The 130,942-nt window shown below is 34.0% G+C and overlaps 2 protein-coding genes across 3 annotated transcripts; both read left to right on the forward strand.

Moving 5' to 3' along the window:
- The first annotated feature begins 14,427 nt into the window (after positions 1-14,427).
- LOC143231387 (uncharacterized) lies at positions 14,428-98,361 on the forward strand. The gene is made up of 17 exons (XM_076465933.1): positions 14,428-14,762; positions 36,725-36,850; positions 55,297-55,398; positions 57,892-57,996; positions 58,986-59,066; positions 59,699-70,133; positions 70,166-80,562; positions 81,073-83,292; positions 84,711-84,899; positions 85,342-90,354; positions 90,531-90,658; positions 91,166-91,433; positions 92,327-92,464; positions 92,863-92,938; positions 93,279-93,325; positions 95,758-96,014; positions 97,682-98,361. The coding sequence occupies exons 1-17, from the start codon at positions 14,663-14,665 to the stop codon at positions 97,859-97,861; spliced, it is 29,862 nt and encodes a 9,953-aa protein (XP_076322048.1). The 5' UTR covers positions 14,428-14,662; the 3' UTR covers positions 97,862-98,361.
- Positions 98,362-115,577: 17,216 nt separating this feature from the next.
- Positions 115,578-121,414, forward strand: LOC143232676 (TRPM8 channel-associated factor homolog). 2 transcript variants are annotated; one of them, XM_076468396.1, is made up of 2 exons: positions 115,578-115,703; positions 118,165-121,414. In XM_076468396.1, exon 2 carries the CDS (start codon positions 118,173-118,175, stop codon positions 120,357-120,359), a length of 2,187 nt encoding a protein of 728 aa, XP_076324511.1. In that variant the 5' UTR covers positions 115,578-115,703; positions 118,165-118,172; the 3' UTR covers positions 120,360-121,414. The 2 variants fall into 2 exon arrangements, with proteins under 2 accessions (XP_076324511.1, XP_076324512.1); XM_076468397.1 differs by lacking the exon at positions 115,578-115,703 and adding an exon at positions 117,120-117,362.
- Positions 121,415-130,942: the final 9,528 nt, after the last annotated feature.

Here is a 130,942-nt window from a genome sequence, read left to right on the forward strand (position 1 = left end):
ATTCTTAGCTCACGCGTTAATGCATAAAACGTAAATCAAACTAACACTTAACTGTTCCTGAACTACGATTAACTACAAAATTTAAACCACACATTCTCTCTTAAAATACTTTTCATTAATTATGTGTGCTTTAATATGTGAACCACACCGCCCCCCGTTAGTACAGCGGTATGTCTACGGATTTACAATGCTAAAATCAGGGGTTCGATTCCTCTCGGAGAGGCTGAGTAGATAGTCCGATGTGGCTTTGCTATAAGAAAACCTAAACACACCCTAAATCATACTATATGTCTGAAACAGTCACTGACGTTTAACAACTGATATCTGAGCCATAACACTTGTCTCAAGCAGTTACTAACGTTATAATAACTAGCATCTGAACCATACTGTATGTCTGAAACAGTCACTGACGTTTAACAACTAATACCTGGACCATACTACATGTCTGAAACAGTTACTGTTTCCAAAATGTGTAAATCTCGAGATTTATTACTACTGTAATAAAAATACAGTGTTAACAAGTTTTATTTAAGATACTTGTTCATGACCATAAAATAACAGGTGGTCTGAAAAACTGTAAAACAGTAATTCGCAAGAAGCTTTTTACTTGCTTACTATAAACTAGAGAAAACAAATTCCCTGCAAGGAATTGAAGACCTACTTTATTCGATGTTATTTCATTTTTCTTAGGTGTACACACTTGGCCTATAATGCTCTGTGCTTTTCCTATCTATGAAGAAAAACATGTTATTGCAAATAAATTATTACACTACTTCCATAATTATACTTGTACGTCTTTTCAGGTCCCAGACTGTCACGCCTTAGACCATTAAGGCTTGAAACGAAACTGGATCATTGATTTTTTCTGCTTGGAATAAGTATATTGAAATTATTGTGAAACAGCTGTAATGTCTGATGACTTTTAAATGACACTACATCATCTGAGTCTAAAAATATTGGCACAGTGCAAATATCTATGTGAATAAAAATAATTGTAGTCTATTAAAATATTAAATCAAACGATACACATTATTCTAGTCTTCTTCTCTAGTTATATAAGCTGCTCCAAATGATACAAAGCAGATACGATTATTAGACAACTACGTTAATTATAAATAAAACTTTCAAGAACTAGACATTACCATACTTTACAAAGTTTACAACAGGATGGTCGGACAACACTTATTCCGGAAATTAGGTGAAATGTTTATTCTTTGATCACACAAGTTGTCATACAGGTCCCATGGGTAGAGGCTAAGCCTACACCTTTCTCTTATATCCAAATTCATTACACATTTTGGTCTTGTTTCTTTTTCTTCTTCGATTTTACTTCCCGAGAAGCACTTAACATCTTACCTGATCATACCAAGCACATTAATGGTTCACTACAAAATACCCACAGAATAATTTACCGTTTGTTTATAATGAAATAGCAACGAATGATAATTAAAATGGATATTATGATACCTAAACATGAACACTGTGACACTTAAACATAAGCCTACCTTTTTTTTAACTTAACTCGTTTTACTATACTTTCATGCGGTATGAAAAGAAAAGGCATATGGTTCTCAAGTGCAGTGAAAAGTTCCTACGGTTGTGGATGGTAATAAAAACCTAATAAACAAAAGAAAATCCAAAAATCAAAATAAATCTGAAACATCTGGATGTTGTTTTGAATTAAGCACAAAGCTACACAATGGGCTATCTGCGCTCTGCCCACCACGGGTATCGAAACTCAGTTTTTAGCGTTGGAAGACCGCAGACATACCGCAAAGCCACTGGGGGTCGCCCCGTTGGAATAGCTCCAAGTCTACGGATTTATAACGCTAAAATCAGGGGTTCGATTCCCGTGATGGGCAGAGCACAGATAGCCCATTGTGTAGCTTTGTGTTTAATTCAAAACAACATCCAGATGTTTCAGATTTATTTTGATTTTTGGATTTTCTTTTGTTTGTTAGGTTTTTATTATGTTTATTATTATTATTGGGTTTTGATTATGTTTAGTGTGCGAAAAAGACCTGTATATATATATACTCGTATTCATATAAGTGCATATGAATGAAGTATTTTACTTCCTCAGAAAGATATTCGAATTAACAGGTTTTTCAAGTTGATAAAGTATTCCAGAGCTTAAGCCTATATCTCTTTACATTATTATCTGCATTGCTGTGGCTAACGTTAGGGTTAAAAAGCTCTGACAAAACCGAATCGTTACTACGATGCTAAACCTTTCAGTTTCGCTAGATGACAGTTTGTTGTAGACTCTTAATCACTATCGCATGTTTTTGACATGACGGAACACCGAAACTATTCCATACTTTTTATAGATGAGTCTGTTTTGACAACTAAACATGAAGTTTAAGAAACCTAACACCTTATTTTGATACACTTCTAATTTAGTTTCGTGATTAGTTTGTGACAGAGATACTAAAAAACAACAACTCGTATTCAAATGTATTGACATAAATATATTGATATAACACAAACTAGTACGTGTTTAGCCTCTAAATAATACACGACCAGATAAGTTAGAAGTATAATGACGTATCTTGTAGGGTTAACAGACCTGAACCCAAGAAAACACGAGTAATGGTTACAACTAATTAACTGTATATCAGTTAAGTGCCTGTTTTTACAGAATTTCTTTCTAACTGAAATCTTATTTTAGTCTGGGAAAATCTAACAGAACTACCAGGTTAGCAGGTACTAGAATCACTAGACATATTTACTTAGTTTTGATCTTGGTGTTGTTTTATTTGTCTATTGTTGTTTTCTGGGCGGGGACCAAGTATTCTATGTATATAAAGAAACTGCGCTAACATCGAGCTACAGCGAGTCTCAACACCCACTGAAGTATATTACAGTGGACCAGTTTGTGAATTTATCTCCTCTTGCAGGGAGTTAAAGTCGATCAGGTTGTAAATTTTACTTCCTGCAAGACTTTAACTTCGATTAATACGTAACTTCTGTTGCGATCATATAATCTGATAGAACATTAAGATATCAACAGAAGTTACGTATTAATCAAAGTTAAAGTCTAACGGAAAAGCATATTGAAAAATACACCGTTTTTATAAACATACTTTTGAAAATTTTCTTAATCTACTTAAAACCTGGATGACATAGTACAGGAAATATCTCGTCCGTCAAATAAGTAGACTTGTGTCGTAGTTGTTTCAGTTTGTCTACTCAAACTTACTACTTCACTAGGCAAATTACTGGGGAAAAAACTAAATCTTTATTTTTTGGTTCTTGTAAGCTTCTTTAAGACGAACGATCAATACCTGCAGTTGAAAGGTTTTAGTATTTTCCAGATTCAGAAGACATAAAAAATGGGCTGATTTTTCAGGTACACGTGAGACTTTGATGTTAAATCATCTTACAAATTAGTATCATCACTGCGATAACTAAGACATACCACAGATTTGACACGAGTTTAGGTATTACTGGAAAATTAGATTTAGGTACTAACCAGGAAATAAGTAAGTAAAGGTAACTAAATGTAAAACAACGAAAGTAACTGATCCATACCAATTTCTTTCAAAACATTCTTAATGTTTTTAATTCATTATTCTAAAAGGTCTGTTAAAATTAAAGATAGCGTGTGGATCTTGGGTTCACAGTTGTTAATAAGAAACTCTACTTTTTTATTAACCCTTAAACATGAGTAGGAAGAAATAAAGGTCGTATATAACTCGATATATCTTAAATGTTTATCAACCCTGACTGTTTGTCTGTTCTACTATAAATTAGTTCTCTCTATACTTTAACTGTGATTGACTAAGCAGCTATAATTTAGTGTTCACTGTATTTTATCTGCTCTCCTGTTTTGTTATACACCCTATACGCTTTGTGTCTCATCTCTGTTTTTATATTCGTTATATAATAGAATTTTATTTATTTTGGTTGTTATTCAAATTCGTTTAAACTGGTGTTTTGTGTTTCATAGCTGTTCTCCAACCTTCACGCTAACTTACCATCCTGTGTGTTTCTTAGTTTTTTCGAGCTCTTTTGATAATCCAGTGTTATTTATCTTGAAACAATACAGTTTTCTTTGACTACCAATTCTAACTTTTAACGTGAATTTGGATCTTGTTCTATTAGCTATCATGTTTTATTTACATCATTTACACTAAATAAAATCATGCAAATTTCACTTGACTATCAGCTCTTTGACAGAAATGTCAAAATACACACTGAGTGAAAATCCAGTCTCCATCATTAAGAGGTATTTCTTTATAAATATCACTAGCACCAGCAAGAGTGCTCACGCCATGTTTTGCATTTAGTTTGTTGACCTCACGGGGATGACGGGACGGCATGTGTGTATTTTATTCACAGGCAGTAGCAATGTGTAATTGAAATGGCTACCACACTCGTAAAAATAAAAAAAAGAAAAGGATAAATTAGGAATTTTAGAATCCCTGTTGACATAGCCAAGAACATTTAAATATTTAATATCTGTCAGAGGACCGGAAGTTGAAAACCTTTCGTTACAGACAGATAAGCAAACATAAGCTACTTGGGTTTCTTCTTATCCCGGTAAAGTTATTTGTAAAAATTGACAAGAACATTCAATCTGATGAAGACTTAAATGTTAATTGTGAATAGATAACTAACATCATATCAGTCTTATCAAAACTATAAGAGTTTGTCATCTTTATCTTTCATTCTTCACGGTCCTTGTTGCTTAAAGTGCTGGGTCATGCCACTTTTCGTAACCTACATAATAACACTAAGAACAGGTATTTCAGGAGACTGCACAGTTTAAAAGGTCGTTTACTTACTTGTTTTGACTATGTTTAGTGTGCGAAAAAGACCTGTGTATATATATATACATACATACATATGAAACATGTCTAGTACTATAAACTATATCAATTGCATGATAAAATCAGCAACGATGAAGATTTGTATATCAGCCAAAACTGAGATGTCTTGTGTGTATTTCTATTCTAAGTTTGTTACCCGTTATATATTAACCAGATAAACTTGTTAAAACTACTTACATGTTTATTATAGTTATGCTGTGCCTTTGTGTGGTATATAGGGCCGGAGCGTTGGAACTCCAGTTTTAAGTAGCACAAGTGGATAAAAATGGTGACCCATTCCACCTTGGACAGGATGTCTGCTGGAACAAGTGGAATAAAGTGTCGTTCCCAAAGACACTAACTACAGTATGAAACGGGCTAGCTTAGGACTCGCATCTACCCGACTATGAGTCAAAAGCTTGACGCCATTGAGCAATAATGTTCCTTATATAAAATAAAGTAAACGATAGGCAGAAATTACTATTATACTGTGTATGGAAAATAAAATAAATCAAATTTGAAAATTTAAAAGTTATCAGTTTAATAATAAATTTAAGTTATTAAATAAAAATTTATTAGTAATTGCAAAAGTTCCGTGGCACGCCTGAGACTCTTCGGCGGCGTAATTGTGTGCAGCGGCATATCGTTTGGGAAACAGTGATTAATAGTGCTAGTTTTTCTTATCTTTTTATTTTCAGGCTGCTTCTGACCGTTGGGATATTTTAAATTAGGGTGATTCATCACTGATTCTCGGGCTGATTTATTGGTGACACCAATCTCTTCTCCAGGTAGTCCTTCCCTAATATAGTAATGAAAGACTAAAAAGAAGGCAGTAACTCAACACTATCCATCGCCAAATCTTGGGTTATACTTTTTCCAACGAATGATGGGGTTGACAGTCATATTATTATAGTGCTTCTATTGCTAAAAAACAAACACGTTCCGCGACTGGAATTCGAACTCGCAACTCGCAGATTACGAACCGAGCGCCCTAAACACTAGGCCAAGGCAAATGTTTGTTACTTACTAATAATTATCTAAAGAGTAGCGGTTACGTGTCTAACAAGGGCAGAAGATAAAGGTGACTCTTAACAACAAATTATTTTCTACTATGATGTTGTTTTCAAAAAGATCTACAGTATTAAGAAGGGTCAACGTAATTGAAATACTTAATGGTGTAGCGGTTTAAAAGCCTTTACTTCAATATTCGAATGCTGACATCGGACTGAAATTTGATAAAAAGTACAAAACCTGGACAGTTGATGATTAGAAAAAGGTGTTATGGACAGATGAGTCCAAATTTGCAATATGTGGTTCAAAGGGTAGGTTATACGTTCAGCGGAAGAAAGATAAAAGATACTTACCTGAATGCATAGACCTACCATGAAGCATAAGTGAGATATTCTGTTGAGTTGGGGTGTTTTGTTTTGCTGAGACAAGAGGAAATATTTGCATACTAGATGGAATAATGGACCTACGCAAGTATCATCAGATACTGATCCAATATGGTATACTACCAAGAATGTAATGACCTCAAACACTCATTCAACCTACGCAAAATTACTTAGCTAAAAAAGAAGCTGCTGGAGTCATTCGAATGATGCAATGGCTCCCACAGAGCACCGATCTCACCCCAGTTGAGCAGATCTGGGATTTGATATATCAAAAGTTTGACAAATCAAAAGGTACTTCCAAAGAAACTTTATGGAAATGTATTAGAGATATTTGGAGTAAAATACCGAAGGACACGTCAATTAAATATGTTGGTTAATATTTTATGGCGCAAAGCAACTGGTAAAAAAAATAAAAGTAAAGTAAAATTATTAAAATTCGTAAAAAGGAATCATGTTAATACAAAATAAAGTCCAATTTTTGATTTAAAAAAATAAATAGTGTTAAAAAAGCCAATGGCCCTTAAAAAACTAAAAACATCTGTAAGGTGGACACTGCCACCATCGCCAATGATACTGCCCAGCGTCAGGGGTAAACCTGTGGACAAAACATGTCTGATTAAATATGTTGCAAAAATGTCCTAAAGACTGTTTACTTTTATTAAAACAAAAGAGGGCACACAAATTATTAACTGTTTGCTAAAGTCAAGTCAAGTGCTTCCACTGGGTTTCTGTTGTACTAAATATGAAGATTAATAAAATATTGATGTTTTACTTGTGATTTACCTTCAATTGCTCTTTGAAAATAGCCTGAAATGTATTTTTGGACTCCTTCTAATGTACTTATGTACAGTACTGTACTTACCAAACATAATACTGTTAATTAGCTCGAAACATTCTTTTTTCTATATTTTTGTTTCTGTGGTAATAATTCAGACACAATGATTTAAGTACGAACAATATGTTCTGTATCTGCAGTTCAGTTACAAAAATTATTAGAATTAGAACAATTATTTTATGATTACACAACATGCTTTAACTTAGTTATTCCATAAAAAAAATCGATTTCATTTTATTTCGACTAAATGTTATTTCAATTTCTAACTTAACATGAAACTGTTATTAAATATTGTGGGTTTCAGATACTGTTAGTTGGTAAATACTTGGTTAAAAGAGATACTCGTTCAGATATGTGTAAGAAAACCTTAAGATAATCCTTTACTTCTTTTTGGTTAGTTATATCATTTTAGGTAATAATTAATTGGGTGAGTGTGGTGAGAAAATTTCTTCAGAACTTTTCTGATTGGTAGTATTACTTTGATTATATCCAGGGTCAGTTATTTGGGTCACATTGTTTTAGTTTAGTGTTTCTCTTGACTGTTACTAAGATTTTGTGTCATATGACACTTGATACAAATCTTTTCTCTCATATAAAGTGATACGTGTGAGAATCAGCTAACTGTTCAAATCTTTATGGAAAGCGTTATAAAACAATATAGGAATATCACATATCAAGAAAAGCATCGTGAAAGACTATTACCTTCTGGTATTTTAATGGCTTAAAGTTTATATTACATTTAAAATCCACAGCAACACACATTAACAATAACGCAAATAAAATAAACATGTTTGATAGTTATTGTTTGTTTTTGCATACTTCTCATAAAACATAACATCTTTAACCTAACAACATGTATCGCTATATGTATTATGTAGAACTGAATTATCATTTAGTTCTATCAACTGGCTTATTTCACTTCTCTTTCTTGGTATCATATATTAAGATTTCAGTAATACTCTATAAACTTTTAAATAGAAGAAATAGATGGTCAATATGACCTGTTTTTGACCAATGTAAAATCCTAATACCAAACACTTGCATAAAATAAATAGGTTTGGTTATTTTAGAGCGTGTGTGTTTGTTTGTTTGTTTGTTTTTTGAATTTCGCGCAAAGCTACTCAAGAGCTATCTGCGCTAGCCTTTCCTACTTTAGCAGTGTAAGAGTAGTCATCACCACCTACCGCCAACTGTTGGGCTACTCTTTTACCAACGAATAGTGGGATTGACCTCACATTATAACGCCCCTACGGCTGAAAGGACTAGCATGTTTGGTGCGACGGGGATTCGAACTCGTGACCGACCCTCAGATTACGAGTCGAACGCCTTAACCCACCTGGCCATGCCGGGCGTGTGTGTGTGTTTTCTTATACCAAAGCCACACTGGGCTGTCTGCTTTGTCCACCGCGGGTAATCGGACCCGGAATTTAGCGTTGTAAGTCTATAGATTTATCGCAGTCCCAAAGTTGACAAAGTTTATTTTACGATTTGTAAAACAAATACATTTACTTGGTGATGCCTTACTTTAAGAAATTCATCTTATGGCTCAGCTTATAGCCAAAATTAGTTATTTCAAAATTTGAATTATATTTACAGTAAGTTTTATAGCCCTTTAGTCACACATACTAATAATAGATAACACGTTGTAAGTTATACAATAGGTAGAAAAATAACCCTTTTAATTTCACGTGTAGTAATTACAGAAATGACACCATGCAATACTTAGCTTTTGAGTGTTTCTGTAATTGGAGAGTTTTTATACATCGCAGGCAGAACCCGTGAAATAACCCTACGAATCGTGGTAGAGTACAATCATAAAACTATTTTATCGGACAGAGAAAAATCAATCAATATTCTTTCAAAGTACACATGTTCTGTAACATATCTGTAATAGGTAATATAAATCTGTAAGTGTGTATTCAGGCACACTGGTACTCAACAGATAACCAATAGCATGATCCACGATAATATCCAGGTTTATTTTCAACAAATAACCAAAATTATTACCCACGATGATACTCAGGCCCACTTCTAAACAAAAAAAATTTGGTGTTGTGGAAAACAACAAATTTTCCAGATTCTTTCAAATTCGGTTTCGGCTTGAAATTCGCCTCACGTTCCACTAGGTGTGCTTACAACGATTTTCAGATGTTATAGTTGGATTTTATAGATATACAAAAATAGATCTATCTCTTTTAGCTTTTTTATTTTATTAGAAAAAAACAAAACACTAGTAACATTTATTTATCTACCAGTTTTGTCGGTATTTCAGAATCTCTTGTCATTTTGACTGACTACTTGAATGAGGATATTGGATTTTCTATATGAAGACAATAAAGCGAAACGTGAAACCTACAGTAACTTGTCGAAAATATAAAATAGGACGCAAACCCAAATCGTACATCACAATGAAATAAGTCTATATAATAATACACTGTCAAAATTCAAGTGTAAAATAAATATTGGTGTCTATCAACCTTACTTATGTTTCATTGTATCTTGACTGTATTTATATTGTAATTTGGTTTATAATTTCAATCCTTATTACAGGAAAGATGTGTGATTGTTATTGCTAGTCTCGATATTATGAAGTCGTAGAATTACCTCATTGGGTAAGATGGTCAGGATGCCTGCACCAATATCATAAGCACCATCCAAGATGAGATTTGTTTTTTAACTTAAGCTAAGTTCAGAGATAATGCTATATGATAATATATATTGATAATTGCTATATAATCTAAATGTATAGGACTTTATTAAGTCAAATATACTATTAAATCACATGATTTATTCACTTCTTTCTTGTTCATTCCGTTCCCACAGTTTATCTTATCTGATTATATTTTACAGCTAAGTGAAAACAAAACGAGCCCTAAATATTTACGTTTTACATAAATGAATATCAGTATAACTTATCCAACGCATCTTTGGATCTCATATCACTTAGTCTTGTGATTTCCAACTTGGGGCCCGGCATGGCCAGGCGTGTTAAGGCGCGCGACTCATACTCTGAGGGTCGTGGGTTCGCATCCTCGTCGCGCCAAACATGCTCGCCCTTTGAGCCGTGAGGGCGTTATAATGTGACGGTCAATCCCATTATTCGTTGGTAAAAGAGTAGCCCAAGAGTTGGCAGTGGGTGGTAATGACTAGCTGCCTTCCCTCTAGTCTTACACTGCTAAATTAGGGACGGCTAACACAGATAGTCCTCTAGTAGCTTTGTGCGAAATTAAAACAAACAAACAAACATTTCCAACTTGTTTAAACAAGTTACATAATGAAATCTATATGATTAGTCAGTTTGAGTGAATGCAAAGAAAACCTATTTTAGAACTAAATTAATATATAGGAAATGTTTTTCTAATGTAATGTTACAAAATAAAAACATATGAAGTACACAATTAAGATAATATACGTTTCATGCATGACTGACAATAGTTATGACTCGGTAGTGTATGTTGAGCCAGTGTTTCTTGTGAGTTAAAAACATGTGCTCTGAAATGGTAGTGAATATCTAAGCAATGTTCATGTTTCACTATGCTAATGATATGAAAACGATTCATATTTTTATGTTTAATAGTTTGATGTTATTTATTTCAGAGCTTGCTACCAATGTCCAATTGTGTAGTTTATATGAAACACTTTTCTAAACATTTTAAATTTAATAAGCACGAAAACAAGAAACTATCTATTGAGGATAATAGTCAAGGTGAAAACAGATTTAATAAAAATGATATTGTTGATGAGAATGATGCTTTTACAGTATTTGTTCTGACAATGGACATACTTCTTATGATGGAGATGCACTGAATATTAATTAATAGATCCAAAGATAATGATAACTTCATTGAAGATAAGGGCTCTAAGTGTAAAGGTTTAAAACCAAAGTAATTACTTAACATACATATAGTGGTATATGAGGGTTCATAGCTTGACATATTTCTTCGTTGAGAAGGTTGAAATTCTATCATCAACTTAAACATCATCCAATTCTTTAATGTATCATAACAATTAAATGAAGATTAATATAATGAATTGCAATACATATAAATCGCTGTGGAAGAAGTCAAGATTTATTTAATTGATGTATTGATCGAAATCGAATAAATGGAAAAATAAACTACGTTAATTTTATGTGGGCTTTTATGTATTTCGTGAAGATAAAAGCCTGACAAACATTAAGCCTAAATTCATTGGAGCGAGATGAAATAAACCTCCTAAAACTTTCCAGTGTATCGTTAAATTGTTTTTTCCTTTGATGTTTGATGATCTGTGTTTACCCAACGTACCTCTGCTTTTCAGTTGTCGTTAAACAAGCACGAGCAGGATAACTACACCAATGATCGATGCTATAAATTAAAATCGTCCGGCAATCATGGAGCTGTCCATCGGAATTTCTCCAAAAATACCAATAAGCCCACTAATTTCATCAAGATAGTTACAACCTCTAAATATAGAGTCATCATTTACGTAATGTGTGTTACTATCACATATTTCGCTTCAGTGCCGAACGTCCCTATCGTCGTTCTACCAAGCTCTGGACATCTAACTCTCCACACAATCACATAGTAGACAATCAACTGACGACTTCCCACAGCCAACCACTGACCTCCCGCTCAACCAACAAACAGCCAGGAAAATCACTCAGACTGATCCACACAACAAGATATCTCAGAGCACTCAAACTACACTTCTGGATATCATTATGGGTGACGCCTCTACCTATATTGAACATCTCAGTACCTGCCCCTTAATATCACAAGCGACCCAAACCAGCACTTATCGGTGGAGAAAGGCCACCCAGATGACAGATCATCGGGATGCCGTATCTCCACCACCCACTATTCCGTGGAATCTAGCAGCGGAATCACCACCATCTACTACCTCGTTCTGGAGTTACTTTTTACAGCATTCATCATCAACATGCCCGCTGCCTCGTTATTTGCCGATCGAATGCCCAAGTTGTGACACGGAAAATATCTGACGGTTCAAGCCTGTGATATTTTCTAAGTACACTTAGATCTGAAGTTGAGCCACCTCAGTTTGCCAGGCCTTCCTTCTTCTTCGTACTAACTTTGGGTAGACAGAGATAATCAAATATCAAAGTAGAAAACAAATTAAAGATATATTGGCGCCGATGAAGACAGCTAGTGAAAGTGGATTTTCTCGTGATTTTCCCGTTTCCCCCACTTCAATAATTTGGCATCGGATTTATAGATCCTCCCTGCCCTGATGGACCCTAAGACCAGTATTGACCGTCGAATTTGTGCTCGATACTCACACTCATGATTGGTGCCTGTCATCAGCTCTCTTTTGCTTAAATTGCTTGCGTTTTTTTGTTTGTGTTTTCGGGTTGCATAATCAAAATACCATTTCAGGAGTGGGAGGAAAAAAAAGCAATTTTCTGAACACCCCCGGTTATCTATGTTTCCAAGCAATGGAGACAGAGAGATTTAAACCAAAATACCTGTCAGTCTTTTGTTTGTTTTTTTTGTTTCATGGAGCTCTATTCTCTGACTCTTTGTGTATTCAAAGCAAATTAGCTGGGTGGGCTCTCTCAACAAATAAACTGGTTAAATCATGTTCAAGATGTCTGAAAACTTATTCAAGATAACCGTGTCTGTAAGGGGCCATCATCTGGAAATGAGCTGAAACTGACATCATGGCTGTTCCACCTCAGCGGATATGATGTCATTAAAGATGATGTCATCAATTGGAAGACAAAAAACAAAAACAACATGGTATAATATAACACGACCTTTTGAGCTAAGGACATATCAAGAACAAAGGTCAGAAGTCAAATGAACTTACTTTGTCCAATAAAACTATAACAATTTTATGACATTTTGCAGTCATTTACCTGTATAAGTAATATGCCAAAATGAATCGGACAAGTTGATTTTCTTACGTATGATATATTGTAAAAACACTTCTAATAGTTATCCTTTCAGTCTTTGACCTATTTCGGTTTCCCCTCTCAATCAAAATAAATATTCGCTGAGTCATCATAGGAATTTTATTCCCGGTTGGGGAAATTTTCGAAACAGTCTCACCCAGTGCAACTAGATAGACACTGTCAAAGAAAAACCCAACCTTTTCTCTTTCTGATAAAATCTAGTGTCTTAATTGGTTCGGTTTCAATTTCGCGCAAAGTTAAACGAGAGCTATCTGCGCTAGCCGTAACTAATTTGGCAGTGAAAGACTAGAGGGAAAACAAGTAGTCATCACCTCTCACCGCCAACACTTGGGCTACTCTTTTACGAACAGTGGAATTGAACGTCACATTACAACGACCACACGGCTGAAAGGGTTAGTATGTTTGGCTGGATGGGGATTCGAGTTTGCAATCCTCAGATTACGATCCAAACAACCTGACCACCTGGCCATTACAAGTCCTAGTGTTATAATAAAAATAATAACCCTCCATGAAGCACTCAAACTTTCATTATCATGTTGATTTTTATGATTGATCTATGTATTGTTAAAAAAAGGTCTAGTTTACAAATAATGTTACGCAGATTCTAACAATATACTGTTACACATACTGGTAGACCTAATTATAATGCCAGTTCTAGATAAAAAGTTTTTTAGGTTAAATACAACCTATGTATTACTGAAATTTACTAAAGACATAAGAGTTTATTTCAGTCGTTTTTTTCTTTGTGTGTGTGTATTGAAACTACAGCCCATGTTTTATTACTTGCTAGTGTATAAAGAGTAATGGGTAAAGGAACCACCGAGGTTATTTACGTGAGCAGTCACGTAACTTTCTTTAAATTTAATCATTATGAAAATGAACATGGCAACACTATATATATTAAAATAATTCCAGTTTTGATAGCAGCTGGAAATCTGAATAGTATATTTTTAATAAAAAAATATTTATGTTACTTTCTATATTGAGATCAAATGTAAAATGAAATAATTTTGAATATTGTTCAATGAAAAGCCTCCAAAAGTCTAGAACTGGAAAAGTTCTGTACGCGACTCTTTTTTATTTTAAGTAATTGCTAGATCTTTGCTAGAAATATGACTTATAACGACACGGCATTACGAAAGGTGGAGTGAACAAATCGAATCCATGAATCCATGAACAGTGTAAAACGCTTAAGTGAAACATGGCTAATCATTATTTCTTCTGACATGATCATTCATAGCTGTTAATGTATATTATCTTGATTTGTGCTACATTATGTTACGTTGCATGATATCCCTGTATTTCGTCCTTAAGACACTTGAATAAGATAGTGTAGTGCCACACCAATTTCCTCTTCAACCTCGGCTTTCACCTATTTTAGAATCACGTGATTTTGTCGTCACTTACCTGATCTGTTTGAAAAATTATGTCAGAGGCTCGTACTTGATATACGGACCATTCACAAGATAAGCGAGTGGGCTGAAGTTTCAAACTAACAGGTAGACGGAAACAAGTTTTAACCCAAGTCCTAGTTGACGCTAAAGGCTAGAGAAACGTGCAGAGGTACTTTGCAGTGAGGAAAATCACCATCTCAGTTTTGCTTCATAGCATTTAGCGTATTTATTATGGATGAATGTGCCAGAAGAATGTAAAGTGTTAATGTTGTATATTATGTTCACGAGATAGTAGTCTTCACAACAACAGGATGATGAGAGACAAACGAACCCGCATCAGAAAAATGATGCAAGTCATCCAGTGGCTATTTGGCGCTAGTCTTCTTCTGGAATTAACATCTTCACCCTTAGGTAGGAAATAATTATTTCTTATTTTGTTGAACAACTGTGCCTGGCTTTTATTGTATTCACATCCATCAGTGTAGTATGTACATTTTACATTTGTTGTCCGTATTTTCAAGAAGTGAAAGGTTATACGTCGTTTGTTTAATGTTAAACACAAAGCTACACAATGGGCTATTCTAGCGTTGTAAATCGGCAGTCATACCGTTGTGTCACTGGAGAGAGGTGCTAGGTGAAAGAACTGTTTCAAGGAAATGTAAATGAGCTGGTTTTTGAATAGAATAGAATATAGGTAAAGCGACACTAAAGGAATGTTAGCTTATAATTAGCTTGTACCAGGGATGTTTTATTCAAAAACAAGTTTCTCAACATAAAAATTACTGGTAAAAACTATAATTTTTGAATAATATATTTTTAAAGTATTTTAAAGTGTAGTTTTTTTTCAAAAGTCAAGTTAATGAAATATATCTGAATACTTTTCAGTTTATTTTAATAATATAAGGCACTATATGTTTAATTTTCACACACTTCATATTTCTTACTTCATCAAGCGAGCTGAACATTTTCAAATTTGCTTGTAAACTACATCCTAGTGTGTTTTTTGGATTAAAAAAATTCCGCACAAACATATCAGTGCTTCGCAGTGAAACCCAACCCGTTCATAATACAGGTTATAACTAAGTATGTAGTGTAGAAAGAATGATGGAAGTCAAGAAGTACGAGCGAATAGTTCCACCTAAGCTCCACAGAAATAGACATACAGAATGGACTTAGGTGGGTGTCTTAATTTCGGTCACTTCTGTTTACAAGAAGTGTTTTACCACTGGTTGATCGAGCATTCAAAGCAACTAACACAGGCTCTGAGCCTGGAAACCTGTTCTCATTTAGGTCAGTGTGGGCCTGTTATACTGACGCCTGGTCAATAATAATGTTATTATAATTTTTTCAATAGGGTGCTATTTTATCTGTTTGTCTGCATCCATAATTTCTTTATCTTCAGTAATGACTTTCTAGGATTGTGAGATTTGATCAGAGAATAATGAACTTTTTGATGATGTATTGAAATATAAGAAATAAAGACATACGTTTTTAAACTAAAAAATGTGTGATATTAAATAATGAAGTATATTTGTAGTTAGTATTATTTCAGTTATATACTTTCGTCTTGAAAATGGTCATGATAATTTCCAAACGCTACATACACTGCACAACAATTTTTTTTGAAATGTTTTCCTTCCTGAAAAGTTTTTGCTGATTGTGACAGGTACCTGGTTGGTATGCACAAATATAGTTTTGATTTTGCTTCATCACGTAGAAACTCTGAGAAATAGACAGTTAACTGTTTACCGACAATAACGTATTTAATTGCGTTTGTGTTTCTAATACGCTATTAAGTTCAACATAATCAAAAGTGTTTTGCTCCTGATTTTCGTTTGTATTCAATGTCCGGTGCATCACGTTGCAGTGTACAACAGTAATCAACAAGCATAGACAGATTCCAGTTGCCCTGATATCGTTTTTCCATTGTAGAAATGTCCTGGTGAAACCAAGATTTCGATGAAACGGTACGTGATGGGTAAATTTGGATGTGATTTTTGTGATCAGCAGCCAAAAATCTATAAGTAACAACTAAGTGTTCAAGAAGCAAAAACTTTGTTGTGCAGTGATATATCAAGTTACTCACTTGACCATTTTAAAGATAAATCGAAAAAAACAACAACCAATGAACAGTATAAATTTACAACAACTAATTAGAAAATGATAAAATTTAGAGTTCGGAAAATATATTATTAAAAAAGAAAAAGAAATAACAAAGTTTCAGAGCGAAATGTAGCGATACATACATACTCGTACATATACATATATAACAGAGTCTTCTCTCTTTCTGCCTGTTTTACTGACGTCACAAGTTGTTGTAAGAAACTGGTTAAACCAACTTCGATGAAATTTCATACAAAATATCAGGTTGAAATAGAATTTAACTGGATAAACTATCTGACAAACGGTTCAAATTTGGTAGTCATATGAATTTTTAGAGCGTGAAGCAAACGTTAAACGACAGTGACGTTTAATGGCGTGCGTAGCACGGATATTTTTGCTGAGTGCCAGTAGCCTACTCTGTAAATCTACATAGAATGGTGTAAAAGCACGCAGATTCAACAAAATAGATGCAGGTAGAGGCACGGATACATGTAGTTTTAATTACATAACATTAGCTCATGGTCATAGCTATGAATGTTATACAGCGAGATTCAGTTATGTTTTCAATACAGAAATAAATATATTTAGGTAACGGAAATAAGGTTTGAATAGTATATAACAAAAACACTCTTTATGTTTGATAATCAATCTAAATAGGTTCCGTGAGGTTGTATTGTGTGCAAATGAATTTAGCTTATAATATTCACAAATTATTTCTTTAATTTTTGATATTTGTGTTACGTTTCCGTTTTATAATCCTTATATGTTATATTTCTCTAAGATTTTCCAGTGTATATGCATGTTAACAGGTATAAAAGCTACATTTGTTTTCTCTTGCGTTTCTTGCTAGAGAATGCTAGAGAAACATCTATGTCTAATTTTGAAATTTTAGCCACAAGAAAAAGTTGCTGTTGTTCTAGCATAAAGCATAAATGAGTGTATTAACATCTGACGTCACATTCTTCAATACTGCCACGACTTGAAAGTTAAGACAGTTGTCAACGAAATAGTCTAAAATTATTCTTTTCTTTTAAGATTATCAACATCTCCAAACTAATTGCATTATAATAGTTTGTGATTAAGAGTTCCACATGATAGTAGTATTAAGCTACGCTTTTTTGGTGTGTTTTTTACGAACAAGTTATACTTAAATTTAGGAGGAGTAACTCTGCAGTTAGAAATGTCCAAACTAAATTCGAAACAATGACACCTTTTGATAAAATTACAAAACAATACTTTTATTTTCGTGGTTCGAAAAAGAAAGAACATATTTTATTAAAGATAGTTATAAACATACCCTAGCGTCCTTTCTCAACACATGGGTGTTACAAATTCAGTATTAAAGCGTGGTAGAGCTACAGGCGAAACTACTTCAAGTTAGGTTTTACAGTTTGGAGGCTTTCACTTCGTCCTTGTGAAACTAGGGCAGTCAGGTTTTAGAAACCTGTACATAATAGTTGAGACACATTAAACAAGCCCAGATTTTTTTATTTTTTTGCTACTCGGTACAACTTACAAAAAAGGCTCAAAATAAGAAGTGCTATAGTTAGTTTTCAGCAGAAACAAACAAAACCAATCATGTTATGAAACTCCATTTACCTTTCTCGTATAATTCAATTAATTTTGGTAAGTATAAAAGTCTCATTCAATGTCATTTGTATTTTAGCACCAACTATAAGGGTTTAATTATGATTCGACTTTTCTATATAACAATAGGTCTCAAATCTTTCAAACACTGATTATTTCTGATTTAAGAACTTTTAAAGCACGATCATTATCAGCAAACTTTATAAACATGTTATTAAGTTATTATTCCTTTACAAAAATCACGTTTGATACCTAAAGTATGCAAAGGAATAAATTAAACACTTAAAAAATTCTAGGAGAATATCATTACCTTAGGCCTAAAATTGTTCCATTTATGGAAATAGCTCACGTTTGCAATTGTATAAAAATCAAGAAAACGTGCATGAGTATGCAGAGACATTCAAAGAAATGTTATCTATATAAAACTATTACGTTTATTAATTTCTTTTCCTATCAGAACTTGATTAAAAATTAATGTCTCCTCTCTTTTCAACACGTCGACTATCTTGCATTCTCAAAATAATCTTATTTTTTCACTAAGGCGATTGGAAAAGTTTCATCAGTTTTTATGAGATTTAGTTTAAGTGATTCTAATTTGATTTATTAAATAGATTACTACCGAACTTAGTAGCGAAATAAAAACTGTTTTATTACATTTAAAGGCACATTTCATTTTTTATCGCTTAATACAAATTTACAGTAAGGAACAACTAAATGAATGTTTGGAAAAAAATATGATTTTAAATATTTTAACACCTGCCACACGAGCTGGCATATTGATGTTGACAAAAAAAGCTATTCTGGAAAGGTGTGTGTTTTCTTACAGCAAAGCCACATTGGGCTATCTGATAAGTCCACCGGAGGGGGGTTAAACCGCTGATATTAGCGTTCTAAATCCATAGACTTGCCGCTGTACTAGCGGGAAACTTCTGGAAAGGTCTTGGTGTTTGGTTAGACAAAAATATCATTTGACACTATTATCGAGGTCTAGGTCGCTGAATCATACTCATGATATGACTTTAGATCACAAGAGCCAATATAGAAAAGTTAACTTGTAAGTCTAAAGTAAAACGAGGTAGCAATATTTGAAATGTTTTAGATGTATTTGTGAATGAAGTGGCTGTAGCGTTTAAGATAAACCTTGGATCCAGGTCGGATGAAGGAAGTACTTATTTGAAGATATCCAACCGCTTTGACATGCCAGCTGAATCGGAGATTCATCAGTTGATTACTACATAAAAAACAACAAACGAGCAAAATAGTATTGCTATCTTAAAGCTGGGGCTGCTTAGAATCGTCTGCAAGAAATCATTAGTTTCAGTATCTTGTGAAACTAATAAACGGCAAAGCCAAGAGATGCAGGGTTGATGTTGAAGTAGATGCACGATGCAGTACAAGTTCATTTGCCAAGCGATTCTCAAATTATAAATGCCATTCTTTTAATGAAAAGTAAATATAAGAAGGATGCTATCATGTTTCATACCTCCATTATACATTACATACAGACGTCAAATTTAATTAATATATACATCGTTTTAGAAACTGTTGCCAAGCTTCATTCATTGAAACCCATTGAATTATCCCCAAATCACCAGCTTCTAGAATGGGTCCTTGTTGACCATCCCAGGCTCAGTATTAAAAGATGCTGGGATGGCTCGATGGTAGGTGTTTATAAGTACAAAAAGTATTTAATTAATATATACATCGTTTTAGAAACTGTTGCCAAGCTTCTTTCATTGAAACCCATTGAATTATCCCCAAATCACCAGCTTCTAGAATGGGTCCTTGTTGACCATCCCAGGCTCAGTATTAAAAGATGCTGGGATGGCTCGATGGTAGGTGTTTATAAGTACAAAAAGTAACAGATTGGCTTATAAGTGTGATTAAGTATATTTAATTTCGATGTTGGATATGTTTAAATAAACTTTAATCGATGCTACACAATGGGCTATCTGTACTCTGCCCACCACGGATAACGAAAGCCCGTTTCTGGAGTTGTAAGTCCTCAGACATACCGGTATACTACTGGGGGGCGCTTGTTATTTCGAAACGACGATTTATTTTCAATACCTAAAAAACAAACTATTTTTCTAAATAATTGTTATTTATAGAAGGCGTTAAGCATGTACAAATTTAAAAATGTTTGGTGGTTATTTATCTCACCTGGTATTATTAGAACTTAATATAATTCTTATGATAATAATTTGTACTCAAGAGCAATAGAACGTTTAGTTCTTGAATATCAACTTATTGGAAACTCTAGCTCACAAGTATCAGAATGTCCATGTACTTAATCTACGCATGAGAATAAATTTTACTTTTATCTGTAATTGTAACTAAAAGGTAGAAAACTGTTTTTTTAAAGTCTGATTATTGTCTATATTCAGTAACTACAATAATTTTATACAATATGATACCATCACTTTGAATTTCTTTGTTGCCATATCGGAACCGGTTCTAATGTTAGAGAATTCTAATGTTACGGTTCATTACCATTCAAAAATTCCATGAGAGATTGTTTGCTTTCGGACAATCGCAGAAAGTTATCTGTGCAAGCCGTCTCTAATTTTGAACTTATAGACTAAAAGGAAGACAACTAATTAGCCAGTTTTTGGTCTACTGTGGGTAATCGAAGATTTGGGTTTCACTGTTACCCTTATAACAAAATAATACTACAAAGTTTGAAGTGCAATATACTTTTCTTAGTAGGAGGACGCGAACGCTGAACTATCAGATCCATAGTGCACCACGCTAATTACAGAGCCACTCTCGGCCCAGCGATGAAGTTTTTGTATGTTTTTTAAATTAAATTTATTATCGATAACTCAACTAACAAGGTGAGGATAACATTTGTATTTAACCATACTATAATACAAGTTTTACTAGTCATCCGTTGAGTTAAAACACTAAAGTACGCCTGAAACAAACTTTCCCTTGTAGGTATATAGTTTGCAAGTTACCAATGCAATATAGTAATTTCAGATTCGTTAAATTGAGAAAAAATGAATGATATCTTTCGTATAAGATTAGTAAACAAGTACTGATCGTTACTATTAATTAAATAGTATTAATATCAAGATCTGTTGCACACGGTTAGCTTTCTGCAATTTGTTAATTAGAGAAACAGAATAGTTGCACTACCGTTCTTTATTTAAAAAATTAGAATGTCAACTCAGCGTATGTTTGTCTTTGAAAAAAATTGTCTGATATGCGTTAGAATGACAATCAATAACTAGGCAGTATAAACAGAACATTCTATGGACAATTCTGACTGCTCGTGATACAGCCATTAAACTATATAAAATAATAATAATAATTATATCTCCGAAGATTTGGTCTGTTAATTGTAAAAAAAAATAATATGTTTTTAACGGTTTTACAGGTCCAAGTAGATATCATATTTATTCACGCTCCTAATTTTATTCAAATAGTACTGAACTAAGCCTACCATAAAAAAAAAAAAACTGAACAAATCATTTTAATGGCAAGTAAAATGTGAAGAGTCAAACATGTTTGGGGTGGGATTCAAACGCGCGACCAGCAGTTTACGCGTCAAGAGCACTTAACCATCTGACTATGCCACGCTCGTCATAAAACTCAGTTTGAACTTATTTCAACTTGGAATTGCTTATAACACTGAAATACTGAAGCTAGTTGAAACTAAATCTGCTTTGTTTTCTTCTATAAATTAGAGGCCGTAAGCTTCAAGATAGCTCAACTTCTGTTAGTGAATTTGGAACGATGTGAAATCAATTAAATATTTAAGTACAGTTAACATTTTTTTATAAAATTAAGCCTAATTAACCACATTGCAATTTTAATTTTTATTAATACTTAGAAAAACGAAGTTTTAAATGTTAAATTAATTATTCCTAAAAATATGGAGAAGAATAAGTAACGGAGCAGAATTAGTTAGTGGACTTCAAGACGAAAGTATGGGTGAGTGGTCAGCATGTTAAAAGCTGTTACTCGTGATCAAAACCTTGTGAGAGGTTATTTATCTCATATACAGGTTTTAAACACGACAAATAAATGCGGCAAAGACAAGCCGAGTCATTACATTATGTTGTGGACGATGTAAAAAAAAATGTTTTTTTTGTCTGGAACGTGGATGGTTGTGATTATGTTGAATAACATTTTGGGGGTCTTTCTCATAATTAAATATTTGTTTACTGAGTGAAAAATGTGTGGCTGTTACGAAACAAGAGACAGATGATGTTTTTATGTGTCGACAGTCCCTAATTCAGGATGCTAAACATTTTTATTAAAATATATAGCATGGGCGATCTGAGCTGTGCCAACTGCAGGAATAGAACTTCTAGTTTTAGTATTATAAGCCATCGATCTTAAGACTAAGTCACTTGGACTCCAGCAAAGAATGAGAAAATGGCCAGACAGTTTTGTTGTTTTTTATTTAACAATTAAATTGATAGAATTGCAAAGAAGAATACAGATATTAGAAAAAAACGGAAGTAATCCAAGACATTATCAAAGAAAGAAAAGAAGAGAGTAATCAACCCGTACCAAAACTTTTAGTACTTTGCTAAAGCATTAGTTAAAATGATGGTAATCCAAGTGGAGAAGCTACGAAACTAAAAATTTAGTCTTCACGTATCTGATGAATTAATTTAGTAAAATGTGTGCTGGATTTGTTCTCTACACAATCTATTCTTGATCTACCTACAGCAAAGTAACCTGAAAAGATACTAAAATAATCTTCACAATTATTCAGCAGTTTAGTTCGTTATAATGAAGATGCAAGTGATCTTTATAAACTTATTGTTGCTGATTTTTATGTTATATCACCCAGCTTAACTCATGCTCTTATATAATTTGTTTAATTTATACCACTTAACTTACATTATGTTTTGTCTTGTTTAATGTTATATAACCGTGTTTACATTGGGGTCTGGTTTGGTTTGTCGTGAATTTCGCGCACAGCTACACAAGGGCTATCTACGCTAGCTGTCCCTAATTTAGCAGTATAAGACCAGAAGAAAGGCAATTAATCATCACCACCCACCGCCAACTCTTTTACCAACGAATAGTGACATTGACTGTAACATTATAACGCCCCCACGGCTAAAAGGGCGAGCATGTTTGGTGTTATCTGAACCCACGACCCTAGGATTACAAGTCGAGTGCCTTAACCACCTGGCGATGTCGGGCCCCATTAAGGTGCCCCTTGCTTAATGTTAAATCACCCAGCTTACATTATGCTCTGGTTGTTTAATAAGAATTTCTCTATATAATTTGTCGTAGCTTTGATAATACAGGGATTAAACTGCTCTGTTGGTGCTGATCAGAAACGACCGTTCGAAAAGTGTTCTACAAAGTGAACGATTGTGTAAGTGATGACAGTTAAAATATAATATTTCAGTTCATTTTAAGTGTTCTCACGATGATCACACAATTAAACAGGAAGTTCTTAACATAAAATGTTAAAGGCTTAGTTATTAAAAGTGCCGTTTCACTTAATATCATATATCTCAGTTTGTTTTAACTGTATCTTTTGTACAAATCTAAAACGAATTCATCTTGATTTGAAAAAAAATTATAACTAGTATGTGCAAAACGTGTAATCTATCCAATTGAAAACCACTAGATTCCACCTGTGAGCGTATGAGTAAAATAGTTTGTTTTAACACAGATCTTTACAATGGGTTGTTTATGCTTCATCCAATATATATTGTATCGTTCTGTACTTGGTTGAGTTTGCTGAATTTTGCACAAGACTTGCACAAGCTAGCAGTAAAATACTAGAAGGAAGGCAGCTATACAGCATCATCCACCGCCAAATCGTGGGCTATTCTTTTACCAACGAATAGTCAGATTAATAATCACATTATATCTTTCTCATAGCTGAAAGAATGAGCATGTTTGGTGCGACTGGGATAGGCGTTATAATGTATAGAAAAGTGAGAAATGTATTGAATCATGGCCGGCAAGGTCTAATTCTGAACAAAAAGAAATGTCGTTGACAAAACATTTAGTTAATGAAAATAAATAGAAGTATTTAACCTGTTGCAAATTTTATGTCTTCAGTAAACAATTATAAAAAATTATGGTTCTTTGCTATAAGAAAACACACACCCGTCAACTAATGTGCAAGTTGTGTCTCAGCCAGCATGATGAAATCTGGATACAGTGAAACTTAGCAATAGAAATGGATGTTAGGGACATAGTGTTTTTTGAAATACTATTATACACTTTTACTCGTTTTAGAAAGTCTTAAGGGATTGAATAAAGAATGTAGTGTTATAATAGGTGCAATAATCCATTCTCATGCTAAATAAAATAAAATAATAAATATAATTACAAAAATGGGAACATTTTAAAACATACATAAAATATATTTATACATAAGAATAAATTGGACTGCTTTAACGTAATGAAAAATCCACGTTTAACATCGAACGCTAATTAACGTATTTCGCTTTTTACTTTAGTTCCGTAAACTGTTTTTTTTTATGTTAACAGCAGAGTCATCTTCCGTCAGTAATTGTATTTTATAATCATCTTAGGTCAAATCCTTCGAAATATTTTGACTCGAGACGTTACAATTTAAATAATTTTTAATAATATAAATTGAGATCATTTCATAATTAACACTTTTTCCATCAAACAAATGATCAAATGATGCAACTCCAGTTAATGAAAAATGTGTTACTTTTATTAAATTGTGAATAAAAATACTGTATAGAACAGTTGAATGTTTATTGAACGTGTTTCTTTATCTATCGATAGCTGTTAACAGGTTGATTCATTGATAATTAAAATAAGTTTATATCAACCTCCTCAGTGGGCTCGCAGCGACTCAGCAGGCATACGACGTTAAAAGTTGGGTTTCTATCCTTCTCAGTGGGCCCGCGCGACTCAGCAGGCGTACGACGTTAAAAGTTGGGTTTCTATCCTTCTCAGTGGACCCGCGCGACTCAGCAGGCGTACGACGATAAAAGTTGGGTTTCTATCCTCCTCAGTGAGCCCGCGCGACTCAGCAGGCGTACGACGTTAAAAGTTGGGTTTCTATCCTCCTCAGTGGGCCCGCAGCGACTCAGCAGGCTCAGATGTTAAAAGTTGGGTTTCAATCCATATGATTTTGTTGCTTTTTGCTAAAAAGCAGCAGTTTTTTATCTGATTTAAATAGTTTTATTGATCTTTCTTCACCGGTTTAACAGTGAACTACGTTTATTATTTACTTCTTTTATATTTTTTTTTCTGAACTGACTAACAACACGCATAGGTAGTTGTAGCAAAACTTAAACCTTTTAATATTGTAGTAAAAATGTAGATGTGATGAAGTGTTGAGAGGTCTGAACCAATAAGCTTTAATAGTTACTTACGAATTGTTTTTTTGAGCAAATGGTCTACACTGCAGCTTTATAATCTTTGTCGTTAGTGTGGCAGTTGCAAAACGTTCTGAGCCGCTGATGATTAATTGAAGAACAGTGATTGTTTTAAGATATAGGCTTATGAATTTATACGTTTGAAATATTCAAATTACATAATAAATTTGAATATGATACAACTAGTTGCACCAAACGGGCAGGTTTTCAATTCTCTGTTGAAAAATGATCTCAAAGTCAATATGTTTGTTATATTACGTAATCGCACGTTGCGTCAGAAATATGGCACTCCCTTTGGAAATCTAGGTAAACCACTTTCACAGCATAAACTGGAAAACACTTTGAATAGGTTCTTAAAACAGTAACCAAATACCCGGAAAAGGTAAAGAAACTTATTTTTGCACCATTTGAAGATGTATATGAAGATGTCTATTCGCAAATGTCGTTCAGAGTTCTGATGATTTAAAAAAATGTTGAAAATAATGTGGACACTTAAAAGCTTTTTTATTTTTTAAGTGAAGGGTTTTATGTTCATTTATTTATAGTTTCTAGAACATATGTGTTACCTGATTTCTCATGACATTATTGTATGCTACAATGTAATGATTCTGAGTAAAGGTCGTTAACTTGCTTCTGACAATTAAAAACAGATAAATTGGAAGATTGGTGTTTGTATTTTAATTTGCAAGTCAATCAATGTTAGCTACTGTTTGCAGTTATAACACCTAAGGTGTATCATATATACATATATATAGATAGAGAACGGGTGTGAAAAAATTTAATATACTGTTGGTATTATATGGTTGGCTTAGGAATACTATACGGCTTATACTAAAAAAAACATTACTAAGTTAATAATAGTTTGTTTCAAAGTAAGCCATTAGAAATTTAGCTATTAAACTGTTTGAAATGAAAGAACTGTATACCTCTTTTGTCGAATCCTGTATTATAAGGCTTCCTTGGATCGACTATGGTTGAATCTCGAGAACACTTGATTTTAGACGTAATTCATTGAAAATATGATGTTATCCACATCGGGCTATCTGCTGAGCCCGCCGAGGGGAATTGAACCCCTGATTTTAGCGTTATAAATCGGTAGACTTGCCACTGTACTAGCGGGAGGCCTAAACTAGTTGGTACTACTTTCTTCAGGATTAGAAATGTTAAGAACAGAAACCTACCGAGTCACACAGCAGTCATGAAAGTTACAATACTTGAAATAATTAGTAAAGATACGCAAATGTTTCTTCAGGTGTTTGAAATCACATGGAGATGCATTTATTTTTGAAAAAATTCAACCACTAAGTTTTTAGCTATTTATTGTCAAAAGTTCTGCGTAACACTATACTATATATTTTTGAAACTTTGAAGAAAATCGATTTCACAGATATTTTTAAAGCTTACAGTTAAAGTATGGGAAGTATAACATCCTGAAGTTTTACAGTTTGTAGTAAATATTAAGTACTTTAAATATTTAACACAAATGAAGTGTTAATAATTTATTTTATCTACTTAATGGCAATATCATTTCCAGATTTGTCTTCTGTTTTGTGTTTTGGTTATTTGTTGCTTGTTAAGCACAGAGCTGTGTGTTACTTATCTGTGCTGTGCCGTCACGTATTTCGAAATACGGTTTATAGCGTTATAAATATTTAAATATATCTTTGATCTACTAAGGAAACGATACTTGTTGTCAGTGGTATATATGATTTAAATGGACAATACAAAACAAGGAATGATAAAAGAGGTTATAATATTGTTGCTTTGACAAAGTTATACTATTATTATAAATTTGTCTCCAATATTACTTCAGTTAATAATTATGCAAATGAGGCATCTGATAATTAGTCATGTTGTCAAGAATGCAAATGATTTGTAACTTATGTTAGATATCTTAGTAGTCTCATAGAATTTTATCTTATTTGTCGTTATAAAATAGGCAACAAAACGTTTCTCAGAAGAGCTTGTTAATCATTATTAGACTTCAAAAGATATATCTAGATGTTTTATTCATCTTTAGAGACATTTGACAAATTAAATTGACCAATCACAGCAGAATGTTGCAATCTGATTGTAAGTGTTCCAAAACATTGAAAGAGAAATATAGAATGTGACACAGTTGGAAGAGTAAAATATATCATCATCATAATGCAAGGAGGCTGCCGCTATCTATTGTTTATGGCTCTCTGTGATTTTAGGATACCTGCTTTGAGACTAAATTATATGTTTTCAGCTGCAACTAGACCTCATTTTAATGTGCCAATATTTGGAATCAAACTTCATAAAACCGCCTGCAAATCAGACTCTAAAAGAGACTTTCTTTCTGAGCAATATGCTAAAAACTGCGGTGGTGTCAAAAATATCTAATGAATAGATGAAATACAAAGCAATATTCTTTCTATATGTGTGAGAACCTAGAATTAGAATCAATAACATTTTCACATAAAAATGAAGAAGTATGGTAAGAGCAGAAATAAACATTGGTGGAGGCATATGTATTGAAACGATACAATTAATCGTACAGAGTACATGGAACTCTGTACTGTCATATGTTAGTTCATCTATCAAATGTGGATCAGCCTAATGAGTGATAAATCTAGCCCTCACTGCGCTAACTTTTTACATATGCTTTGACGAAGAAGGAGCATGTAGTGGCCTTCACATTCACAGAACTTTAATGTCCTCGAGTATCTACGTAATACTCTTGGAAGATATGTAATATCCATTCAAATGATTCCAGACGTTAAAAATACCCTTGCAACAACCGTTTCAGAAGAGTGGTCGAGAACAGCTCAGAGCTTATTACCAATCTGATTTTCAATGTGTTGCTTGCTCTATGTTGAAATGAAATATCCTAAACTATAAAAAAGAGAAGCTATCTATACAAATGTTGATGTAAGAGGCTTAGCTAAACGAACAGTTATTTTAATTTCACATAACTTGCATAACAATTAACTAGAAGTTGATGGTTGAACAATGGTTTTACCTTGCTTAACTAAAATATTATAAGTTATAATTGTTATTTAATAATTTTATATAGCATACAATAAACTATTAATGCTATATAAAATTATTAAATAACAATTATAACTTATAATAGATTGAATTCTATTGATATTAATTAAATTTATCTCTTCGGGTAGGGCCCGGCATGGCCAAGCGTGTTAAGGCGTGCAACTCGTAATCTGAGAGTCGCGGGTTTGCATCCCGGTTGCGCCAAACATGCTCGCCCTTTCAGCCGTGGGGGCGTTATAATGTGACGGTCAATCCCACTGTTCGTTGGTAAAAGAGTAGCCCAAGAGTTGGCAGTGGGTGGTGATGACTAGCTGCCTTCCCTCTAGTCTTACACTGCTAAATTAGGGACGACTAGCACAGATAGCCCTCGAGTAGCTTTGTGCGAAATTCGAAAACAAACAAACTCTTTGGGAAGAGTTGAAGGAAGAGACATTTCTTCAAGTTGTTTTTTTACTCGAATATGTTGAAGGAAACACCAACAATGTTTTCAAATACAAATGTCGCTTCAAAAGTACTGAAGAATCAGTTAGTAAGTTTGGTTGTCTTTCTTGTAAGTCCATGCAGATAAAAAAGTAATCAATTTAAAAAATAATAATAGCAAACGGGAAGGTGAAATTTCATAAAAAGCTTTATTACCTCAGCACTTAGGTATAACATGGATATAGTCCTATCTTAAACTAAGATAAATAGATTCAATTTCCATTAGTATTATTTGTCATCCAATCATTAATTCATATAGATGTGTAGATGATAAGACACAATTTTGCGTTCTATAGTGACATGTATAAAGTTCGTTGTCGTAACATAAGACGTACAAGAGTTATAAATACACATGCATATAAATACACTACACGGCTAAAAGTATGTGGACACCCGACCATCACACCCATATTTGCTTGTTGAACATTTCATTCCAAAACCATGGGAATTAATAACGAATTTGTCTCCCCTTTGCTGCTGTAACAGTCTCTACTCTTCTGGGAAGGCTTTTCACTAGATTTTGGAATATGGCTGCGGGGATTCGCTCCTATTCAGCCACAAGAGCATTGGTGAGGTCGGACACTGATGTCAGACGAGAAGACCTGGCTTGCAGTCAGCGATCCAATTCATCCCAAAGGCGTTCGATGGAGTTGAGATCAGGGCTCTGTGCAGGCCAGTCAAGTTCTTCCACACCAACCTCAACAAACCACGTCTTTATCGACCTCGCTTTGTGCACGGGGACATTGTCATGCTGAAACAAAAAAGGGCCTTTCCCAAACTGTGGCTACAAAGTTGAAAGCACACAATTGTTTAGAATGTCATTGTATGCTGTAGCATTAAGATTTCCCTTTACTGGAACTAAAGAGCCTAGTCCAAAACATGAAAAACAGCCCAGACCATTATTCCTTCTCCACAAAACTTTACAGTTGGTACTATGCATTCAAGCAGGTAGCGTTCTCCTGGCATCCGACAAACCCAAATTTGTCCGTCAGATTGCCAGGAAGTGAAATATGATTCATCACTCCAGAGAACGCGTTGCCACTGTTCCTGAGTCCAATGGCGGTTTGATTTACACCCCTCCAGCTGACGCTTAGCATTGCGCATGGTGATCTTAGGCTTGTGTGCAGCTGCTCGGTTATGGAAACCCATTCCACGTAGCTCCCGATGAATAGTTCTTGTGCTGACGTTGCTTCCAGAAACGGTTTGAAACTCGGTAGTGAGTGTCGTAACTGTGGACAGACAATGTTTACGCGCTAAGCGCTTCAGAAGCGGTTCCGTTCTGTGAGTTTGTGTAGCCTACCGCTTTGTGGCTGAGCTGTTGTTGCTTCTAGACTTTTCTACTTCACAATAATAGCACTTATAGTTGATCGGGGCAGCTCTAGCAGGGCAGAAATTTGACGAACTGACTTGTTCGAAAGGTGGCATCCTACGGCAGTGCCACGTTGAAAGCCACTGAGCTCTTCAGTACGACCCATTTTACTGTCAATGTTTGTCTATGGAGATTGCATAGCAGTATGCTTGATTTTATGCATCTGTTAGAAATGGATGTGGCTGAAATAACCGAACCCACTAATTAGAAAAGGTGTCCACACATTTTTGGCCATAAAGTGTATATATATAAAGGGGTGGAGAACAAAAAGTGTCCCCTTGAAAATGTTGTTAATTTGTCATATCTTTTATTAAATTACAGAAACATATATATATATATAAAACCATATGTGTTTAGAATACTCGATAGAATCTGTTCATGCATGATTTCAAATCCTAATTTTAACACTGGCTTTCGTAATTATCTGAACTCTTTATGATTTTAGTTACATTTTCTCATAATAAGTGTTGTGCACCTGATGTAGTTACTTAAATCTTCTTATTCCAGTTAGTCTACAAAATGAAACAAGTTTTTCTGCAATACATTATCGAACGTAAAAGTGAAACTCAAAATAAAACAAACAAGTTAATATTTAGTCATCATTCCCTTGGATTTCAGTTCTGCTTCATGTCGACATGACATGCTATCAACGAGTCTGCGCAGATATTCTTGAGTGATTGACTGCCATCCTTCTTTGAGCACTTCAAGAAGTACGTCTTTCGTATATGGCTTGCAATTTCTCGTTAATCGGTTAAACTCAGCCCTAAATTTTCAATGAGATTGATAGCAGGTGATTGACCTGGCCATACCATAACATCAATTATTTTATTTCTAAGATATCTGTTAAAAGATATCGTTAAAGACTCCACAACTGCAGAGAAACTTGTTTGATTATTCTGTAGACCAATTGGAATAAAAATATCCAAGAAACTACAGCAGGTGCACGTCACTTTTTATTATAAAATGTAACAAAATTCATGAAAGGTTCAGGTATTTATGAAAGTCATTGTTAAAATTAGAACATAAGATCATATTTGAACAGATCTCATTGAGTGAATTCTGAAAACATATAGTTTCATGTATTTTTCTGTTACATAATAAAAATATATAACAAATAAAAAACCTTTTCAATGGGGGCCACTTTTTTTGTCCAACCCCTATATATATATATATATATATATCAGCAATCGTAAATTCTAATACACTTATAAAGGTTTTCACAATTTTATAACGGAAATACATCATACATACATACAAAAAAGGCATACTCATTGAAGAAATGTTTTAATTCAAATTCATAGATTTTAGATTAAACTTTTATCAGAAATTCCTATTAAAACTATCTAGAAAAATGTCCATAATATCTAAAATTATCAAAATTCTGGAGCCTGTAATGAAGAATGTTAAACCAGACAAAAACGTGTATCGTTATAATAAACAATTAGTTAGATCATTCAATACTGCAGGAACCATACTATAATGGAACCCTTGCTCATAGGATACTGGAAAAAACCTTTTTATTACGTGATGTGCAACCCACAACTTCGCGAAATTTTTATCCTGTGTGTATGTAGATTTTCAATCGGGGTCACAACTTTTTTGTTTTGTCTCCATTTCCAGTCGCGGAGAACTTTATTTTTCTCTATTCTCAGGGCGTAGATATGACGTGATGAATAGATCACACTCGGATCTAATGCACTGGCACCACGGAAAATTAAATATAATTTTTTTACTTATGAAATAGTATAACTGATCTTCCAAAAAATAACTTTTAAACTAAATAGATAAATCTAAAAATATCGTTACGATTACTTTAAACTCACCGTGACAAAGAATATGAAGGTTTTGAACCCAAAACAAACGTTATTTACTTTTAATACGTAAGTAAAAGTACGTAAACCTTCTTGTTTCTAATAATATCGCTATGAACTATCACTCCAGTGAAGTTCTACCATAAGCTAGACTTATGTCTGTTAGTTGTATTCTATTTTATAAGTTCCACCATAGCCTAGACTTATGTCTGTTAGTTGTATTTTATTTTATAAGTTCTACCATAAGCTAGACTTATGTCTGTTAGTTGTATTCTATTTTATAAGTTCTACCATAGGCTAGACTTATGTCTGTTAGTTGTATTTTATTTTATAAGATTTTTGAAATATTACCAAATTTTTCTTGAGTACTTTCACTGCAAAATATCAGAGTTTCATTGAATTAACATTTAAAATGCGTTTTCTATTTATCCTATATTTTGAAACAAGTTTATTTTGGACTAAAACCATAATAAGCAGTTCATACTCTCTCAGTAAGCGTCAGTAAAAGAAAAATAAGTTATGCCCGATCTCTTTTTAACTTTAAAAAATCAAATCAAAGATCACGATAACAATTTAAATTTGTGACGTGCGGATAACTCTAAGCAAATTATTCGGTTTTAAAACATAGGTTTACCAACTTACGCAATTGTACTGTAAAACCTACACACACACACACACGCACACATGTATATATAACATAGGTTTGTGCGTATACTTATTACTTTCCAACCACATTCGAGTGCGTTATATAAACAGCTTATAAATCCAAGACGTTGTAGGAAATGAAATATTAATGCAACATATCACTGTTATTCGTCTCAGTTCCGGAAATAATCTAATGAATAATTTATAGCAAATATTGTTGTATCTAGGTTGTTTGTTTGATTTTTGCGCAAAGCCATGTTGGAGTAACTGCTGTCTTCATTAGAGTGGCTCGAACTGTAGGATTCAGGGTTCTAAGTCCGTAAACAATTGCTGAGCTACTAGAAGACTCGTTTGATAAACCCTTAAATTGTAATGCGTTGAAACTCATGTTCTATGTTAAAATTCGATACCTGTTACACAAAAAACCACCTATTAATCAACCAACCTAAATAATTTATCCTTAACTACTAATAAGGTACATTTGCTTTTTTAAATATCAGAGGGAAGCCAAGGTAATTTACATTTTTTGTGTATTTACTGTGTTCTACACCGAGTAAATGCATGTATGAAATGAGTAAATACAAGTTCCAATGCATGGCTTGTATAGCTGTTGTGTAATGTATTACATCGAATATAAAAATAAAACATACGCTTAAGTGATATTGTTTGAAGATTCAATGACAATATGAACAATTTCTAAGGATATATCCCTTGTTTCGTGTCATATGTGTAGCCTTAGAAATAATTAGTTTTCACCTAATTGGGTTTTTTGTTACGTTATTGCCTGACAAAATACCGAATCAATTTTAATATCGTATTTTTGCTTACTTCTATAAGGTGTTTCACATATGTTTTGTTATTTTAATTGAAGTAATAATAAGTGGGTAAACCAAGACGTTTTCCATTGATAAACATTTTAGTGACTTGGCAAAATAGGTGCTATTTCTAAACGACTCAAATGATCCAAACTAAAGCAGAAGAAATAACGTTACTCCACCTCCAATGACACACTTTATCCTGTTAGAAGAAAAAAGCATTAGTTCACCTAACGCTGTACATCTTAGAAACAACACAAGAATGCCAGCTTGATCATGTTTATGTGTCTGTAAAGTGTTTACAGACTGTATTAAGACTTAATATAGGCCAGATTTTCAAAGATAATAAAATAATCCAGTGGTCTTCACATGGGTTTTCTTCGTGTTTTCACTCAGCACAAAATACCATGAAGCACAATTAAACATATTACATGTCGGACACTTTTGTCATCCATTCTCCAGAAGTTACAAATTATGCAGCGCTGAAACTGTGCTTTCATAAGCAGTTTTTAGACTGGTTGCTGGCTACTGTAAATACCTTTTTAAATGTCTGTCCTTCGTGTGGTATTGTTGCCGAATCACTTATCATTATTGAAGAACCCAATTAATTTGTTTACAGTCTGGCATCTATAGTATTTGAAATCTTGATTCCTCTCAGTCAGTTGCTAGTGTTTGATACGAACAGTTTTTTCACGTGACAAATGTATTTCCTTTTGATTACCACTGTTATAGATTCAGAGTAACAACCACTTAGAGAAACTATTTTTTTAACAACGTTCTTGCAAGATAGACACTACTGTCACGCACCTCAGAAAGCCAGAAATAATCCTTCTTATTACCCATTGGTAATGTTTTGCATGTGAGAATATTAAAAGTATTTGATAAAAACGAATGCTATTTCTAGTGTTAATTACAGCCAGTTTATGTGTGTCTGTAAATTTAATACATCTACTTGTGTTAAAGTAGTTCTCAGCGAAACCTTGTTCGATGATACAATTTTATCATATTATTTGCTTGTTTCTTTTTTCGATTTATAAAAATATTAAAACTATGATTATAATTTAATTAAAATGATCAATGAAAACGTGTTATGACTTGGAAGGTTTCATCAAGAACTAAAATGCTGCAGGCATATAGTTTAATACAAATATCTCTGTATATACAGGTACTGTTCTTTTTATTTTTATAAGAACGTATATGTGCAGATTCCGAAACACGCACGTTTAGCGGCAACCTGTCAGCCTAGTTAAACAGGTTATAAGCCACACTTCTTGAAAATAGGTTACTTGTATAACAGTGTAGACTAGCCCAATGATAAGTTATCGCCTTCTTGTTCTTCCAACTATTACAACCTGACAAAATACAGGAATATAAATAGAATTTTTAGAATGACTGACAAAGGTAGAGAAATCAAGAGCTCGCAGATTTTTTTTTCAAAATAATCGCCATGGTTATGGAAATAGTAACGTAACCGCTACCCTATTTACGCTTAAACATTTCATTAATATATTGTCTGATTATTCTTTAGTTGAAGTCATTATATGTATATATATATAATGTGTTAGTTATTAAAATTTTAGTTTGGAAGATTTGCATTCACTTATTTACTAACTTTAACACAGACATTAATTTAATTTTCAAAATATAAATTACTAAACACCTTGCAAACTATGGCCTAAACTAAAAGGCGATAAGATATTGAGATTTTTGTTTTTCTCTTTATCTTTATTAAACCCACGGTGGATCAATGTTAAGTTTACATGATTACAATGGTAAAATCTGTAGTTCGATTCCTTGCGGAAACAGAGAGTAGATAGTTCATTGAGTAACCATACGCTAAGAAAACAATTTTTTTCATAAAAAATATTTTTAGGTATGAAATTTCTGATTCTTCCTATGCGTACATATATTATATTCGTAACCAATAAATGAAAATCCACAACCCATAGACACTTTACACTGTTTTAAAAATTAATAAAAGTCAGAGTTGCAAATAGAAACATTACCCAGTAGACTTGAGACGAGAAAATCGGTCAAGTCAGGAAAGGCCCATAAATTCTTAAAGTGTGTGGATGTAATTTATTGCTTAGTCTATAACTAAAACTAATATTCAATATTTGTCTGAGGAACAAATTAACTGTTTATTCGTTTCTTTTGTGTGTGGAATAATAATAATTGAATATTTCTAAAGGCGTCTGTGATATATACTGTTTAGAAGCAAAATCGAAAGATATAAAATACTTTTGGATATTTTTTAAATACTGTAAAATTAATCAGAGTTTCTCGAAGAAAATATCTGGGTTAGTGATGTCTTTATAGTTACTAATTATATTTAGGGACAAAAATAAACACCTGCAAAATTCTGGCCTTCTAAAACAACTTTAGTTGTATGTTAATAACACATTCTCGCGTGAATAATACACCAACGAAAGAGATTTCTTTTTCTGTCAAAATTATTTTTCAGGCTAATACTTATACCACTACTGATCATGAGTGTCTGCAGGCCACAAGAGAGATTTTATAACTTTGTTAATTGTTTTAAAAGTACAGAATGCTTAGATGCAAAGTTTAAGATCCCAACCAATCAGTTAATCGGTCAAACTGGAATATATTTGGTATTGTAAGTGTTATTTTATTGTCGATTGAATATTTTTATTGTAGCTCATGAACTTAGCCATTCTGGTATCTTCATAGCTTTTTTTTTTAAACGTAGGTGGTTTCTATTAAACACCATCCTCGTTCTTATGAGACCTTGAACTAAATCCTGTCCTGTCATGGTAATAACAGGCACATGTTTTATTGTATGATCATAGCAAACTTTTCTATAAATACAAATACGTAAAAAAACATATTTTGCAACCTAAATTTTATAAAGAAAACCTAAACCAACAATACAGTTGTACATCCTTTCTGTATCATTAGTACAAAATAGTAGAAAATGTTGTGTGATTGAATACTCTTCGGTTATTAACACTCAATTTGCATAGTAAACGTATATCAGCCAGTGCCCATGATAACCAATTCTGATAATGATACAACTGAAGGGTTAGTGTAGGTGATAACACCTACTCTTTCATTTACGTTTATTTCTCACAGTTTTAGACCTGTAGAAGTGAGAAGGATCACGAACATGTAATATGTTTATGTTTATGTAAGAGCGAAGAGTATTTTAATACTTCCTTTTTGTATATGTCTTTTGCAGTTTTTGCCAGCACTAGTCTTTGCAACAAAGCAACAGAATTTACGTGTAGAAGCAACACTACAATTTGTATTCCTTTGGATCAGTTTCATGATGGGAAACCGGATTGTCCTGATAAATCTGATGAAGGTAAGGAGTGAATAATTTACTTGTCATGTTTAGATATTCACTAGCGTGAGTGGGACAAACCTACGAAGTGAACTCTAAGAAATACGCATAATAACTTGTTTTGTTCAGTTAGGAGTGACACAAGTCACGGTCATATAAGAAACGCATAATGTTAACAGAAAATACCACAACTTCTCTTATTATTTAGTTTTTATCAAAGTAAATATTACCTGGCATATATTGTTAATTGTAAATCGTATTATGAATTTCTAAGACTGTTTATCACTAACCGCATGTCATGCACGTTCAAGCTAATTCACAAAGTAAAAACTGATTTTTAAGACGTTTAGGACCAAACAACTCAACTGCTGTAACCACAACGTGGATGTTGGGTCAAATAACTCACCGGGTTTCAGAATTATATTTTCTAGAAAACTATTGTGGAAGTTCCTCCATCCTAATGTATACAGTTCGACAAGTACTTAAACATTTTGGAAAATTTATTTATTAGAATTTCATGCTTAGTGACAAGGATTATCTGCATATGGCCGTTCCTACTTTTGAACTGATCCAGTAGAGGGAAATCAGGTAGCCAACTTCACCCACCGCCAAATTTTGAGGTACGGGCCCGGCATGGCCAGGTGGGTTAAGGCGTTCGACTCGTAATCTGAAGGTCGCAGGTTCGAATCCCTGTCGTACCAAACATGCTCGCCCTTTCAGCCGTGGGAGCGTTATAATGTAACAGCCAATCTCACTATTCGTTGGTACAAATAGTAGCCCAAGAGTTGGCGGTGGGTGGTGATGACTAGCTGCCTTTCCTCTAGTCTTCCACTGCAAAATTAGGGACGGCTAGCGCAGATAGCCCTCGTGAAGCTTTGCACGAAATTCAAAAACAAACAAACAAACAATCTTGAGGTACTCTTGTCTGATTGAATTGTTGAATTTGAGCACCCACGGCCCCAAAATTGGCTACATAGCACGAACACATGGATTTCAGATTCACAGTACACTAGTCATAAGGCTACGTCTGTTCCTCAACAGTCTATAGCTATATTGTGTTGTCATAAATTTTCTGGTAACTCTTTGTTTGTTTGTTTGTTTGTTTGTTTTGGAATTTCGCACAAAGCTACTCGAGGGCTATCTGTGCTAGCCGTCCCTAATTTAGCAGTGTAAGACTAGAGGGAAGGCAGCTAGTCATCACCACCCACCGCCAACTCTTGGGCTACTCTTTTACCAACGAATAGTGGGATTGACCGTCACATTATACACCCCCACGGCTGGGAGGGCGAGCATGTTTAGCGCGACGCGGGCGCGAACCCGCGACCCTCGGATTACGAGTCGCACGCCTTACGCGCTTGGCCATGCCAGGCCCTCTGGCAACTCCAGAAAACCGAGTTAAAAATCAGGTTACTCTAACGTGAAACACAGTGTTATTCATATTGAGATGATTTGATTCACGAGTGTTAGCAAACGGGTAATTACATGTTTTTAGAATTTTAAACCGACTCAACAGTAAAATGCTTTGTTATCCCAGATATTAAATAATAAAACATTATAATATTTAGTAGCCGGTGACGACTCTTTATTGATGTTTAGAGAACACTTTCTTAGAATTTACACATACATTGAATCACGTGATAAATGATCATTCTATTCATTTTAAATTGTCTTTGTTGAAACGGATATTGTGTCAGCAAGTTAGTGAAAAAAGTTCGTTTAAATCTGACGCATCTGACTTTATTTTCATTAAGATAGATTAGACATAGGGTTATGATATATTTCAAACTACGTATTAAAATCAGTTGTATTTTTGAAAGTAGATTGATGAAAACATATTTAAGTATGCTATAAAACAAAATAATTCTTTTACATATTTAGGATTGTTTGTTTTTAAATTTCGCCCAAAACTACACGAGGACTATCTGCGCTAGCTGTCCCTAATTTAGCAGTGTTGGACTAGAGGGAAGACAGCTAGTCATCATCACCCACCACCAGCTCTTAGGCTGCTCTTTTCCCAACGAATAGTAAGATTGACCGTTAGGTTATAACACCCCAAGGCTAAAAGGGCGAACATATTTATTGTGACGGGGATTCAATACAGGGACCCTCAGATTTTGAGTCGAGTGCCCTGACAATCTGGTCATGCTAGACTTCCACATATTTAGGATCTTGGTAATTGAATGTGGAAAACTTAGCTCTACAGGAAATACTAGTTATTATAGTTTCGGGTAAAAATGTTTATGGTTCTCTTTAAAGGCTTAAGAAAGTAAACATGAACAGTCCAAGGTTATCTTTTTTCGTCTACAGTATAAATTAGGTTAAGATGTCCACGCCCTATATGAAAATCTGCAAAGATGAAATGGCAATGGAGAAGTTAGCCTTGAGATCAATTTTAAAATTGTTTTATTGTTTTAAATACTCACTAAATGGACTAAAACTAATAAACACATAAAATGTTAAATCTTTTGCCACAACTCTATATTCGAGTACAACAAGATGCCGATTGTTTCAAAGGATGGAATTGGAAGTTATAAAATACGTTATTTATTACCTTATTACCTTCAAAATACCTTATTTGAAGTTTATTATGATTCCTAGAAAACCCCTCTTTAATAATGGACAAGGAGAAACCCATTAGTTAGCGTACGGGACTGTTGATGGGAGGATCGGATATACAAGACATGATTTCTCTGAAAGTGCACTGTAAAATTAGATCTGGCAACATAGCGCACGCGCTTGTAAGTTGCTGCTCAGGTTGAAAATTTGAAATTGAAATATAATGTTTATATATAATGAAACGAAATTGGTAAAAATATAATAACTGTCGTCATTATGTCCTGGCATGTTCTAGTGGTTAAAGCACGCGACTCGCAATCTGCGGGTTGCGAGCACTAATTTCGTCCCCGAACATGCTCATTCTTTCAGGAGTGGAGGCGTTTCAACGTGATGATCAACTGCACTATTTATCAGTAAAAGAACAACCCAGCAGTTGGCGGTTGATGATGTTGTCTATCGCTTCAAAATCGTGAAAGGCTTGTGCAGATAGCCTTGGAATAGTTTTGCGAAAAATTCAACAAACATTTATTTTTTTCTTACGTAAACTTATGAAAATAGATGTTATCAGTTTCCAAACGAGAGAGCCAATAGCTTGAAACAGCTGCAACCTATGCGTAATACACAAAGATTGTCAACGTAATTTGTACTAAAGAAAGAAATCACGTCATATTAGAAGCAGTAATTAATATAGAATTTCACTAACACAAAAAAATGTTTATTCTAAGTAACTATACTTTGCTGTTGTTAATCTTTTGTATGCAGCCTAATCTTTTCAGTTTTGGCAGTTTAACTATGTTACAGGTGATGGTATAACTATCTCTAATTTTAAGCTATTAACTAAAGGTTGGTAAACTACACAAAAACACTCATTGCAACTAGAGTTTTGTCTAGTTGTTTTTAAATCGAAAAATGAGAAGACCATAGCTGAAATTCTGGTCAAGGTATCACGTCTCGAACCTTCGCCCCTACAACCCGAAGCCTCACACGCTAACTATGAGACAGTCCGTTACATAATTTAATAGTTATTTTGTATTTGAGCAATTACTGCATGTTAATAAAATATTAACTTAAAATACGTACATAGATTTGATAATTTGACGACTTATAAGCACCTATATATTTTATCTTGTTGCTTAATGGATTTATTCATATTCAAATTTAAAACTGTAAACAAGTTTATCTTTAAGAGTGGATTTTAGGTTACGCCAAAAATCGCCATTAATAACAAGAATAACCAAATTTATTCACTATACTGGTGAATATTTTACTTTCTGTTGAAATACTTGTTTTCATATGTTTAATTTCTATTTTGACGATGACGATACTCCAACCACATCCACTGCACCTCACATTCACAGTCCAGCATGCTGATCATTGGGCAGCGCTCAGCTAATTTTAGCAAATAAATGTTTGAAGAGTTTCCTAGCAAACCATATATCAATACAGACATTATTGAATATTACATTCACTAGTGTTTGTATTCGTTTTTACTGAGTACAGATCTTCTGAAAGCTTGAGGAAATAGTATTTTACAGTTTACTAGAATATCTCGAACTTCGTTTAGTTCGAAGTGTACAACAATGAACCAACAGCAACAAAAAATATCTTCTGATAATCACTGCGATATACGTGGCGTTCTTTCATCGTAACTGGTCCAGCTTATGACAATATGATACTATAATAACGAATGACAAGTTTTGTAGAAGTATGGTAAAACAGCGTAGGTTTTATTGCTGTGGGTCGAACATAACCTGATTGCTAATAGATTGTGGGTGGTGTTGACTGTGTGTAAATAGCCTTTCAGCAACCTTTCTCGAATATTCTAAAACACAAATGCTAAATTTATGACTGCAATAATCAATATATATAGTCATGCTGGCTAATGTTCGTTCTCTCTCTCTTATCGTTATTTGGGTATTTGTGTTTGTATACCCGGAAAGGTCAGGTTTCGTCGACCTCTTCCTTCTTCCTTTGCATTGATATTAGCAACTGTCAGGTGTGTTTGTACATTTTACACGAAGGCTAGAGTAACCCGCATTTACGCAGACCCCTTTGAGGGCAATGTCCATGCACTGTCTACACACACACTTGGAGCAAATATCTAATTTCTCTCGAAAGTTCCATAACAATTTGCACTATCGCTAGACAGGCATTAACCATAAAACATTTACATATATCCCTTTCAATATTTATTATTTAATCCCTAAACTAATGCATAGTCTAGCCTATAGGTGACCTTTTTGTTTTATTTGAATATATATATATTTACTGGGGAAAGGTGTTTAGGGCTATCCTCATCATGTATGCAGTATCTGTCAAGTTCGCTTGCAAGTTCATTTTTTCTCCAATTTTTGTCAAAATAATTTATTGTATTATGTATGAGACTATCTGCTATTGTTGTTATATGTGCGTATTTATGCATGGATTATGATGATGTAGTTCTGGGTACTTTTAAAGTTGTTGTGAGTAGTGTGTTTTGTATTGTTTGTAGTTTGGCTTGTAATAGTTTCTTACTTACTTTTAGCCATGCAGGGGCTGCATAGTCAATGACGGGTCTAATGTATGTTTTATATATTTATATGATGTTGTCTGTTGTAGCTCCACTGTTTTTGCCAGTTAGACTCCTAGTATAATTTATTCTTCGCCAAATTTTTATTCTAATATTATTTATGTTAGTTTTGAGTCGAACGTAATTCCTAAAAATTTTGCAGATGTAGCAGTCTGGAGTAGTTCTCCATTCGTATAGATCTGTGGTTATGCTTTTTTATGTTTGGTTAACTTAGTGAATACTACTACTTGTGTTTATTTTGATTATATATTTTTGGCAATATTCACTTAATGTATTTAATTGTGGTTGTATGTTTGTGGCTGCTATTGTTGGCGTTGGTGCACTTTTCCAGACTGCCACATCGTCAACGTACTGTGAGGAATAAACATATATCCATCATTTGGATCTTTCAGAAGCATATTGTTCACGTACATGATGAATAGGATAGAGCTAACCACCTCTCCTTGAGGGACGCCTTCTTCTGCAGTAAAACACTATGAGAAGGCCTCTTCAACAATGATTCAAGATTTTCTGTTTTCCAGAAAGTTTGATGTTTGGCTTGTTTTATTTTTTTTTTTGGACTTCGCGCAAACTAAATGAGGGCTGTCTACACTGGTCGTCACTAAATAAGCAGTGATAGACCAAATGGAAGGCAGCTAATCATCACCACTCATCGCCAACTCTTGGGGTACTCTTTTACGAACAAGTAGTGGGATTAATCGTTACATTATACCGATCCCATGGCTAAAACTGCGAGTATGTTTGGTTGATAAGGATTCGAACCTACGACCCTCAGATTATGAGTGTAGGATGTCCAGTATAAGAGACTCAAAGTATTTGTAAAAACAAAGATTCAGGACTTGTAAGCAAATAATGAAATGTATATCGACAGTAGAGATAAAAAGCAACTAATGAAAGAACATTAGTATATAACATAAAACACAAAATTGTTTACTTAACATTAACAGAGTGTTCTAAACTGAGCGAGTTTATTGTGTCTTCTCTGGCTACAAAACAACGATGGCAAAGAGAAATAGGCAGAAATATAGAAACCCCTGACAATAATGAAATCAAGAAAGTTAGTTATGTGCAAAAGTAGGAAAGATGGGAAATGAACAACTAGTAAGCAAAAATGTTAGATATACAAAAACAAAACAAAACAGAAACTCTTAGCTACTTGTTATACTCATCACACACAAACAGGTAGTTTAAGTGCAATAAGTATGCACTTAAATAGCAATATTTGAGGCCTATCAATTGATCGGTCTTTTATTTATTTTTATCATATGTAATTTTTTAAAGTCATTGCGAATATGGGTTTATAAATAAAATAATATGCATAAACGTTTGTCCACACGTTGTGTAAGTGTTTATTTTTATGTAACTTTCACCTACATTGCTAAAGTTTTTGTTAGGCACCATTTCGATAGCGTAGGCCTAACAAGTTGCTATCACTTTAGACTTTTAAAGTAAATTTATAAGATAACAAGAATTGCAACCTGGTTGCTAGCAAAACCACATTATAATCACTAAATTTTCTAAAATATGAATATTACATAAAGTATGGGCATCAAAACTTTTAGAACGATAGAATCCCCCAAAGTTAAGATGTCATCATTATTGTTATTTTTATGATTCACTGAACATAATAGTGAAGAATCTTTTGAATAAAGGAAGTAAGAAGTTTAATGGATGGCCTGATTTATCCCATTAGATGGAGGATAGATTAAAGGTGGAGGTCAAAGGTGTACGTTGTCATCCAGCGACCTCTTGGTTTTTTTCTTTCATTTTAGATATCCTGCTCACGATTGTTATGTTTTTAAAGTTAAAGATGTCACTGTTTTCACAAACAGGCTTGAATACCTTTTGTGTATCTGAATTATAGCTTCTAATATCAGTTTGGTTTTTAGACATTTGCATATGTTTTTAATGTACTTCAATTACTAAGTTAGGCGACTGAAGTCAAATGCTACCGATTCCTTCAGTTTGAAGAGATATTGTGATGTTATATTTTAAATCAATTTTATTAATTTCTTTAACTTAAAATTGACAAAATATAAGATAATTTACAATAACTTACGTTATCGTTTAATTAAAATATAACTAAATTGAATGTCATAAAAGTAAGTGGCAACAATAAGAATGAAATGATTAAAGTTATTAACAAAAACCAGCCTCAGATGAAATACCACAATACTAATGGAACTGATATATCGTCTTTAATAACCATCGTAATAGCGAAGGTAAGACTAATGGTAGCTACGTATCATACTAGAGTGGTGCAGTGGCGTAGTTTTGTTTGTCTGTTGTTAAATGCATAGCTGCACAATAGGCTATTAGTGTTGGGTTCACCACTCGTATCGAAACCCAGTCGTTTAGCTTTACAAGCCTTCAAACTTTACGCTGAGCCACTGAGGGCGTGAATTTCTAAAAGTTCTTTGATACTTTTAAATTCATAATTTGTAGAAAGAAGCTTGATGAATAAATTTATTGTTCAAAATGTGATATTATATCCTTATTTTGAGAAAAATAAGAGTGAGTATTTGTCTTCACTAACTTGAAGCATTAATTTACGAAAATTATCAAAAGATCTTGAAACTGTTGTTTTTATTTTTTAAAATCCCAAGTCTGTTGCAATAAGTCCATTGGTTTGAAAGTCAAATTTAGAGTTATATCCTGAATGTACTTTAAGATATGTATTCTTTTCGTAGTGATTTACGTGTAAAATGTATTTGAAAACTGCTAGTTAAATAAACATCACACATTCTATGAATATCGCAACCAGATTTTGCCCCATTTAGTGGTAATTTATAAGAAAAGAAATTGACCTTGATATTGTCATAAAATCAAAATGCGCCTGTCAACATAAGTGTGATCTGTGGCAAGTGTAGCAGCACAATTCTCCAGAAAGTCCTTGTTCTGTCCTTGGCCTAGTTAGAAAATTGATACGAGACGAGACTTTGGCAGACGTTCGGGTTGTTCACATGTGCCTATTGAACAACTAAGGACACGTGTCCATGTTTTTTTACAAAACAAAACCGGTAGAGATATAAATATATATTTGTATAATGGTTTTTAATACGTTTCTTAATTTAAACTAGTTGTGTCGAGTTTCTACTCTCGCACTCACTCATTTGAATTTAGATGAAGACGAAGAAAGAGTATGAGCAACTTTTCGCAGATCCGAAAACAACAGAAAACGATAACTCTATTAGTATGTGTTAAATCTGTTGCTTCACATTGTGAAATACATTTTTTTTGTTTTAATTTTGATTAGGGATATTAAAAGTGTTGATGGACTTGAAAAAATTAGTTGACTATTTGTTTGTTTTTGAATTTCGCTCAAAATTACACCAGGACTATCTGTGCTAGCTACCTCTAATTTAGCACTGTAAGACTAGAGGGAAGGCAGCTAATCATCACCACCCACTGCCAACTCTTGGGCTACTTTTTCACCAATGGATAGTGGGATTGACCGTCACTTTATAACGCCCTCACGGCTGGAAGGGCGAGCATAATTGGTGTGACGAGTATTCGAACCTGCGACCCTCACATTACAAGTCGAGTGCCTTAACCACCTGACCATGCCATGCCAAATTAGTTGACAATAAATAAAAATATTAGGATCTTATTATAGTTTTCTCAATAAATATAGATATGAAAAAATCAAATATATTGGTCTTAGCACTCCATAACCTTGTAGTATCTCCTAGTAACCTCAGAAATCAAGTATATCGATACTTTTGTCTATCTAATTTTGCCACGTAGCTTCTCCTAACTAACCGAGCACTGCACTGGTGAGAAAGGAGGCACGACCATATTTTCTAAAAAACATCAGTAGTTACTGACATGTTAATTTATGTTATAATGTAACCGTCGTTCTTCTCAAAAACATACTTTAGTACAGAGAAATTATTCATTAAGGAACGACACAAAATAGAAGTATACCTGTTTTTACCAGTGGGATATTTGAAAATTGCTGTGGTAAGGCAATAATATAAAAACTGGATTATGATATTAGAGTATATATATCAAATATGAGTCCTTCTACTAAAGGTATCCTTCTATGAAATATATAAAAGTGGGTCAAGATATAAGAAAATATATATCAAGTGTGACTTCTAATGGTAGCGTTATGCTGCGGAATATTTTTTGTGTATGGCTCAGAATGAGACACGTTGAGATTTCTGTGCCATCAGAACGCCAACAGGCTGAAAGTTACATTATGTCTAAAACGTTAATAAAATAATGTTGTTTATATTAAATAAAAGAAACAGTTACTACCAATATTAAACGTTGTCTTCTGGTTACTAGGTTACCAGTGCTATAGTTAGCTACTTATTAAAGAACAATGGTATCAAGTAGTTCATTTTACTTTCCATTTACTCAAAAATCTTGTAGTTGAATAAAAAAAACAAAGAAAACAAGAAAGCCTGGTATGACAAGCTTTGTTGTATTTCAATAAAGCAACGTGGTTTCATTGATTTCTCTCTGATAGTGACAGGTAGGGTGTGGCCTTTATTTAAACTGAAAAGATAATATTTTGAAAGTGCATTTGTTTCGACTGTGTCATTAAGTACCAAACAGATTTAGGGTTGGTTTATTCGTAACAACAGAGGTTGAGCACGTTATATTAAAATTATTCTGACCCTCACCACATCGTAACACTTTATGACACCATATCTGGCCATAGTCTATCAGACAAACGTGCATCTTGACAATAACTGTGCAGCTTATTTTCTATTGTAAAAGAATTCACCATAAAATTTTCATAACAAAAGCACACCCCTCCTTTCCACAGTTAATTTAGTGCACGAGGATGACGGTTTCCCAGTGCTATTTCAAAAGTATATTCCCAGAGAAGTCATTAGGGGATGCGTTCAGCAACTTGACGGTATTTTCTAGTGTTGGTCATAGCTCGGATCTCGTCATCAAACATGCTCGACGATTTAGCATTATAATGTAAAGACTAATCGCATTATTCATTGGTAAAAAAGTAATCTAGAGCTAGCGGCGAATGGTGTTGACTAGCTGTCGTTCCTGTAGTCTGTCAGTTAAAATTTAGAAAGGATTAACGTAGATAGCCCTCGAGTAAATTTTTTTAGCTGCTTGAAGAATACAACAGTCAAACAGATATATCGTGGAAGTAACTTATACAAACGTGAGTGTGTTGCAGTTCCAGAGGAATATTTTTTCTTGATCATGTTGCGTACTGTTGATTAGGTAATGTGGACAGATTTTGTTTTGATACTTGTATTCGTAGATCCTCATTCGTTACAAGACATCGCTTTGATACCACAACCAGAGTACGAATTTTCGCAGGTCTAGTTTTGGGTGGTCCTGGTACCCCAAGTTGATTTATATTATTTTATAATTTCTAATGGTAGCGTTATGCTAAGAAATGTTTTTTTTATTGGTATGAGAAGTTTTGTTGTTTTTCTACACGAAATTCTGGTGTAGAGTTCTTTAGAGCTCTAACATAGCCATCCCCAGATCAGAACCGTTGCCTAGAAAAAGGGAAGGACACCAATCAGGAACACCAACCACCTACTAAGTTACTTTTAACTGAATAGCATGATTAAATATCAATAATACAACGCTCTTACAATTCAAATTATGGAAATTCTGAGCGTAAGACGAACCATTTTAAATTGCGGTTTTCATAGATGAAAGTCTATTGTGATTTTTATACCAGCTGTGATTGTTTCGTGAAGTTCTGACATGCAAATTAAAACATTTTAATATATTGTAATGATTTACCTGTATATATATTAGAGTTTAAAGTGCTAATACCTATAGCCACTCTATAAAATATTGCCTGTTGTTCCCATTAGTTTTAAAAATATTTGCATCATTAATAGGTTTAAGAGATGTAGTGGCTTCCTAATCCAATATATGAAAAATCAACTATTTGAATAGAAAATGCATTGTTACTTTGAAATATAAATTGTTTTTCCAAAATCATCCGTGAGTCGTGCTGTTAGCTATTTTCTTTAACTTCATTAGCGTTCATAATAAAATAGATAGCCTATTTTACACAGTTTTCAACTCAAAATACTGTAAAACCACGAAAGTCCCAATACAGTTGTTGCAAATATAATTTACATTACTTAACTATTTCAACCAAAAAATTGATATTTCCTTTCAGTATCACCAGCTCCATTGTTTTTAGTTGAATTTGTGTAAACAGATATGTTGGTTTTTTTTTTATCACCGATTCATTTATAAGTTCCTATAAAATTGCAATAAACGATACTATTTTTACCTGCATTATATCATTACGGTTTACCACGTTTCAAATTATACTTATTAAACAAAAACAAACATCATTACGATGCTCTGCTTTTTATCTGGTATCAGCCCTGAATTCGAAACTACTGGGTTGTATCGGCTGTTTAAACCGAGTAATTGGATTCACTATCACTCTTATTATAACGTATAGACAGCTGACAGTGCCAGCATGTTCAGTGACATCGTGACGTGAACTATGCAGATTCCAGTGTGCAACCGACAATTTACCCACTATGTCTTACCTAGCTTCATAGTTATCTACAATACGGTCCGGCATAGTCAGGTGGTTAGGGCACTCGACTCGTAATCTCAGGCTCCCGGGTTCGAATTCCCGTCACACCAAACATGATTGCCCTTTCAGCCGTGGGGGCGTTATAATGTTAGGGTTAATCCCACTGTTCTTTGGTAAAAGAATAACCCAATAGTTGCTAAAGTAGAGACAGCCAGAGGAAAAAGCCATCGTGTGGCTTTGCACGAATTTCGAAAACAAACTGTCTACAACATCGTCAAAATATTTATTTCTATTGAGATTTCGGCCATAAATTAAATTTTTTGTTTTGATCAGTTAATGTAGACCTTCAACAATATACGCTTATAAAGAATAATTATTACAAACAGTTAACTTTTGTAATATCCAATTTTGTATGAAAATGCATCTAGAGCTCTGACATAGCCGTACCTAGTTCAGAACCGTTGACCAGAAGGAGGGCAACGTACCAGTCAGGAACCCCAGCCACCTACTTAATTACTTTTAACCGAATAGCAGGATTATATATCGAGGATACAACGCCCTCACAGTTCAAATCACAGAATCCTGAGCATTGACTACCAAACCACGCCCAACTCCTAGTTACAAAGAATATTTTAAAACAATAACTGCCTGAACATACGTTGTCTAAAAGTCTCTTTTTTAAAGTTCTAAAAGTAAGTTGCACGTAAGATTATTACACTTATTAAGTTTTCTGAAAACTCTCATGAATATGTTTCGCATACTTTTGGTACTCGATCACTGTAAAGGAATAAAGCAGATAGTTTATCCTTTCTAATACACAATAGTGCATGAGCTATAAGAAATATTGTGTTTGTGTTTGTTTTAGAGTAAAGTCACAAAAAAGGAATTCAGCCTTGGATTTTTACTGTGTAAGTCTATAAACTTACAGCTGTCCCACCGACGGACTATCAGAACAAAGATAACTTATCACAGAAATTACTTGAAGTTCACGTTCAACATTTTCCTGAAACTTCAACCATTATGCTTAAAATCAAGAAAACCTGTGATATGAGGTTTTGCAACATTTGTAATTTATCATAAAACATTTGATATTCTCTATTAATGTTTCCTTTTTGTTCTAAACTGATTCTGCCTGTAGTATCTAAGTGATCAACGAAACGTTCTGAGACGTCACCTACTCATCAATTTTAGGTTTTTCTTCCATAGCAGTGATTAAAAAGTAAACGTAATGCCATTTTAAAGACAGGCTTTTCTTGGTTTTTGTAGACAATAACTATTAATAATTTTCTTTGGGCAATAAATACACTGGTTTGATTGATCTTTGTACTAATTTTCATGTTTACGGTTTTGTAACAAAATGATTCGTGTGATATGTTTCATCTGTTTACTGCGGCAAATAAAATAATAATTTTTGATTTAATTACTTTTGTAATTATTAAATATACTCCTTAATTTATAAAATAAGTTCAAGGTCTGGAAGGATCGTGCTTTATCATTTAACTGTTTATTATGAGCTTAAAATTCCTCTCAGTACTCAAAGATGCTTTATCTTCGGAAGATTTTTCAGATGTCACTATGATCAAATAAATACAGAATAGAAACTCCAGAGTTGATTAATAATGATAATAAAACCGAGATGAGCAGTCGTATTTTGTAGTCAAGAGGGAAATCTCAATAGCCACGGCACTTGATACTCTCAAACAAAACATTTCCTAGAACAGTAAAGGAGCTTATTATCAAAAAAATAAAACGATGACCAATAGCAGGTAAGTACAAATAAATATGTTTTTAAAACAAAATATTTCCCAGAACAGTAAATTCTTCATTCCCAAAAATCACTACAGAGAGCTAATAAACTATCGCACTAAATTTGATCAAAAATAAAATTGAATCGGAAATTAATTGAATAAGTTAATTGAAAAAAGAGAATAATAAAATAACTGAATAACTTGCTGGAAAGAGAAAATCTATCACTATGTAACAAGTTCGTACACTATAACTTATGTTTGTAAAGGTACGATTTTTATAAAGTAATGTTCCTGTTCGAATTCTTTAGACATGATAGTGGTTCCTTTAGATATGATAATGGTTCCTTTAAACATGATAGTGGTTCCTTTAGATATGATAGTGGTTCCTTTTCTAATATTCCGATAATCTAATCTCTATACATACAGAAAACTTTAAAATTATATATTTAATTGCTGCGTCCCTTTGTTGCAGTAAAATGCACCTGCAGTTATTTAATACGGCAGTAAAATACCGCTGCAGTCATATGTCAGCAGTAGAACTGTAGTTCACCATGTAAGTCACTCACTGCTACATAAACGTTCAATTCTAATTAATCACATAAGTCACCTGCTGCTGGATAAGAATTGAACTATATAGTTTACCATGTACGTCACCCATTGCTATGTAAAAGCTGATCTGTAGTGTACGATGTAATTAACCAAATGCTAGGTAAACTTGTTTGCAGATTTTACCCCTTTCAAGGATGTTCCAAATAACATATGCGAAACAAAAGCACATTACAATAAAAGGCTCTTTTACATCATAATTTCAAGTAAAATATACACTGAAATTATATCATGTTATATTCTAGCATCATATTGGTACTATACAGCATAGTCATACGAACATACGAGGGCTGTTTAAAAAATACGCGGACTGTTTGAATTGCGCGGCTTCAGTTGGTTCCAGGGGAATCCGCTTGGTGTCGCTAGGTTCGCACAGATCAGCTGATTATGACGCCATTTCCCGATTGCAGATATCTTCATTTGTGTATTAGCTACGCGGTTTTAAGTGAAGTGCGATTTTTTCGTTTAGCGGATTTCAGAATGAATGACCTGAAGGAGCAACGACTCACTGTGAAATTTTGTGTTAAACTTGGAAAATCTGCGACTGAAACTTTTGCTATGCTTAACATGGCTTACGGTGATGTTGCTATAAAGCGTATGGCACGTTTCAAGTGGCATGAACGTTTTAAGGATGGTCGACAGTACATTGAAGATGATGAGCGTCCTGGACGTCCTTCCACGTCAACTGACGACCCACACGTCAACAAAATCAACACCCTGGTGCGGGCAAATCGACGTCTGACTGCCAGGGAGCTTGCTGAAGAGTGTGGGATATCAGTTGGATCTTGTTACGAGATTTTGACCGAAAAATTGAAGATGCACCGCGTTGCTGCGAAATTCAGCCCTCAGAACTCGTGAGTTTTTTGGCCAAACACTCGATCACTGTTCTTCCCCACCCACCCCCCCTACTCACCTGACCTTGCTCCTTACGATTTTTTCTTGTTCCCCAAACTCAAAAGACCCTTGAAAGGAAGAAGATTTGAGACGATTCCCGAGATTAAGGCAAATGCGACGAAGGAGCTGGAGGACATTACAAAAGAAGCGTACCAGGACTGTTTCAACAAGTGGAAACACCGTTGGGATAAGTGTGTGCGTTGGGGAGGAGAGTACTTTGAAGAGGTCTCAGACCTGTAACTTCTAAATAAAGTACATTTTGTTTTATGACGTCAGTCCGCGTATTTTTTGAACAGCCCTCGTAATATCCTAAAATGTCATTGGCCAACGAGTTTGATAGAAGTAATTAAAAAAGGTATGTAGAATAATATTTATACCTAGAATGGAACTGCTAAAATTATGTTATTGAAAAAATCGGCAGAATCAATCAATGTACCAATATACTTTCATAAGACAAGAGCCAACTCAAAGTTCGTTTGTATACATTTAGTTAAAATTGTGAACATGCATAAACATTTATTTATCTTGTAGCTTAATTCTTACATAGTTGATATCAAATAAAGTGTGACCATATTCAATGGATGAAATGATGACGTTTACGGGAAAAATTAATATTAATTTCTTATGAAAGCCAGCTACTTTCACAGATACCAAACATATATATTTAGCAAAGAGCATAGTTAGTTAAATATAGCATTTGAATTATGTTATTTATAACGACAACAAATTTTTCATATAACAATTAGTGTATCTTTTTCCATTAGTTGAGTATCCTTACTGATGTAGATGTTTTCAGTGGTATTTTAGACCGTAAACCTAATAATACCTTTAAAGACGTTCAGCCAGCCCAGAACTCTTACGTTATCCTAAATCAATATACTAGGCTAACAGTGCAGAATAAACAATATAATTAAATAACAGACAAAAAACGAATTTGAAACAGGGAAAAGTAAAAGGAAACATATTAAACATTCTAACCAATAATATCTGTCTCCCTTGTATTATAAGTTTCATTTGTTTAGGGTTATGAAAAAAGATAAACTACTACACCACGACAAAAATTATATTGGGCTTAAACAACTCAGTAGACACAGCATTAAATCCATAAAGTGTGATAACAACACGTGATAATCCTTATAAGTAATACAGAATTTTTTAAAAATATTAAACAAAGAAAATAAACTTTGCATTCAGTATGTTTTTACTATTGTTGGAGTATAATTAAATATACAATTAAACTCTTACCCTATTGTAAAAAATACCTTTATTCAGTGGTGTCCACTAAAACCAAAAGGCTTGTAGCAAGCCTTTTATTTGGGCACCCCATATCACATAATTTTCAGCTTTAGTTTCAGTCAGGCTATTTTTTTACAGAATTCTCCACACTAAATGTATTAGAAATGTCTTTAAAGGCAAATCCCATCTTTTGTATTTTCTGAAAAAAAAAACCACTTAAAAATTACCATCTAATGAAAGATAACAAAAAACCAAATTTTAATGATAGTTATATGTATTCCTAGACATTCTACTATAATTTATGAAAGGTTTATCCTATATCTTTAGAACTTTATGTTTCTAGGAGCGACTAGTAGATGGACGTTACATTCGAAGATTTATAGTGATTGGGTGGCTCCATTTTTCGTCTGTTCAAAACACTATTCGCTACGTTTTAAAAGAAAAATATAAATTAGTTGTTTATAATTATATTCTACATAACTGCATAGTTTTACATATACGCTTTATATATATATATATATATTGTTTCGGATTTAATTAAGTTCGCCTATTCTACTTGACATTGTCAACTGATGTGATCGACAACGATGGCTTGCTGGTTATCCCTGACGTAATACTACGTAATATACATAAAGCGTTCCTTGTTGTTCGTAATATTGTTACGCTAGATGGAATACCTGTTACCTTGGCGAAAGGTATGTAAATTCATGATTAACGAAAGATTATCTTAAGACATGAAAATTTGCTTTCCTTATATGTGATTGCAAAACTGCAAAAATACAATGTGAAACTGCAACTTTACTTTATTTCCGCAAGAACTCAATAAACCTTCATGCAAAATTTGGTGGAGATCCATCTACAGGGCCCAGCATGACCAAGCGTATTAAGGCGTGCGATTCGTAATCTGAGGGTCGCGGGTTCACATCCCCGTCGCGCCAAACATGCTCGCCCTCCCAGCCGTGGGGGCGTTATAATGTGACGGTCAATCCCACTATTCGTTGGTAAAAGAGTAGCCCAACAGTTGGCGGTGGGTGGTGATGACTAGCTGCCTTCCCTCTAGTCTTACACTGCTAACTGCTAAATTAGGGACGGCTAGCACAGATAGCCCTCGAGTAGCTTTGTGCGAATTTCAAAAAAACAAAAAGTCCATCTACAGGGGCAAAATAGTTGGTACAAACGCCCGTAAAATCCACAAAGCGCAAAACTGGAAGTTTGTGTGTACCTCGCCATGGATCCAGTGAATCTCCACATCAAATTTGGTGAAGATCCATCAATAACACTGCGAAGTAGGTACATGAATATATAACAGACAAGTACTGTTATAATTATATGCATCTAATATTTACGGTTTATACGGGCAATTTAATTAAATATTAATGTAATTAGACCTAGCATAGCCAGGTGGTTATGACGGTCGACTTGTAATCTGAGGGTCGCGGGTTTGAATCCCCGTCACATCAAATATACTCGCCCTCTCAGTGACAGTCAATCCCACTATTCAAATTTGGTAAACTATTAATTATACAAATAAATTTTCATTTTCAAATTCCATCAGTCCTGTGAGAGATTTATTTTGCTCACATGTTTTATACATATTTTCAAAGAATACACACTATTAAGTAAAATATTTTTATGTTATGTGCTACATTTTGCTGTAAATAATAATAAAAAGAAAGTAAAATGTTATTTAAATTCATCAAGCCCAATGGACGTGAATAATTTTATTTTTATATTATGCAGTCTTTATATTGCCAATGACATATTTACAAAAAAAACAACAACAAAAATTTCATAAACCGCTCAACATGTATCGCACAGGTAAATCTGTTTGCAATGATGGCGTTATACAGTAGTGACATAAAAGAAATATAGAACAAACTGTCTGAAGGCTTGAAAATAGAGAAACTAGTATTCTACACATTCGTTTCTTCTTTTTATCTTCACGTTTTCAGAAAAAAAAATGGAAATGAAAAGTTACTTTTTAAATATCCCTTTTCATAAGTTTAGGGAACTGTAGACATGTTCAGAAAAACTATTTCCTTTGCAACAGTCACAACATATAGGGTTATAAAATGAATGCTCACAATGACATTACTGGAATTGTAACATAGTTAGCTATGGCTTTATACATATAAGCACGTGACATGTTGGCGTAGATAAATTAGCCAAAGATTTGCGACTCTCTATACCTAGTTTGCTACCCTCCTTCCTGTACGTAGTATTGCAAATTTATTCATCCGTATTTATTAGTATATGAAGAAGTCAATTTGATGAAGTGATAAGGAATGAAAGAGAACTAAATGTGAATTGGCTAAGATGCAGGTGAATTTCACAACGTGACGATGTATTTTGTCAGAATGTTTCCATGGAGAATTCCAGTGTCGAACAGACCTGTTATGTATTCCTGGTAATCGGGTTCATGATGGCTGGAAGGACTGTCCGGATGGTTCTGATGAAGGTAAGCCCGATACTAAGAGAAAGTTTTTAGGAAATGAAAATCAAATTACGATTTCATTCTCTCAAAAGTTATGTCGAAAGTTTAACTCTATTAAAAGAATAAATAAGTTGAATAATGTCAACATATAACTCCCAACTATTTAAAAAATTCAAATATTACCTAAAAGTAAGGTTTTAACACTTACAATGTACAGGTAGCACATTGTAAGTTTTGTGTTTAATCATAAACAAACATCCATTTCTGTCTTAAAATAATAATGAGAGCTTGATGATTAGTGGCTATGCTATGATAAGCGAGAACTATCGTTGATGGATATATTTTATACTGAATATGGTGAATATTGAGTATTAGTGACTAGCTGATATATTGAATATGGTGAACATTGAGTATTAGTGACTAGCTGATATATTGAATATGGTGAATATTGATTATTAGTGACTAGCTGCTATACTGAATATGGTGAATATTGATTATTAGTGACTAGCTGATATACTGAATATGGTGAATATTGATTATTAGTGACTACCTGCTATACTGAATATGGTGAATATTAATTATTAGTGACTAGCTGATATACTGAATATGGTGAATATTGATTATTAGTGACTAGCTACTATACTGAATATGGTGAATATTGATTATTAGTGACTGGCTACTATACTGAATATGGTGAATATTGATTATTAGTGACTAACTGATATACTGAATATGGTGAATATTGATTATTAGTGACTAGCTGATATACTGAATATGGTGAATGTTGAGTATTAGTGACTAGCTGCTATACTGAATATGGTGAATGTTGAGTATTAGTGACTAGCTGCTATACTGAATATGGTGAATGTTGAGTATTAGTTACTAGCTGCTATACTGAATAAGGTGAAAGTTGATTATTAGTGACTAGCTGCTATACTGAATATGGTGAATGTTGAGTATTAGTGACTAGCTGCTATACTGAATATGGTGAATGTTGATTATTAGTGACTAGTTGCTATACTGTATATGGTGAATGTTGAATATTAGTGACTAGCTGATATACTGAATATGGTGAATATTGATTATTAGTGACTAGCTGATATACTGAATAAGGTGAATATTGATTATTAGTGACTAGCTTCTATACTGAATATGGTGAATATTGATTACTAGTGACTAGCTGAAATACTGAATATGGTGAATATTGATTATTAGTGACTAGCTGCTATACTGAATAAGGTGAAAGTTGATTATTAGTGACTAGCTGCTATACTGAATATGGTGAATGTTGAGTATTAGTGACTAGCTGCTGTACTGAATAAGGTGAAAGTTGATTATTAGTGACTAGCTGCTATACTGAATATGGTGAATGTTGAGTATTAGTGACTAGCTGCTATACTGAATAAGGTGAAAGTTGATTATTAGTGACTAGCTGCTATACTGAATAAGGTGAATGTTGAGTATTAGTGACTAGCTGCTATACTGAATAAGGTGAATGTTGATTATTAGTGACTAGCTGCTATACTGAATAAGGTGAATGTTGAGTATTAGTGACTAGCTGATATACTGAATATGGTGAATGTTGAGTATTAGTGACTAGCTGCTATACTGAATAAGGTGAATGTTGAGTATTAGTGACTAGCTGATATACTGAATAAGGTGAAAGTTGATTATTAGTGACTAGCTGCTATACTGAATATGGTGAATGTTGAGTATTAGTGACTAGCTGCTATACTGAATAAGGTGAATATTGATTATTAGTGACTAGCTGATATACTGAATATGGTGAATGTTGAGTATTAGTGACTAGCTGCTATACTGAATAAGGTGAATGTTGAGTATTAGTGACTAGCTGATATACTGAATATGGTGAATGTTGAGTATTAGTGACTAGCTGATATACTGAATATGGTGAATGTTGAGTATTAGTGACTAGCTGCTATACTGAATATGGTGAATATAGAGTATTAGTGACTAGCTGATATACTTAATATGGTGAATGTTGTGTAATTAGTGACTAGCTGATATACTGAATATGGTGAATGTTGAGTATTAGTTACTAGCTGCTATACTGAATAAGGTGAAAGTTGATTATTAGTGACTAGTTGCTATACTGTATATGGTGAATGTTGAATATTAGTGACTAGCTGATATACTGAATATGGTGAATGTTGAATATTAGTGTCTAGCTGATATACTGAATATGGTGAATGTTGAGTATTAGTTATTAGCTGCTATACCATGACAAGCTATGAGCATTACTGAAGGCTAGTTACTACACCGTCTATACTCTATAGTAAGTGGTGAGTGTTAATAACGTACTTTATGTGGTGTATATTGATGATTAGCTAGTATACTTTGTTATTTATAACTATAAAATAAAATTGATTTAAGTATAGTTATCAAGCTTCAACGTTGTTCAACTTATTCTAGAGCACTATTCTGAGTAGAAGTTTTGTGTTTTGAATGAAGTAATATAGTCTTGTGGTGAGATATTTTAGTATGTTTGTCAACCAGAATGTAGGAAAGGTCAACACAAATGTGAGTGCGGACTTCCCCGCTGTGTAGATAGCAAATATGTTGGGAACGGAGTCAGCGACTGTCTGGATGGATCCGACGAAGGTTTGTTAAATATCAAATATTATGTTAAAATAGAAATACTTTAATATGTTTTGACAGCATTGTGCCAATACCTTTACTATAATTTACAAAAAAAAACTTAATGAACACAAACGAACATGTTTTTCTTGTACAAAAACTCTGGAATCTTATATTTCCATATGAATTCGTTGACCAACTAAAAACAGAATAATTACATCATAAAATTGTGTACACTAACTTTATGAAATGTCTCTAGGTTACTACACTTTTGCTGGAATTAAAGAATCACCAAGTAACATCTCCAAAAATATTTATTTGTTTGACATAGATCGGATCACGTATGATTTATAAATTTTTCGCTTCGTTGACTAACATAAATTCGAAGTTAAAAGCAAGTTTCAAGTACAAACAAACAAATGCATTAATTATCCTAGCAAAATTAGTTGGTGTACAGAATACGTAGAAACAGTTTTCAGGTCCGGCATGGCCAAGCGTGTTAAGGCGTGCGACGCGTAATCTGAGGGTCGCGGGTTCGCATCCCGGTCGCGCCAAACCTGCTCGCCCCTTTCAGCCGTGGGGGCGTTATAATGTGACGGTCAATCCCACTATTCGTTGGTAAAAGAGTAGCCCAAGAGTTGGCGGTGGGTGGTGATGACTAGCTGCATTCCCTCTAGTCTTACACTGCTAAAATAGGGAAGGCTAGCACAGATAGCTCTCGAGTAGCTTTGTGCGAAATTCAAAAACAAACAAACAGGAACAGTTTTATTAATTAGCTTGTTAACAAAATGTCTTTTGTTTCAGACATTCCCTATCCCATGGCAGCATTTACAAATATTTTCTTTTTGCTAATTATTTTAGGGAAACAAAATGACATAAGACGAGTACCAGGTGAAAAATGTGAAATAAAATTATATAATAATAAACAAGTGGAAACGAACTTGAATCAAAAAGCTAGAGTTAGTATAATGTCAGTAGCGTAATAATTTCCTAATAACACTTTTTCCATATAGGCACGTCTCAGGACAAGTCTACTTATATGTGTCCAGATGAAGACCGCCTTCAAGATATCTTGGCTGCTGAACGAGAAGCAGGTAATTTAATATTGTCCTACGGCGGACAAGTGATTTATTTATTTTTAATGTTATTTGGAATTTTAAGACACAGTGTAGGGTATTGAAACGTCATAGTTTATGTCACGCGATAAATACAGCTTTGAAGTTGGTAAATATGTGCTTTTGCTTGGTTAGAACATGAATCATTAACTTTCCGTCTGCTTGTGTGTTTAGTGAATGGTTAAATAACAGAAGGTCTTTATGCTCTAATAATGGGAGCTTTTACCAACTTTAATTTCCGAACGTTCTTGATGTTCTAACACCTGGAGTTCCTTGCTGCTTCAATATAGGAGTTATCTAGGTGCTCAAGCATTGTTGCATTACATCAGCTACCCACTAACAATGAGTTTCTCATGTACACATGTGGCAAAAGGTATAGAAGAATAAAATATTAACACAATAAATAAAAAAATCTGGTTCACTTAAATAATATTAAACCAATTTTTTATTGAAATAAGCTACAGAAAGAGAGGACTGATAAAATGTAACATTTCTTATATATATATATATATATATATATATATATGTATAAGAATCGTGTTTTATTATTCTTATAGGTTTAGCTTAAATTTAACGTATTGTTATAAAATGTTTCCAATGGTTCTATTCAGATGAAGTCGGACAAGAATTATTCAGCTCAATGATGAACTCAGAAGTAAGTGGTGACACACCAGTATACACAGTGGAAGTACACGATACGTATATGGGTAGCAGTTACACTACGATGCCTAGTGCTAAGTATCAACCTATAAAAAAATCAGCTCTTGACAGTCAGGAACCATCTTTTGCAACCCCAATCATTGAAAATGGTAAAAATGGAAAGTTTAAAGGTGATATGTTCACAATAAGCCCCACAAAAGTGGTTTATCCTACTGGGCTCCTTTCTGCTATTACAGGTACAGAAATTAATAGTGACAAAACAACGGTTTATACAACAGAAATTCACAGAGATTATATTGATGGAACGTATGCTCAGATCCTGAAAAGTTTTTCAACAATTATATATCCAGCTTCTGATAATTATGTACACCCTGAGTATCCTGTATATAGAGTGACAAGCGGCTCTGAAAGGTTTGCTTCCTTAACATCTGGAAAAGTCTATCAAACTGCAGTTAATGAGCTGGTTTCTTCCCTGAGTTCTTCTAGTCGCCGTCAGTATGAAACTGAAAACTTTGCAGATGCAATCTCTACAATACAAAACTACCATTTACTTGGAAAACTAAGAACGGTGCCTGCAGATTTTTTCCTTATGGGTAAGAGGTTAATACGGAATGATGGAGATCAACATAAAACGGATCAAGATGTAGTTGTCAATAAGGGTGAGGTACAACCGAGTGCAGTGTACAAACTAGAAGGTGAGAGAAAAAAAGTGGGAAGGGATTATCAAATTATTTCTGGGCAGGTTCAAACAAAAGGGGAGCTCATGGAAGATACGTTGATTAACGGACCTAGGTTAAAAATTCAAGAAGTAATTGAAGAAATTTCAGAAGAACTCCCTACAAATACAGCAAAGGTCGATGTAAGAAAACGTAGAAAGAATATAAACAGTTCACGTATGCCTTATAGTGTATATGAAGACACAGAGGAAGACACAAATAAGGCTGATCGCATTACAGTTGGTAAATTTGGAACGGTTAAGATCACAGACGTCAAAGGTGTAACTGCGTATCCTCAAGACTATTACAAAAAAGTCCCACATGAGAATTCGCATCAGGAATCTCGCGAACTGAGGACTGGAGCAGGAATAATTGGGAGAAGAGTTGAACTTTTAGAGGATGACTTTATTGTTTCGGATCTTATCATATCCACACAGAAGACTGATAGTGTTTTTGAACGGGAGTGGTACTTGAAGAGAAAGTCCACTAGAAATAATGTGATAAAGAACTCTGTAGAGCAATTATCCACACATTTCATGAATCCTGAAATCAATAAGAAAAATACAATATTCCAACCACTAAAAGCTACTTCACAACATGATATCAGACTTACAAAGACCATTGGCACATTTGGGCCTATTTACGATCCTCTATTTGAGGAAAATGATTATGATACAAGAGATAAACAAGTCGCATATACTTCTTTTTATTCTGCCTTTGATAAAACTCCTAAGAAAGACAAAGTCCTAGCTGAAAAAACAAAACATTTATTAGGCGAAATTAGCTCAACGATAACATTATTTGGCTTTGCTGAATTTTCTACAACAATTTCTGGAACTGAAGTAATGTTCTTGCCATCTTCTGCCCTCACTCCTCAAACAACAAATGTTTACGGTATGATGTCTGATAATCCTGTTACAGTACATACAAAAGAAAAGCTGCTAGGTAATAGTAAAGAGGCAAACATCAATGAGAAACATAGATATAGCAATGAGGCATATATAAATAAGACTGGTGAAGATAATGAGAGACATCGAACGTCAGACCCTTTGTTCATTAAAGAAAACTTATCCACTTTAAAGTCCACTGATTTAGAGACGGATGACGCCATGGAAAAAGGTTCAAGTGAAAAAGAAAAGACAAATAAAGGACACTATTCCAGCAAGCTAAATATACCTTTTAATAGTAAAAGAGGTGAGGTTTTGTCTGAGTCTTTTTTCTTAGGTACAGAAGAGAAGGATCCAAGTGAAGAAACAGAACATTCGGGAAAACACGCCATAGATTACTTGACAACAAATACACTTACAGCTGATTTACTTACTTCATTAACGCAGGTAAATATTGAAAATTCAGAATTTTTTACGGAAACTCCAATTTATCCTACAGGTTTAGTATCATCATTAACTGGTAATGATGTCAATGATGGGATAACAACAGAATGGAAAACACTTGTTTTCGGTACCTACATTGAAGGAAAGTATGCTCATGTCATACAAAGCACATCAAGCATATTCTTCACTGTTCAAAAGACAAACGATTATAATGTCGATACAGTTTTCACTTCTAAAGGTGGTGAAACAGAGACTCTGAGTTCCATTGGAAGCTCAACCGAAAATGGAAAGAGTGGCTATTACTATTCAGTTTTCCCTTCATTAGAAATTCCTCAGTCTGAACAAAAACATTCATCGTTTTCGTCATTAGATGTGAATTTGGGCGGTGTTTTAAGCTTTTCCACTGAGAAGACGAAGAAAACCGTTATTCAAAATATAGCTGGCGAAAACACTGATGTGGTAGAAACTGATGGAACTAAAATACACACAACTGCAGAATCAGAGCTGTTTAAGAGATCTATCAATATTTTATATGAATCCTCCTTTTCTACACTTTCATTTATATCCGGCCTGTTTGATAGTAACAAAGTTACATCGACAAGTTATATTACAAATACTGTACAGCAACTAGAATCTGGAAATTCATCCTCTCGTTTATCCAGTTTTTTACAGGATGATGACTCAACATTACTAACCATCGCAATAAGTTCGGTTTTGCCAAGCACTTCAATAATATATCAGGCGCCTATCGTTTTTAAAGAAATGCTGGAAGAAAGTCTTCCTGAAACTTTTGACTCAGAAGATAAAAATACTTTTGTGCCTTCATCGAAAGAAACAGTTGAGGCACCTAGAAATTTGCATATACAATCCTCGTCAGTTGTTTTAACACAGGGGTTTATTCTACTTAATTCTGTACCTGATTCAGGAGATGAGATTATACTAACCAACAGCACAACTGAAAGTAAGCAATCTATCCAAAGATCTGTATTTATTGATTCATTATCTACCGCATTAACAGGAAACGTTGTTATTCCTGAAACATCTATACCATTAAAGGAGATAACAGAAAATGAGAAACCCACAGTTGGTAAATATACAGTTAAAGGCGTCGACACAGTGTCATCAGTTGCTGTGATGTCTGAAAAAGAAACTGAACCTCGTATTTTAACAACAGGATTTATTCTACCTGGAGAAGCACAACCAAGAAATTCTTTTGATAACCATAATGAACGATATAATAGTCGTCATATAAGTTTCAAAGACGAGAGTACTAAAGTTTCAACTAGCACAAATATTATATCACAAGAATTTATTGACGTCGAAAAGCTTCAAAACACATTGTCAACTAAATCATCGGTTGCAAAACTAAAGTTTACTTATGAAATTAAGACTACCAGAACTCTTGCACCCATTACATATTCTACAACACACACCTACCACACTACACTGTATAAGAAAGATTGGAGTGACATCTCTACGGGAAAAGTCACTGCACCAGTCACCGATACCCCTTCCTTTATTTCGTCGTTGTCTGAAAAAGTAACTCAAACGCAGAAGATTTTCACACATCCCACAACAATTGGTGGTGAAGCAACTAGGAACAGTCGAAAAGAAGACTCGCAAAATATTACTCTTCTTCACATCAAACCTACAGCTGCTGAAAAACATACTGATATAACTGTAAACTATCTTCCCATTAATGCAAGGAAAATAGAACAACGAACTTTAAACACAGCTAACACATCCTTCACAACATATTACGATAACATTCCGCCTGTTGTAGAAAGTTTATCTGAAACAATTTCAACAACTTCTAGTGATCCGACAAATTATCACTCTCAAATATCACAAAGGGTTATATCAGGGAGTGACAATCCTGTGCTTATTAGCTCGTTTAAGGTGCCATATGAAACATTTACTTATTTTATAACGTCACATGGAAGTACATCAAGTGTTGAACCTGGAAAAGAAGAAGACAAAAGAAGGAATATAAACAACATGGAAGAAACTAACGTAAAACAAACAACTTTAAAACCTTCTCTTTTGTCGATTATCGATGGATCAAGATTAATTAGCACGTTATTCGGAAATCTGGAGACCTTTACGACAAACACCGTGGCAGGATCTAAAAAAAAAATTATCAATACCCGTTATTTAAAACCAACCGATGAAAACCAAACGAAAAAACTCGTTAAAGAAAACATTACGTCACAGAACACCAGCATTATACATACAAAACAGAATACAACGTACTTCAGTATATTAACTAAACACCATATGACGACAAAAGTCAGTCATTTCACAAAAGTTAAAAACCTAACGACAGATGTCAATACTTCAGTAAATCCAAATATATTAAATGAAGCTAATAAAAAAAAATACGTAACAAGAAAGTTCAGAAAGAAGCGAGATATTGTAGCTACTCCAGTAACCTTCTACACAACGACTACGCACTTCACGACAGTGTTAAACCAACATGGTGGTTCCTCCATTTTAAGTAACGTTGAAGTTAAATCTTCCATTAAGTATCCCGAGCAGTATGTTGTTGATTCAAGAACATATTTGCCCGATGCAGTGTATCACACAAAAGCTCCGTCAGGTCAAAATAACAGGTTGGTCTATGAAACACAAGGACGCGATAAACTTGGGTGCAGAAATTGCAAAGCAAACGATCCACATATTATCTATTCTACCTATACGTATTACACGACCCACTACGTCAACGGAAGACCAGTCGTTAAAACCCGTTATGAAACTGTTGCTAATGAGATAAGCGTAACGATATCAGAAAACCAAACACCTGAATACGAACGAAGAAATCTGCAACATGTTTATGATACTGGTCCACCTAACGTTCATCACACAACCTACACATATTACACAACGAAATTCAGGGACGGAACTGCCTTTGTAGAGACTCATAAAGACACGGTCACCAACCTAAATAGACACGCCACACCAATTATCTGTCATACGTGTAAGCCAAGCCCCACTAAGGCCAGCTTTTATAAACCAGGTTTCAAAGAAACGTCTTACGTACCTTCCGGTTATTATCCATCAGAAACAAGTAAACCTCAGGGACGAAGAGGACAACCTCGTTACGTTTCCAGTTGCGATGGAAGCAATGGAAGATGCGGAGGTAGAGCATCAAGTACTAATTATGTGAAGGATCTATTATCTGGGAGGCGGGGAGTTTCCTACAAAAGACCCGAAAGAATTTATAAAGTCAAAGATCATGTAACACTTGATACTTACAGAAAAGTAAATTATGCACCAACGGAAATACACCATCCTGGAAATCCTATCACACCTACCCCAGTAACTTACTATACGACATACACCTACTTTACAACATTACTGGAGGATGGAAAAGAATCTGTTTCAAGTAGAGAAGAAACTAAAACAAACATTGTCACTGATCTTGTAGTTCCTACTCCCGTTTCAGTCAAGGAACGATACAAACGCTCAAATAAATATTATTCTCCATTAGAAGACCCTATGGATTTAGGGAAAATTGCCCTCTCTGCGCGTAAAAGAAAACTATACAGTCCTTCCTTGTCCAATTTAAGTGTACTTGATATTTTAGGAAAAGGAAAGAAAATGAGAAAGAAGCGAGATATTGTAGCTACTCCAGTAACCTTCTACACAACGACTACGCACTTCACGACAGTGTTAAACCAACATGGTGGCTCCTCCATTTTAAGTAACGTTGAAGTTAAGTCTTCCATTAAGTATCCCGAGCAGTATGTTGTTGATTCAAGAACATATTTGCCTGATGCAGTGTACCACACACAAGCTCCGTCAGGTCAATATAACAGGTTGGTCTATGAAACACAAGGACGCGAGAAACTTGGGTGCAGAAATTGCAAAGCAAACGATCCACATATTATCTATTCTACCTATACGTATTACACGACCCACTACGTCAACGGAAGACCAGTCGTTAATACCCGTTATGAAACTGTTGCTAATGAGATAAGCGTAACGATATCAGAAAACCAAACACCTGAATACGAACGAAGAAATCTACAACATGTTTATGATACTGGTCCACCTAACGTTCATCACACAACCTACACATATTACACAACGAAATTCAGGGACGGAACTGCCTTTGTAGAGACTCATAAAGACACGGTCACCAACCTAAATAGACACGCCACACCAATTATCTGTCATACGTGTAAGCCAAGCCCCACTAAGGCCAGCTTTTATAAACCAGGTTTCAAAGAAACGTCTTACGTACCTTCCGGTTATTATCCATCAGAAACAAGTAAACCTCAGGGACGAAGAGGACGACCTCGTTACGTTTCCAGTTGCGATGGAAGCAATGGAAGATGCGGAGGTAGAGCATCAAGTACTAATTATGTGAAGGATCTATTATCTGGGAGGCGGGGAGTTTCCTACAAAAGACCCGAAAGAATTTATAAAGTCAAAGATCATGTAACACTTGATACTTACAGAAAAGTAAATTATGCACCAACGGAAATACACCATCCTGGAAATCCTATCACACCTACCCCAGTAACTTACTATACGACATACACCTACTTTACAACATTACTGGAGGATGGAAAAGAATCTGTTTCAAGTAGAGAAGAAACTAAAACAAACATTGTCACTGATCTTGTAGTTCCTACTCCCGTTTCAGTCAAGCAACGATACAAACGCTCAAATAAATATTATTCTCCATTAGAAGACCCTATGGATTTAGGGAAAATTGCCCTCTCTGCGCGTAAAAGAAAACTATACAGTCCTTCCTTGTCCAATTTAAGTGTATTTGATATTTTAGGAAAAGGAAAGAAAATGAGAAAGAAGCGAGATATTGTAGCTACTCCAGTAACCTTCTACACAACGACTACGCACTTCACGACAGTGTTAAACCAACATGGTGGCTCCTCCATTTTAAGTAACGTTGAAGTTAAGTCTTCCATTAAGTATCCCGAGCAGTATGTTGTTGATTCAAGAACATATTTGCCTGATGCAGTGTACCACACACAAGCTCCGTCAGGTCAAAATAACAGGTTGGTCTATGAAACACAAGGACGCGAGAAACATGGGTGCAGAAATTGCAAAGCAAACGATCCACATATTATCTATTCTACCTATACGTATTACACGACCCACTACGTCAACGGAAGACCAGTCGTTAAAACCCGTTATGAAACTGTTGCTAATGAGATAAGCGTAACGATATCAGAAAACCAAACACCTGAATACGAACGAAGAAATCTGCAACGTGTTTATGATACTGGTCCACCTAACGTTCATCACACAACCTACACATATTACACAACGAAATTCAGGGACGGAACTGCCTTTGTAGAGACTCATAAAGACACGGTCACCAACCTAAATAGACACGCCACACCAATTATCTGTCATACGTGTAAGCCAAGCCCCACTAAGGCCAGCTTTTATAAACCAGGTTTCAAAGAAACGTCTTACGTACCTTCCGGTTATTATCCATCAGAAACAAGTAAACCTCAGGGACGAAGAGGACGACCTCGTTACGTTTCCAGTTGCGATGGAAGCAATGGAAGATGCGGAGGTAGAGCATCAAGTACTAATTATGTGAAGGATCTATTATCTGGGAGGCGGGGAGTTTCCTACAAAAGACCCGAAAGAATTTATACAGTCAAAGATCATGTAACACTTGATACTTACAGAAAAGTAAATTATGCACCAACGGAAATACACCATCCTGGAAATCCTATCACACCTACCCCAGTAACTTACTATACGACATACACCTACTTTACAACATTACTAGAGGATGGAAAAGAATCTGTTTCAAGTAGAGAAGAAACTAAAACAAACATTGTCACTGATCTTGTAGTTCCTACTCCCGTTTCATTCAAGCAACGATACAAACGCTCAAAGAAATATTATTCTCCATTAGAAGACCCTATGGATTTAGGGAAAATTGCCCTCTCTGCGCGTAAAAGAAAACTATACAGTCCTTCCTTGACCAATTCAAGTGTACTTAATATTTTAGGAAAAGGAAAGAAAATGAGAAAGAAGCGAGATATTGTAGCTACTCCAGTAACCTTCTACACAACGACTACGCACTTCACGACAGTGTTAAACCAACATGGTGGCTCCTCCATTTTAAGTAACGTTGAAGTTAAGTCTTCCATTAAGTATCCCGAGCAGTATGTTGTTGATTCAAGAACATATTTGCCTGATGCAGTGTACCACACACAAGCTCCGTCAGGTCAAAATAACAGGTTGGTCTATGAAACACAAGGACGCGAGAAACATGGGTGCAGAAATTGCAAAGCAAACGATCCACATATTATCTATTCTACCTATACGTATTACACGACCCACTACGTCAACGGAAGACCAGTCGTTAAAACCCGTTATGAAACTGTTGCTAATGAGATAAGCGTAACGATATCAGAAAACCAAACACCTGAATACGAACGAAGAAATCTGCAACATGTTTATGATACTGGTCCACCTAACGTTCATCACACAACCTACACATATTACACAACGAAATTCAGGGACGGAACTGCCTTTGTAGAGACTCATAAAGACACGGTCACCAACCTAAATAGACACGCCACACCAATTATCTGTCATACGTGTAAGCCAAGCCCCACTAAGGCCAGCTTTTATAAACCAGGTTTCAAAGAAACGTCTTACGTACCTTCCGGTTATTATCCATCAGAAACAAGTAAACCTCAGGGACGAAGAGGACGACCTCGTTACGTTTCCAGTTGCGATGGAAGCAATGGAAGATGCGGAGGTAGAGCATCAAGTACTAATTATGTGAAGGATCTATTATCTGGGAGGCGGGGAGTTTCCTACAAAAGACCCGAAAGAATTTATACAGTCAAAGATCATGTAACACTTGATACTTACAGAAAAGTAAATTATGCACCAACGGAAATACACCATCCTGGAAATCCGATCACACCTACCCCAGTAACTTACTATACGACATACACCTACTTTACAACATTACTAGAGGATGGAAAAGAATCTGTTTCAAGTAGAGAAGAAACTAAAACAAACATTGTCACTGATCTTGTAGTTCCTACTCCCGTTTCATTCAAGCAACGATACAAACGCTCAAAGAAATATTATTCTCCATTAGAAGACCCTATGGATTTAGGGAAAATTGCCCTCTCTGCGCGTAAAAGAAAACTATACAGTCCTTCCTTGACCAATTCAAGTGTACTTAATATTTTAGGAAAAGGAAAGAAAATGAGAAAGAAGCGAGATATTGTAGCTACTCCAGTAACCTTCTACACAACGACTACGCACTTCACGACAGTGTTAAACCAACATGGTGGTTCCTCCATTTTAAGTAACGTTGAAGTTAAGTCTTCCATTAAGTATCCCGAGCAGTATGTTGTTGATTCAAGAACATATTTGCCTGATGCAGTGTACCACACACAAGCTCCGTCAGGTCAAAATAACAGGTTGGTCTATGAAACACAAGGACGCGAGAAACATGGGTGCAGAAATTGCAAAGCAAACGATCCACATATTATCTATTCTACCTATACGTATTACACGACCCACTACGTCAACGGAAGACCAGTCGTTAAAACCCGTTATGAAACTGTTGCTAATGAGATAAGCGTAACGATATCAGAAAACCAAACACCTGAATACGAACGAAGAAATCTGCAACATGTTTATGATACTGGTCCACCTAACGTTCATCACACAACCTACACATATTACACAACGAAATTCAGGGACGGAACTGCCTTTGTAGAGACTCATAAAGACACGGTCACCAACCTAAATAGACACGCCACACCAATTATCTGTCATACGTGTAAGCCAAGCCCCACTAAGGCCAGCTTTTATAAACCAGGTTTCAAAGAAACGTCTTACGTACCTTCCGGTTATTATCCATCAGAAACAAGTAAACCTCAGGGACGAAGAGGACGACCTCGTTACGTTTCCAGTTGCGATGGAAGCAATGGAAGATGCGGAGGTAGAGCATCAAGTACTAATTATGTGAAGGATCTATTATCTGGGAGGCGGGGAGTTTCCTACAAAAGACCCGAAAGAATTTATAAAGTCAAAGATCATGTAGCACTTGATACTTACAGAAAAGTAAATTATGCACCAACGGAAATACACCATCCTGGAAATCCTATCACACCTACCCCAGTAACTTACTATACGACATACACCTACTTTACAACATTACTGGAGGATGGAAAAGAATCTGTTTCAAGTAGAGAAGAAACTAAAACAAACATTGTCACTGATCTTGTAGTTCCTACTCCCGTTTCATTCAAGCAACGATACAAACGCTCAAAGAAATATTATTCTCCATTAGAAGACCCTATGGATTTAGGAAAATTGCCCTCTCTGCGCGTAAAAGAAAACTATACAGTCCTTCCTTGACCAATTCAAGTGTACTTAATATTTTAGGAAAAGGAAAGAAAATGAGAAAGAAGCGAGATATTGTAGCTACTCCAGTAACCTTCTACACAACGACTACGCACTTCACGACAGTGTTAAACCAACATGGTGGTTCCTCCATTTTAAGTAACGTTGAAGTTAAGTCTTCCATTAAGTATCCCGAGCAGTATGTTGTTGATTCAAGAACATATTTGCCTGATGCAGTGTACCACACACAAGCTCCGTCAGGTCAAAATAACAGGTTGGTCTATGAAACACAAGGACGCGAGAAACTTGGGTGCAGAAATTGCAAAGCAAACGATCCACATATTATCTATTCTACCTATACGTATTACACGACCCACTACGTCAACGGAAGACCAGTCGTTAAAACCCGTTATGCAACTGTTGCTAATGAGATAAGCGTAACGATATCAGAAAACCAAACACCTGAATACGAACGAAGAAATCTGCAACATGTTTATGATACTGGTCCACCTAACGTTCATCACACAACCTACACATATTACACAACGAAATTCAGGGACGGAACTGCCTTTGTAGAGACTCATAAAGACACGGTCACCAACCTAAATAGACACGCCACACCAATTATCTGTCATACGTGTAAGCCAAGCCCCACTAAGGCCAGCTTTTATAAACCAGGTTTCAAAGAAACGTCTTACGTACCTTCCGGTTATTATCCATCAGAAACAAGTAAACCTCAGGGACGAAGAGGACGACCTCGTTACGTTTTCAGTTGCGATGGAAGCAATGGAAGATGCGGAGGTAGAGCATCAAGTACTAATTATGTGAAGGATCTATTATCTGGGAGGCGGGGAGTTTCCTACAAAAGACCCGAAAGAATTTATAAAGTCAAAGATCATGTAACACTTGATACTTACAGAAAAGTAAATTATGCACCAACGGAAATACACCATCCTGGAAATCCTATCACACCTACCCCAGTAACTTACTATACGACATACACCTACTTTACAACATTACTGGAGGATGGAAAAGAATCTGTTTCAAGTAGAGAAGAAACTAAAACAAACATTGTCACTGATCTTGTAGTTCCTACTCCCGTTTCATTCAAGCAACGATACAAACGCTCAAAGAAATATTATTCTCCATTAGAAGACCCTATGGATTTAGGGAAAATTGCCCTCTCTGCGCGTAAAAGAAAACTATACAGTCCTTCCTTGACCAATTCAAGTGTACTTAATATTTTAGGAAAAGGAAAGAAAATGAGAAAGAAGCGAGATATTGTAGCTACTCCAGTAACCTTCTACACAACGACTACGCACTTCACGACAGTGTTAAACCAACATGGTGGCTCCTCCATTTTAAGTAACGTTGAAGTTAAGTCTTCCATTAAGTATCCCGAGCAGTATGTTGTTGATTCAAGAACATATTTGCCTGATGCAGTGTACCACACACAAGCTCCGTCAGGTCAAAATAACAGGTTGGTCTATGAAACACAAGGACGCGAGAAACATGGGTGCAGAAATTGCAAAGCAAACGATCCACATATTATCTATTCTACCTATACGTATTACACGACCCACTACGTCAACGGAAGACCAGTCGTTAAAACCCGTTATGAAACTGTTGCTAATGAGATAAGCGTAACGATATCAGAAAACCAAACACCTGAATACGAACGAAGAAATCTACAACATGTTTATGATACTGGTCCACCTAACGTTCATCACACAACCTACACATATTACACAACGAAATTCAGGGACGGAACTGCCTTTGTAGAGACTCATAAAGACACGGTCACCAACCTAAATAGACACGCCACACCAATTATCTGTCATACGTGTAAGCCAAGCCCCACTAAGGCCAGCTTTTATAAACCAGGTTTCAAAGAAACGTCTTACGTACCTTCCGGTTATTATCCATCAGAAACAAGTAAACCTCAGGGACGAAGAGGACAACCTCGTTACGTTTCCAGTTGCGATGGAAGCAATGGAAGATGCGGAGGTAGAGCATCAAGTACTAATTATGTGAAGGATCTATTATCTGGGAGGCGGGGAGTTTCCTACAAAAGACCCGAAAGAATTTATAAAGTCAAAGATCATGTAACACTTGATACTTACAGAAAAGTAAATTATGCACCAACGGAAATACACCATCCTGGAAATCCTATCACACCTACCCCAGTAACTTACTATACGACATACACCTACTTTACAACATTACTGGAGGATGGAAAAGAATCTGTTTCAAGTAGAGAAGAAACTAAAACAAACATTGTCACTGATCTTGTAGTTCCTACTCCCGTTTCATTCAAGCAACGATACAAACGCTCAAATAAATATTATTCTCCATTAGAAGACCCTATGGATTTAGGAAAAATTGCCCTCTCTGCGCGTAAAAGAAAACTATACAGTCCTTCCTTGACCAATTCAAGTGTACTTAATATTTTAGGAAAAGGAAAGAAAATGAGAAAGAAGCGAGATATTGTAGCTACTCCAGTAACCTTCTACACAACGACTACGCACTTCACGACAGTGTTAAACCAACATGGTGGCTCCTCCATTTTAAGTAACGTTGAAGTTAAGTCTTCCATTAAGTATCCCGAGCAGTATGTTGTTGATTCAAGAACATATTTGCCTGATGCAGTGTACCACACACAAGCTCCGTCAGGTCAAAATAACAGGTTGGTCTATGAAACACAAGGACGCGAGAAACTTGGGTGCAGAAATTGCAAAGCAAACGATCCACATATTATCTATTCTACCTATACGTATTACACGACCCACTACGTCAACGGAAGACCAGTCGTTAAAACCCGTTATGAAACTGTTGCTAATGAGATAAGCGTAACGATATCAGAAAACCAAACACCTGAATACGAACGAAGAAATCTGCAACATGTTTATGATACTGGTCCACCTAACGTTCATCACACAACCTACACATATTACACAACGAAATTCAGGGACGGAACTGCCTTTGTAGAGACTCATAAAGACACGGTCACCAACCTAAATAGACACGCCACACCAATTATCTGTCATACGTGTAAGCCAAACCCCACTAAGGCCAGCTTTTATAAACCAGGTTTCAAAGAAACGTCTTACGAACCTTCCGGTTATTATCCATCAGAAACAAGTAAACCTAAGGGACGAAGAGGACGACCTCGTTACGTTTCCAGTTGCGATGGAAGCAATGGAAGATGCGGAGGTAGAGCATCAAGTACTAATTATGTGAAGGATCTATTATCTGGGAGGCGGGGAGTTTCCTACAAAAGACCCGAAAGAATTTATAAAGTCAAAGATCATGTAACACTTGATACTTACAGAAAAGTAAATTATGCACCAACGGAAATATACCATCCTGGAAATCCTATCACACCTACCCCAGTAACTTACTATACGACATACACCTACTTTACAACATTACTGGAGGATGGAAAAGAATCTGTTTCAAGTAGAGAAGAAACTAAAACAAACATTGTCACTGATCTTGTAGTTCCTACTCCCGTTTCATTCAAGCAACGATACAAACGCTCAAAGAAATATTATTCTCCATTAGAAGACCCTATGGATTTTGGGAAAATTGCCCTCTCTGCGCGTAAAAGAAAACTATACAGTCCTTCCTTGACCAATTCAAGTGTACTTAATATTTTAGGAAAAGGAAAGAAAATGAGAAAGAAGCGAGATATTGTAGCTACTCCAGTAACCTTCTACACAACGACTACGCACTTCACGACAGTGTTAAACCAACATGGTGGTTCCTCCATTTTAAGTAACGTTGAAGTTAAGTCTTCCATTAAGTATCCCGAGCAGTATGTTGTTGATTCAAGAACATATTTGCCTGATGCAGTGTACCACACACAAGCTCCGTCAGGTCAAAATAACAGGTTGGTCTATGAAACACAAGGACGCGAGAAACTTGGGTGCAGAAATTGCAAAGCAAACGATCCACATATTATCTATTCTACCTATACGTATTACACGACCCACTACGTCAACGGAAGACCAGTCGTTAAAACCCGTTATGCAACTGTTGCTAATGAGATAAGCGTAACGATATCAGAAAACCAAACACCTGAATACGAACGAAGAAATCTGCAACATGTTTATGATACTGGTCCACCTAACGTTCATCACACAACCTACACATATTACACAACGAAATTCAGGGACGGAACTGCCTTTGTAGAGACTCATAAAGACACGGTCACCAACCTAAATAGACACGCCACACCAATTATCTGTCATACGTGTAAGCCAAGCCCCACTAAGGCCAGCTTTTATAAACCAGGTTTCAAAGAAACGTCTTACGTACCTTCCGGTTATTATCCATCAGAAACAAGTAAACCTCAGGGACGAAGAGGACGACCTCGTTACGTTTTCAGTTGCGATGGAAGCAATGGAAGATGCGGAGGTAGAGCATCAAGTACTAATTATGTGAAGGATCTATTATCTGGGAGGCGGGGAGTTTCCTACAAAAGACCCGAAAGAATTTATAAAGTCAAAGATCATGTAACACTTGATACTTACAGAAAAGTAAATTATGCACCAACGGAAATACACCATCCTGGAAATCCTATCACACCTACCCCAGTAACTTACTATACGACATACACCTACTTTACAACATTACTGGAGGATGGAAAAGAATCTGTTTCAAGTAGAGAAGAAACTAAAACAAACATTGTCACTGATCTTGTAGTTCCTACTCCCGTTTCATTCAAGCAACGATACAAACGCTCGATTACGGAAGGGTCTTCATCAAAAGAAAACTATTGGGTGTTTACTCCTAGTGAACTTTATATACCTTCTTTTATTGGTCCTTATAAAAAGTTAGGGATTATTTTTCCAAAAGATGAACTAAAGACTAAGCCTTATTATTATCCTAGGCAATTTTCTAATTCTTTTGTTAGGAGAAATCTTTCAGAAAGTGTGGTAGCAAAGAGTAAATTTTTCTCTAATAAACGTAAAGATATCTTTTCCTCCAGTCAACCATTTTTTCTAACAAGGGTAGAATTCTACAGGACGAATCGTTTAAGTAATTTGTATCCCAACACAGAACTTCCATTTAACACTGTAATTAAACCAACCGTAAGAACTGATTTTGCAAATATAGTTTTATCAACAACCCCACTGTCGTCAAGTTATAGCTCTTCTGCTGATTCTTATATAAATAATGCATACAATAATGATCTGTTGAATGATTTTAACGATGGTTTGCAAGAAAATGTTAAGACGCCACTTAGAAGAAAACTTCTTAGTTTTGAAGCCTTTGATGATTATTCTGAAAATGTTCTAGAAAAGGACGATGATGAATTTCTTTATTCGCTCAAGGGAGATAATAAAAGATTAGTTAAACGTTCCATTAGTGTCCCAAATAGCTTGTATCCAACAGGCCTTATTCAGTCTCTGGAAGCTAAGGATATAAGCAATGGAATAACAACAGTTTATGCCACAAAAGTTTATGGAACATACCTAGGAGGTTCTTACACACAAATTGTTCATAGAGATATTCATACATATTCAAATGCTATAAATACTTTTGACAAAAGAGTTATTTCATCAATCAATCCAACACCTATTGGAAGCAGTGTTATTAATTCCCATACGAATAACAAATTGTCAAGAACTGGGCTTTTGTCTTCATTTGTTAATACCGACGTAAATGATGAAACTACAACGTTTTACACTACGAATATAATTGGAACATATATTGGTCAAATATATGCTCATATAGCCAAAACTACATCGACAATAATGAAAGAACACTTAACGTCTGCAGTCTCCAACAAAGCATCATTGGGGCTGCTATCATCTATAACCAGAACTGATATTCAAGGACCATCCACAACATTGTGGACTACTGAAATATATGGTACTTACTTAGGTGGATTTTATGCCCACGTTGCATCTACTTTTTCTAATATTTACCTTTCATATGGAAGCGGTAATGATGGTCATAGCTTTTCAACAAACAGTAATGCTTATAAAGAAAAATTATTTTTACCAGATCGCACGGTTTCTTCTGATTTTACTGATAATAAAAGTGAAGAATTCTATGCAGAAGCGACAGCTGAAGACTCGAAAAACTTGTATTCTAGTTTCATTGACCCAGATAAAAACAGATATGATTTTAAGGTGCAAGAAAATCCCATACAACCTAGTCCAAAAGTAAATAAGTATAAAACTGGGCCTGTGAGAAGTCATATATCCACTACCATTAGCAATACCAATACTATACTTTATACTACGAACATCTATGGAACTTTTATAGAAGGAATCTATACGCAAGTTGCACAAACAACATCACAAACACTCTCATATCTTAAACAGTCGTTTACAACCACATCAAAAGCTATCCAATCATCAGAAGTTGACATTTCGCATGTAACTGGTTTGGTTTCTTCTATTATTAACACCCAAGTGACTGGAGACACGACGATATATTATACTACTGAAATATATGGCACTTATATTGGTCAGTATTATGCTCAGTTAGCACGTACACGGTCCAGAACTGAAACAAAACCTTCTGAAACAAAAATACTTACTCCTAAGCCGAGTGAATATAAAACCGGTATATTGTCTACAAGTATTTATAACATTGAAATAAACAACGATTTGACAACTCATCATATTTACCAAATTCATGGAACTTTTATTGGTGGAGTATATGCTCATATTCAAAGGTCTACCACTAAAATATTGCCAATTAAACCAACGCCATTAGAGAACACGGTTTCTTCTAAAACAGGTCTTGTGTCTGTTACTACAAGTACAGAAGTAAATGATGGAATAACAACTGTCCATACTTCTCAGATTTATGGAACATACGTTGGAGGATTCTATGCACATGTAGCTAGACAAACATCTGAAGTGTTGCCAGTTATTAAGTCCAAAGAACAAGATAAAACAGGGAATATCCGAAATATAGAAGGTATAGTTTCATCAACTGTAAGTACAGAAATACATGATCGGACTACAACCATTTACACCACAGAAGTGTATGGGACTTATTTCAATGGATTTTATGCGCATGTGGCGCGTAGTAGTTCTAGTATTATTACACCAACCCCTACAAAAAGAAACAGCCAAGTTACAGGATTGATATCCACTGAAACTTCAAGTGAGATCAATGATGGAACCACTACTATTCACACCACTCAAATCTATGGAACACATTTCAATGGATTTTACGCACATGTAGCAAAAAGCACGTCCAGGATATTAGAAAATTCTGTAAAATTAGCGCATGTTAAGAATATTTATGAAACACTAGCAAGCTATTATATTGTCGATGATATTTTGTCCACGCCAAAGAATGAGAATCAAATCTATAAATCGACTACAGAAATTGAAACATCTTTGTCTTTGAATATCTTCCACTCTAAAGAAAATAGCTTTTCCATAGAATTTACAAATAGTGAAGATAATGGAATTGAAGAAGTTGATACACAATCTCCTGTAACAAAACCTACTCAAGATATTAATTCTCACTCAACTTTGAATGAAGAAACTAGATTGTATCCAAGCCCAGGTGTAGGTTCAGATAATATATTGCACTCTTTTGACGTATCTGTTACTTCACCTTTAACACCACAAGATATTGATTATAGTGACAGTGGTAATAAGAAGCAAAGCAAGCACCTAGTCCATAGTGAAGAACCTAAACTACAAAATAGCGAAACCATTTATGAAGAAGGAACCTCACAAAAAGTTATACATTTTCCTTCACCGTTAAAACCAACAAAAAGAAACGAAATAAGAACAGATGATGAAGATATAGATTACGATTATTTTCATGAATACAGTGAAGAACTTTCCACAAGTGGAAAGGTAATCGATGATATTGAAGAAACAGAGGGTGAAGTCTCTAATAATGGTCTGAAAAATTCACATTCTGACAAATCTTTGCTAGCACGAAATAAAGAAAACGACGACATTAATTATTATGATGATGATCGTTACAAAGGTGACAAGAAAAGTCATGATAATTATGAAGAGGAAGAGGCAACAGGACGACCAGTTAGTTTTGTTTTAGGCCGAAATAGACTTGATAGATCAAGGAATTATTTCAGTACTAGCAGGTTTCGATCTTTTTCTAGGCATTCAAAAACTTCTGAAGAAATAACTGATGATTATGACAGTGAGAGTTTTAACAATGCAGAAGACAAGACCAGTACAGAAGCTCCTATTGACGAACAAAAGTACAAAATCCGAATTCGACCATTTCGTTCCAGGTCTAGGCCTACATTTCTTTCTCCAATAAAATCATCAAGTCAGTCTTCCTTCACTTTGAAACTTCGTCGAACATCATTCACTCGTCGATTTAATCCTTTTGGGAAGGATTTGGAGGAAGAAAATGAAGAACTAGAAAGAGATCACACAACAGAGAATGGAAAACATGATGAATTAGAAGCAAGTGAAGCAATATTAAATACAGCAGATCCTCAGAATCTTCCATCTGACCAATTGGAAAGTAATAAAAGGCGCCCCTTCTTGTCAAGACCAACAAATCGCTACCTTGGAAGACGAAGGAGACTTCCTTTTTTAAAGGGACGAAGTTCTACTTTATCTTCTTCGTTGCAATTAGCAGCACGATCTGACCAAGAAAACACAGCTTTTGAGGAAGATAATAACACAGAAGACTATGAAATTACAGAATCACCTAATAAGGAACAAACTGTGGAAGAAAGGCCAACACAATACAGCCGAACTAATTTTAGACGACGATATAGAACATTTGGAAGAAGAAGCTTTGGGACATTTCGAAGAACATCTAAAACAAATGAAGAAGAAATAAAAAATGAAGAAGAAAACGTTTTTACATTAAACACTCGCAAAAATAAAGTTCGAATGAGACGTCCTGAAGTAAACATTTTCAGGCAGCGCAGTCATGGTCTGCGAACTTCCTCTAATTCTGTGAATCAAGATGAACCTGAAGATGATAGAGTAACGTCACGCAATCGATTTCACTTACGGAATCAAAGAAATTGGCCATCATTTGATTCTAGGTCTAGAAGAAAGTCGTATTTAACTTCTACATACTACTCGACTTTAAAATCATCTCATCCTATCAAAACTCCAGTAACTGTTAGTTCTGTTATTACAAAAGTAAAAACTTTACCTATTTATCATGGATTTCGGACATCATATGCCACCTTAACGACAACTGCTATAGAATCAAGTGTTATAGATCCTTCCGAGTATTCGACTGTCACGTCAGATGGTACAGTAAAAACAATATACTCTTCTAAAATTGGAATTCCTGATTTAAATGGCCCAACCGATAATTTGTATACAACAGTTACAGAAATAGTAATAACAACTACTTCATGGGAGTCTATTAGAACTGTCCAGAGATTGATTGGTTACAGTACAAGAACTGACACAGTAACTAGTCATCAGGTCTATACAACGCTTTCAACGTTATACAGCACTATTACTCCGGAAATACAAACTCCTTCTGTTCTCCAACAACCTTTTCCTGCTCCATTTTTCCCTCCTCCTGGGTTAAATAGTGTGAGCTATATAACATCCTCGAACTCCTTTGTGACAACTGAAACAATTTTGTCTACAAAGGTTCTTCCAGTCTTCTTAAGAGGTAGAACACATTATCGAACTCTTACAAGCACAACTTTCTCTGAGAGCACTGTCGTTAAAACGTCAACTATTAAGGTTCCACAAATTCAAACCCCTCCGTCTTTTATTCCACAGCAATATTTTCCATTTCAACAGCTAACCACGCAACTAACATTTTATGTAACTGGAATTGATGGCGATATAAAGCCTGTTGTTACCAATGTAGCTGTTCCCTTTTTTCAACAGCCTCTGATTCATACAAAAGCTGCAAGAAGTTTGCACAGTACATTCTTAAGACCAGAAGCCTCAGTTACTGTGGAATCTTTGTTTTCACTTTATCCCAATAAAAATGATATTGAAGAGATGAATTTAAACCTGTTAAGCTCTGGGGAAGGAATTTTTAGTGGAGTGATTGATATAAGTAATTCAGCTATCCAAACAGAATCATTAAAAAATAAAAAGAACCAGGTTCTGAGCACAGGAACTCCAGGTGATGTTACAACTGTATTTAAAGGTCCAAGGAGTGAAATCTACGAAGCTTCTGCCATGGTTTGGAATAATGTTGCCAAAAATTTCAAAGATGTGCTGAAAGTGCAAAAGCTTGAAACAAACGAATTATCGGAAACGAAAAAACTAAAACATTTTGAAGATAAGTATGATTTTAATTATTCATTCAAGAAAAGAAAACTTCAACAAATTGACACACGCGAAAATGATGCTGATTATGAAGATTATCAAGGCGTCACGTCTATAGAGACCAAAGATAAACAGCCAGACTCCTACAGAACAGTTGCTCCAATAACCTCAAATCTCGGTGAGTTTGATTGTTCTAGCCAGGTAAAGCTCATAGTAGTAACTTAAGTAAATACAATTTTCATTTCTAACTCATTAAATTTAAACAATAAATCATTTTAATAGATTCAGTAAATTATTGGGCTATTCCTTCGTAATAAACATTTTTTCAGTCGTATCTTATTAGTGTAATAATTATAAATTTAGTTAAATCACCAAGTTTGATTTTATGTAAAATTCAGAGACATCTCAGATATTTAATAGCAAAATGTTGTTGCGAATCTGAGGGCCCAGCATTCAAATTCTATTTCTGTATAAACTCTCGTATTTCAAAATCATGTTTAAATCCGCTTTTTTATTAGAATTGTCCAACAGCTAGCGACTGGTGCTGTACATTAGGTGCCTCAACTCTAGTCTAACAGCTCAAAATTAGAGACAGTAGCTCAGATGTCCCTTGTTTAGTTTTTTGCAAATTTCTGCAACATATAAACTTGTTATTTTTAGTATCATTGAAAATAATTATATTTGATAGGTTTACAGACAGAAGGAGGGATTGGAGAACAATTTAAAACACCGATTGACGAGTCTGCTATTGAAAGAATTAGTGTTTTAAGGAAGAGAAAGAAAGGCCGAACTGTTATCCGCAGAATTAAACCTTCTGGCCATAACGTAGATAATAAACTCCTAAGAAAAAGGCCTGTAATAATAAGAAAAACTAGGGTAAATCGGGTTTTACCTTCACTAATTACAACACCAGTACACAACATGGATTTACAAAGTACATTGTTAGATATGGATCATATTCTACTGTTAAATAATTCAGTGAAAAAAAATGAAAAAGCTTCAACTTCTAAAAATGTAAGACGCGTAATTCGTTTAAAACGTCCATTAGGGCGAGCAGTAGGAAAGCAGCGAATTACTGTAACCAAAAGGTTGCCTTTCAAAATACCGTCACAAAGTGTTGTTTCTTTACAAACAAAGAAACCTGTACTTGGTAGAGATGTCAATAACGAAGAAAGTACTAATGCTTTGGAAATTCAATCATTTCATAAACTTCTGTATTCTACTGCCTTGCCTCTAACTTTTTACACCACTTTTACTTACTTTACTACATTTCTTCAAGGAACTGTTCCTCTTTATACTAGCAGAGAAGCTGTGCGATCCAGTATCGTACTACAAACACCAAGTCCTGATATAGTGAGCATCATTCAAAATCATTCTGGCTATAAAACGGTTCTAGGAAATAAAAAAATTACACCTCTTGGTTCTAGATCCCGTGAAGGAACAACGACTATAGTTAATCTTGGGTCCAGAGTTCAAGTTTTCAATAATGATATTCAACGTGCAGTATTCGCAACACCATCTGCTCAAACATTTGATGAGATGCAGACAGTCAATTTGAGCTACTTAGATTCTATTGCAAAGACATACTATACACATTTCACTTATTATTACACGTTTTATAATAGTTTTGAGACCCAGACGTCAACTCGTAGTGAAATCACATCAAGAACACTAGTACCAGGAGACAATTTTCCGAAGTACTCTTTTGTAAATACTATAGATAGCAATGGCTTTCTTACTGTTCGCCCAGCAAGTCGTTTAATAAATCTCGGATCAACAAATGTAGATGGCACAACAACACACATTCAACTTGGGCTTCAAACACGTCTGAAACTGAATGAAATTCAAAATGCTATTCTTGTAACAGACTTGTCAAAGGCCACACCAGAACCATCTAAAACCACCAGCACAATTTTACCATCAAACTACGTAAATGACGTCATTGGTTCTTCAAAAAATGACTATTCCTCGTTTGATCGTGCACAGTTACACGCGTCATACTTTTCAGTTGAAGATTCTAGTTTCTCAAACCATCACTCTCCTGTGTTTGACATTACGCCAGAAATCCCATCCGCAAAACAAGTAGATTTTACTGTGTTTGCTGACAAACCTAAAGTACGCGTGATCACATCCATTATACGACGACCTTCTGGTTCTTTGAGAAGTCACACATTTCCCCAAAGGCCTGGTGTGCGCATTCGCGTGAAACCTGTTACTTCAAAATCTAGAACAATAACTGACTTCAAAGGCTCAGCTCAACCTAGTACCTTAACATATTTAGATTCACGTCTGAGTAGCAGTTTATCATTCCCAACAAACGTTCTTGCATTTTCATCAGAAAATATATTAGCGAACGCAGAGTTGGATGAAAATTTAGTTAGTGATATTGAACAAACATCTCCTAATATTGTTCCAACCCCAATACTGACATCATCGTTAGAGCATTCAATTGAAAGCATATCTCCATTGATTACATCTGAAATTGAAACAGCATCCATGTCTCGAAAAAGATTAAAAATTACAGTTCGAAGACCTATTACAGGTATAAAATCGAGTGGAACGAGCACAAGATTTGTTTTGCCGTCTCGACTTGATGTCACACGTCGACCTAAGTACTATGTTGTTACCAGAACCAACCCACTTGGTATTGTTCATCCATCAGTAAGGCCCTATGGAATTAAAGTGAGTAAAAGATTTAGACATCCTATTATCAGAGAATCAATCTTAAGAACCGGAGCTTATGGCTACAATGACACTTCGAGGTTACCACAAACAGTGAAACCGACTGAGGCAGTTGTACTTACATTCTTCACGACTACCACCTTCACTGTTCCTTACACAGTAGGAGATCAGACCCTGTACACAACCCTGGAGCAAACCAATTCACGAATTGTGACGCAGCCTGTTGGTGAGTATTTATCATATATTTTTGAAGATTATCACCTTCAAAGTAAAAAAATAAAATAAACTTATTAGAAATATTTTGGCTTTATTTTAAAAAATTGTTGCATACGAACTAATATAACAATTTATTTATCTTAGAAAATTCCAATCCAAAAAATTATAAATATATTCTATAAAACAAAATCCTGTATCTCAGGTTAACCCGAAAATGACCTAGGAAGGTTAAAACGTTGTTCTCTGCATTATTAGTAAAGGTGTTAATACCCGAACCAGTCGTTCTGGGATACATTTTTATTTCAAAAGGGTTTCTCGTCATCGAGGAAAACAAAATCCTATAGATTCTCTTAGTAAAATAATTCAAGTTTGTCTTTTAGATAACTTGTAGAATGTATTTAAATAAACCTAAATAATGTACATAAATATTTTCAGTAATGGGGGACATCTTTCCTTATCTATTCTAAACTCTTTTGAATATATTATATTTATGTATTTGTTTGAAGTTAAGCACAGAGCTACACAATAAGTCATCTTTGCTTTACCCACCAGGATACTGAAACTTGTTTCTAGCGTTATAAGTTTGCAGATATATTGCCTCGCCACTGAAGGGTATGGGTAGGCAAGACATTGTGCAGAAGTTCTAAAGATCTTTGAATAAATTCTATAAAACAACTATTTTTAATTTCTCAGAATTCTATTAATTCCGAGAATAGTCTATAAATTAACTTTTCTTGACTTATTATGAGAATGTCTTCATAATTTTAAGTTTTCATAAGACATAGCAGAATGTTTTTTCTTAGTAATAAAACAGTTCTAATAAACGTACTTACAACACATGGTACAAAGCTATGATGTTCTCAGCAGATAGCCCAATGTGGCTTTGCTATAAGACACACACACACAAACAAAGCTATGAAAACAAATGACACTAAAGTTATCAATTATCTTCCAGGTCTAGCAAACCTTATGGAATTGCTAAATAATTATATTCTGCAATGATGGTATACAGTTTATATATAATATAAATTGGTTGTTGTACACATGGATTTTAAAAGATAACTCAGAATAAACTTAATTAATAATAAACTTAATTAATTAATTAATCAATAAAATTAGTTAATATGAATTATATTCATAATCACCCAATTGAATAAATCTGTCCATGGAAAACATTCTCTCTAGGTTCTCATAAAATAAAACCTGGTCGATATTTGAGATGATTGTTTATATTTTGATTGTTAATTATAAGTATTTCTTCGATAAACTATAGTGGCATTTCATTGTACTGACATTTATGGAAAACAGTATAATATTCGTGTGTGTGCAAACATTCATAAATAATATTCTTAATGTGATTATTCATTCATATGTTGCAACTTTCGATTGGACTTGTTTGGAACTCAATAAATTTCTCGATTTGTTTAGGACAATCCTTTAAATTTGAGGTTACGCCATCTCTTAGTCATTCTACAGTATCTAGGCAAAGCACTTCATTTGTCGACACTATTCTTACCAGATCTGCATATCCTAAATTGTCAAGCTCCCTATCTACAGAGCTAACTTCAAGTGCTTTTGAGAAGCTGGATTCATTATCGTCATTTTTAATGTCGTCCGGTATGTATGCAATAAATTACTGAGGAAATTGGAAACGAAATTTATTCCTTGATTATAAAATAATAATTATTATATTTAGATCAATGTTGCAGAAGATGATATTTCCTTAAGGATCTAAGCACTAAAATTACTATAATCATTAAAATTAAATTGTGTTATTATTCAGTTTATGACGTGCAAACTATACAAAAGTTACTACTAAGAATCGGTCATAAACACTTCTGTGATTATTTTTAATGAATGTTTAAAATAAGCTTAAAAATAGAACATACATCTTCAGTAACAAAAAATTCAACCTAACTAATGATAACTTTAAATCGACGTTTAAATTTAAAAATTTAATTTTAACAACCAATATGTATCTTAGTTAACTATTTCTTATACACATTTTCTCACTTGATTTTAGAAAATTAATAAAAAGTAATTTACTTTTATCTATTAGGTACAGAGAATACCATACCAACGTTTACCCCCGAAGAACTTATTGAGCTTCAAAAGTCCGTAAACAATGCATTAAAAGTCTCACTTCAATCAGATACCTCCTCAAACTCTGATAATCAGACACTTTTAATAACCGGTGATTTAGATGAATTATTGACGTTTTATGACCATTCATCTACACCTCCTGTACTGACCAAAGCAGTGGAAACAGTGAATGCCATTCCAACCGAATCCCCCGTTGTTGACACGGTTTCTTACAACTTAGAAACAGAGTACACTACTTTTACTCTTTACACAACACTTTTCTCTGGTAGCTCTACTGTTACTTCTAGTTTTGAAAAAGTGGTTTCTAACGTCATTACTCTTCCTGCTTCAGAAGAACTAACGACTTTACTCTCTTCGCCTTCTCTTGATACTCAATTATCTAAAGAGGTTCTAATATCCGATAGGTTTTCTACGATGGTAGAAACAAGTGAAGTACTCAAAACTAGCACTGTCTTTAGCACCTCCACTTTCTTTGCTACACTCTTCAATGGTACAAGCTCATTTGTGTCGCCAATAGAAGACGTCCATTCTGAAGTTTATACTATTACTGAACTTATTACGTTCACTCGAACGTTTAGTTCAACTTCATCGCCATCCGTTTCTATTTCAATACCAGTTAAATATTCCAAACCTGTAAAATCCACTCCAGTGTACTCCACTGTAACCGAATACACTACTTATACCAACTTCCTTACTCTCTTTCAAGAAGATTCTTCCATAATTTCAAGCATCGAAGAAGTGGATTCTAATGTGTACACCATTACCTTACATGGTTCGATTGCAGAATTAAGCACTGTAAACCCAGCTACATCACATGATTCCACACAATCAATATCTATTAGCAGTATGTTGGTTCCATCCTTTAGCAGCTTCTTACCTTCAACCAGCACTTTTTCGTCTTCTGAAGACAATTATTTATTACCTGTTGAAACACTTTCACCTGTTGCCAGAAACACCTCGAAAAAGAGCTCCACAGTGTTACTAGAAGCCTTACCTTCGTCATCCCTCACGACTACTGACATTCTTGATACCTTTACCTTTATTAGCAGCACATCAGAAACAACGGAAGAACCTGAGGTTGTAATCACAAGGACCACAACTCAAACAATTTATTCTACAAATACCCATTACGTTACTCTGTTTAGTGGCACGCAAACAATATTGTCCTCCATTGAAGACGTACAATCCAGACTGCTAGCGACAACTGTCACAGAGACAATTAAGGGTTCCATTACCCTGAATCCCGTTTTTATGAGCACCATTAACAAAATAACGTTCACAAGAACAACTTCAGTTCCTTCTAAGACAATTCCTACAGAGTTACTTGAAATATCTTATCCTAAACTTGTACCGTCTTTGCAGACATATCTTACCACCTATACTTACTTCACAACACTAAAGAGTGGTACCAACGCGATTGTGTCCAGCAAAGAAGAGATAGCAACTTCATACATCACTCTTTTTGTTCCAGAATCATCTGTTATCGAGAGCAGTGAACTCTCCACGGACTCTGTAACCAAACCTTACGTGTCTTACAAAACTACGACGGAGTACAGCACCTACACATTTTTCACAACATTATTTGGTGGTGAGGACCAAGTTACTATTACAAATGAGCAAGTTATTCCACAAGTTAAGACATCAACCATAACTATATCACCTGCAGATTTCTCAACCATAACGCCAATGACATCGACCGAGAGTGTACTGACTTTTTACTCCACTTACACATATTATACAACCTTTGTAACTGGAACCAAAACAACAATTTCTTCTAGCTTAAGCTCAGTCACACAGTTTGTAACTGTGCATTCAGCTACAAGTAAGGAAAAGACAGAATCAAGTTCCTTATTAGTTGAACCATCACCTCCTGTAAGTATAGACACTGTGTCTTCCACAACCGACTCACTAGAAACTGCGGTTATTTTAACTAAGGCAACCACTTCATCTACCAGCACTACAAACGCAGAAATCTTTGTAAGTAGTGAAACGGTGGAAAGTGCTCTAAGTACGGTAAGTCTGAAAGAATCCACTTCTCTAATAACAACCAGTAGTGAATTGGAAGACATAATAAGTATAGTTACCATAGTGTCCACTGCTGTTTCAACTGAAGAGGCTACTTTGGACGTTGCTTCTTTTGTAAAAGAAGAAATTTCTTCCGTGCATATAGAAACAATAATTTCTGTTCATAGTAGTGTGTCTGTTGATAGCAACATAGCATCCCAGTTAGTCCCTAGTGTGATCACCAAAGTAGAGACAGTCACTAGTTTAGAAAGTAGCTCTTTTGTAGCAGTTGGCGATAAACAAAGTGTAACACCCACCTTTAAAAACGCAGATGTATTTTTTATTTCTAGTACTAAACCTTCAAACACTGAAGAATTGAATAAAAATATTATATCATCGGTTCAAATCGAAGAAAGTCCTGTTGTTGAGATTAAAGAAATAGTAACTACAACAGGAACAATTAGCGATACTCCTTCTTTTAACAGCGGAACTTCCACAAAAATAATTGGTGGGTCAACTGTTGTTTTCTTTACTGATTTTATATTACCAGGTCCTGAACAAACGTCTTTGAAAATATCTGCCACATCCTCTACAAATGTTGTATCAGACGGTAATGACTATAGTAGTTCATTAGAACCATCTACTTATATGCTTCCACCGAGTTTTATTGATCAGGAAACAGATCTTGTAAGTCCAACAGAAAACATTTCAGATAATACAACTGTTGTTGAGATTAAAGAAATAGTAACTACAACAGGAACAATTAGCGATACTCCTTCTTTTAACAGCGGAACTTCCACAAAAATAATTGGTGGGTCAACTGTTGTTTTCTTTACTGATTTTATATTACCAGGTCCTAAACAAACGTCCTTGAAAATATCTGCCACATCGTCTACAACTGTTGTATCAGACGGTAATGACTATAGTAGTTCATTAGAACCATCTACTTATGTGCTTCCACCGAGTTTTATTGATCAGGAAACAGATCTTGTAAGTCCAAGAGGACACATTTCAGATAATGCAACTGAAATTGTTACCATTGATTCAAGGGAATATATAGGAAATGTAAATGAGCTTTATTTGTCATCGGTTATTTTAGATGACTTAAAAATGCATAATAAAACAACAACTGAAGAAAAAGATGACATTCAGTCAGGGTCGGTCATAGATTTGTCAGACCTTCTTGGAGGAAATGCTAATATAGCTGGTAATCTGGCAGAGGCAGTGAAAGGTATTTTACACAAAATTAATATTAAAGGAAGCGATACAAATGAAACAAAAGAGAATATCCCAACCCTAGTATACGATAGAAATGAAACGGAGACATCTATAAGGCCTAGTGATAGTGAAATACCAAAGAATATCCCAAGCCTGGGATATGACGAAAGTAAGACGGAAACATCTATAAAGCCTAGTAACAGTGAAACAACAAAGAATATTCCGAACCTGGGATACGATGAAAGTAAAATGGAATTATCTACAAGACCTATTAATCTTGTTAAAACAATAAATCCAACTGGAAAACTTTTAGAAACTTCTGCCAATGAGAATATCAATGTTAATTTAAAATCAAAAGACCCTGATCTGTCATCTCATGACAGTCAAGAAACACAAATTTTTACAGGAATAGAAACAATATTTTTTGATCCAACAGCTGTTTTTGAAAAGACTATAAAACCAACAGTGTCACTTGGTCCTTCCAATTCCGGGTCAAAAGACGAAGACAGGCTGAAATCTCAGGAAAGTGTTATAGCTATTCCTGGACGTATATCTAGTAATGTTTCTACACTTGAAGTAGGAGTAAGTACATCTGTAATAACCGGCTTCAAAACTGTATTCATAGACACGTCCATGGGAGATATTGAAGATAGAAAACCTTCTCTAAAAGAAATTGAAACAGAATCAACAGCTCCTTTGGACATATTAGATCAAGTTGGTACGAAAATACAGGTTTTGGATAAAACCGCAATACTTGAAAGTAGCTCCCCGCCACTCTTATTAGATTCTGAGTCAGGTAGAAATGATACAACTCTTACTTCAGATAAGCAAATAATCATGACTAAAACATCAACAGGAACTAAAACAATATTCTTTCCGTTTTTTGACAAAGAAAGCCAAGCTCCAAGGCTTCCAGAAGAAGATAATTCAAGAGTTGATTATACACCTACACGATACATTACTAGTGTGGAATCGTCAACACGAACGTTGGCATTAACAACTACTAAGATATATTATACCAGAGACAGTCCTCTCACTATAACATCCGTTTACACTACCACAATTCCACCACGTACTTTCGTGTCCACTATAATTGGTAGCAAGACAATTCTAGGCACTTTGCTAGAGCCGACAGAGTCAGTAAAGTTTGAAAAATCAACGTTATCCTCAGAGTCAACGACCAAAGTTACTACAACAACGCTTGTTTTTAACTCCATAACTACAACAGTGGTCCGTACGCTGGTTCTCCGAACAGAAGATTTAATACCATCTACAACGTCAGCCTTAACTTCAATCAGTGCTGTTGTGAATGTATCCAAAAAAGATACTAGTCCTAAGATATCTTCAACAAATTCAACCACTTCTAACACAAAAGGCAGCATTTTGACAACGGACAGATCATTCAAAGCTTCCATAGAAAGAGAAGAGCCGTCCAAATCTGTATCAAAACAGCCCAAAGAGCCAACAAAACCAGAAAATCTTTTAGTAAGTCTGACCACTGAGCTTACAGAATTAGTTCCTACACTGAGACACCCGTCAAACCCAGTTAATATTTCTGACACGTCTTCTCCTTCTTCGAAATTAACGAATTTAAATACAAAAGGTTTCAGGGAGGAAAGCACACAAGAGTACTGTATTCCTCAATGTGACCCAACAAACAGAGAACATTGTAAGAAGACAGATGACACTTGGTCATGTGAATGTAGACCGGGATTCGCTCGGACGGAAACATCCACGAAATGTGAAGGTAAAGTTAATAATATCCATCAAAGACAGTTTCTCTTGTAAAAATTCGGATATTTTTAGTTGTTTATCAATTTTTTATGTTCACTATAGTTTTTTTGTATCCAAGCTATTTGGTCTGCAATTCCTCAGATATCAGTGTTATTTTAATATTTGAATATGTTTGTTGTTTATTTTCAGAGGTAAAGAGTTATGTTGTATTGCTACGCTTGACGAAGATGAAGGACTCTACGCTTACCTACAGAAATGAGTTGTCCAACACCACATCTCCAATATTTCAAAAGCTCGCCAATCTGGCGAAGAAAGGCGTATGTATCTGACACATTCTTGTTGGAAATAACACAGTACTCTAGAACAACAACTGCCTTGCTTTCCATTATCCATTATGACAATTTTCTCTTTTACAGTTAGTTATCCAAAAACTAGTGTTTGACATTCAAATAATAAAATAACAAAAATTGTTGCTAGAAAAACGTTTTCGTAAATCAAAGCATACTTAACAAGTTTCTGTTATACTAACAATGTATTTGTGCTCATTTTGTATTTTGTTCAATAGAAACTTCGTTTAGAAAACAATCGTAAATCTATCTAGAGGCTTATGAATGTTTACTATAAATATTTCATAAATACTTTCACAAAAAACACAACAAATTTGTCATTATTTGTGTTATGTAAACTGCGGATCACTAGAGTTCCAACTTAACTAATTTTAAGCTATTTATCACTCATTAAAATCGCAAACATTACTTGATTATTGTTTATAAGACCCAAAGTAATTACAAATATATGTTTTCTATTTTTTTTACAACTGATAGGTTAGCCAAGCATACAAAGACTCTAGAATCAAGCAGAGTTACGTCAATGTTGATGTAAACAGCATTAGCAACATCAAGAAAATAAATATGTCAGACCACATGGACGGAGTTCTGGTGAACTTTACAGTTCGTATTAAACGTAGTTCTTTAACTGACGAAAAACTCTTGAAGGAAGAGCTCTCTCGTTCTATCTCAGCCTCCAACTATAGTGTTGGAAACACGGAGCTTTATGTTAGTCCTTTGGTACAAAGTGTGGAGGACGTCCAAGGTTGGTAAAAAAATAATTTTTACGTATTTTTTACTAATTCGTGGAATATTTTTATGTCTTCCAGAGGAATGTTTAAAAAAATCAGTGAAGACTTACCGTAACAGGTTAAAGTGTGTTGCACGCAAACTCAAACGGTTGGATAATATATGAATTTCTTTGAAAGGCTCAGATTGAAGCAAAATGGAAAGATTTAGAACAATATCAAAATATGGATGTATTTTACGCTCGCATTTTATCAAAAGAATTCTTCAATTTTTACCATATCAAAAATTTTACTGTTTATAGAAGTTAAAAGAAAACTGACATATTGGAAGAAAAGCACATTTTATTTAAGTGTTTGCTATTTTTTTCTGAAGTAAGATAGTAAATGATAGCAAAAACAATATAGATACAATGTCAGTGTATTATATGTATTAAAATTAACATATTAAGCAGATTTCACAGGGAAGACACCAACTTAGAAAGTTCATGTAATTTTATGATTGATAATGCAAGAGAGGTTTCTGTATTTTACTTCTTCCCCAAGCCAGTTTTACGTTAATAGCAGAACAGTAGTTTGCCTCATTCTTTCCTTTCCTGTCTGTGAACAACGTGGCTCGGCATGGCCAGGTGGTTAAGGCACTCGACTCGCCAGCCGAGAGTCGCGGGTTCAAATCCCAGTCACACCACATATGCTCTCCCTTTCAGCCGTGAGGGTATTATAATGTGGTTGTGAATCCTATTATTCATTCGTAAAAGACTAGCCCAAGAGTTTGCGATGGGTGGTGATGACTAGCTGTCTTCCCTCTAGTTTTACACTGCTAAATTAGGGATGGCTAGCGCAGATAGCACTCGTCTAGCTTTGTGCGAAATTCAAAACATACTGTCTTTAATCACGTTTTTATTACTTACAGATTTTGACGAATGTTCGGAAGGTTACAATGACTGTGCAACAACAGCTTCATGTATTAACCAGCCTGGAACATACACGTGTAAATGTAAGAAGGGGTATGACGACCTTGATCCAGATCTACCGGGACGTGTATGTTTAGGTAAGACAAAAACAATTAACTTCAAGGAAATTTGTTGATTGTTGATCGGGTTGAATTGGGTACTTTGCCTTAAACACCTTTAAATCAGCAAGCATTTAAAACAGATTTATTAGAATACTCAAGTCTCTTAATTTTATACTCTAGAGCACGACAAATAAATGATTTAGGCTAATATGATATAAATAAATGCTTTAACTATTTAAATATATGATCATAAAATTAATTTAGCAAAACACAGCATTTGGACTTTAAGTCTGTTTGTTCAGATAAAATAGTTATTTTTCGTAAAGCAACTAACATTTTGCATACAGCACTATATGGAACTACTGTATACAATGCTACATTCAGTACAAATTAGTTTTTAGCCAAAGATTTTGCTAATCCACTTGACATTATAGGTGATATCAAAGGATGTGTTTACTGTAACGGTCGGGGAGATTGCATCATGGTCGATGGAGGTGCAAGAATTTGCAGGTAAAATAAAAACATTTAGCTGCATTTAACCACAGTTTGAGGTTTAACATATATGTATATATATTTGTATGTGTATATATATCACGATTTCTATATAATAGTAATGGCCTGATTCTCCGTGTTTCCTTTATATGGAGTTCTAAATATGAATCATTCCTCAGCGTTTCTCTTTCATTTATATAAAACTTTTTTGTATATGTGGTTTTCTATAATTTTTGTGTTTTTCACTTATACAGAAATATACTATATATTTGTGTGTGTGTAGCATGGTATTATTTTATCTGTGTTTCAGTTATATGAATATGTTGTAAATATGCGTTATGATTTTTATGTTTATCAGTTGTCATCGAATGTATTTCGGTAGACGATGCGAAGTCAATGGCCTTGGTAAGTGCAGTTTTGCTATTATTGTTCTTTTCATTAAATAAAGAACAAATATTTTTATAGATATAAATGGGTTCACGCACCGAAAGTGAATAATTTTTTAAAAAATTTTCAACGAAACGATTTGTTTGTTTGTAATAAAGCACAGAGCTACACAATGAGCCATCTGTGCTCTGCCCACTATGGGTATTGAAACCCAGTTTATAGTATTGTAAGTTCGAAAATATACCGCTGAGCCACTAGGGGCGATGTAATAAAATGATCTGCATCTAAATGTTAAGCCTTTCTATCTAAATACAGTTAACTGCATTTTACATTTTTTACAGGCTTCTTTGTAATAAATACATGTATGTTATGTCGATACCTGGACATCACGCTTAAATACTTATTTTCACATGTTAATGTCTATCGTGGTCTTTAGACTTATAACACTAAAGTCCAGAGCTCCATCCTCACAATTTACACAGTGAAGATAGTCCATTGTATAATGTTGCACTAAGACATGTGAATTTAGTCGATAACACTCTAGACCTGTGTTTAAAAACCCATAACAGATTTTATCTTTTTCTCCCTCTTTATCGCCGCGTTTTTAATGCGTGAATGAGATTCTGTAAACTCTCTCTACAAAATACTGATTCCCGTAAAATTGTTAATGAAAATTTTCTTTCGATAAAGTGATATTATTTTACGTGTGATTTTGGTGTTGCACACACGCGCGCAGTCTTCACATTTCACAATGGATCGTACGAGATCCTCACATTTCCACACTTTTGCAACGATTTTTAGTTTTCCTCTATTTAATGAGACATTATTTTGTTGTATCCCAACGACATATGTACGTTTATATCAACTGATAAGGACTAGAATATTTTACTTTTAAAATAACATATAAAACTATTTGTGATGAACCTTTCAAAGTATAAAACTGTCAAAAGTTCGCGTACCTTTTAGTTTCTTCCCATTATTAACCGTTACTTGTTTAGATATTATACTTTAATGAGCTTTCAATTTTTCGTAATAATTACACCCGTAATAAAAGACGTTAAAAATGTACCACACAAATACCTTTCTCTAGATTTCCTCGGTGGCACAGCGGTATGTCTGCGGACTCACAATGCTAGAAACCAGCTTTCGATACCCCTGGGGATGACAGAGCACATATAGGCCATTGTGTATCATTGTGCTTAATTCCAAACAAACAAACCTTTCTGTAAAAATGAGCGTCTACTCGAAACAAACTCAAAATGCTTACTATAAATTTTGGTGTCAAAGTTCATCTAGTTAGCCTACAGGACCATGGATGCGAGGAATAATGATTCACATGTGATACCGAAAAAAGTCCTCTGTACTCTGGAACAACACGTGCCCTATAAAGGTGATGGTCAAATCTCACTGTTCGACTAAAGTAACTTAAGACTAGATGGTGACTGTTGTCCACTAAATGACTTCTTTTCAGTCTATCATTTAAAAATCTTGGGCGCCGCAGTTATCTTTTGTGTATCTTTATTTAAACATAAGAAACAAACAAACTGTTATTAAATTATATTTTCAATGGCTTGTAGTGTTATTTTGCCGCCACATGTATAACACGTGACAGTCCTAACTGTTACACCTTTTTCAGTTTTTCTTTAGTGTTCAATTGACCTGAGAGCCGCCCGAAGAATGTACTAAAATATTTGTGTTTGAAAATAGTTTCTACGTAGTATAAACTTATTTCCAACCCGGGTGGTGAAGGTGCTCAACTCATAATGTGCTCACCTTTTCAGTAGTGGGGGCGTTATAAGTTACAGTCAATCTCACTATTCGTTAGTAAAAGAGTAGTCGACGAGTTGGTGGTGGGTGGTGATGACTAGCTGCCTTCCCTGTAGTCTTACACTGCTAAATTATGTAGTAGCTATGGGTGAAATTTAAAAACAAACAACAAACTTATTTTGTGTGGCTAGTTTACTGCTCTTAGAGTGTTTTAAAATGACTTTTGGTTTTAAAACTATAACTTTGAACCATGTATGTCATACGCTTTAAAATTTACCCTCTAGTGAATTCTTTTTGCATTGAGGATATGTTGTTCAAATACTCTGTTATTGTCCGCTTCATCTTAACAATGTCTTTGAAGAATTTATTGTGGAACATTGTTTGTATTTTTAACAATATTCCAAATCTTCTACTGTTATCGTTATTTTTATATTTATCAAATAAGAGATTTTTGTCACAATTTCTCAAACAACGTGATTGATACAAATAGTATCATGAAATAATAAGTCCTACTCACTCTTACCTTTATTACTACTAACAGTATTCAAAGTAATGGCTTTTTTTTAATATTTAATTTCTCTGATATGATAATGTCAGACGAATTTAATACTGTAACATTTGAGCTGAATTCACCTTTGTCATAGATACTGTGTTACAAAATCAATTATATTTTATTATTTTAGTGTTAGCCATCTCGCTACCTCTCGCTGTCATCTTGCTTGTTCTACTTAGTTGTTGCTTGTTGTATTGCTGCCGTTGGTGGCGCTACAAGCGTCACAAAAATGCGAAAAAGAAAGCCATGATACGAGCAATGAGAATGAATAACGGAAGTCCAGTTGAAGGTATCGTAGATAAAAAAGCTGTGATCCTGGATTCCTCTAGTGATATTAGTGTAGACAACGGTATTCGTCACCCATACATTTTTGATGGTCCTTATCAGGTGATGACTTTTAATTTTTAAGACTTTTCACAGTACTTCTTCTGGTAATCGTTAGTTATGTTTCATCGAACTTATAGTTTCTTTTGTAAAGAAAACAAAAAACAACATTATCAGTTATTTAGATTTTCTACGAGATTGAAGTGACGAGTTCATTCTAAGTAAGTAACTATATATTAAATAACTAATTAATAATTTAATTAAACTTCAACATCTGTAAACAAATCCAGATAGCTAAATTTTTTATCTATCTCTGTCTGAAAACTTAACGGCTATTTGTCAAAGATTTCTGAGTTAAAATAATTAATTTAGTACATAGTAGTACTGAAATATGCATATATTATGCATGTACAAATTTTATACACACACACATACAATATCCACATACATATACATCAATGTATGTTTCAAAAATACAAATATTATATATTAATTCATACTCACACGCATAACATTCCTATGACATTATTAGTAAATAAAAATATACATACATTTTGACAATATTAATTTATTTATTTCGTGTTATTCAAAACAATAACAACATATCTAAAAAGAAATTGTATTCAGATTGTATTACATTAAAATAATAAATTCAGTTTTTTAAAATCGGTCTTTTACTAACATGAGTGTCATGAAAGTTTCAGGCAAGTATTCTTCAGAAACGCTTCTGTATTCTATAACTAACGTTAAGCCTGATTTTATGTTTTCTTGCGTACCTTAATACAACCTTAAACTTACCTTCTAGATCGTAATATTCTACATTTATTCTTAATATAAACACTTGCTATAATGTCTGTTTTAAGAAAATGTAATATAATTAATTATCGGTAGGTCTATTTTTTTTATTAAAATACGTTTAGAATTTTGAACATGCCAATCTTAAAACATTAAATTTAGTTTTAACATTTTGGTAAACCTGTGTAGAAGATAAAGGTTTGGTGACAGGGGTCAATTATAGAAACATACATATTACTTAAATAGAACCTTTTATAGTGGGTAACCTGATGGAGAAGGAATGAATATAAATATTGAATAGAACCTTTTATAGCGAAGGAAAGGATATTAATCTTGAATAGAACCTCTTATAGTTGGTAACTTGACGGAGCAGGAAAGGAAATGAATATTGAATAGAACCTTTTATAGTGGGTAACCTGATGGAGAAGGAAAGGATATTAATCTTGAATAGAACCTCTTATAGTGGGTAACTGGACGGAGCAGGAAAGGAAAGGAATATTGAATAGAACCTTTTATAGTGGGTAACCTGATGGAGAAGGAAAGGATATTAATATTTGGGTTAGAAAAGTTATCATTAGGACATTTCCCTAAAAGTCAGTATTTCATAACTGATTAAAAGAAACTGTAAAACCAGCCATAGCTGTTCTAACATAAGACAAATCGAAAATATTACCGTGAAATCGAAGTTAGGACAACAATTGAAATTCACCATTGTGATGTTTTAATAAGAGTGCAAATGTTAACATATCAGGTATTAGTAATTTTAAAATTATCATTTAAACTCTTCTCAATTTCTCATGAAACTTTAAAGTTTTAATTTTTCTGACGTATAATTCTACGAAAAAGCATACTTTCTATGAATCACATAGATGTATCTACAACCATTATATTAGAAGCAGAAGATCCACGTAACATAAACCTGCCTTTGTACATAGCTGGAAGACAGTACTTTACAGAAGAAGAGCAGCGGAAAGAGTGAACTTAGTCTTGACCGAAGTTTATCTACCGGTTTTGCTGTGTCACCAATGGTCATTCCACGCGCCAAACACCACGGTCAGCACCTTCCCAAACAACTAAATTATGGAATGTATCAGGGGCAGTTATACGCCTGGTGAAGCAGACCCGTAATGATGAGTGCAAGTTCCTCCATGTTATGTAGGCTGCTTCCTCAATATGAAAAAGGATATGTTCAGCGTGATGTAGTTCAATCATGAAGAGGTAGTGTTTGCAAAGCGTGCTACTATTGCACACACATAAGAACCACATAAGGTACTCAGATCTTCAACGTGAACAGACTTGTATCATATAAATATTTGTATAAATGATCTGAACAGAACAACATTCGATGTGCCGATTGTGTTAGACAAGTAACACTATCTATCTATATATATATATATGTGATTTTTTTTATAGAGGAAAGTAGATATTGTTTGGTAAGATGAATTATTCAGTGCCAGAATTTTTCTTTCACTAATTTTAACAAACAGATCCGGTTTTCAGGTTCTCTCTTTTAGATAATATGGAATACAGCAATTAACGAAGAAATTTAGTTTGACTTTTAAGATGTTTTTTATTGGATTGTTCTGAGGACTAAAATAAAGGTACATTTGAATATATATTGATTGTGTTTCTTGTGTTATTTAAAGCTTAGTGTTTAAATCTAAAGCAGAATAACTTGAAACTAGAGAGTTTCACTTGCGGTACTAAAGCATAAATCAATAATAATTTTATACTGTTTTATAAAGTTTCAAACGTTTCACGCTGTGATATTCAGAAATACTGATGGCAGTGAGTGAGTTACCCCGAAAGTATACCAACAAAAGGCAGATTTCAGAAACCTTATGTAGAGATTTAATCGAACTCGAACAGAAAAGGAAAGAAACACACACACATAAGCGAACAAGTGAAATTCAATTCTTATTAACAGTGAAATTAACTGCGAATGTTTGCAGCTTACGAACTGATAGGTTTTTCATGACTTGAATTTTCTTTCATGGTTGACAGGAGTCATTTTGTTTCTTCGTTGGCAGAAGACAAGGACAAGAGGAATTTTGTTACACCAGCTTTGCCCAAAAGTGCAGTACACAATAATTCTTTTCGTTAGACACATCACTGTCTGCTCCAAAATAACATGCACGACGAAGAAATCCCAAACATATGCCAATCTGTAAAAATCTTTGCATCACCCCTGAGATGAGCTCTTACACTTGGGAGGTTGCAAGCGATAGCTGTAGCGTTGGGTCACAGGGGGTATAACACTAAACATCTGATTTTGATACTCACGGTGGGCACAACACACCAAACAAGCCCATTAAATAACTTTTTTGATTAACTACAAAACCAAACAAAACAAGTGATAGCTGCTTGTGACATGTAACCTTATCCAAACAAGAGAATTAACACGTGTTTTACAACCTTTGACATCGAGTAAACACATACTAAACACAAATATATAAAGTTCTATTTGTCATTCAATTTACCACTTACGTATAATATACATTCCACCTCTATAAAACTAGTCTTGCTATTTTGAGTTGCTATTGTACTGAGTTATTTATGAGAAGTGGAATTATCAGAAACCTGTATAACTAAGTGATAAGTGGTGGAAAATCGCACAGTAGGTATTCATATTCATCTTTTGTTATTTTACATAAACCGTCTCCTAAATAATTCTTAAGGATAAATTAGTAGTATCGAAGTTAAATATTCCTCAAATCTATTTGAATATAGGTTCGCTGAAGTGAATAACAAATAACTCAAAATACCATACATATGATAAACATTCCGGAACTATAAGATGCCTTACTTTAGATGAAAAGCAGCCTTTCGGGAATTGGACATCATCCTTTTGATTACAGTTACATTTCAGATATTGTGGATTTTGTCATTATCTCCCTTAACACTTTTAGTTCTAGTTTCGCCCATGTTCTGGAAGATGATTTTTTCTGTTTTTCCCGAGCCCTAGAACTTTTGTTATCATTATTTTCTTAAAACCTGGTAAGCCTGCACATAATGTGAGTTTTTACTATTCTATCAGTTTTATTAGGGTTTCTAGTAAGACCTTTGGGCATATCCTGGTTCCATCAGTTCATTGCTATTTATAGCCTGTTGTCGAATACTTAAGCTGGACTTTGTCCACATCACTCCACCATGGTTCAACTTCTGCAGTTATTTGACTCTCTTGTCAAACGTATTAACTCTCACAAACCTTCCTGTACGTTACTTTTTGTTTCCAGCGTGATTTGACTCGGTGTGGTAATGCGGTTTACTCTACAAGTTCTGTCTTCCAGTTCCCTATATTCATCTTATTTATTCTCTCCTCTGTGGTTGGGGAGATGTTTTATCCAATGATGGGGTTTTATCTCGTTCCTTCACTCTCTTTTTGTTGGTGTTCCCCAAAGATCGGTTCTTTCCCCTTTCTTGTATATGATTTATGTTGCCGATATACCTCGTCATAGGTTTCCTATTCATTTGTACCAGTATGCTGATGATACTGTTTTAGTTCCCATTGTCCGACTATGTCTACTTTGAATAAGGTTCTTCAATCTGCTGTCAATTCATTTTTAGTTTGATGTCGTTTCTAGCGTTTTACCCTCAATGTACCCAAAACACTTGGTATTGTTTTTGGTCCTACGTGCTGAAAATTCCGCCCGTGTCGTGAACCATCCTTATTTGATTTCTGTATTTACAATGTTTCTATTCAACTTTCTTACCCAGTGACATACTTTGGTGTCGTCCTTGATCCACATTTCATGTTAAACCTCTCTGATAAAGTCTCTTATAGGAACCTTCTGGAACTTAAATCTACCTCTTTCATTGCACACGTACAAGACCTATATTCGACCCTGTCTTACGTATGGCCATACAGCTTGGATTTCCAATTCTTCATCTTCCTATTCTCGTCTTTAAGTTTTGGAATGCCACGCTCATCGATTTGCTTTCACTGTTAACTTGCCTAGTCCCACCAAGAAGTTATACGACCGTCTGCCTTTTTCAGATATGCTGTTCTATCTACGACAACTTCATACTCATTATATTACCATATGTTTTCTTTCTCAAAGTGTGTACCACAAGGATGGTATTAGTAATTTTAGATCATCTTTTGAACTTGTATTCTATGTAACTTATTCCTGATGACTCTAATCGTGTTGAAGTACCCATGTCTGAGCTACAACCTTCTATTTGAAGGTCGCGGATTCAAATCTCCGTCACACCAAATGCTCACTTTTTCAGCCGTGGGAGCGTTATTATGTCACGACCAATCCTACTATTCGCTGGTAAAAGAGAAGCCCAAACGTTGGCGATGGGTGGTAATGAATAGCTGCCTTCCCTCTGGTGTTACACTGCTAAATTAGGGACGCCTGGCGCAGATAGCTCTCGAGTAGCTTTGCGCGAAATTCAAAAACAAACAAACGTAGGCACTAAGTAAATCTGTGACACTTAATTTGTTTTGCATTTTGTGGAAAATAATAAGAATTGAAGTGGTAGCTGTACGCAAAATTAAAAAACAAACAATACATAATTCTATTAGTTCCTTAGATTAATTAAAAATTGATTGGCATGCCTAGTTAGTCAGAAGTACATTCTTCATATAAATATTGTCTCTGCATCAATAACACTATTTTCTTTTTCAATTAATATTCAATTACAAGTGAAGATATATTATCAATTAAATGTTGGCGCTGTTATTTTCTCATAGTTTCAGCAAAACCCAAATACATGAATAAAGTAACATTAAAGTTAACGTATATCATGTTTTTACAGTAAGTTGTGGAAAGTAATGAGTTGATTTATCTATAATGTTATTGATATGTATGGGTTTGGTTTGGTTTGAGTTTCGCAAAAATCTACTCGAGGGCTATCTGCGCTAGCCAAGCCGTCCCTAATTTAGCAGTGTAAGACTAGAGGGAAGGCAGCTGGTCATCACCACCCACCGCCAACTCTTGGGCTACTCTTTTACCAACGAATGTGATTGACCGTCACATTATAACGCTCCCACGGCTGAAAGGGCGAGCATGTTTGGTGCAATGGGGAGTCGAACCCGCGACCCTCGGATCAGATATGTATGGGAAAGTAAACTTCAAAGCATCTTAATTTTTCACTTTACTTTATTTGTTTGAACCAAAAAGTTTCTGTTTTTAATTGTTTTTATTCAAGACTTTACACTAGTGTCGAAGAAGAATTTAAGGTCATTTTACTGCAGTATGCTCACATTTTATAAACTTTTAATGTCATTATTTTTTAGTTATGGCATGCCCATCTAGTCTGTGATGCATTTGGTTTAAGTGTATATATAGACAAAAATTCAATTATTTCTTTTCCGTATTTCTCGGTAAATAACTCTCTGAGAGTCGGGTATATTTTTGAGATACACAATCGAAATTACTCATGTTTTAATATTTAATGACGTATAGATACTTGGACTTACACGTTAAAATCCTGAGTTTATTTCCCGCGGTAGGGAGAGTGCTGATACCTTTCTACTAAGAAAACACCTAATTAGTCAGCCAAAGAAACAACTAATTCCGGTGATCTTTACAAAGGCTCAGAGTATGCATCCTTATAATGTCAAATATGTAGTTGAAGCACGGTTTAGGTTTATCGATATAAAGCCAGATTAATGAAGTATGATACTTTAAGCTTGGTAACTGTTATCCACGCCAAATGATGTCGATAAAAGTGTCCACTGCATTCATGGACTGGAGCCTCGTAACGTAAAAAATCCATATAACTAATGACGTCGTGTTTTGTATTTTGTGACGATATTAACCCTAGAATTGCCTTTTAAATTCATGTTTCTGTCGGCTTTTAACCGCTTTTTAAAATTATTTATAAACCAAGTTATTTACAGGTCTATGACCTAATTGGTTACAATATCTTTAATAACGTATGAATCACACAAACAAATTGAAAACTAAAATTTTTATGGTAATTCATTATACTAATTACTGGCGAGGTCCATGTGGTCCATAGTTATCGTATACATAAAATGAGTAATTGTACCCACATTTTGGTCAGTTATTTAAACCAAGTGTTTTAAAAATGCAAAAATGTAAAATTTCCTAATAACTACGAAATACACTAACTTATTACATCACAATACAAAGACGTAGTTTGTTTCTTTGTTTGGTTGTTTTTGAATTTCGCACAAAGCTACTCGAGGGCTATCTGTGCTAACCGTCCCTATTTTAGCAGTATAAGACTAGAGGGAAGGCAGCTAGTCATCACCACCCACCGCCAACTCTTGGGCTACTCTTTTACCAACGAATAGTGGGATTGACCGTCACATTATAACGCCCTCACGGCTGAAAGGGCGAGCATGTTTGGCGCGACGGGGATGCGAACCTGCGACCCTCAGATTACGAGTCGCACGCCTTAACACGCTTGGCCATCCCGGGCCGAAGACGTAGTTCACATTTATAAACGACTGGCACTTCAAGCTCGAATTTTCCTAATTTCAGCTGCTTACTGAATATCTTCTTTAAATTACTAGACTTCTGAAGATTACGTTACGTTTAGTAGTGATGACAATAAGTAGTTTAAGCGAAGAAGGTTGTTATTCATCTGTTGATAACATTATTGGCTGTACTGATAACGAAAGTTAAGGCGATACTTATAAAATACTAGAAATATATTTGTAAAAAAAAAAAAAAGTGGAGAAGTTTAGAATGGCAAGACATCAGGGAGAAGATGTCCAAATGTTTGTAAAAAAATGCCATTTCCAGCAAGATAGGCAACAAAAAATACTGAGGGAAAATTATCTACATTTAACTCATTCGTGAAGAAAAACTTTACGGCTGCCCCGCTACCGCCCTTTCCCACTGGCAGAGCGGTATGTCTGCGGACTTACGACTCTGGAATCAGGGTTTTGACATCTTTGGTGGGCAGAGCACGCATAGCCCATCGTGTTGCTTCTTGTTCAAAACAAATCTACGCAATGGGTTTCCTGTTTTATGCCCACCGCAGGCATCGAAACCCGATTTTAGCGTTATAAGCTGATTGATTTACTTATGGTGGAAACACTGAAATGAAAAAAACAATGAAGGAGTTGATATATTGAGATTAAGTTAAATTATTTAGATTATAAACTAACTTAAATAATTCTTCAGTGTCGTGAAACCAATTAATATTTATAAATCAAAAACAAACCATTTCAAAAGTTTTAAGAGCTATCTGCGCTATCCGTACTTAATTTAACAGTAAATAACTAGATGGAAGGCAACTAGCCATCACCGCGCACAGCTAACTCTTTGGCTACTCTTTTACCAACGAATTGGGAGACTGACCATCACATAGCTCTCCACGGCTGAAAAGGCATGCATATCTGGTAGGACAGGGCTTCTAACTGACAACTCTCAGATCGAGATTCAAGTACCTTAAACACCTGGCCATGCTATACAGAATAAAAAATCAGCCACACGCACAAAAAAAAGAGGAAATGGTTGTATTGAACGTACAATATAGGGTGCAATGTAACTTGTGATAATTTCTTTACAAGACTAAAGTTGGCCAAGAAATGACCGAACATGTGACTTTATACTGTAACATATAACTTAAACCGACGCACCGAGTTCTTAACTAAATATTCTTTTATTGCATTTGCTGTCCTATTGTCTGAAGAAATGGAAAGTAGTTGTGCTGCTAAGCGTATCAGAAATTGAAATGACAACAAAACAACAGTCGTGATTATCTTACATTACAACAGTACTAAAGTTGAAATGAATTATACTGACCACGTGCTAATAGTTAACCAACTAAAATGAGGTGAGACAGACATTTTCTATTACATGTAAGAGCATTCCACAATACAGTTTTTTAGTTTATTACTGTTTAGTTTTCTAATTTACATATTATTCTGTACTTTGAAATCTTTAGTTTATAGCTTTATCCATATAATTAAAACTAGTGTGTGGGGGAGGAGGAAGAATTGTAAACTTTATTAATTTGTCATAGAACAGAATTAGGAAATACGGGTGAAGTCACCACGTGAGTAAAGAAATGGGAAGTGTAAATAGTGCTATGTATTACAAAGGGAAATATATTTATGGAATGGATCTGCCATCTCTCAAAGGTCTATCTCAGATAGCATTGTTTACGTTTTGAGGTTTTGCGTATGAATGTTTTCATTTTCTTAGACGCGTTTAAAGTACCGGTACCACAAGACTCTTAAATTGGAACCTGGAAGCAATATCACAGATAATGTACATTTGCCCCGACACCTAGGTTTACAGAGCATTACTACATCTGGGGTATGATACCAAATAAGTCGACTATCAGATTAAAATGTTTGTCTTTTTTCATGCTAGAGTTGTTTGGTAGGTATCATCTTCTACGGAATAGATTTAGCTCACTTAGTTTCAATCTCACAGTCGTTGAGACACCCCGTACGGCCATTAGCATTAGATTTTTTCAGAATTCTGAATACATGGTTTGTCTGAGCAAATTTCTTATGTGTAGCACATTAGAAATGACACTGATTAGTTTTAATTTCATAAAATTTGTGCATACATTTTCAAAATGCTTCTGTGCGCGAAGCACGAGTTTCCCCCTAGTGTATTATTATTATTATGTAGTAAACCTAGATTTGACAGTGAAATTTCTCATGTATAAATCAATGACGAAAGAATATTTGCACTTTTAATTTTTATGTTTGTAATTGATATATTTATGTATGCATAAAGAAATATAATTTTGTATAAATAACTGGTAGATTCATATTAATGGAAATCCAGGATCTATTTTTACAAGAAATATTTTGAAATAAATTTAAGCTCTTTTATTTACATGTTTGCAGTGTGAAATTGCAAAAGAGATATTGTCATAGTCTGATAATAAAAGTATATTAATGGCACAAACTAATTAGATGATCACTATTTATAAACATTTTTGGGTGCAACACAAAAAACATTAAAATATTTTTATTAAAGCCATTTAAAAACAGAGAAAACTGAATAAGAAATAATTAATAGTACAGATGGTGATTTTTGCTAAATCACCATTATTAGGCCTATGAATGCATTCAGTTTGTATAAGTTTTTCGTAGTCGTGCATCACACGATTTTAGGGTTACATATTCCAAATTTATGTCATTTGATCAGATCTTTGTACTCAATAATCAACGTTTAATTAACCTGAGGATGACAAAGGAAGGTTAAAACGTTGTTCTTTCCTTATCAATAAAAGTATTAATATCCATACCAGCCGTTCTGAGATACAAAGTTTAGTCACAATTTAGTTTAGTCACAATTAACTCGTACAGTGTTTTATTCGACCTTCGATTACACTGATAATTAGGTCTTTATTTCACTTTAATTATCATGTTAGATTAACCAGTATCAAAAAGCTAAACTGATATATCATACGTATTTTTATCGGTAACACCACAAAGATTTTATTAAAACATTGGAACGAACTAAGTACTGGAAACAGCTTATTTTTTACTTATTTGCATTTTCATAGCTTTGGCCATCCGTTAAACACTTACATCTTGAAATATTTTCATAGCTCTAATATGTTTGAATTTACAATCGAATATTATAAAATAATTTATAAGTAGGTTTTTAAGTAACAATTTCTCGTGCTGAAAAACATTTATAGATGTAATAAATTTGTTAGTTTATGTTTATAGATAGAAATAACAGCTTAGTGTGGAGATAAAAATAAATGCTTAAAATATCCCTAAGGGGTTAAAAGTTGGTGTGTTCAACTTTTGGGCCATACAATATATGTAAATTTCTTGAATTTTTTTCCTGCATTATACCTTAACTTTTCTGTTTTTGCGCGACAACAGCGTACATAGCTTTTATTTGTTTGAAATTATGCACAAATTATGGGCTATCTGTGCTCTGCACATCAGGGATACCGAAACCCGATTTCTTGCGTTGTAAGTTCACAGACATATCACTGTGCCACAGGGAGGGAACTTAAATATCATACGATTATATTTTCTACGCAATGGTTTATCTTTTCTCTATCCCCCCACGGGCGTCGAAACTTAAGTTTTAGCGTCGGAAACCTGCATACTTACCTCTGAATCATTGGAGAGAGTACTTTTATTTGGCTTCAGAAATACAATAAAGCAGCTCGTAGCAAAATACTATATTCATCAATCATTTCCTAAAACACTAATTGTATTAATTATTAACAGAATATGAACGAATCACGTAGTTTTATCAATGGCTATATTAAATGGGTTTAGAAAAACAAAAACTTGATAGGTTATATTGATTCAGGGCTTTTTCCGCTTCACTAACGTGTTACAATTATATTGAAACAAATAACATTAAAAAAATATATTATTTAAAAATATGATTATTGTACTTAAACATTGAAGAGACGTAGATGAAAATATATTAGACGCCAAAAGTTATATATATTTTGTGTTTGCTATGCAAGAATTGAAATTTAGTTCATAAACTACATAAACAGTAAAGAAAAATGTTTATTTATTTTGTTACTTGCCTTCCTTATCTTGTTCGTTTGTTTGTTGTTAAACACAAAGCTACATGATGAACTATTTAGTTAATCCAACCATAGGTATCAAAACCTAATTTTGATGTTAATAAGTTTTAAATTCGCCACTGAGCCACTGGTGGACGAATAAGTGGTAACGAAATTTAATTGATAAAAAGAGTTAACATTTTTAGCGGAAATCTTTACATGTCTTTTATTAAAGACTCATAAAACAGGGTAACACATCTACTTACATGCATACTAGTTCATAGTTCTGTCTGTTGAAAGATAGATATAAACATGTAAAACTGTTGTATTTAAAATTTTCATAGTTACTCAAAGTTTTAATATCAAAGTCACCATACGTAATCAACTTCTTTTGCATTTTAAGTGTTTCATTCTATTAATGTGATAAAACGTCTATCAATATAATACAGTAATAACTACGTTATTTTTATTTCTATATATTTGTATAGAATTTTCATTATTACATTCAAGTAACGAAATGCCTTTAAAATACCCTTGATTATATTTAATTAGTAACTCTAGCGTTCTTGTGCCCAAAAATACCCACAAATATTAACTTCAAAAACATATAACGATGTTCCCCAGTGGCACAACTATATGCCTGTGAATCACACTGCTAAAAACCGGGTTTCAATACCCGTGGTGGGCAAAGTACAGATAGCCCACTGTAATTCTAAACAAACTTAGAATGATATTAAATCGTCTAATTTAAGTTTGTGAGATATTTATTAAAAACTTAGAAAAATAAATTTTGAGTATATACCAGTCTGACAAGTAAGATTGATAAACTGCATAGATGTATAAATTTTTATATGTGAATTTGACAAGAAACAGATCTACGGCTCAGATACTGTATGCATAGTAATACTTCTCACTAAATATTAGCAGTAACCCTAAAATAAAAATAAAAATTATACGAACACACATATATCAACAATTGTTATACAGTTACTCTAGGTTATTGCATAAGCATCATCGATAACTTAGCCTATACCAAAAATTATTAATCTAAGGGTCGCAGGTTCGAATCTCCGTCCCACCAAACACACTCTCCCTTTCAGCCGTGGGGGCGTTATAATGTTTCCATCAATCCCACTATTCGTTGTTAAAAGAGTAGCCCAGGAGTTGGCGGTGGGTGGTGATGACTAGCTGCCTTCCCTCTAGTCTTACATTGCCAAATGCGGGACGGCTAGCATAGATAGCCCTCGTGTAGCTTTGCGAGAAATTCAAAACAACACAAACCAAAAATTATTAGCCATATGACACATTTTAAAGTAAACATAACACATATATACCAGAACACTTACCATAAATATACCACTTCCTAAACACTTGCTTTAGTTACTAAAAACAACCAAATACCAAATATTTACGAGTCATATCACAGAGTTTTAATAGTTAACTACTAAGTATTAATTATTACCAAAATTGTTATTTCATAAATTATTCAACCTGTTTTGCTAACAAAAATAATTATCAACAATTTCAATAACAAAATGAAACCTATACACACTTCACCATTTACGAAAACGAAACTAGTAATAATAAAATCTTTCTTGATTACACTCAGAAACCTACTAACAATGTTTTCCAATACGACACTCGTTTCCGGATATAACATGTTATTGCTTGGCAAAATATTGATATATATTTCTAGGCATATATTACAGATGGGTAACATCCCACACTTTCACAAAGAATGATCAATATTTGCCGATACTTATGAGTCAATAATGAATATTTAAATAACATGTAAACGAATTACTCATATACGTAAATAATATGATTATAAATTCTATCAGAAAATATCTCAAAAGTCTGCATTTATCAGCCACAAAAACAACTCTTACTGTGGTTACCAACAGAGGTCAGGCCTGTACCAGAGTTTGTGAACCATAAAACAGAGAGTGAGCCTCGTAAAGAATCGTATGCAATTATGATGGTAAGCAGAAAGCTTATATAAAACCAAGCTCCAAAGTTTCTGTCAATTGTATTAAAATAAAAGATAAAACATTATTGAAATATACGAAGAAATAAAACATTTTTTTTACTCCCATGAGAAAATATTACATTACGGTAGTATGAAAACTGTATACTACATGTAATAGCGCACATACAGTCATTGGTTCAATGTTTAATCATGTGATTTGATATAGTTCAAATCCATATAATTTCAATGATACCCATAGACATAAAATTAATGTGTAAAAATAAAGTCTGTATATATAAGCGTATAATTATAGTAGTATTGATATATATGCAATTACAAAATGCGTAAGTGGGTGAAAATTATCAACAATCGTAATACAATGAAGCGAAAATATCTCTAAATGTTATAACAAAAATACACAAAGACAAAAGATGCGAAAATAAAATGTGAAAGATACATAGACATGGTTGTTGTAAATCTGAGCGCTATAACTTTAATAGCGTTGAAGACAGTTCGTCTCTTCATTTATACATCAACACAGGTGACATTCTGCTGTGCAAGAACGGACTAACACATTTATAATCTTATATCTTTCTTATAGTCGTGCACTAATAAACACAAATAAAGAAGAAACAATTCCACACAGGCAAAATAAACTAATGATGAAAATAAGATGGGTCATGTTTCCTAACCATGCACAGACAAGAGTAACCTGTATTTCCCCGTCGAGTGTCAAGTGAAAATAAAGCCTTTATGGAAGGTACCATTACTTTTTGTTTGCACTAGTTTTTAATTTTCCATAACGATACGTAGACGTGTTCAAAGGAACGTTAGAATGTTTTAATATATAAATCTTTAAAACAGTAAGTGTGATGTGGGGGAAAAAAATCTGATGGTTCTTAATGTTTGTTTTGAATTTTGCAAAGCTACTCGAGGGCTATCTGCGCTAGCCGTCCCTAATTTAGCAGTATAAGACTAGAGGGAAGGCAGATAGTCATCACTACCTACCGCCAACTCTTGGGCTACTCTTTTACCAATGAATAGTGAAAAAAAACAACTAAACTATCGTGGCAGGGGTTCAGTTTATAGAGAGAGAAATCAGAAGAGTTCTCTCTCCAACTAGGGTGTTCAGGAACTTTGTAGTTCCTCTTCGTCCCCTTTCGTGGATTGTTATTAAGATTAAGTGGTGGGTTTTTTTTTTAATTATTATTTTAATAAATTAATTATCGTTATTATTCTTGACTTTTTGGGTGGAGAATGTCTCTCTAAATGTTGTTTTGGGTGGAGGCAAAGGCAGCAGTGGAAAGAAAGGCCGGGACCTGTCCCGAAAGGAAAAAGTTGTGCAGATGTGAACATGAATGTAATTCATTCAAATCCAGATCAAATCAGACGGCCCGATTCAGGGTCTGGCAAAAAAGTCTATTCGGTCTTCTTGGGCAATAAGACAGCCTGAATGTTTGACAGAACGCCTCCCTGGGCGATAGTAACACCCTGTAGCAACTTGAATAGTGGGAGTGACCATCACATTATAACGGGCGAGTATATGTGGTGCAACAGGGATTCGAACCCGCGACCCTCAGATTAAGAGTCGAACGCCTTAACCCACCTGGCCATGGCGTATGATTAATTCAAACAAACAAAGACTGTTGGTTACGCAAAATATACCAAGTATAAATGGCAACATCAGTTGATTAAATTTAATTCAGCTTATTAATAATAAATCTGTATTCAAAAGTTCTAATTTAGTGTTTTACTACATAATTATTTTAAACGCGAAATATTTAGTGCTCAGTTATATTAATTATGATTTAAATTATCTATATTAAGAAAAAAATGACGAAATTCTACCACACTCACTTACTTTTTTCAACTTATCAACTATATTATAAACCATTCAACATGGCTAAAAATTTGACATGTTAATAAACTATCATGTAGATATAGTTGGATGTGATGATGTATCCAGAATGGCTGGTATATTTTAATAACTTAAAGATTTTTCAATAATATGCTATTACATTAATTTTGTTAAATAAAACATAAAATTGTTGACTTATATTCAAAATTACCTACAGTTACTTTTTAATCAGAAAACAACACAATAATTTATTTGTATTGTGCACACTATAGGGAATGAGCATCACTTTTCAGAGTAATAAAAACCTCAAGCTTTTAAGGTAAACAAGTCAAGAACTACATTAGATGGAATTTCTTCAACATTTTAGAAAGATTTTCTCTTTTGAAAAATAAGGCAATAATATTTTCATATACTTAGTATTATCAGAAAAACTGAAGATTATGAGATGAATATGATAGATTGTATTTGTTAAAGAATGTTCAGATGAAAACGGTAAAATGTTTTAATGTACATGTTTTACAACAGTATGGTAACACAATCTTATAATAAAAGAAGATATTCATTCTTCTTTATCAATTTCTACCCGTTAAGGTGCTCGATTCGTAATCTGAGGGGCGCGGGTTTGAATCCCCGTTGCACCAAATATGCTCGCTCTTTCAGCAGTGGGAGCGTTATAATGTGACGGTCAATCCCACTATTCGTTGGTAAAAGAGTGGTCCAAGAGTTGGCGATGGGTGGCGATGACTAGCTACCTTCCCTGTAGTCTTACACGGCTAAATTAGGGACGACTAGCGCCCTCGTGTAGCTTTGCGCAAAATTAAAAAAACAAACAAACTTTATTAATTTCCACGTGACCAAAAAAAGAATCGTCTTTACTTTTTAAAAATTAAAACAACTAAAAAATTAATTTATTTTATAAGTTGTATAAAATAAATATACATGGAAAGTAAACTTAGATCTTATACTGCGGACATTAGTACTTTTCATGGCCCTACACCAAACGATTTTAGGGTTAAATATTCCAGTCTCATATCGTGCGATTAGATTATTACACTCATGAATTAACATTTTAGTTTCGTAACAGTTAACTTCACCTAAATTATTCATATAATGTGTTTATTCGACCTTCGATTAAACTGATAATTTTGCGATAATTTTACTTCTAGTATTGTATTAAATTGTATATAATGTCCACAAAAAACACGTGACATCAAAATTATTTTTATCAGCTACCACACAAAGTTTTTTTACAAAGCTCAACAGAGCCCTTGGGGTCCTTTTGATTTGTGCAGTGTTTTATTTTGTTTGGACTTGTTATTGTTTATTAGAAAAAAATATTTAGCCAGAGCTTTGGATTTGCTGTTTTTAATACAGTCCTTCCTTCTGGTTTTCTTTTACTTCACTATTGTGTATTAATATTCTATACATATATATATATTTGTGTGTGTATGTGTATATCGAAATATTTCCATGATATATGCTTTTACTTGACTTCGAAAAGATAAATAAATAGCTTGTAACAAAATATTATATCTACCTAACATGTTAATGTTTATTTATAAAACAAACAGCGTATGATTTAACATTATTTAAGACTTTAAAAACAAGTGTTTTAAGCAAAATCCACCAAGTGGCACAGTTGGATGTCTGCAGATTTACAACGCTAGAAATCGGTTTTCAATACCCGTGGTGAACAGAGCACAGATAGCCCATCGTGTAGCTTAGTACTTATCTTCGAACAACTTTTAAGCAAAAATTGCTCAAGTTAGAAAATATATACAGAATTATTACGTCAGTCAGTTTATGCTAGAGATAGAAATAAAATAACAAATACAGTTATAGCGGTTAATGTGATTAAAACTAATAATCCAACTCCTGATATCGCATCGAGATGTTAAATATTAAAAATATGTTTGTTAGCCATATCACATTGTTTCCTACGGGGTTCAACCGTGTTTTTATGCCTTTCTGTGTTTTCCACATCTTTGACTATTCTTTAGACATACGTATATATATATATCGAAATGTCTTCGATTAGTTTTTGTTTAGAGATAAAAATATCATAACAAATACAGCAACAAAGTCTGTAAACAAAGAAATGTTTAAAATTAATCCAAAGGGAAATAATAAGGGCTATGTAAATTTATTGATTTTTTTTTCCATTGACTCTTCTGTTTTCTTGATTTTTTCCCTTGACTCTTCTGTTTTCGAATCTAATCAACATAGTTTTTTAGTTGGTTAAATATATTCATCGTCAGATTTAGAATGTTAAGTAAATGTTTTGAAATAACTGACAATACACGCACATTAATTTCTTGATTTATAATGAAAAATATTCATAAACATTTCGCGTTAAAATAACGATAGTTTCTGAAAAAATATCAATCTGTTTGATAACGTCTATGAACTGCTTCTCTGATGCTGTCGTCTACGCATTAAAATACGTTTATTTAAATATTTGTTTCCAAGTCTTCACTTGGACGACCCCATCGTTTTTCAACTATTTTATAAGAGCTTTCTTTTACTTTTTATCCAAGTATCATAATTCAAACAAAACACAATAAACTAATAAACTTTAAACATAATGAAACCCACTTAACTTTTAAGTGTTCTATTTATTCAAGAAAACATTAATGCGTAAGCTATTTATAAGTAAAGGCTGATTATCCATACGAAAAGTCGGTATTTGTTATTCGTAGCGTAAACGACATCTTATATGACATATGAGCTAATTGCTCTGAATAGTTAGATTGATTGTTACACCATAACGCACCCACAGCTGTCAGTGCCGACTGTGATCACCAACATACATCCGAGCTTTCACATCCTCAGCCCTGCACGCTAATCAGTAGAAAACGCCTGGCCTGAAAAATAAACCGTTTGATATTGATGTAAATAAATGTTTGTGTTATTTTTCCATTTGATGAATCTAACTTTATCGAATGTTGCTTTTTTTTTTTTTCGTTCCAAAAGACTATATATGTAGCTACATATTTTTTGGAAAAGGGATACTTTTGTAGAAATAATAAATCCTCAGTTTATTTATTCTATCAATGATTGTTTTTTCTCACAAGCGTATTTAACAATGCACGTTCAGTTATTAAATCTGTATCTATAGATTAAAATATACTCTTTCTGACCAAACACATATCAAAAATTATTGAAAATAAAATATGCTGTTATAACTTTACATAGATAACCAAAAATAGATTTCATCAGATTAAAACTAAAACCCAGTAAACGAAAAAGACACACCATATCATAACCTCGCACATTCTGAATAACATTACACGAAACTATTTTCGATAGTTATAATTTTATCTGACGTTAGACAGTAATGAATTGAAACATGCTTGTGTGTTTTAATAGAGACAAAGAAATTAAACATTAATATGCATATAAGTACTACAACCTCAGTTTTCAAAATGATTTATTTCTAGGTTTTTGGTAAAATAGTTCAACAATTATTTCTAAGTTTCACACATAAATGAACTTGTAAGTTGGGAAATTTTAACCAGAGTAACTCTATAATTACTAATTTTGTGTAGTTTCTAAGTTTCGCGTTTAAGGAAGTTTCTAATTTTTAAAAGTTGAACTACAACAGTTCTATAAATTTAAGTTTTATATTAGGACTATTTGTTTAGTTTTTATGTTCCGTTTTTCGACTTACTTGAAATTCCTAGATTCTGCGTAGGTAAGGAGCGTAATAATTCAGTATTTAAATTTTGTATCGAGATGATCCTTTAATTTAAACACTACAGTAAGGGTTATTTTTATAAAAGCCAAGCTTGGACTAGTGTTTATGATGTATTCACAACTTCCAAGAAACATGTTCTCTGATTGTAATATATCCACAATTTTTAAGAAGTTTATTCTCCGATTTCGTTGTATCTACAACTTGTAAGAAATTTATTCTCTGATTGCTATGTATCAACAACTTCTAAGAAATTGCTAGAACAACAGTAACCCATATTCTTTTGTTCTGAAGTCATTTCAGACAGTCTTCGTTCTGTCTTCTCATTCCTGGGCTTAATAAAAACAAACTTATGTGTGGATATACTGGTAAACTTTACAAGGTATAAAACTTTAAATCATATACAGTTCTAATCCCTAAATCATTGAGAACATCTGAAAAATTTGATATTTCATAATTGTTAGGATTTAAAGGTGAAACTAAACATAAATATTTCGGCCTAAGTTTATCATGACAGTATAATAATAGGTTAAATGAATAGAAAACTACAAGAACGTTTGTAATGCAAAACTGTTTGTTTTCTTTTTATATGGCCCATGTGATCATAATTAATAATAATGTGATGAAATTCATGGTATCTTTTTTGCATAAACCAATAATTTAATTCATAATGTTATTAATTTAAAATATTTCAGCCGTTATATCGGTAGTACTGAGTCTTTTAGTACCAAAGAAAGCAGCTGCTCAAACACATAAATATATCTCATCTCAATATTGTTATCTGGCAGCGATAGCAATGTCCTAATTTGTAAAAAATGAGTGATAACCTAAGTATATCATCCACAAAAATATAAAAGTCGCCTGATCCTGTTATCTTTTACATTTTGCTTTGAGCAACAGAAAACCGACACCAATAGTATATAAATGAAATAGCCAGTAACAAAAGCTAGTTTGTGTTTTTTTATTTTGATGCAGAGTTGACCTGGTGGAAAGCAAGTGAGTACTATAATAAATATATTAACTTTTATTTACACTAATATTACTTCCTAAATAATTTATTTTCAATAATTCTTGTTTTCATTTTGTTTACTTTATATACGAGTTTGTTATTTTGTCTATTTTGTTACCTTTTTTATAGAAAGGTTCTATATGTAAGCTATTTAAAAGGTAGTTGGTATTCATGATTTTGACAAACCATCAGAAGTTCGCGCTTGAGACGCGTAATCCATTTTGTTTCCTCACAATGAGTCAGGAACAATGTGTTTGTAAGTCATTCGTAGGTAGTATAAAGAAAAGTAAGACTTAAAGGACAATGCGCTTGTAAGTCGTGTATATGTAGTATAGGGAAAAGTAAGACTTAAAGAACAATGAGCTTGTAAGTCCTTTGTAGGTAGTATAGGGAAAGTAAGACTTAAAGGACAATGCGCTTGTAAGTCCTTTGTAGGTAGTATAGGGAAAGTAAGACTTAAAGGACAATGTGCTTGTAAGTCCTTCGTAGGTAGTATAGGAAAAGTAAGACTTAAAGGACAATGCGCTTGTAAGTCCTTTGTAGGTAGTATAGGGAAAGTAAGACTTAAAGGACAATGCGCTTGTAAGTCCTTTGTAGGTAGTATAGGGAAAGTAAGACTTAAAGGACAATGCGCTTGTAAGTCCTTTGTAGGTAGTATAGGGAAAAGTAAGACTTAAAGGACAATGCGCTTGTAAGTCCTTTGTAGGTAGTATAGGGAAAGTAAGACTTAAGGACAATGCGCTTGTAAGTCCTTTGTAGGTAGTATAGGAAAAGTAAGACTTAAGGACAATGCGCTTGTAAGTCCTTTGTAGGTAGTATAGGAAAGTAAGACTTAAGGACAATGCGCTTGTAAGTCCTTTGTAGGTAGTATAGGGAAAGTAAGACTTAAAGGACAATGCGCTTGTAAGTCCTTTGTAGGTAGTATAGGGAAAGTAAGACTTAAAGGACAATGCGCTTGTAAGTCCTTTGTAGGTAGTATAGGGAAAGGTAAGACTTTAAGGATAGCGTGTTTGTGGATTATTTGTCAGTAGCAGGAAAAATGAAAAAAGTTCAAACGGTGTCAAATTTTCTGAAAAATCAATAATTTTTTTGAGATAAAGGTATTTTAAAATCCCTCTAAGGTATACTTAAAAATTGAAAGTTTCATACTGATTAGAGGTGGAACATTGGAGCATTTTTATTACAGAGAGACAAACAGTTTGTTTCTGAATTTCGCGTACAACTACGCGAGGGTTATCTGCGCCAGCTCTCACAAATTTAGCAGTGTAAGGCTAGAGGGAAGACAGCTAGTCATCACTACCCACCAACAACTCTTGGACCACACTTTTACAAACAAATAGATGGATTGAACGTCACATTATATCGTCCTCACAGTTTGCAAGTCGAGCGTCCTAACTACCTAGCCATAGTTTGAGGAGCGTCAGACGAACAACCAACCTCATAGATTTTCTTCACGCGCATCGAATAGAATTTAGTTTGTTGGTCTTAAGAATCACGGATATTCACAATTAAGAAAACACGTGTTAATTAAGCATGAGCGAATGAAGTTGTAGATGTTGAAATTTGAAGGGATATCAAAAACGTAACAAATTTTCGAGCATCAGCATACGTCCAATCTTCGATTTCTTCCTATTTTTGAATTAAAGGTAATTTTCAGCTAATCAAGAGCGTTTTATAGATTTTTTTAAAATTAGTCGTAATATCTTTAGAAGCAGAGACAAGCTCAAAATTAATCTATAATTGGAGTCAGCGTATATAATTTGATTTGTATTATAATAAAGATCTAGATGATATTAGATTTCAAGGACATGCATTTTTGCTTAATTTAATTTGAATAACAGTAGTACAAATACATTTTGTGTAATAATATTTTACTAAACAAATGGAAATTTGATACCTAAGGAAATGTTTATTAATTTCATTGCACCATAATCTTAATGTTAGCAAAGAAAAAATGTGCTTTTTCGATATTGAAATAAGTGAATAATTTACGTTATCAAATGGTCCTGATCTGTGTGTGCTATCTCTACAGTAAATTGTCATTATTTTATATATATGAAAACAGAATGCTTTTAGCACATAACTTTTTCAACTAACTAATTCAACAATTTATCATTTGTTACGATAATTATCAATTATTCTCTAGTTTCTGGTTTTCATTAATATAATTCCGAAGTTTTCTTGTTTTGTATATTATTATACAAGTTAGAAATCATAAACAGTTGGAATGAGAAAATCGAGCAGATAATACTTTTAGAAACCTACATATACACTCCTTGTAGTTCAGACCATCAGTTTATTCACCGAGTTTATACTTTTTAGTTTATAAATTTTAAACGTACCGTAAATGTTAATAAATATTTCTACTGATAATCGATGTGAAAAGTTGAGAGTCGTACACATTTGAAGTGAACGTTGTCTTACATTAGATTTGGATTTCTTTATCAGATTGAATCATGGCTCAATGGCGAGAAGAAATCTTAAAAGGACTTTCTTCAGTACGGAGGGAAGGAATTCCAGGAACGATCGTTGTGTGGGGAGATAATGCGGAACCCATTTTAACTGGGCAGAAAGAGAAAGATATATTAATAGCTGCAGCAGAATACGGAAAGGGACGGATCGTTCTCTTTACCCACACGTCCTATGGAAATGCATTTGAGTTCAATCAGAGTTGGTTTTCCCACCTCAGAGGTAATGTAATTAACTGGTTGGTTAAAGGTCAGAATCCACAGAATGTAAAGCTTATACGAGTGAAAGGCGGGACCACATTTCCACTTTTGAAAGTTAACGAAAACATCGCTGTTGTGCATTCATCAGGACGAGCCGAAACCCCGACTTTTTTCCAAAAAGTGGAAAACTTTGTTTTATCTGGGGGAGCTCTATTTATTGCTGAAACTCCTTGGGGATTAATGCAAATAACTGGAATGACAACAGATTCTATTCCACATTACCAGTTTCTAAAAAAAGTTGGACTTTGCTTCACTAATGATTATTTCTCAGGTGACGAGCAGGTTAAAGTTCAAGGTAATTTGGCACCAAATGCACACCTTGGAAGACTTATGCGGCAGGCTCAAGAGAGCCAACAGAAATTACAGCAAGAGGCTAGCAAGATTACATCGATGATTACTCTCATACCCAAAGACCTTCTGACTTCTGTCAGCAGCTTTCAAGATTTTTTTGCCAAATGTGAACAACATATTAAGCAAAGCCCTTTACCTTCACCAAAAACTCCTATATCTTCAAGGTCTGCTAAAGATATGTTGATATTGTATGACTTACTTCTGAGGGTGAAAGGTGGAAAGGCTTCAGGAATTGAACACTTTCCAGGTGATTTTGAATCACCACCTTTCTTAACTCGAGCTACTATTTCCTTAACTTCTACTTTAAAGGATATCCATCCCACTGGTTACTACCTGCCTGCTGGACAGGAAATGACAGTAATTGTTAAAACCTCCGATGTTCAAGGATGGAAACTGCGTATTGGGTGTCATAGCGATAACTTAACTTTCATTAACGAGGCATGGAGGCGCTGGCCATCTATAATGGTCGAACAAGCTCTTGAACAGGGTGAAACAACGATTTCAAGTCCTTATGGAGGTCTTATATACTTTGAAAGCCCAGATGGAAAAAAATCTCTAAACGTTGAGTTGGATTCGGTAGTACAGTCTCCCATATTTGATATCAAAAATCCAGAAGCCAATTCACTTTGGCAACATCACAGATTTGCACCAGGACTTTGGGCAGACATTATAGGAGAATATGTAATTGTGACACTACCATCTTCGGCTATTCGAAAACTTGACAATCTTACAGACGCAATGACATTTTGGGATCAGGTGTTAAGAGCTTACCATTACCTTCGTGGGACAGATATTACACTACATCGTCGTCAGTGGGCGGTTCCTGACGAGCAACCATCAGCAGGTTACATGCATGCAGGCTATCCTGTTGTTACTCACATGGACGTTGCAGATCCCAACACAGAATATTTTGTGCTCAACATAAAAACTAACAGGTCTAAGGGAAGCTGGGGATTTTTCCACGAATTTGGTCACAACATGCAAAGAGGAGAATGGACCTTTGAAGGTACAGGGGAGGTAACGTGTAACATTTTCACCTTGTATGCTATGGACGTAGTATGTAACGTGCCCATATGGATTCACGAATGGCTTAAAGATCAGTTAGGATATATAAAAAGATATCTCCTTGCAGGCGCAAATTTCAACACTTGGAAAGAGAAAGCTGGAGTGGCATTGGGTATTTACGCTCAACTAGCCCATTGTTTCGGATGGGATCCTTACAAGAATGTTTTTCGAAAGTACGAAACGGATACCGGTTCAAAACCAACCTCGAATGAGGACAAGATTGACCTCTGGTACACCAGATTTTCCAATGCAGTTAACTACAATCTCTCTCCTTTATTTGAGTTTTGGGGATTCCCTCTTTCGGCATCAGCCAAACAATCTGTGAGTTCTCTACAACCATTTATCTGCAAGGACGAAATGACCTCCTTTGCCCCTGACAGATTCAACAAAATAACTTCAAACTATCCCAACATTTTCATAATGACATTTGAAATCCCAAATGTTTATGATTCTGAAACTCCTAGAAAATATAATGGACCAAGATGTCTTGAAGCATGAATAGCTGTTCTTGAAATAAATTGTCTTGATTAATAGTTCACAATACAGCTAGAAATATTTTAACCGTAATTATCAACATAATATGCAAAGTGAACTATTTCACACGCAGAAGAAAATCAGGATATATATAGAGGAATTATGAAACTGTTGATCAAATGTACCTAGTGGTTGATTGAGTGTACCATTAGAAGAAAAAATATATTCATATATTATATATTTTATATATAAATATGAAAATTATTTCATGTCTGACTTTTCATTACATGCAACTTAAGCCTACCAATAACTCTGATTTTGTATAACAAAGCCACATTCAATTGTTTGTTGTGTCCACTGGGAGAATCGAGCTCCGAAGTTTTGTGATGTTAGTCCATGAACTTACCGCTGTTTCATATTATTTCGACAAATCCAAAAGTCACTAATATATATAATTATCCTAAACTTTGAGATTGTAATATTATTTTCAGAAATTACTGTGCAAAAGTTCCACAGATTGGACTTTTATCCTTTTAGAATGGAAGTATTTGTATCATGGCAGTTTGTGATGAATAGATTATGATGAACAAGATTTCACTTTAACGGATAATATTCAATGATATACGTTTTCTATGAACTCAACGATTTAGAAGTTCCTCAGTTATCAACATCCAAAGATACTGTGAATTTATTAAGACTGTTTAGTAACAATAACGGAAGCATTGAAACCAAGAAACAAAACCACGCGATTACCAAAATTATGAGTGGCAGACATTACACAACTGTCACGAGAATGACTTACAAATCATTTTTAGTTTATTTAGAATATTTGTTTGTAAAAGAAAGTATTATTTTATATTAATTTACTCTTTTTTTCTAGAAATTGTCATCAAATTAAATTATTTCAATTGTGTTATTATTAGCTATCTGAATACATGACTAACTCAACAATATGTTACAATTCTAGGTTGTTTACTTAAAATAATATTGATTGCAATGGTTGAATACTGGTATTTTTGTACAATGTATCTGCAATTTCAGTACTTATAGTTACTAATTAATAAAATAATTTTGAAAAATTATATTTGGCTATTATATGAGATCCCAAATACTTATAGCTATTATGACATGAAAGTATATTAAAATGTATAATTATAAAAGTATTGGAAATATCAATACTTACATTTACCCTGATTAAAACAGTTTATTTGCTAATCATTTAGCTATGTCTTATTTAAAAATTTTAAACCAATAAGACCTAATTTTGTCTGTATATTAGCGCTATACAATCATAGATCTTAAAACTTTTGGGAATGACCAAATCACAGTTCTACCTTCTACTTAACGGCCCAGTATGGCCAGGTGGTTAAGGCGCTCGACTGGTAATTCTTGGGTTCGGATCCCTGTTGCATCAAATATTCTCGCCCTTTTGGCCGTGGGGGCGTTATAATGAGACGGTCAGCCTCACTATTCGTTGGTAAAAGAGTAGCCTAAGATCTGGTAGTGGGTGATGATGATTATCTGCCTTCCCTCCAGAGTTACACTGTTAAATCAGGGATGGCTAGCGCAGTTAGCCTTCGTATAGCTTTGTGCAAAATACAAACCTTCTAATTAATTTGTTTTAATGCCAGAAAAATTTAACTGTACCTGAAGTTCTATGGTGTTTACGCCATTCAAAGGTCAATATTCAACTTTTTTAGACACTCATAGAACGTCTATATTTTTTTTTCAAGCACAAACTATTAACTCATAGCTCCGTCATCTTTTGATCGAATTGAGAGTCTAATTACAGTTGGCTCAGGTGGTCTAAAAATTTCGTTTAATCTGTTTCACCACGTCCAAGGTCTCACAGATTAATCTACTCTAAACCTGCCTAAATAAATTTCAGTTTGAGGGTAGGCTGGTAGAGATTCTGCTAATGATAAAATGGAATCGCGTGTTATTGCTGGCACACAAATATAACTAATAAAAAGGGGAACAAAGGTATCATAAATTAATTTACACTAATTCTAGTTTCATGTGTATAGAGGATTTCCTCTCGTTTTAGTTTTACAGTTAATGAAGTAGAATTACCTGCCATCTAGTGGTACAATTTCTTTTGAAAAGTATTACGTTACTGATGCTCGACAATCCTAAATAGTTCCAATTGCTATATGTAATAACAAGTTTATTTGAGTTTCCTGGCGATTACTTTCCATAGAGACAAACTATTTGTTTGTTTTTCGTTAAGAGAAAAGCAAAGCACCAGATACAGAAGTGTCAGTTTTATTCGAATCCACTAACGTGCATACTTTCTGTAAGAACCGCCATAATAACAAATCCAAACTTTTCATGTTACTTTATCTCCACAATTAAAACGTTTCTACATAATTCCGTCTTGTCTGCAAGACATCAAACTGTAACTAAGGAAAGAAGAATCAAATGTTTTGCAAAATAATTAGCATATGCACTTGAAGACTTAGTTTGAACAACAGTTCATACAAAATCTATTAAAATATAGCTATATATTTATTACTTTATACGGATACCATTACTGCAGGCTGTTTATCACTTTCAGCCTTTCCTACTTCCAAACTACAGTATTTAAAGTGTAACATAATACAACAGACAAGATTAGGCGACTATAATAAAAAGTACATCAATAGTGGATAAAATTATAAAAGACTTGCTTCATATATTGAAAGACAGATTTTGGGTTTCAGTTACTCACATTACGCTTTGGGTTACACGCCTGACTTGCACTTTTTTGTGTAAAATATCTTATAACACCAACTTTCACAGTCTTATCTTCTCCATTTTCAATTTTCACAGGAAATATCAATTTCAACATTACTTATTCACAACTTTGTTTTTTATTTTTGGAGTTTATGATTTTCATAATTCAAATTATTATACAATAGTTGGACCCGGCATGGCCAAGTGTGCTAAAGCGTTCGATTTGTAATCCGAGGGTCGCGGGATTGAATCCCGGTCGCACCAAACATGCTAGCCCTTTCAGCCGTGAAAGCGTTATAATATGACGGTCAATCCCATTATTCGTTGGTAAAAGAGAAGCCCAAGAGTTGGCGGTGGGTGGTGATGACTAGCTCCCTTCCTTCTAGACTTACACTACTAAATTAGAGACGGCTAGCGCAAATAGCCCTCGTGTAGCTTTGCGCAAAATTAAAAAACAAACAAAAAAACTGCTGCATATATAACGCTAACCTTTTTCCATTTACAGATAATAGGATCTCTGATTTTATGAATGGTAATCTGTGATGTTTTCTGGTAATCAAAACTGTGTTTTATAATGATTTTTCTTTGTCTCTTGTGCGTATAAGTTGATTCTCAAATAAAGTATCATGGGGTTTCTATACAAAACCAGTTTTAAAGGGTTTGCTTGAAATTAGAAATTTAAGTATCTTACTTTTTAGCCCCCCGCTAGTACAGCGGTATGTCTACGGAGTTGCAACGCTAAAATCAGGGGTTCGATTCCCCTCGGTGGGCTTAGCAGATAGCCCGATGTGGCTTTGCTGTAAGAAAAACCTACCTTACTTTTTAGTTTGTATCATTTCTAATGTTCAATATGAATTATTTGACAACTGATGTTTATCGGTTTTTCATATGAATTTTAATTTACCACTTACCTATATACATATATATATTGTTCCACTTTCCACTGAAAATGTGTTTCACCTGCCAAAGTAAAACTTATGAACAAGTAGAAAGCCTAAGTATGTCACTTGGATTATGTGAATTGTTTATAAAAGAAATAGAAAGAAAGGCCATTAGCGTAGCTCTACATTGTTTTAGAGTTGTCTACGACGTATTTTGTGGATTTGAAGGCAACAACTATCAACGGGCATTTCTACAACACGCAAACAACGCTCACTTTAACATCAAATTCAACCATGAAGAAGAGAATGAAAACCATGTTTTAAATTACACGAACATAACAATAAAAAGAAACTCCAACAGTTTTAACACAAATCTGGTAATGATAATAACCATATAAGATGAGGCACGGCCTACTCAACTCAACAAAAAATTGTTGTTTACAAGACAGCATTTAACAAATGTAGTAGCAGCAATTTGCAGCATAAGCTAGAATCAATATCTGATACATTAATTAAAGCATGTCGCTTCCCTAAACATATTGTTATTAGAACCCAAGCCAAGTATGAAAAGAAATTCAAAAACATAAAAAAGGGAAAATAAAATACACAATCTCAGATATCTTGATGTCACATCATATCATGGATATGCAACCATAACCATCATAAACATTGAGGAACATGTACCAAATAAAAAGTTATTTTTATTAAAAACTGAGCATTAAAATCAAAGTTTATCCAAAAAGATTTATTCTGACAATTTCAACGACTTAAGCACCTTCAAGTAACAGTGTGATCGATACGAAAGTACTTATGTAAGCGAAACAGGACACAACATAAATATTAGGATCAAAGAACATAACAGTTCCATCACACATTTACTGACAACCGATCAGCCTGCAGTCAACATTAGTAACTTAGAATTTAATATAATGAGAACATTAATAGGAAAAAAATTAAAAAAGCATTAATTATTCATGAACTAAAACCTTATTTAATTTAAATAAATACGCAGACATTGCCCGATATGATTAGAACAAAATGCTTGTGTAATATTTCATAGATTGTTTGTTTTTTGAATTTCGCATAAAGCTACTCGAGGGCTATCTATGCTAGCCGTCCCTAATTTAGCAGTGTAAGACTAGAGGGAAGGCAGCTAGTCATCACCACCCACCGCCAACTCTTGGGCTACTCTTTTACCAACGAACAGTGGGATTGACCGTCACATTATAACGCCCCAACGGCTGAAAGGGCGAGCATGTTTGGCGCGACGGGGATGCGAACTCGCGACCCTCAGATTACGAGTCGCCCGCCTTAACACGCTTGGCCATGCTGGGCCTATTTGTTTGTTTATTTTTCTTATAGCAAAGCCACAGCGGGCTATCTGCTCAGCCCACCGAGGAGAATCGAACCCCTGATTTTAGCGTTGTAAATCCGTAGACTTACTACTGTACTAGCGGGGGACATTTCATAGAACAAACGACAGTTATCTAATGATGACTATTGAGTGGTCAAAACATAGTAATAAAATTAAGTAAAAAATAAATAATCCACTCGAAAGTTGTATCTCTCGACGTTTGTGTAAAAAAAGCATGTTCTTTAATACTATTAATAAAATTAAATTATCACGTACACGTTTATCTAATCATTGCATTATAAAGAAAACACTGGTAATATAAGAACACATCGGCAGAACCATTTGTGTCTTGTGAATCTCAAGAGCTCTTAGGTGTTAGGAGCTAGAGATTATATACACAACATTGTTTATAATTAATACTTTATTAAACAACGATTATTATGTTGAATCCATTCATTAAATCGCATTGTACTAAAAAGGTTAGATTTAACGTTTATTGATTGTTAAAATAACTTTAAAGTTCGGTTACCTGTTGAACATAAATACTGATTTAAGTTCATAATTATTTGTTAGAGACATTATAATAAAAAACGATTTCAGAATAAATAAAATTTTAGTAATATAAGGATATGACTTAAACCTTAAAGTTGCAATTAGTGAGCATTATTTGCTTAATGATTTATTATTAACAAAATAAATCTGTAGTAGATATTCAGTAACATTTCAGAAAATAAGTAATTAACAAGCACTTCTAGTGTTTCTGAAATATTGGGAAAGCTGCAAATTAATGAAATCATTATTTTCGGATGAATAATTCGAAAAGATATATTTAATCGCGATATAATTTAAAATGTTTTTGTTTAAAGATTTAATTTTTTTTATGAAAGTTGTTCCTGCAGGTTAGATAAACCCAACTTCTTGTGTGACAGAAGCATCTTTATTTCACAAATATCATATATATATATATATATATATCTATGTATCCAAGCAGCAAAGAGGGAAATCAATCTCTGGATAACGTGAAAAATTTGGCATGCAAGTTACATTTTCAATTATTAATTCAAAGGTATGTTGATATTTTCTACCAATTCAAGTCCAAAACAATCAACTACCTTTATGATACCTTTACTTAGTAAGAAAACTTCAAAATGATACACCAATTACACCAGAAAAAAAAATTATACAGTAAAATTAGAATATACATGACATACAATATAAAAACACACTCTGGTAAACTGCAAGAAAACATATTTGCTCTTTACTGAAAATATATGAAAATACTGTATAATATTGTAATGTGTCTTAAATATGTAATATATCAACATATCTATCTTTCTTAACACATTACATAATATGTTTTTTCTCCTCTTTAGAGTGTATAATGTCTATGTTATTTAATTAGGTATTACACAATGAAGAAAAAGTGAAGAACATCTTGGGCATTACAATTTTGTTTTGTTTTTACAAAATTACCAGTTGACAAGCTATGTTATCAACATACTTCGATTAAAACAAAGGAATGAAAAAGCTCCACTATGTACACTATTCCACACTGAATGAAAACCTGAGTATATCGAAATCTTACAAAATATTACAGCATACAAGTTAGTAACTAAATTCGGGTATCATTTGTTTCAGATAACGTTTTCTAGAAATAAACGAAATCAGTTAAACCATCTTATAAATCACTTAATGCAAACAACTTTAATTATACAGATGCAAAACAAGATATTCTAATAGATTGACTAGGATCTTACTCTATAATTAAGATTATCTATTTGTTGGTCATTGGTTACTTATTGAACTAAAGTAACCAATTATTAAAACATGCAATAATTATTAACTACCTTTGTATAAATGAATGTGCAGCTAGCTATCTTGATGTTTCATGGACAAGATAAAATAAGAGAGTTTTAATTCGTGTAATAAAACAAATTAATTGTAAAGGGGTTCTTCATAAAAGAGGATATTTTCTGTGATGAAAAATAACGAAACAGAAGTATTTAGTTGAGTTTTAATTCAAAAGTCACAATTTCATTATATTTTCAAATCTTTACATTGGTTGTGTTATGGTGACAAACAGTTTTTTATAGGTCAAAATGAATATTTACTACTGTAACATATATATATATATATATATATCATAATTATAACTAAAACATGACCACGAATTTGGTTAGAATATCACTCTAAGCGGCTTAAAAAACTTATCTTAAAGGAAGCTTTCGATAAGTGACCTTATAACACCAAATTATTGTTTTTACTTAATTAGTTTTTCAAGGTTTCGATTGACAGCTTCTTCAGGAGCGTTTCAGATTGTATTTTTAGTAGAACGCTCCTGAAGAAGCTGTAAAGTGAAATGTTAAATGTCTAATTAAGTAAAAGCAATAATTTGGTGTTATGAGATCGTTTATTTGTAGTATTGAAATGTCTTCTATACAACAATGTACAGTACAGAAATTAAATAATCATGAATATCTATTTGTCACTTCAAGTGCATAATTCAGAAATACTAAATAATATTATGGTGTTTCAGTTTTCATATACTATAACAAATGCATGAAAAAAACTGAATGCTCTTATTTATCTAAAATATTTAGGAAGTAATTGAAATGATTCCAATGTTTAATATCAATACACATTAGGCAACAATAAAAAAACGATAAATAACAGCTACCATACATCAAACAAAACAATAGATACTCTGATTTTACAGTAATAAAAGAGGAACAAAATATAAAATATCTGACAAATTTCATGATTAATAGTCGAAAATTATTACAAAAATTAAAGGAGAGTGTACTTCTTTATCTGCTAACAGATAACTTACACAGAACTGTGTTTTACAAATTATACCTAAGACATTAAATTCAGAAATTTCCAGTAATAGAACTTCCAATACCAAGCGTTCTCCTGTTATACTAAAGTCACTAATTCCTTTTCAACAAATCAATAAATTTATTTTCTAATAGTCTTCGCTTTAAGCTGGAAAACCCTGTTAAATATATTTCAAATTTAAGTACATCCAAGAAATAAACAGCAGATATTTGTGATTTTACGTATGTTATTCGCTTTGCAGAAGACATAAATTTTCAAAAATTATCGTTCTTTCCTTTTCTTAGAAAAAATATATTCGAAAACAATCTTCAGACGATTATGTTATGTATAATCTAATCTACTTCAATTAATTAAAAAAATGTATTTTTGTATTCTGAACTTGAGTTAAGACACAAACATAATGAGGTTCATGTTTTAAGGCTATGGTTACAATAGGCCAATTCAGAAAATAAGCTTATGTGAATTATCTGTTCATACAAAACTAAGGCACAATTTGTTGAATATTATTTTGGCTTAGACAGCTGAAAGAAATAATAAATGAAACTTAAAAGTGTTATAAACTCATATTTGTGCATGTCATTTATTGGCTTATACCTAGCATATATAGTAAAATTTAAAATTATAAAAACATGTATTATGTTAATCACACCCACAAGTACTTTTACTTAATTTGTAATAAGAGTGAAATTTCTTGTAGTTAAAACATAAATTATGTTCACTTTTTATTTAGCTTTAAGTTTATGTTTATTTCCGCATTAACTTTAATTTAAAATAATTTCTTTATATTTTTAAATACATAAGTATGTATATGGAATATCAACATATTTTAACTATTTTGCTCATAAAGTTGAATTTTTCTTGAAATACCTGATTAATCAGCATGAATTAATCTAACATCAATGAAAAACTATGGTGCATACTACTATTTTCTAGATGTTTAATACATATAATGCACATATATATGTGCTTTCCTAACAATACACAGTTTTGAAATATTATAAAGGATTTTAGGTAACCATGCCTCTACTATAAATATTTCTTAGAGCAGTTACTCGAAATAAATAAAAATTCTCTCTCTCATCGTTTGGCACACGAAATATTAGGCACAAAATTAACAAGGAAATAGAACTTACGTAAGCAATAAGAACAAAAATAACATGAAAACGTTTAATTTTTTCTTCCCTTAAACTTGGTTTAATAATGATTTTTATAAACATCTCAGAGGACTTATCACAAATGAAACCAAATTAAATCAACACATAGAACAAAGTTACTGCTGTTTTAATATTTCTAAAAGTTGAATTGTACTCTATTTACAAGCCACAAAATTAGTTAGAATTACTTATAATTTCTCATTTTAACTCTTCAAATATGCAACACCAAATTATTTATCAGTTCTTGTTTAGCTGTATAAACATGTAACACTGACAGATCCAAAGTTTCCAAGAAAATCCTATAAACAAAGATTTAAAAGCAAGTAATATAAAAATCATGGTGCTTATGTGTATTATGTACTGTTTACACTAACTTCTTATTGAAAAGAATACTCTTATAGACTAAAGAGGCTCCTGGGCTAGAATTTCTCATTATAAAATACAGGAAATCAAGAAAATTGTTTATCAGGTATGATTTGAAGCAGTAAATTGCATGTGAATTTTTGAAACTGAAATTATTTGTTACTCTCCTGAAAAAAACATTAAAAAGTAAATGTAATTTTTAAAGATTTTTAAATTGAAAGACATAATGTTTAACATAAAAATATACCTGAAAACATGATATGTCTGACAAGTTGTGCATTGCTGACTTGTTTTCATAAATTAGGAAAAATTGTATTCACAATTAGGAAAAACACAACGAATTTCAGATATAAACATTCCATGTTACTATGCAATTGACAGTTTTATTAGATTGGCTGAGAAGTAAAAACATAAACTGAAAAAAGATAAGTATCAGACTAACTGAAAGCAAGTAATCTCGTAGTTCTACAATAGCTCATTTTACAATGTTGTGCTCAATAATACTGTAAAATACACATATTCAAAAATGTAGCAATACTTCTATATGTGTTAATAAGTAATACAACTATGTTTTGAGAAATAAATGCAAATACAACGAATAATCATATAAAAATAACTTCAATAGAAAGCACTTGAATTTACCATAAACTGATAAGCAATATTAGCAACTCCCAAACTCAGTTAATTTTAAGTAACACAAAACCAGTACATTTTGTAACTGAAACATTGTTTACATCATGTTTTTCCTAAGTAAGTTTTAATCCTTTTAATCTAAAAAACAACAATGTATACACTGCAGGCAATTGAATCCAGGATTTTAACTTTGTAAGTATGTAGGCATATTGTGTCTCACAAGGGATCTTCGTGAAAGAAGTTTTAATTATTTTAATTGCTAAAACAACATGTAAACTGTGAGATTTTTATATTCTCATAAGTATGCAAAATAGAATGATATAAAAAATCCCAGATAAAAAATTAAATATAGCTCTTTGTGTACTATTTTTGTTGTTTTTAATTAAAATATACTCCAATTAATGCTGGGTTAATTAGAAAAATGAGTGTCACTTAAAGTGAGCTAAAAATATTCAGTTACAAAGACTTTAATTTAATAACTGTCCTTCCTAGATTTTAGTGCTGGAGTGTGCACAAATATATAACAAAATATACAGAAAATATTGTAAGGAGATAATGAAAGACGATAAGCTTTTGCACGAACTGGCGTATTTGGATCTCTCTATATTTCTCTCAAGTGTTTTTAAACACTTCTATAGTTGTATATTTTATTACGTTCACTTTTATTTG

This window comes from Tachypleus tridentatus, chromosome 11 (assembly GCF_004210375.1).
Source record: "Tachypleus tridentatus isolate NWPU-2018 chromosome 11, ASM421037v1, whole genome shotgun sequence".
NCBI classification, from domain to species: domain Eukaryota; kingdom Metazoa; phylum Arthropoda; class Merostomata; order Xiphosura; family Limulidae; genus Tachypleus; species Tachypleus tridentatus.

Excerpts from the sequence above, each read along its gene's own strand:
- LOC143232676 (XM_076468396.1), top strand. The coding sequence starts at position 118,173 with ATGGCTCAATGGCGAGAAGAAATCTTAAAAGGACTTTCTTCAGTACGG.
- LOC143231387 (XM_076465933.1), top strand. The coding sequence starts at position 14,663 with ATGATGAGAGACAAACGAACCCGCATCAGAAAAATGATGCAAGTCATC. Across the intron at positions 92,465-92,862 it reads ACCGGGACGTGTATGTTTAG|GTGATATCAAAGGATGTGTT; the intron begins GTAAGACAAAAA and ends TTGACATTATAG. Across the intron at positions 92,939-93,278 it reads GGAGGTGCAAGAATTTGCAG|TTGTCATCGAATGTATTTCG; the intron begins GTAAAATAAAAA and ends TATGTTTATCAG.